Below are 103129 nucleotides of genomic sequence, written 5' to 3'. Positions count from 1 at the left end.
TTGAAATAAGAATAGCTCAGAGCCAGTGGAGTGGCTGTCCTGAAAGTGATGGACTGGCCTCCATCAGCCAGGGGCATCATCCTGTCCATGGACCACCACATTAACAGCCCAGCTTCATCAGTGGTTTCTGTTTGGGGCCCCATGTCTGTCTCTTGCAGTTTCCTGGGTTATAGTTGGGGGAGGATGTTCAGGAATGGGGAGAGTCAAAAGAAAACCCCACAAAGATCCTAGAAGAAGAGGTGTCCTTAGCTTCCCTTGGGGGACAGTTTTGTTTAGGTAGGGAATGCCTGCCTGATTTCTTTGGTTCTGATGACTGTTTCTTTTCCCTTCTGCCAAATGTTTAGAGAAGTAGTTGTCTCCAGATACCAGTATCCAGAGGCCTCAGTACCCTGGTTGCACTGGCAGGTAGGAATTGCCCAAATGTGGTGTTAAAAAGTATGTGGTGTTTACTAGTATGTTGCTCTCAAAGAACTGCTACAAGAAGTAGCTGTGAGAACTTGTTGTTTCAGCTAATTGACTCCTTGCCTCTAGATGAGCAAATTGGACCAGATTAAGTAAGATTTCAGTTTCCATTAAGCAGGAAGGCTTGAAATATGGTTGCAGTTTCTGTATGCTCTGATCCACTGCTGAAGTAGGGAACCTCTGCTTTGCTGAGGTTACAGCAAAGGTTTCAGTGCTGAGGAATCCCAAGCTGGTGCTCTCCCTTTTGCCCTCCACCCATACTCATTGGAATTTTGTCTTTGGATATTGGGATGCTTCATATGCAGGCATGAAGTTTTTAGAGCAGGGATCCATTACAAGCTTCCAGCTGTGTTTTGCAAGCCTGGGTGGACCTCTGAAGACGTGCATGCCCTTCTATGCTGTTAGTTCTAAGTGTGCTGAAGCTAGCAGTCCTCTGGAATGAAACTTACCCGGACACAACAAAACCTGGCAAATATCCAGGTGGAGCCTGTGAAGAGTGTCTTGCTCATCATGTTCTTCCTGTCCTGTATGCCTTAGCAGAAACCCCTTCCTTTCTGATGGTGAAGTGGCTGCCTGTGCTGTGGGGGAGGATTGTGGGACCTGGCCTCCTGCTCTGCCTCTTTGCAAGTTGTTTCTCTGTGGGAAAACCACGTGGGTAGCCCAGCCCTAGCACCAAGTCAGAGCTCAGGCTGTTTGGCCTTCTGATGTATTGAGCTATAAAATGCATAACTTACATCATTTGCTGTGTGGAGGTTAGTGAAGAGCTGTGGCAGGCCCTGCAGAGCTCCCCTATGGGCTGTGCCAGTGCTGAGCCTTTGCCAGGAAGGTTTGGCAAACAGCCTCGTCTGGCTGCCAGGCTCGAGCTGGTGGTTTCTGGGTCCTGAGTTGTTTTGCCTCTCTGTGACCCATGGCAGCAGGGATTTGTTCTCTTGAGTATGTAGCAAAGGGTGGAGGCTGGAGTTTCGGAGCCTTATTGATATTGGGATACACTGGCCATGAAGGTCAAATAAACTGGAAGGAAGCTAATCTCTATGCTCTGTTGGCAAGGACCGGCTGTGGCTTTCTCCCAGCTTGCTTCCCTAAGATTAAGGAGCCAAAATTTTACTCAGAGGTATATGAAAATTGTCATTTACTACAGCTTTGCTCTCCTGATCTGGGCCCCATGGACTGATCTTTTCCTTATATGCCTGGCCTCACCAATTGTATGTGCCATTCCTTCCCACCAGGTCTTAACAGCAGCACTGTGGAACCAGGTAGCTCCAGTTTATGTGTGCGCATTTTTATTAGTAGGTGCCTTTCATTCAGTGAGGAGTTGGAGCCCCTCTGTACCCCGTCCGTCTGCCTGTGGTTGTTGCAGGGCTGCCCATTGCAGCCATGCCCTGCTGCTGGGTGAGCATGGCTATGGGCTTCCGTGGCTCAAACTGTTCAAAGTCCTTTTTTAGAGTGGTGGAGGGATCTATCAGCTTTGTTAAAATGCTTTGATTTCCTTGCAAACACTCCTAGTGTCATATGTTTTGTTCTTAGGAAACATTAGCTCTGCCTTCCTGAAATGAGTGAGGTGCCTGGGGCCACAGGTGAGTGAAGGAAAGGCTTTGTGGGATTAGGGGCAGGAGATGCAGGATTTGGGGCAGGATGAGGGGGCTGCAGGTACAGCGCCAGGACATGGGCATCCCTGGGGGTGGTATACAGTGACTGCAGCATTGAAGCCAAGGGCTGAAGGGTCTCAGCTACACTTGAAGACTTTGACTGTGTTTCTGTCTTGGTGACTGCAGTCACTGCAGTACCATGGCTCACCCTGCTCCCACAGCAATATCCAACATAGGCCCATGGACAACTGGATCTCAGTTTGAGAGCTCTAAGATTGTTTGGTGAGGGTTTCCATGCACCATTCAGCTGATTTCCTCACAGCCATTGCACTGCCCTTTGCCTTTGTGGTAATATAAGATCAGCAGCCAGTGGCTTCTTGGCTGTGCCACTTCCCTGGACGATGGGTATACATGTTCCAACAGGAGGTGGGTGCCTTCTGGCACGCTCAGCAATTAGTCACAGGCAGCTGGGCTGATACCAACCATTACAGCATGCAAGGGAGATGCTTATATTGTCTCTCCCAACAGCCTAGGGTAGGAGATTAGGCTCCCTGTATCATCAGTGGCAAGGAAGTCCCTGGGGAACCATTCAGAGCATATTAGATTCCCACTCTGAATCATGCCCTGGAAGATGTGGTCTCATTATTGCCTGCATCAAGGCCAAGGGAAGACTAAGCTCGTTTGTTAACATTAAGCAGGATGGCTCTGTCCATACAATCAACTTTACTGAGATCCTAAGGCTTGTGGCTGCACTGTGAGAGAGACTGTCCTGGCACAGCCATTTGTAGCAAAGAAACTGGTGCAGGGTCTGAGGAGAAAAAGGGAAAAAAAATGAAACAAAATAAATCAGCACAACTGGGGAAGATATCGTAGTTTTCCTCTTCTGTTTAACTGCCACCACTCTCAAAATGAGTGTCTAGAAACAATCTTAAAAAAAAAAAAAGAAAAAAAGAGAGAGAGGAAGAGAAGAGTACAAATCCAAGCTTGCATTAAAAAAAGAATAGCAATTGAGGCAACGGGAGATCTGGCTGCACAGAAACCAGGACTCTCCCAAGTACATCAGCTCCCGCCCGCATTGGTTCCTCGTCGAGGGGGATTTGCAAACCCGGGTTCCCAAAAAAAGAGCCAAGTGCCCAAACCGCGCTCCGGGCCGGGCGGGGCCGGGCACCCACCGCCCCCTCGCGGCTCCGCCCGGGATCGCGGCACCGGCACCGTGAGGTCGGGGGGGGCGGCTCTGCAGCAGCCCCGGGGAGCCGGCGTGTCCCCCTCGGCCCCTCAGCCGCCTCCTGCGAGTGGGCACGAGTTTTATAAAACGCCTTTTTTTCCTCACCCCTCGCATCCCACGTGCAAGAGCAGCAGCGGCAACTCTTGTTTGTTTGTTTTGCATGGGTGGAATAACCAAGTGACCTGTTGGTGTTACAGAACAACTCTTACTGCAGCTGCCTCTTAGGAAAGCTGCTGTCCTGCCCTTTGCTGTGCACGCAGGGGATCTCCAGTGTTGTGCCCATGCCAACTCACACCAGAGCAAATGAGAAATTCAAACACCATCACCTGCCAAACCAGGAGAAATGACCGCTCTCAACTCAGGCAGCTCTTGGGTGCAAAAAGCCTGAACCTGGGCCCTCCACTCGTGAACCTCTGCCCGGAGATGCCTTCAGAGCCAGAGCCTACCCACCCCAGGAGGTTGGTTGGAGGCACCCTGAAGGCAGCAGCCCTGCATGGGTACCCCGTGCTGCAACACCCCACAGCCAAAAGCAGCGTGCACCAGCACCCCAGGCTCCCAGCACAACGCGTGTCCTGCCAAGGGCATGAGAGGCGCTCCACCTTCCCTTCACGCACACACACAGAGCCTTGGCTGCAGAACTCTTCCCTGCCAAAGCGATACACATCACTTTTTCCAGCTGAGAAAATACCACCGGGTATTTTGCAGAGAGCACACGCCACAGCCAGGAACTCCCACGGCAGCACCTGGCTGGAGCACCGGCGGCCGGCACAGGCTCCCACGCCACCACGGCAGCCAGCTCAGCCAGTCTGGGTGGGGAGCCCGGCACCCCGCCAGGACCGACCCGCCCGCGGCTCCCGGCATCCCGTGTGCACCTGTGCGGCTGCACAGGGTGCTGTGTGCGGAGGGGGCTCCCCCTGGGGCTCCCCGGGGGCTGCTGGCTCACAGGCTGCGTGCTGGCTCTGGCTCAGTTTGCTGGTGCTTGCTTTAAAAGCTCACCCTGGCACACGTGGGTCCTGCCCCGGGGAGGCCAAATGTGAGAACAGCCCCCAGCACTGGGCAGGCGCCCGCTGCAGTTCCGGGCTGTGCTGTGCACACCGTCTGCAGCTCCCAAGGAGAAGCTGGGGAGCTGGAGAGGATGGCACCCACCTTGGCTGGCAGGTGGGGAACGGTGTGCTGTGCTGGCAGGCGTAGGCAGTGCTTGTGTGGGATTTGAGCTCCAGGGCCATGCTCTGCCCACTCAGGCTCTCTACTTGGCAGCAAGGTGTCCCCAGTGCTCACCCCTGCCTTGGGCTCCAGGTCCCAGCCCAGTTTTCCTGGCTGGGGTTGCCATGGTCAGCAAGAAGCCCAGAGAGGAGAGCCCAAAGTGCCCATTTGCACTCAAAGGTGTGAGCTCTCAGGTGTGGACAGACATTTGTCAGGCACTTCTGTGCAGTTATTTAACATTCAGCCCAACCATCTCCAGGCTTTACCTACACTTTCCTTCCCCCCATCAGGGCAGGAGTAGGTCTGAAGGGGAAGGTGTTGGGGTGGCCCTTTGGAAGGTATTTTCATTTCTGTCCTAGAACAGTAAACTCCAGCAATGTGTTTCCTGGTTTTCTAGGAGAAGCTCTGATGTCCTCCAAATTTTCCTGAGCTTCCTAAATGAAACCCCAGGAAATCTGCTGACTTCTCCCTGTTTTCTTCCTAAGGTTGTTTTCGTCTCTTGGCTGGTTCTTTTTTATTTTTGTTTTGTTTTCCCAGATCTCTTTATGAGCCTCTGATTAATTCAGCTTCTGATTCCTTGGCAATCGCCTCTGGAGACAACGCTGAAGATTTCTACACATGTGATCCATCTTCTTCTTGGCTGTATAACCCTCAGTGCTGGAATTGGGTAAGAAATGTTACAACAGATCCTAGCACTCTGTAGCAGAGGTGTTAGGAAATAAAATATTGCACAGTGCCGCGTGAAAAAACTCTTTGATTAATTAAAGGCGTGGGTGGCTACACAATTGCATCCAATTATCCACGCGCCATGGCGAAATGCAAGATAAAGGCATCGATTTCTTATTCCAAGGACACGGTCGAGGAGCCCATGGTGAGCCTGCAGAGAGTTGCCGGCCTGAAGGTGAACAGGAGTATTTTCATGGAGATGTTTTTCACAGAAACAGGAGGTAATGGGTCACCTCACCACGCTGTGCCCAGAAGGTGCTGCTATGGCTGTGCTTAGGAAGCCTGGCCCCGGAGCAGTGCCCAGCACCCTTCTCCCAGGGCAATGTTTGGCCCTCTGAAGGCTGGTGCAGAGCTCTAGCACACTGAGCAAACACCCAGCCCTGAGCATTGGTGTGTGAGAGTTTTCTCCCTTCTGGCATTTAGGCTCTGGCCTGATCCTCAAAGCCACAGCATCCTCTGAAAATCCTGAGCAGGGCTTCCATCAGCTAGGGGAGCAGCCTGTGGAGGTTCCTGCCTGCCACTGAGGGTGAGAGCTGGAGGACTCACTGTTTGCTCTCCTTAGAGAAAAGTTTAATTCCAGCTTTAAGCGATTGGGTAGCAATACAGTTACTTCTATTATGGCTTATGTTCCAACCTTTCTTGCTGCTTAATTAGTGACTTGAACAGAAGGAAGTCAGTGTTTAGGAGCTATCAGCGGGCAAGACTATGCTGTGCATTGTAGGTTAAGGGCTCACAGTAAAAACACATGCACCAAAACCACACACAAGCTTGATTTTGCACAACTCTAACAGCAGTGACTCAGCTTGCCCCAAAGAAGAGATGGCTGAACGTGTTCCACCTGGCCCAGAACCTTCACCCAAGGGTAAAATATTAAGGCAAGTACATTACAGTCAGGCCACAGGCAGCAGCTGTCTCAGATTATTTCAGCCTTGCCTTGGAGGTGAGGAAATCAAGCAGGCTGAATGCCCTGCCAGGGATGCCAGCAGCCAGATGAAGATGGGCAGGTGAGAAGTCACCCTGCATCTCACATAGGCTGTGGCCAGCTGCTGAAGAGGACCAAGAATGAGTGAGAGCTGATTGAAATTTTAATTTGTTGTTGTTGTTGTTTTGGTTTTGTTTGTTTGTTTGGGGTTTTTTGTTTTGTTTTGTTTTGAGGGTTTTTTCTGTTGTTTTTGTAGTGGTATCCCCATGACCGGGAAACAGAACAGAGATGCTGAGATGTTTCACAGGAGATGAAGCCCAGCAAGAGAGTCTAGCTGGGAAGACATGGAGCACAAACTGTAGCTCTTGGCTCTTTCACATCTTCAACAGCATTGAGTAGAGACTTCCTTCTGTTCCATTTGAGGTCATGCTGGGCCCAAAGTTCACAAAAGTTAACCCTTGCATGCCTGGCTAGTCCGGGGTATCTGGAGTAGCTTTGACAATGTTCTCAGCTAGCTGAGATAGGCAAGTCAAACCCAGCAAGTCTGCAGAAAAGGGTGCCTAAGAAAGACATCTATACTAATCCAGGCAATCCTAAATCTGATTTTCTTCCCATTCATGCTGTATTAGCTGGTTGTGACCATCCCAACTGCAAGTGAGAGAAGACCAATACTAACTGGAGTGGCCAGGCATGACAGGGAATGTTTCCAGGCAGCACTCTGCCCTTTTTCCCTTCCTAGGTTAGAACAGGATGATCTCTCTCTGGTGCATTTATCCCTGTTTATACCAAGTGTGTCTGCAAGGCAGAGCTGCCTTAAGGCTACCATGGCCTGCCAGCATGGCAACTAATGGCTTGCAGAGCAGCTGAAGGAGGAGAAAACAGAAAGTCCTGCTGGGTTTTCTCAAAAAGTCAGATATTTAGGAGGAATTAGCAGCAGCCATGCCTTTCCTTGGAAAGGGTGGAAGTGCTGGAAGTGAGATGCAGTTTTAGGGCAGCAGGGGAGAATCAAAGGTAGTGCCTGTAGTGTGCAGCACTTTGGTCTCCCCTACATGCTGATACTATGCAGTGTTCACAGCGGGAACAAATTGGTGCTGAGGGATAGCAGCTCTTCCCCATAGCCTGGAGCATGGGCTACCCATCAGGAGCTTCTGACCTGGAAGTTTTCTTTTGCTGCTAGGCGCAGCGCAAGAACAGGAGAGATGTTTGTTATCTTCTGTCTGGTGGCGCCAGCAGTTGAGCAAGAGGAGTGGGAGGCCGGTTGCTGGCTTCTGTATCCGTGCCATTCAGAGCTCCCAACTTATCCCACTGGGTGGGGGACTTGCAGGCTTGGTAGCATTCCTGGTATGGTATATCTCACCTTTTGTTTCAGTGTAATTGGTCTGAAAGGGCAGAAAGGATGTAGCATCTTCCACCTCAAAGGGAACAGCTGAAGATTCATTATGCTCCCGGAGCAAATGCAATTAGTAGATTTGCCCTGATTCCCCCACAGCAGCAATGCTGGCAGCTCCAGCTGGTGCCATTGGCCCTCTCAGCTGAGGGTAGGCAGGTGGCCAGGCAGCCAGGCTGTGTTCAGGGCCCTGGCAGAGTGCAGGTCACAGCTGCAGGGGCAGTACCACAGCTCCCGGTGCAGATGTTCAAGCAAACAGGGAGGAACATGCGTGATGCCAGCTGAGCAGGGCAGGGTGTGTGCTCATCAGCCAGGATTTCTCACTCCCTGCAGCGCCTGGGTTTGGTGCAAGCACGTTTATTTTCCCTGCAGCCTCTCAGGAGGCTCCAGAAGGGTGGGCAAGCTCAGGCTGCCAGAGAAGCCCAATGGCAGCACTGTGGGCTTGTGGCTGGCAGGGTGGACTTGGCAGTTTGCTGGGCACAGGAGACCAGCACATCATTTGCTCATGGCTGAACTTTTGGAACATGCACGTGAACATCATTCTCTTCATAGCTATGAGTGAGATGAGCAAAACCCCCCTGGGCTGCTCTGCTTGCAGAGATGCTGAGAGGGCTGTGTGAGTCACCTGGAGAAGCAGAGGGCACAGCCAGTTTCAGAGAAAGTCCCTGTGTACTTCGTCCCACCCCTAAGAGTCACTGTCAGGGCCACATTTTGGTGGGGGGATGGTTATTCTGAAAGTATTTGCACAGACCACCTCAAAGTGTCAACCACACATGGCTCAGGGCTTTCCTGGGGACCTTTGGTGACAAATCCCTTCCCTGCAGCTGTGCAAAATGAGTCCAGTGATCACCACACTGCTGATGAGGAGTTTCACAGCCTGCCTCATCCTTTCCCAGTGCCACAGGCTGCCCATATAAAAGACTTCATTTTCCCTTTAACCCGTTGGGCAGAGCAAGGAAGGAGGGGCTCACACTAGAGTTTTTACAGTGTAACTGAGGGGGGTAAAGCCTGCTGTGTGAGGCGGCTGTGGGCTTTCCCCACTTAGACAGTGAGTCTGTCCCCCCACACCCAGCTCTTCTGCTTGGTGGAGTTGGGCTGTGCCCTGATGCTGTAGGCAGGTAACTGTCACAGAGTAGATAGACGTGAAACTACCCAGTTCCTTCTGCCTCACCCAGAGCCAGAAGGGTTTTTTGAAAACAAAAATAAAGGGGAAAATACAGTCTCCACCCTTCCACCCATTTTGGCCAGTAAATCAAATAAAACAATCTCGGAGCTGGCACCACAGGAGTGGTGAATGCCAGCTCCCAGCCTCTCACATAAGGTGTCGAAATAAAAGGAGATGAACAAACAACCCCCAGGTGCCTGGGGGCTGCAAACTGGTTTTAAGATGCTGGTGGGTTGTTTTTCCTGTGTGGTGGTGGAAGCAGACCCCCCCAACCACCCCATCACCAGATAAGTGGCCCCCATAGCACTTGGCTACCCCTGGGACATGGGCACATGTTGATTTGGCTCCATGAGAAGATCTTCATGCAGAAAAGCATGTCACCACAGATGATTTTTATTGGCATCCTGGCATGGGACGATGCAGCCAGTGACTAACAACATGGTGAACGGGACATCAGGCTCAGCTATCACCTCAGATGTGCCCAGCAGTTTCAGGGAGCCTTGCAAGGATAAGCCTGGTGCCAAGGTGCCCCACTGCAGGTGGAGCCTCTGCCCTGGATGGGCACTCTTGGCCCAGGCATGTTTGATTACTGTGACTAATGAGTCTTTAGAATACGGGGTGGGGGGATTGAGGGGGGAGGAGGGACTGTTCAGTGGTTTTCCAGTCAAAACTCCCCTACTTAGAGCTATGTGCACTCAGAGGTAGCTCTGGGTTTGCCATGAACAGACCTTGTCATGGGTGCAATAAAGATTTTTGCAAAATTTTTGAGGGGGTTCATGTTCTCCCCTCTATGAGGAAGAAGATCATAACATAGCTTCTTCTTCACCTTTGCTGTGGTGCAGTTACAGCACCGTGAGCAATTGGGAGATGCTTTGCAGGGCATTCACAAACTTCTTCACAGCTTCTGCCTCAATGCAGTCAAATTAACCACTCTCATTGCTTGCACTGGGGCTGCCCAAGGCACATTGGTGGAAAAAAACCAGGGACCAGCCTTTAACCTGGTGCTTGCAGAAGCACTGCAAGGAGGAGATGGTGACACCGGGCTGCACTGAGATATCAGTCACACTCCCAGCGCTGCTGGGAGCAGACAGGCCGGTCCGATGCAATGTGTTACCCCTAAACTTGGGACCAAAACCACCCCAAGACCATTGCAAAAAAACCATGTGTGATAAAGGGGTACTTTTTCCCAGTGTTTTTCCCTGTGTGCCTCAGCTGCTGGGCTCGCATGCGAGGCCGTGCGGGAGCTGCTTATCGGCTCAGCCTATCGCGGTAGCACACTGACGGTGCCGCTGCCCATCTCTGCTCTTAATCTCATTACAAATAAAGGAGGGGTAAAAGCTAAACTGAGCTCATATATTAATTCCCTGTGCCCTGCCCAGCTCAGCTTCAGGAAATACCTACTAGAATTGCCAATCTCGTTATCCAAACCATCCCTGGAAACGATCATTAGCTGCCTTGCTCCTTTGCCAAGCACGTCCCCTCGCCATCCTGGCTCCAGTTTGCCCACAGGGCCCCCACGGTGCCTGCTCGTGCCAAGGCATGCACTGCAGCCACCTGCACCCTCCCACCTGACCACGGCCGAACCCCCTCCCCTGAAGTTCACCAGTGCTCTCACCCAGAAACAAGGTGAGGGTGGCCAGGCAGCTCTCCGAGTCACCCTGTTTTGCTTTGTCAAGTTCTTGTAGCGTACTGGACTTATTTTTGGTGGGGTTGGATGGTGGCCAGGAAGCTGGAATATGTTGACCTTTATGACTTTTTTTTTTTTTTTTTTTATGCATAACAAAGTTTTGTTAAATGAGAATGAAACAAACTCGGTGCCAGCTTTCATCATGTGTTTAAAACAAGATAAAAGTAATCCTGGGTGGGCCATGGTACCCACTAGACCTGTGGAGACAGCAATTTCCACTGGGGAAAAACAGAGAGGTGACCCATGCACACTACACTGTGCTCCAGGAAGATACTGGGAGGCCCTGTTGCTCTCAGTGGCATCTATTGCACCTGTCCATGTGGATCCTGAGGCTCAAAGTGAAGACAGGGCTGTGCTTGGGGTGAACAACAACGTGGGATCTGGCCCTGTGCATGGCTACACTCCACTGGTTCTGGTGCTGTCGCTGGCACCAAGGCATCTGATACATGGGACCTGGGTGCCTGCTGTGGAAATGGAGTGATGGGAGGAGAAGCACACACATGTGCCCATCCACACCTGGCAAAGAGCACAGTGTTGTGGGACCTGACCAGAGTCATACCCCAATGCACCGACAAGCAGGAACATTTCCCACAGGTCAAGGTGGCTCTTATAGTGGGGTGTGGGCAGAGGAGCAGTTGTGGAAACAAAAGACATACGTACTTCTTTCCTTTTTTAATATAGTTCTTCCCCAAAGCAGGACTAGCCCATTTTTATCTCACTGCCAGCTGTTTTGTTCTTTTTCCCCCCAGGCTGGGCAAGGGTGTGGACAGGAGGAAACAACTCTTTTTTTTTTTTTTTAATGACAGTTTTTAATGGGAAGATGTTCCGCCGCCTGTGAGTGCTGAGTTTGGCTCTGCCCAGCTTTAAGCAGGAGGGATGAGCAGTGCTCAGTGCAAACTCCATCTCCTTCCTTTGCCCACATCTTCTCCCCGGCCAAGTTGCTGCAGCTTTCAGGCAGCCAGCAGCCGTAATGCAAAGCTGACAGACCAGTGCAGGCTCTGCTCCCACCCATGACCACAGTGCTTCCGAGGTGGGGACATCCTTGCTCAGGGGCTGGCCAACCTTACATAGAGAAGTCGGTGGGGATGGTGCCACCCAAATTGTCCACCACCAGGTCAGAGAACAAGCAGCAGGGTGGGGACACAGCAGGAGGGATGCAGCTGCGGGGTGGGATGGAGTGGCAGCAGAAGAGGTTTTCAGCCAGGCTGATTGCTTGCAGGGCTTGTGGCTGGGGCTCCAAGGGTGATCAAAGCTGCTGTATTTTGCTACGTCAGTCTAGAGGCTGGGAAATAAAGTTGACACATAAAGGGGTCCAATTGCACGATGTTTTATAATTTATCATGCTCCACCTTGGAAATAACAGAGATTAGTCATCATCCAGTGGAGTTGTTGGAGACTGCCTTGTCCACATGGCCCAAAGCCTCCACAATATTGGTGAGGTTCAGTGGCTTAAAATTAATGCCTTAGAAAGTCTCAGGCTAATGCCTATGGAATGTCCAGGTTTGATTAGATTGTAGCCACCGGACATAAAAAGCTTTAGGTATTTCAGTCTTGATTATAGATTCAGGAATTTGTAAATACCCACAAGTTTTATTTTCAGGTGAGGTTTCAGGGGTGAGCTTTTGGCTGGAGGGAAGCTGTCAGCAGCCACTTGCAGTAAGGTATTTAAAGCCCAAAGGGGCTCAGACTCATACTTTCTGCTGGCCTCTATTGGAGGTTTTTTTCCTCGTTTCCATGCACCTACCCTCTGCATGAGGCATCAGGTGCCTTGCTGGGCTATCGTGACCCCTGCTAGACATTGCTGCCCACACCTTGGTGCCTTCACTGCCACTGGCTCTTCACAGTCTATTGCTGCATCCCTGACTGCAATGATTCATCTTCTCCTTAATGAAGGCATCATTTCATCTGTATTGTCCTGAAATATTACTGACTTCCCTGTGCTGAGACATGCCTGTGGTACAGAGCAGGCTCCTCCAGTGTCCCCACACCACAGCAGCAGCCTTCTGCGAGGGGCAGCTAAACTTGGCTTGAGCCCACTTGAACATCAAAACAAAAGCAAAGCTCCTTGCTAGTAAAGATCTCCTGGCATTGAGTAATACCATGCAGGGCTTTGCATTCAAAATTATGTCCACACCCAAAAACGCACAAACACACAAAACCATGTCAGTTGTTGTTTTAAATACTTTTAAATTCCATTATGTTTCCTTCATGAGTTGTTTTCTTTTTTTTTTTTTTTCTCGTTGACTGTCATAAATCAACCCTGCTAATCCCACTCTACATGTATTATTATTAGGAAGGGCATGGCAGAGTGAACAAGGAACTAAGGCATGGTTCAACCATCTCCTTCTCCAAACGGCTCCTATTGCTGGTGATAGAACTGGGAAATGTGTAACAAATGGCCAACACCTAAATGGGTTGTGCCTCTCTTTGGTGGCCAAGCCTTGGCCAGAGGAGCTCAGAGCTGGCCTGGGAGCCAAGTGTGCTCTGAAATGCACATCAGCTTTGTGCTCAGTGGTGTGACTACAGACACTGCCTCCCTGGGGAGCTGCTTAGTCCTTGTGCTTTGGGAAGCAGCAGTTATCAGACTGGCAGGGCAAGAGAGGAATAACAACGTGAATCAATGTAGCAGGAAGCAAAAATGTAACTGCATCAGGTTGTCCCTGGGGCATATTTGACCAAGGAGGAGTGTTATACATTCAGTATTGTTCTCAGTTTTCTTTTTCGAAGGATACAGGTGCCCTGCAGGCACTCTGAATGTGACCCTGACAGCTCTAGCACATGCCAGGACCCTACATCAAATCTCAACACTGAGATTCATTTCTCAGAGGCCGAGCCACCCTGGTGACAACCTCCCACTTGGATAAAAAAGAGACCCAAAAACCTACATTGTATTTTGCTGTGTGTCTCAAAGAGCTCTGGGACTTGCTCCTGTGAGCCAATAAACAGCGTGCCAATAAACCTGGCACCCATCTCTGCTGTTGCAGCAGAAATACAAATCCACTTCTGAGCTAGACATTGCCAAAGCAGAGAGCTGAAACAAACAAACAAACTGTAAAAGTGCCTTTGACTCACCACATTGCTGTTTCCTGGCTTCAGCCTGGCACAGGCCACCAGCAGGTCCCATCAGCAGAGCAGTGTGGTGAGCAGCATGGCCCAGGCAGCCTTCTCCCGTCTTGGGAAATTGTTTGCAATTGAGTCCCAAAATGTTGCATCCTTCTGAGGCTGCTCCACACTTCTGCACCAAGGGCGTTTCACCCAAAGTGTCTGTCTTGCTCCGTACACCCCAGCAGAGCACAGGGGCTGCAACTCCCTCTTCCCTCTCACCAAACTGCCTGAAGCATGTCAGTGGTATGAAAGTTACTGCACAGCTGGATACAGAGCAATGGAGATGGACAGGCAGCCAAAAGCACATACACATTTAATCCTGTCCACACTGGTGTTTCTGACACTCCTCCAGCATGGGAGGGGTGAGGGGTGCTCTAAGGTCTGGGGCAGGAAACCCCAAAGGGACAGGTAACATCATGAGGCAGACCCCAAATTCCCCAGTCTCTCCTTCTACTAACTGACTAAAGAAAGACAAAGACAGGCCCAGATGTGTTTAGTTTATTTCCTCTGGATTTAGACACAGCTCTGGCTAACCACCACAGCAGCAAACCAACCACGACCAGTGCCAGCCCCCCCATCTCCTCACAGGAAGACCAGCTGGTGGGATCCCTGGAGCCCTGGGAGGGCTGGGGCTGCAATGAGGGGGCAGCTCTGCAGGATGCACTTGGGCAGATGTGGTTGTTGGGGGATGGCAGCACAGACCCACACAGAAGGTGCAGCATGTAGGAGTCAAGCCTTGGATGCAATTAGCATAGTGCAGATGGAGGGACAACAAAACGGGTGTCAGCTCTCCAAACTGACAGCTGCCCTCCCCTTCCTCCCCCCAGCTTCTCCTCTGGCTATTTTGAAAAGGGGGAGGGGGTTAGGCATTTACAGAAGAGGCTCTTTAGCAGGGAAGGGTCTCTGAAGGCAGAGATCTGTGGGCAGTTCTTTGAGGAGCCAACATGATCAATCTTTTCAACAGTCTATGATGAAGAGAGATAATCTCAAAGAAACAAACCATGCTGGTGACTCAGAAACACACAGAACTTTGTCCTCTGCAGATTCAGCATCAGAGGAGGTGCAGCAAATGACTCTTCCAGCATTTTCTAGGTGGTAATGGTGCCCTCTTCATAGTCTGGGCATTTGTTTTTCCAGATGCACTGAGCTCCCCTTTGTCTCGCCCAGGACCAGCTTTTAAGGAGGTCTCTACAGAAGGACCATCTTGTCTACAGCCTTGCAGCCTGAGAATGGATGGGAAGAGCGTGCTTCTGAGCCTGGAAGGCTTGAATAGGCACAAGCTGCAGGAGCAAAGAGAAAAGACAATTCTCTATTGCAGATTTTAAGTTCTGGGAATGTCAAAGCTGGCAGAGGGAAGCAGAAAAGAACTGAGAAAGTGCCAATGCAGCAGGGAGCTGAGCAAAGTTGCTCAAGGATGAGAACTCCAGCAAAGATCCCTGCAATGTTTTCTGGAGACATTGAATTCTTGCAGTAAATTCAGCAGTAAAGATTGCTGCAACCTTCCTTTTAGGAAGTAGCACCAGAAGCAGCTGTTGGATCAAAATAAAAGCTGTCCCTATGTCTGGGACATGGGCAATTCTGTGACTCAATGCTTGTTCTGATTGAGATAGAGGCCGCTCTGATCCCACACACAGGAGTAAATATAACGGTTGGAGAGGGATGATTTACTGGCTTAGCAGTAGTTACTTGCCTAGTAAATCTGGATAGGCGACAAGTGCTTTCATTGCAACACCCTCTCAGAACTACTCTGAGCAAATAGATGCTACCACACCATGGACATCTGCTGCTTCTGCACCGTCAGGATGGGAGGATGCAGGCAGGACATCCAGAGTACAGAGCTGCATCATGATCAACCAACACCACGGCACTGTAACTTCCTAAGCCTTTCAGCTGCTTTCCAACACGGACCTGGAAATTATGGGGTTTACTATGAACTTTGGGGTTTACCAGCAGCAGACTGGGCTGGCAGCTCAAAGGATGCAGTGTGAAGCAGCTTCCTTCATGCTTCCCAGGCCATTAGCCTTCCCAAGAGAAGGGACTGAACATGAGTGACAGACCCTTTTTCACCAGAATCAACTGCAAATCACATCCCTTCATCCCTGTGCACAGCTCATGCTCCTGCTCAGCAGCTGATTTCTGGAAGGTCTGCTCAGAATTAATGCCCAAACACCAGCTTTGCATGGCTACCAAGGTATATGCATTTTGCTAGGACTTGGGTCTTCCTTTGTTTTTCCCCCCAAAAAGCATATTTCAAATGGTGAAGAACAGCCATTACTGATTCGTGCTCCAGTTTTCACAAAGCAGCACTGCCCAGGTCTTCCGCCAGCACTTAGCAGGAGCAGGAAGGCTGGTCCATTAGCATACCTGAGACATTTCTCTAGCAGATGCTAAAGAGAAGCAGCTATTTTTGGTTGAGGAAGAACAAAAAATAGGTCCTCCAAGGGGGTACACTGGGCCTGAATGAGTCCTGAGAAGTGCTAGAGGAGAACAGGAAAGGCTGAAGGCAGAGTCAGCCCCGCCAGGACATGCTGGCACAGGGATGAGGGTCCCAGCAAAAGCTGTGCTAAACACAGAAGAGGCACTCTTGAAACTCCACAATCATATTAACCTGTTAATTTATACAGTGTCTCTGTACAAAAATAGAAGGGTTCTAATAAGATTAACAATATTAAATAAATATTTAATAGAAAAAGTCTTTGGCCTAGTTCATAGCTCATCCTTTGGGTTTATGTTCATTTCACTGGGTCCTAGATGCTCCTGGTCCAACATCGCGATCACTTCGTCTGCCTGGATTCGCTCCTGCAAGAGTGGAAGGGGAGAAATGGTAACAGCAGAGCTTCAGTGCCTGCTCTCAGCTAATTCAGTGTGGCTCAGCCTGCTGGGAGGACACACAGCAAGGATTTCACAGCAGTGTATTGAGAGGATGGGGAATCTGAGCTGGGAATTTGCTCGGCAAAATTAATCAAATCCTTTTCCATCTCAATACCTAATTCCGTCCTCCCTTCAGGACTGCAGTAGCTGGGGCAGAGCTGATGTACTGCAGTTTCCCATCACACTCCACTGGCAGCCACTGCCACAGCATACCCTCCTCCTGTCCCCTCAGCATGATTTCAAGCCCCCTGGGCAGGGCTGATCTCCTACCATACAGGCAACAAGCACAGTGGATTTACCACTAGCACAAAAAAGCTGAGAGACATTAAAGTACATGACTGAAAATAAGCTTTTCCCAAAACCTCACAGCCCACCTGCATCACAAGGCAGAGGCACCAGGGTTTTGCACTCTCCCTGCATTTAGTTTTGCTTGGTCTTGTATCTTTCATTCTTGTAGACCAGAATTGATACCAAAGGGAGGTAGGGGCTGGTACATCAGCCTTTTAAAACAGAATCTGGAGGGTGCCTGGTGAAAGGCATCACAGCCCAGATTTTCCAAGGCATCTTGGGTTCCCAGACTCACAGACTTCAGGTTGACAAAATGTCTTTGAGGACTTAGCAGCAGCGACACACCACTGAGCTGTGGATGGCTCTGGAGGAGTTCCCCAACCATCAGGCTATTACCACTAGGTGTCAGAAATGGCCAGCCCAGCCCTGCACGGAGCCCTTCCACACCTCACTAAGCACCCCAGCCAGCACCACACAGGGTAATGGGTGCCCAGGAGCATGACTGGCAGGAAAAAACAGTCCCAGGGATAGCAGCTCATATGGTGGGAATGCTACTGTGGGGGTGTAGTGAGGGGAAAACAGATGTGCTGGGACTGGAGAATAAGATGGTCCTGGTTCCTGTGGGATGGTAGGTACCCCCCTACTCCCCCTCAAATCATGATGGAAGGACTCACCAGCTCTCTGTAGAGAGGGTCCAAGGTGAACCAGAGAGCCACAGCGCATCTCTGGCCTTTGGTGACTGCCTTCACCCCGTGGGGGTTCTCGCCGCCCGACGAGAAGCTGATCATTCGCCCGCACTTGGGCTTGATGGAGGCCTGTGGGAAACAGGCAAAACCAGGGTAGCAAGGAGAGCACATGGCTGGGCTCGCCATGGTCCAGGGCCTGGGACCTTACTGGGCATCTCTCTGTGTCGCCCCAGGACCTGGTGAGCTCCTCTGGAGGACATGTAGAGCTCTGGGCATGGTTGAAAAAAATGCGTGGGGTAAATAGGGAGGTGTCAAGCTTAGTCACGCTGTGCAGACATCAAGCAGAAAGGACATGGAGTCCTTGCAAAGCCTACAGGTGACCACCTAGAGCAGAATGGGGCCATGGCATAACTCCAGGGGGGTTCAGGCTAAGCCTGGCACAGCTGTGCAATGCCTCTTTCTTCTCTCTGCAGAGTCCACAGGAGGTATCCTGCAGAACCTCAGGGGCAGAAGTGCCAACCAAATCAACCCTCAGGCACTTAGGTAAACACAATCTACCCTCTAGCACCTACCAAACTCCAGAGCACCAGCATGGTGCCCAGACCTCTGTCCAACAACAAAGGGGGTGCCCAGCTTCCCAATGGTTCCACCCAGAGGTGAGGGCTTGTGCCTGAGCCACATCCCTCTTAGGGTTTTATGTCCACCATTGTGACCCACTGTAGCACAAGAGACCAGAGCCAGGCACTGCATCTATATGGAAGCACCACTTCATGTTTGGCCACAAGATGGGGTGGAAGCTCAGCAGTCCTCCAAGCAGGGATGACTACCAGCCATCCCTCTGCCTGCGCTGGGATGATGAGAACCCCTGATCTGTAGGTTTCCTGCTTGGCACAGAAAACCCCTAGAAAGTGAACAGAAGATCTGTGCACTTCTGCCAACATGATTTTTTATGGGCTGTTTGCAAGGTAGGAGCCACGGGCTGCCTGGGGAAGCTCAGAGCCCCTGAGCACGGGCTGCCTCAGAGCAGCATTTGGTCCACAGCACCCCCTTACCGTCACGGTTTTGGCGTCCATCTCGGTGAAAATGAACTCGCCACCTTCAAAATCCGCGTTCATGTACAAGAGGGCACTGGGGGAGGAAGCAGGAAACCCCTGTGACAGGAGCAGTGGGGAGGGCTCAAGGCTGACCCCCGCCTCCAGGACAGATCCCACATTGCTCCATCAAGACATGTGTGGGGGTCACCCAAGCTGCTCTGATTTCAGGGACACAGCTGAGAACCAGCAGAACTCTCCTTGGGTAGGGAGCAATTCTCAAAACATCCCCTGGATCCCACCAGCTCTCACCCTCCTGTTTTGCACCAAAAACATCTGACAGACACACAGTCCTGTGGGCCACAGTTGGGATCCCCCAACCCTAAAATATCCCCCCAACCCTAAATTATAAGTAAACCATGGCATCAAGCTTAGTCACAATGCTTTCTGGCACCATAAACTACCTGCTGGATCTCACTTCTACCATGGCTGGGATGTACCAGCTTTAATCTTGTGAAGCAAGATGCCATGACTTGGGGAGGGTTCCTGGGTGCAGATCTCCCTTCCTTCTTACCTGTAATCCCGAAAGGTGTAGGCAGGAGGCTCCTTCCAGCACTCATTGGCTTCAGGGTCCAAAAGGCAGTTGTCAGCATGGATGGGGTGGCTCAGGTCATTCCTTCTCTCCTGCTGGCCTAGGCAGGACCATGTGGAGGAAGGGGGAAGGGGAAAGGGTGGATGAGATGGAAATGCCATGCTCTGTGAGGTCCATCATGGGGTGGGAGCCTGCCCCGTCCCCACTCCGGGTGGTGTTCACAGATGAGAGGAGAAAAGCAAAGGCTGGGGAGAAAAGGCAACATCTGAGGACTCAGATCTGCACAGCTCTGCTTGTTCCTTACTGCAGGGAAGCGAAATGGAGAACTGTGCATGGGGTGGAGAGGAGAAGGGACAGCAAGAGGAGGCAAGAGAAGAGGGAGGAGAAAACAGGAAGAGCTGCAGACATGAAAACCAAGAGACATCCCAGAAATTAGCATCTTTGGGACAGCAGTGCCCACCCTTTGCTGTTGTGGGGATGGTGACTTTGTCCAACCCTTGGCCACCAGTTCAACCATCATGCAAAGCACAGTTAATCTCAGGCCTGGGACCCCCACTCATAAATCAGGCTAAACCCCTCCCTTCCCCCAGCCCTGCCTTGCCCTGCCCCTGGCCTCTCGAGCCCTTACCGGAGAGGGCGGTGCGGCACACCAGGTGTGTGTAGGAGAAGTAGAGGGTGGAGTTCAGCATGAAGTAGGACTGGACGATCCTGCGAGCCTTCTCACTGATGTCGTAGAAGAGCCGGGCACTCTTCAGTGGGACGCGGCCCTCGTAGCCATACTGGGCAAGGAGAAGGGGCAACAGAGGTCAGTGTCATGTGCCCACTGGGAGGGACGACATGGGAGAGGAAGAGGAGGAGGAGGAGGGAGCTCTACCTTGAGGGCTTTGAGGACGGTGGCTCCTTCAAATCTCTCATTTGGGGTGTGGGGGGAGGTTTTGCCCCTGTAACCATCTCCAGCCAACATGATCCCCTGAAAGGCATGAATACACAGCTGGTCAACTGGTTCATCAGGAGAGGGGGAGCTGCAGTAGAAGCACCTGGCACCCTCTTCCCCAAATTCCTCAGGGTTGCATTCACAGGGACAGATGAGTCTGGTGGGAAGGTGCTGAAGCTCTCTATGAACATGGATGATGGATATCAGCCACCCACTCCTGACTGGAGACATTCAGGCACCCTCAGTCCCTTCCCAGACTCAGTTAATGGTGAATGAGAAGGCTCAACCAGACTTGTGGATGAGCATCCTCTGGGACTGTGTGAAACATGGGGCAATGAGCTCTTTCTACACAGGCTCCGTCTTGCAGCATGTTTCTAGGAACAGCCTGAGATGGAGCAGCAGCTCCTGTGCTGCACTTATGGGTGTGCTATGGGGATAAGTATCTGCCTGCTCTTCACAGGCATCCTGGCATCAGTTGCAACACTCAAGAGCGAGGTATGAACCCAGAACCTCTCCAAGGGCTGGTCACACATTCAGCTATCACAAACCTGATGCTGGGGAGAGCATCAGGCACTCAGCCCAGGTGGCAGCCATGTCCCCCCAGGGGCATTGCCAACTCACACTGGCCACCCTGTGCAGCTCCCGGCACTGCTCCTCTGAGATGACGTTGTCCAGGAGCACTCGCTGGGTGCCATTCAGCTGCTGTGAGTTGTAGACAAACTTCACATCGTTGTAGAGAAGTGGGCCCCCTGATGAGAGACACAAAACAACCCTGCTGAACATGCCCTGGCCTTGTTGACATCTTGTACCGTGACTGAGGGCCAGCTGAAGTGACTCAGGTGCGCAGCCAGGGAAAGAGCTTCACAGCTTCACAGCAAGAGTTTGGCGTCCCATCAGCAACAAAAGAAACAGAAGCAATGGGAACACTCAGAGATGAAATCAATTTGCTGCAAGAACATCAGCATTTTCCACCTCCTCGTCAGCTGCCTTGCAAACACAGGGACCACAGCCTGAAAACGCCAGAACCTGATGGGACACAAGGAGAGAGGTGGACAGTGGCTAACCTGGCCTTCCTGCCCAGTTGCCAAAATCATCAGAGGCCATAAGTTTCCATTGGACTCGAGCTGTGTGGATCTTGCTGGCTTGGCATGCAAAGCCACTCTCTGCAATTGTCATCAGTGGGTTTTTTGTCATTTACACACACAGAAAGCCTCACAAATGCTGAGCTTGCTCTCCTCCAAGAAGGGGGCTGGCAGTGGGTGAGCCAGAGGAGTCTGAGGACAATCCTCCACTGAGGGAAAGGAGCTGCCCTGTCTGACCCTGCCATCCCTCACATCCTGCCTCCGAGGTGCCTCCTTCTGCCTGCCAATGGCTTGGCTGCATTTTGGGGGTCCAGGTAACATCCCTGGAATGGGAATATAGCAGTGGCTCGGCTTTCACACTGCTGAGCTCCCATCTGGTATGGGGCAACTAAGCCTCACCACATGCTGAGCAAACGGGCAAGGAGAAGAGAGAGATTAGCTTTTTACCAGAGGTTTTGCTCAATCCCCATCAAATTTTACTGATCAAAAAACCAGGGCAAAGCCTCTAAATTACCTCTAAATTTTCTGAAGCTTCTTCTCTGCATCTCCTCAAAGAGAGAAAATGAAATAAATGGTAACAACAAAAGCCTAAACCAGATTTTTCTCCAGGAGGAAGGTGAAATGCACCTAAGCTGTGAGGAAAATTATGCATTGTCAAAGAGGGGCAATGAAATAGAGGAAACAGAGCCAAGGAGCTCCTCTCTCACCACTTGGTACAAAGAAACTTCTCTATGACACTGCTTTTATAATCTCTACTTTTCCTGTCTATTGAGGCACATTGTGTTTTTGGAAGGTCTCCTTGGCCTATGGAGGACACATAACTCCCACAGAGCCCTGCCACTATCCCAGTTTATTTCTGAAGAGTTAGGTTTCTTGAAAATGGAGAAGATGGGACCATTCTGATGTTCACTGTGCTGATCTTATTGCTTGATAATAACATTTATTGCAAATGCAGCTGGATCAGAAACAGGACTCTCAAATCCAAACTCCTGGCACACACACTCCAACTCAGGCCTGAGTTTTCCAGCTCAGATGTTGCTCTTCCCCAGCCATAGGCACATGAGGGATGGAAGGCGTCACTGACCACTTCCACCATTTCTTCTGTTTCTCACAGGAAACTAGGAGAGGTGGTCCTGTGCCATGAACATCTTGTCCCATACCAGCAGCACACTCCTGCCTGCCTTCACTGCCCCCAACTCCCTCTAAGGACTAACAGAGAGAGACCTGTTTCCTGTGCCTGTGTTCTGTGAAAAACACCCCAAAGAAACTGAGGAATTTTTTTTGACTTTTGGGAGTGAAGGAATTGGCAGAAAGGAGGAAGGGGGGAAGGAAAGAAGTACAGAAGAGTACAAAATTAAAATGGACTTTTCTCTTTTGGCCTATTCTTTTTCCAAGTGAAAAGAGAGAAAGAAAAAAGACAACAGAGAAAGGCAGCAGCTGGATGGACAAAAATCCCATTTTCTTTTTGAATGGTTTCAGTTCTCTTTGTAAACAAAAACATTCTGCAAGTAAATCAGAATAAAAACACAGAAGAAAAAACAGAAAGAAGCACTCTGAAATTACTTGGTTATAGAGGGCAACCAGGTCAACAAATATAATTCAACCAGCTCTTGACTTATGCAAGCTGTTTGGGATCCTCCTGTGGTATTCACCTACTTTATGGACGGCTAGAGAAGGGATAACAATACCCTGAACACAACACTGAGCAGCTGGAGACTGCTGGGGAAAGCTGTGAAATTCCCAAAAAAGCAAAACCATCTATTGCATTACAGGGAGGTTTAATTGCCTGCTGCTGTGTAGCTGGCTCACTGGAGACACGAGACACCTCTTGGCTTGAGACCCCACTGTTTTGCAGTAAGAAGCCTGCTTTGGTGCTTGGCTACAATATTGTTATTCAAAATTGTTATGGGGAAAAAAATCTTGTCTTTAGTAGAAGATGTTATGGTATTTTCTGTGGTTGCTGAAAATGTGCTGAAATCAGTTGAATGTCTGCCAACAGGCTTAAAAACAAGTGACTTGATGTAAGCGAAGACATGAAATCATAAACCAGTCTGCAAAGAGAAATGGTTGCTAACATGGTGTGATCCAGCATATTTTGCACAGCATTAGGACTGTTACTTCCAGAATCCATCCTTCTGCAGCCTTGACAATAGGGAACATGTTTATCTTATAAGTATCTTGAGGCAAGACTACTTGCCACTTTCCCCATGGTGAGGAAGACCCAGCCTCCCACCTTCACATCTCAGGGCTCTGTACTGAACAGCTCAGCAGGTGGGAAAAGCAAGTCAAGGGCAGAGCAGTGCTAGTGGGATCCACAAACCCAGAAATACTGTGGCAGCATTGAAGACTTTTCTGTCTCTCAAACAAAAATTCAGCCCCCTTAAAGAAGAATGGCCCTTGTTGCTCAGCAGCCAGCCTTTGCAGTCTGCAGTCTGCAGCAATAGGAAAAAATCTCCTGATTTTGGTCATCAGACTTACCCTCCTTCAACTCTCGATCTGGCTTTGGCATGGGTTTCTTTGCCAGGGACAGCCGAGGCCCATCCTCTGGTTCACTGCTGATACTTGATGGGACACTGAGGAGCAAGAGAAAAGAGGAACATCATGACTTTGGCCACAGGTCTCCAGTTCTTGGACTTACACTTTTGCACCTTTGCAAACTAACATATGAAAAAAACAGGCAAATCAGTGCTTTGTACAAATGTCACAACTATACAAGTTGAAGCCCTGAGTCTGTCCCGTGGTAAACTGCTTTTCTGGTAATAGGAACAGTTTCCACCAGCAAAGCACAGACACCAACAAACCTGAACAGCACCACTTGCCCCAACAATCAAGTTGCCTCTAGATCATTGCTAGTTTTGAGGCACTCAGCTAAAAATAAGGTCCTTGTGGGAATCTTTGCCATGGTAAGGGGCAAAAGGCCCTAATTCAACCATGATGGTGTGCTGGGGTGGATGGGCAGGACCCCCTGAGTGGCAGGCTGGTACCCCATCCATAGGCACTTCCCTTTCACCCTGCTGTGTGGAATGGTGAAGCCATGGGCTCAGCCAGGGCGGGTGGTGGCTCACCTGTGCTCATCCTGGCGGGCTCCATACCTGTTCCAGTAGTTCTGTGGGAAAAGAGAGAGGTTGAGCTTCTTAACTTAATGCTCCAGCTAAAGCCAGGGAGCTACCTGCTTTACCTTGCACCCAGGAACATCAGCCAGCCTCTCTGGATCCACCCCATATAACTTTGGGCAATAGATTGAGGTAACCAGATCGAAAATGTAACCCCAAACCGAACTGACACAGTAAGATGAGTTCACAGGGAGTTCAACTTGCCCAGCTTTCTCTGTCTCAACCCATCACCATGGCAGTGACTGAGACTCAGCCAGACACCATGGCAGCTGGACTAAGCTGCATCTGCATCTCTCACCCCAGAACAGCTGCCACTCTTGCTTTGCCATCACCATTTTCCCACAGGGAACAAACCAAGCCAAGACCCAGCTTCTGAGTCTCTAAACAGGACTGGCTTTATAGGAGAGAGGAGAGGGGAAGCTGGTCCTGTAGCTGTGAACTCCCAAAGGTCCTGGTCACAGAACACCCAGGCATTACCGGCTCTGTGTAGGCGTATCCAAGGCCGGCCGCAGCCACCTGCAAGAGGTGTGACTCCAGCTTATGGCGCTGCAGGAGTGTTTTTGCTTCCTGAAAAGAAAAGGAAAAGGGGAGTAGTTGCACATGCAGCTTTCACAAGACACAGACAATGCACCTCTGCTTTAGAGGGGTTTGGTTTTCATGCCACACTGCAGACTCCTGTGGGGTAAGGGATGCTTGGAGTAACCCCGGGCACAGGGCTGAGCTGCTCAGTACATTACAGAAGGGATATTCAGCAACTCATTTGAGAAGTCTGAATCCCCAAAATACATGCCCATAGCTGGCAGAGAGTGCTGAGCACCTTGGAGAACATCCAAATATCTGGGCACAAGGCTGGCCAGAGAAGCCCCAGCTGCAGAAGAGGGTCAGATTCAGGCTGGTGGGGCAGGGACCCCGGCTGGGCGGTGCCTTGGCTCCCCTTGTGCAATGCAGAGCCCAGAGCCTGGCTGCGGGTGGGTTACAGCAGCACAGCCTGGAATACACTCAGGGCGCTTGGATGAGGACCACAAAGCACAGCCAGCTGGAAATTGTCCATCAGAGGGCTTTATTTTGAATGAAAAATTTGTAAATAAAACATTGGGGTTTGTCCTAGAAAATGACTTTGCAAAGCAAAAATCACATTTTTTTAACAGAAAAATTCAAATTACTGGAAATAATTAAATTTTTGTCAATGTTTTTTTCCTTGATTTATTTTGTGAGGAAAAACAATAATTATTCTTGTTTTCCTTTTTTGTCATTTCCCTTTTCTTTTTTAGCATTTTACCAAATTAACCTTGATTTGCCTGGAAATCAAAGAATACCCGAGAGAATGGAAAAAATAATTCCTGCCTCCCCTCTACTTATGGTGCAAGGGAAATGAGCCTCAGAAGGGCTGTGATGGTATGGGAAGAACTTCTGCATCGTGAGAAAGGCAGCCACATGGCCACAGATAAAGGCTGCCTGGATCGGAGAGGAAGCCTGTCCTGCTGGGTAACAACACACACTGTTTGGTTTTTTGACCCCAGCCTAATCCTGTGATAGCAAAGCTACTCCCCACAGAACAGGCTGAGCCCTGAACTCCAAGCTGAGTGACTTGAGAGTAACACTGGCATCCCAGCCTCCCCTTGGGAAAATATTTCTCAGTCCTCTCTTAACAGAGGTTGCCCTTTGCTCAGTGCTTCACTGCATTCCTCCTCCATGTCTCCTCTGGAGCACTGGACAAGATGAGGATTTACATTGTTGAGGTACTTGCTCATCACTCTCCCTGCTCTTGCTTGGCCTTTGCTAAGCTGAAGTCCCCATTTACAGAAGATCCTGCCCACCAGCTTCTCCCCTGCACCAGTTACTCTGGACTTGCACCCTTGCAATTAGCATAACCAGCGAGCCCAGCACTTCCACTTCTGTTTTCAAAGTGGTCCCACTGTGGCTAAGCTGCCAAGCTGCTTTTATTTTCAACTGATGCTTTTGTTAAAGCCTCCCATGAAGAGCTCTTAGCTGTCACTCACTCTCACCTTTCTGGGTTTGATGGTGTCTGGATCCATTGCACCCTCCAAGAGACCCTCGTAATAACCTGCGTTCTCCAGGACATCTTCATCATCAGGGTGGAAGAGGAGGTAGGATTTGGCACACTCCAGGGCTTTTACATAGTCACCAACTGGGAGGCAATACAACAGTAGTCAGGGGGGGAAGAGAGGGGCACAGCCCTACTGGCACTGCCGGGGGCTCACACAGAGCACAGCGGGGCAGAGCCGAGGAGGGCAGTCTGCAGGGAGGGAGGGCACAGCCTGAGCTCCCCACCAGCTGAAGGGGCAGCCCAGCACTCTACAGGACTCTTTTGATGCAGCCTTGTCTTAACCACTCCATTTCACCAGCCAGGAAAGTGAGGCACAAAGACAAGACTTCTCTGCCCTCACGCACAGATCAGATGGTATCCAAATTGGATCCAACTGGATGGGCAGGATGTGGATGCTGTCTGGCATCAAACTGCCTCCTATGGGGGGTTTTATCCACCACATTAAACCTCTAACTGGGCAGGGGAATTAAAAAGCCTGTACACCACACACGAACTGCTGACTCCTCCTGCTTTCTTCCCACTGTCTTGATGAATGAAGAACCTTTTATGTTTGAGTAGCAATTCTGACCCTCACGCATTCTTCCCTTTTTCAGGAAAGAGGCTCTTAGCACAAGCCTGAGAGAGCAGAAGTCTGCCTACATTTTCTTTCAAGTAACAGAACACAATAAAACAGCACACAGAACCACACGACTGGCAGTATTTTATAGCACTGCCAACTCCCGACATTTTGCCATGCTGCCAACTCCTGCAACTTTACTAGGAATCTTAAAATACTTGGCAATTGGCAAAAATTGGCATCTTGGGATAAGCTTGGTGTAACTCATATATCTGTTATATATTAACTTAGGAAAAAAAACCCTATCAGTTCATTTCAGAAAATGTGAAACATAAATCCCTAAAACTTTAATGTCAAAAGGCAAATGAAAGGACCCTAAAAAAGCATGATTTATTTAAAAAATAGTAATGTTGAATCTAAAGTCTGAGCTTTTGAAACCTGACTGATGATCTAAAACACCTTTATAAAACTACTTGATTGCATTTCAGTCAACCTGACTTTTGAAGAGACAATGTCCAATGTCCTTTGCTTCCCAACTCTTTCAGACCATGCCACTGCATCACTGTAGCACAGACATCAGGGGGGAATAGCCTTACTTACATATGAAATAATTCAAACTTGTACAAAATGAACAAAACTCAACGAGCACTATGAGGAACAATACAACAGCCTTTACCTCTGTAATAGGCAAACTGCAAGTAGTCGTAATGGAGGGGAAGGAAATTTTCGATGGGTGAGATCCGGCCCGAACGTGTGGCGAGTTCTCGGACACAGTCGTGCTTGCAGGCCAGGACTTGCATGTAGTGATCTGCCAAGAAAAGAGGGGGAAGATGGTCTGAGCTGAGAGGGACGGTGATGGTGCTGAGACAAGGACAGACAGAAGTTAAAACTCCCCCACTGAAGGACATGCAGCTCATGCTGCTCTGGTCCAGCAGGTGATTGTGCACCTAGAGAAAGAGCTTAGGCTTCTTCCCAAAGACAATGGAGAGCTGCAGTCACAATTTTGCCACTCTTTAGAAACGCCTTCCTCCTTCTGTCAACTCTAGAGGGAGCCTGAGCACCTCTTTTGTGTACTGGGAGCTGCTGCAGGGTGCAGGGACGTGCAGGTGGCAAGTACCTCTTCAACCCCAACAACCAAACAAAAGGTGAGGACACCCATAAAGCAAGTGGAAGTGTGAAGACAAGCTGGCAATACGTGCTGCCAAATGAAATCCATCTCCAGACTCCTTTTCTTCAGCTCATCTTTAATCCTCTCCTTTCAGCAGCAAGAAAGCTCCTGAGGGCATGGGGAGGTTTAGCTATGAGGGGTTGCTGCAGATTCTCAAGGCACCTGCACCTCCAGTCTGAATGGTCTGAGGTGCAAGTACGAGCAGCAGAAATCCCCACGTTTACTGCTTCTCAAAGATGAGCTATCTCCCAGGGAATGACAAGCACATGGTAAACATCTGCCATTACCAAAGTTTCTTAATTGGTGGGAATTCACAATATAGGCGTTGTACCAGCTGTACAATTTCAAAGCAAACACTGACATCTGATTCTAGTTTGGAGTCTTTGCTGCAATGTACTTACAAATCTACTTTGCTTGCTCTGTCTCCATGCACCATTAAAAACCTTAAGGAACAAACACAGGCTTGAAAACAACCATGTGCTCAGCTACCAAAGCATTTCTCAGGGCTGCCAAAAGAACAGCCTGAGGAATTTGCAATGAAATCAAGTGGAAACAGTCCCCATTTGCTCTGGACAGGTAGTCTGAGTACTTATCTGACTTAGCATACACATCCAGGGTATTACGTTAAGAAAAGCAAGAAGGGAAAATGACATAAATAATATTGTTGTAATTTAAACCTGAAATAATCAATCTATCACTGAGAAGCACTGCTTTTTCTTGGTACTGTCAAAGTGCAGGCTATATAGACTGGAATCAATTCTCTGAAATGTATCTGCCCCTGGGGTGGGGGGAGAGGTGAGAGCGTTTCAACCTCAAGCAGCAGCACAGCAAATCAGTTTGGCATTGAAAAGAGAAACGACTTTTGAAGAAACCTCAACTCTTTTTTTGGTGCATAGCGTTCCCACTCCCAGTTGAAACATCCGGGCCTGAGTGCCTGGCACCCAGGAGTGAACTCTGCATTTATCCTGTAAGGAACCACTTAGTTCCCTACAGAAAAGCAGTCACATTACAAATCTTATTTCCCTCTGTGTGCCCTGAATTCCCTGTTTCTTTGGGTACCTGAATGGTCCTGGAGTTTGTTTACCCAGGCATATCTGTTAAATCCACAGTACTTGCAAGGATCATCTGGTTTCTTCTCACTCCCCAGTGATGTTCTGGGTTAAGGACCACCACATCATGACCATGTCTGTGCTTCAGGGGGGCCAGCACAGAAACATCTCTGCTCACTGGGGCTGCACTGAACTTGCACAGGAACAACTTATCAGAGACCAAAACCTGTCTGAAGAGCAGCAGGTTTCAGTGAGAAGGAAGGTGGGTTTTCTTTGCCAGTGAAGGTTGCTTTCTTGATGTGGCCCCTGTTGCCCTGGTCATGCTCTAAAAGCAGGCATGATCAGCTGACAGTTACGTTAGTTCCAAGTCAGCCCTTACAACACTTCTTCTATTTTTTGCATGGATAAACAAACCCAACAAAGGCAGCTCCCCATCCGGTATGCTAGTGGTTTCTCATCTTGGTTGTTTCAATTAAATTTTCTGTCTCGACACAAACAGAATTATGCAAACCCAAAAAACAGTCTGCATCTGAGTGAAGTACTTTCCACACAAGAAGCGAGACTCCAGAGCTTGATGCAACTCCAAGACCATAAGCAGATAAATACGATTTCTGTCACCAAACAAACCTTAATGTATTGCTCTTCCTTCCCTTATGACTAATTAAATGTAATCTCATTTCTACTGAGAATGAACTGTTTTAATTCCCTCTGGCTCAGAGCCACGCATGCAAATATGAAGATTACATAGCAACATTCAATTCTTTCCGGAGATTTCAGTCAAGATCATAATTAGGTGGGCCTCCACTAATGACAAATCCATCCTTTTGGATGGGGAGAAGATCTATGTTACGAGCCTTTTTGGCAACTTTCCTGGCCATCTGGAGCATGGCCAAGAGAACTCTGCTGCTCTCTTCATATGCTCTCGAAAACAGAAAACATAAACAGAGGCCAGCAATGCCTAGATTCCAGGAAGGTGTGTGAGCCTGTGTACAGGGGGAAACGGAAGGAGTTTATGATAAAGCACCTACATTTCCTGCTCTTACAGAAAGCTGCAAATGCTCCACACATCTGGAAATGCAATTCTTCTAGTTGAGTTTCTATTCAGGACCGAAACTAGATGTCCTAGTTCCCTGCTCTCTGAGTTTGCACTTTCTGGACTTCTAAGTGCCTCCTGCAGTGTTACTCACACGCAGCAGTGATGAAAGGGAAGACACTTCACCGAATCCAGCCAAAGGTCCAAACTCGGTAATTAAAAATATTTCAGGGCCAAGGGCGAGAACGCTAAAAATGCAAAAAGATCTCACCTGCAATAGCTTCGTAGAGACCAGCCTTATAATCCAGGTGCTCATGCTCCTCAAATCTCTGTGGCCCCTCGCACATGATCTGACAATCTTCATCCTCGGTGTAGTACCCTTTCAACGCGCGCTCCAGAAATTCAATGGCCAGCTCGTACTCCTCCCTGTCGTAGTGCCTCACTCCAGCACTGTAGTCCTCCTGCAGAGTAGGCAGGCAGAACACAAGACCATGAGCTGGCTATGCTGCCTGGGCCACAGCACCCTGCCCTTGCCAACTGCAGATGCTTCTCAAAAGAAGGTACAAGTGGGCAGGGACAGAACAATCTCCTCAGAGACCTACCAGATGCAACTGGTTGTACCAAGCCATTTCTAAGCCATCAATGGACTTTTGGACCACTGGAACCTCAAAAACCTGCCTAAATGCTCTTCTGAACTCCTCCACACTTAGGGAATCATCAATGTCACTGCTAGATTGTACATTATATGAAAAAACATTCATTTTCTTTGTTTTTACCCTCCTACCAAACAAAAACACTGAATGCCAAGGGAAAAGATAGGTCCTGACCTAGGAAGATCTTTCTTAGAATGGCTCCTAATGAGCACCTCTATTAATTACACCAGCCAGCCACTCCTGCTTCCTTGAGTCTTGTGAAATCAGGAAGTTGGGCGTGGCCGTGGCATTTGTCTTGGGCTTTTGCTTTGGAGAGATGGAAAAAGCTGACGCTCTCCTGCCTGTCACCCTATACCCTCACCAGCACAGCCACTCATGTGCGTGTACCCTGCCCAGGTGGCAGAACCCAGGTCAAAAGAAACACACAGGATCCAAGATCTGTCTATCTGTGCCCATGGAGGCATCCATCAAAGCTGTCTGCTGGTGCATCTTCACAGCCATGAGTGACCCCAGACTTGACTGAAGAGAGGGACCAGGCTGGTGATGATCAAACAAAGAGAAGAGCGCCTTGAAAAGGCAGGAGCTGGTTTGTCTGCTTAGGAAAATGCTGCAAGGGAGAGTTTGCTTTGCTGTATTGTTTGTCCATTAATACAGACCTCAGCAAAAGTCTCCCCATTCGTAGATGATCCTCTCTTGGCCTCCTAAATCTCTGCTCTCCAGACTGCCTGATACTTAACCTGCGCACCTCTTTAGCTCAGACTCACCATGTGCTGCCTGGCCTCCCGGTCAACCAAGCTGACCTTCCCTGCCGTGGTCTTGTAGTTCTCGATGTCCTGCTGTATCTCCATGTGCTCAGGGTTTGCCATGAAGAAGGTGTGAGCTGCATTTGCTGCCTCCTCCAGCTTGTTCAGCTGTAACAAGGTAAGAAAGACTAAGTGAGGTTGATGATGTAGGAAAGTGAACACAGCAGTTTATGCTGCATCCTCTGACACTTGTATCTCTGACACCCTTTTGTCACCACTGGATTGGGAAATGATGAGACAACCAAGGAAAACACAAACACAGAGGCTAAAGAAAACAGCTGAAGTGAGAGACCAGTGCAAGTGAAATGGGAAGAACTGGAGCTCTTGAGAGCCATACAGGTCACAGCAACACGGTCTGTTGGTGTTGGGATCCAACCCATATTCCAGCAGCACATCCTCTTAACTCAGCTACTCCAACCTCCTCCACAGCCCCAGATGGAAAGATGCTCTCATGACATATGAGACAGAGAGGAGGGGAAAATAGATGCTGAGATGATTCTCTCTACAAGCCTTGGAGGCTGAGCTATGTCCAGGCTAAAGGCTTCTGCTTGGAAATGGGGACTTGGGACCATTTATTAAGCTCAGCTGTGTATAGCTGCAAAAGGCCAGACTCTGCTGATAGAGGCAGGGGTATAAAGAGGAGCTTATTTTGGTAAATCAAGTTACTTCGGATTTAGGCATTTAGAACTGAGATCAGACATTAGTTTCACCCTGGAGAAGGCCTCATAAACAAATAGAAATGCTAGTGCTAAACACATCCACAGCAGCTGCTGGGAGTATGGGGAGCAGAATAGATGTTCAGGTGAAACATCTGTATGACCTAGCAAGAAAGAAGTCACTAATGCACTTGCTCCTGAAAGAAAGCCAACACCCCTGAGAACTAGCAACCTGCAGTCAGGTCCCCTGGATATGTCTGCAGTCTGACCAGGCTCATCCAAGCTTGTCAGCCAGGACCAGGCTAATGCTGGCCCTTGCTAGGCTGTGTCCAAGTATTCCTCTTGAACAGAGACCTGCAGTGAAGAATGAGCTTCACACCCTGTTATCCTGGGCCTGGAGCAGGGCAGAGAAGCTCCAGGGCAGAGCTGGCCAAAGAAGCACACATGAGTATCTCCAAAAGGAAGATGAAAGCCCTGGTCAGATGGCACCCCAGTCCACTCCCCAGACCTGCCCTCTGCACAGTAAAGCACAGCTGTGCTGCAGTGCCCACAGAAATGCAAAAAATTTGCCTTGTGTAAACTTCAGAAGTTTTTAAGGATTATCTCTGTACTGACAGCATATGCAGGGAAGCCAGCTTTTACTGCAAAAACAACATCTATTCCAGTTCCATTTGGACTTTTCCAAAGGACATCACTCTCCACAATAACCCCTTGGCTTTCCAGCAGGCGAAAAAAATTACTGTAAGAAATTTTTATCCAAGACAGCACAAAAAAAATCAAAACCTCTTCAAGTATAGAATTTATTTATTTTTTTTAAAAAGAGGCATTCCCACTCAGAAACATGCACTCCATCCCGAAAAAGCTCATCTCAACACAACCCCACTCTGGAAAAGTTCACTGAAGCTGGACATCATTGGATGTAGGATAAAGGACTGACCAGAGCATCTCACAATGGGAATTTTCAGGTCCTGCTGAGTGTATGTGGGACTGTCTCTGCAGCTGGTAACTAAAGAGAGTTGAGATGGAGCAAGAAGTTGGTTGGAGACATGTGAGCTGTTGACCTGTTCCAGAGGCCTCTAAAGAAGCCACTGTTTGAGCTGCTCAGTAGAACTGCATTCCTCCACAACACACCACAAATTTCTATTCACAAACAACACCCTGTCTGTGCAGACTTTAAAGGGGTTGAATGCACCTCAGCAAGGGAAGTGGTCCCTTGAGAGACAACCTGCAACAGTCTGTTGTGGGAGGTTCTTTCTTCCTTTCCTTCCATCTCCTTTTCAGGAAGCTGTCAAAACCTGTCACAGATTCCAAGACGAGCTTAGTTCTTCTGGATAACATCTACCCCTGTGAGAGAGGAAGAGCCTGATTTCTAGACAACAGAAAATCCCTTTCAAACAAGGCTCACACTGTGTCTAGTCCTGCTGGCTCTGCACAGCAGAGATGACTTTTGGCATTTGCTAAGTGGACTCAAAGCAGAACATTTCAACTCAATGCTTTTCAATTTATCATGTCCCATATTTGCCTTAGAAACACTCAAGTAACACAAAGAAGCCAACAGCTGCTAAGTTTGGGGGAGTTTTTAAGTGGTTGACTGTATATAAAGGCAAATTCCTAACTGGTAAGACACATTCAGAGTCTAGCACTGACATTAGTAATGAAACACTCTGGGGAAACTTTTGCCAAAGCACTCTGAATTCACAAGGAGCAGGATATTTTGGTGTTTAAAGGTCTGGGCTGGGACTGAGGACACCTGGACTCAGTTCCTGGCCCTGTCACAATCTCACTGTGCAGCCATTGGAAAAAAACATTTTTATTTTTTTTTTTTGTGCCTGATTTTCCATTATTTTAAATGAGTAACAATAAAAATAATAGCATTTCCCCCACAGAGTACTGATTTTGTTTATTTGGATGGCAAGTAACTTGGGGGCCATAATCATGTGCAAGCACGTAATGCAAGGCGATTTTGATCTTTGTACAAACCATTGCTCAATGAAAATCACAAGTTAAAAATGACACTGTAGACTCACAACCTCAGTATGTGTTCTAAGGTCTACTTGCTCACCCCACTGGAATGAGATTGCTGGACTATCACTGCAGTTTTGCACCAAACCCTGTGTATTTCAGCCAGAGAAGACACATGAAATCAGAACACCAGCACTGAGAGAGCCCCAGGACCACCCTGCCCTGTCCATTTTGATCTTAATGTGCCAACAGCTAGAACTGAGAAGGGGAAAACACATGTAAGTGCTTCTGGGTTCTGATGCTGGAAAATATTTATTTTCCTCACTGAGATGCTAGGAGTGGTTCATTTCACAGAAAAATAGGAAAAATATTTTAAGCAGCAGAGTTTTGGATGAAAGAATTTTAGCAAATTGGAAAAGCTCACTTTCATTCCCATCTGGGACAGTGCTGGCCTGGACTTCAGTGGGACTGTGACTTCCAGCCTGCAGAGGTGGCTTGGATTAGGAAGGCTGCTTTAACCAGAGCATTACACAGGAACAAACACAGGCTGGAGAAAGGACATTGAGTGAATATCTTGAGCATTATTAGACAATTGATCTCAATTCTCACTGATAACCATTGACAAAATGCCTTATGGAGCCTTCCTGGGCTGCATGATGAATCACATAACACAATGTTAACAGACCCTTAATAGTTCTAGTACCTGTTAAGTTATGTTTAAGCCAGTAAACTCCATCCTGAGCAGTCTAATTTGTACCTGTAATGCCACTGTCACCAGCCTGCCATGCTTAAAAAATAAACTGTCTCATTGGAACACGTATAACTTGCTTTTGATTTTACCATCACTTTGTCTGCTGTGTCCCTCAGAAAGAAATACAGAGAATTCTCCTCATCCCTAAGGCCCACCTGAAACAGCTCAGACTGGCTCAGCTAAACGTGGAGGGACCTGCTCTGAATTCACACTTGCTCTCACTATTTACAGATGACAAATCCTGACCAAAGCCCCTCTCATGCCAGATGCTCAGCAAGCTTCCATAAACTCCTGGCCCCTTTCCCAAGAGACAGGACACACAGCAGCACCGTGGTTTTAGCTACAGTGACCCAAAACTTGCAGTCCTTAAAGTTTGCTCTCTGGTGCTTGGCATTGGGGATAACAAAGTGGAACAGGCAGCATGCCAGGTTTGTGAGATGAGCATCACACATCTTTACAGTCTGCTTGTGCAGCCAGGGCACGGGTTGCCCTACCACCACCACTTTGCTTACACTGAACATTGACATACTGCAACTTATGGGGGAAGCAGTTGTAGCCAGAACAACTACAAGTATTCAGCTGCTCCCAGCTCACCCTGAGGTTTTCATGGCAAAAACAAGGACAAAAGAGATACAAAAGTCAGAAGATTTAAGAGAGAATGAAGCCAAAGCAATATCGATTCTGACTGCCTGAGACAAGGGGTCACAGATATGATACAACCAAGACCTCAGACTATTTTTCATAATGAGTTCCCATTGCATTGAACATAATATCAGATATTTGCAGATGTCACATATTCTGTATCAGACTGTCATAATCCAATCTGCTTCTATATTAAGGTACCTTCAGCACATAAAACATAGCTTGAATTAAATTATTTTTTTTTTTTAGAGGGGAAGAGAAGTAAGGTTTGTACACTGGAAAATATGTCAGATCCCTCAAATACCCAGCGTTTCTTGCCATACCAGGACTGGACCTACCTGCACATAACCTCAGTTAATTGCTAAGTGCATGAGCTTGGCATGGAGCTTGTGAGGAAAAATTTCAAACCATTCAGCTGACCTAGAAAAAAAAAGTCTCAACCCTCCCAGACAACTCCTGTTTTGCTGAACAGATAATGTTTTTCTAAACTTTTCCATAGCTCCACTGCTGCTGTGTTGTACTGAAGGCTTAGTGCCCTGGGCTCTGCAGAGTAGGGAGGCTCTGGAGTCTGCAATCACAGACAACAAGGGAAATAAAAGGTTCAGTGCCGTGAAGGATTAATCTCGTTGTGTCTGTGCAGAGCTTACTGCCTGGGTGAGTAGAAGCAAGCAGCAGTGAGATGGCTATATATAGCATGTGACCTTGTCTCAACTGTTCTATTATTGCAAATAAGAAGGAAAACTTCTCCAGAGAAGTTAATCAGGAAATTTTCCCTCTGCTGATGGGTTCACATCTTCATAGAATGATGCTTGAGCTGTCTGCAGCACACCACAGCACCCACCAACCCCATAAAAGCACTAAAATCAGAGAGCAAGGCAAACACATGACAGGAAAGCACCTTAGTCAAGTGTAGGGAATAGGTGCCAAGAGACAAAGATGTGAAGCAGTTCAGTAACACACTATCCCCTGCTGTCCAAAGTCTTTTCTAGTTTCTTTTCTTCCAACTCCGGATAAACAGGGTTGACTCCTATCCCTGACACTGCTGTGATGAAGGGTAGTAATGATGCATTCCTGGAGGCTCCACATGCACCTTTGCAGAGGTCTTTTTCATTTTCAAAATGAACACAACCTACAGTGTGCTTTGGACAGTTCCTTTGGACCACCCCAGCTCACTGTGTGCCACTGCCTACCAATCATTCTGGTAGACCCAAATCCAAAACAGAACAAATTTGGAGAATTGGCACAGGGAATATTTCTCATAAAAAAGGAAATTTAGGATGGGTTTGGAGTTTTTTGGTATTCCAACATGCAATTTTGAGTCCAAAATCATGTGTGGATTGGTAAGCACATGGTCAAAAGAGCTTACTAGATATTGAATTAGTCTCCAGAAAGTACAAGATACTTGGACATTTAAAACCAAACTGAACAAACCACTTCAACATTCTTCATAGAAAAAATTATTTCAATTAATCAAGACAGAAATCATATTTCCTAACAAATCTCTCACTTGAGCCATGCTGGCAGTATTTTACATAAGTGTATATATGTCTGTGCAGAGCAGACTGACTGGATAATCCTGTCTGAAAGAGCCATTTTGCATTGAGAAAGCAAATTAGACTGACCCTTACATCCTCCCTTCCTTCCTTCTGACATGCTCCTCTTAAACTGTTCCCAGGCACATAAGAATGAAGAGTTCCACACGTTTCTGGCTGTGAATTATATGCTTCAGTGTACACTTGTGTAACAAATCCTGCACAAGGAGCAGGCCATTACTCACAGCAAAATCAATTCACAGTGGGAAAGACCTTCCCATATAAATCTCAAACACACTGAAGAATTGCAGGATTTATCCGCAGAGCAAGCAGTGGCAAATGTGTTTGTGTTTACTGAACCTTCGATCTGACTGTGAAAAACACTGTGAGCCGGATTTTGTCCTGTGTCGACACTGAGTTCTAACATACTCGGTAGCTAAGTTGTATGTGAAACAGTATTTTCAACAAGGAAAAAATCCCTATAATATGCAGTGTGGGCTCTCCTGGCAAAAACAAAAACCCCCACAACTGAGGTTTTAAAGCTTAGACAAGAAACCCCTTGTAGATGAGATTCTTCCCTTCATTCCTGTAGATAACAGCTGAGATCACAGACAGGAGCTGGCAATACACATACTGCAGCACACCACCCTGTACAAAAAAAAGTCACTCCTATCAGCTCGCAGTGACAGTTGCCCCCTTCCCTCCAGCTTCAAACACACCACCATGCTGCCAACACACGATGGCCACGCCACAGTCAGTGTTGCAGAACACCTCAGATTATGGGCTCTGACCAGCTCCTCCTCTCTATTTTTAAGGATGCCAGCATAATTTTAAAGCTCAGTAAGAGCTTCCCTTATAATTTTCACTTGAAAAGGTGGGATGTATTCAGCCTCAGGAATCTGTGCAGATTCCATGAGGCTCCTACACCAAGAGTTTTCCTTGGCCGGGTAATTAACTCTTGGCCCTTGGAGATGAGTAGAATGGGAGAAGCAATACACTTACAGGCTAATGGCAACATGCAGTCTTGATACTAAAAGGTGGAGGGTATAAAACCAGCCAGGCTTTCCAGAGAGGAAGTTTTCTCATGCTTGTCCTTTCTCCTGTTGTTACAGCATCCCTGTGGCAGCCCAAGTCATCACTCACCTGGGAAAGTATCAAAGATTAGCCCAGACGTTTTAAGCTAATGAAATTGAGCAGCTGGGAACAAGCAGGATGTGGCTATCCCCTCCTCAGGGACCACCAGCAAGAGTCCCATAGGCCACTCCCTCTTAGGCAAATAATGAGCTTTCATCTGATATACTGACTGATAATAGACAGAGAGTCAGGTGGTCTCTGCAAAGAGTTGTGGAAATACCTGGGAGGAGAAAGGTGACTCTTTCTGAACCCGCTGGTAAGGAGTGAGGGAGCCCTTTGCCCATGAAGAAGGAAGATCAAGGCTAGAATGCTTCAATCTGATCAAAGCTAAAACTGATTGAATGCTTTTAGGGGAAAATCAGAACAAAACAAACTTGGCAGGCAGTTAAAAGGGCTGGGGGGTGCATCACTTAAGTGTGCCTCACAGGAGGAAGCAGACAGGGCACTCTGTCCAGCAGCAGACAAGCCACAGGAACATAACAATATTCTACATCTCCACAACCTTAGGAACCCAAAGATATTTGATTTGGGCCAGAAACAAAACAAACTCACCTGTGATGACAGAACTGAAGCAAAGTGATGGCACAGAGATTGAATGGGGAAAGGATCACAGGTGCTTTTGCAGAGAGTCTTACAGCGTCTAAGATCCAAACACAAGCACGATCCACAACACCAAGTCATCAGCACAGTAACAAACTTAACAGTGTTTATTCTAAAGAGGATGAAGGCCAAAGCATGCTGCAGCATGTGTCTATCAAAAGACTTACTATCAGCAAAGAATTCATTAAAACCGCAACACACAACTTCCTCTCTCAGTGATGGGGTGAGAGTTACACTCTTGTGACTGAAACGGATTAACAAGTGCTACATAAGCAATGGTGGATTGCCTGAGGGCTGTGCATGACAGGCTGATCTCATCCATGTGCCTACAAGAGTAAGGCAAAGCAGCTTATTATGGCAAACTTCTGGATATCAGTACATGTCCCGGGAAAGGACCAATGCCACTTCTCTAGAATGATTGCAAGAATGCAGTAATGCAAGTCAGACTAGATCCAAAATGGACAGAATCGCCACACATTCTGTTTTCCACATTCTGCATTTTTCCTGCTTTTATGTATCTTTCCTCCCCGAGACCCTTAAAGCTGCAGCTTTGCAGTTCAGATGTGAATTTTCTCTAGCATCCTGCCTACTTGGACATTGCAGTTGGTCAAACTGTACTGATTGATAACTGGGTCAGACTCCTAATCAAGCTCTCTCTACACTGGTATCTCTACAGAAATAATTACTAAAACACTTAACAAAAACACGACAGAAAAATCCAAGACAAGCAGAAAAAATCGGAAACTTTCCTCACTTTCTACGGTTTTGCAATAGCTCAGCACCTCTTGGAAGAGTCAGACATGATGAGCTGCTGAATGCCCTTTGGGAGCCAAAGTTTCCTGCGAATATGCATATACTTGTCTGCTGCTACTCAACAACATCCAAACAGCTACGTGTGTCCCTAGAATACGCCCTTCTGAGAAGACACATGGTTTTCCATGACCATCCTGGAGACTGAAAGCCACAGTGACCTGGTGATAAACCATACTCCTTTTTTGCAGCCCTTTTATGATGTAAATAGAATTTTGCTTAAGCCCTGTGCAAGCCGGAAGGCTGCCTCCCTGCCTGTCCCTTAAACAACAGAAAGGTTCTTGAAGGTTGAAGAAGGTACTGACTGACTGACTCAGACAATGACTATGGTCAGTTTAATTTATTAACACCAGAGGTTCAGCTGGAAAAGCAGAGTGCACAGCCCTGAAGGTGGGCTGCAAACAGGACTGTGCTGTCTGAGGAAGAGGTTGTCTCCCCCCGCTCTGACCCATGATGGGGCAGCAAAGGGAGAAGCACACAAACCATACATTTCAAGGAGAAAACAGACTCATAGCATTTCTGTTCATCAACTCCTCACCCAAAACCCTTTACAGTCTTCAAGGAAATTGTTTTAATTACCATGTTTTTTCCAGACACAATGTTTCTGAAGTACCTTTTCGAGGGCTCAGGTCACAAACCAAAGGATCATGACTCACAGTTGCTGAATTCATGGAAACCATCATGATGGTGAGGGACATTAGGGCACTGAAGATGCCCTGATTAAATAAATGATCAGATCACCAGCCCAGTTCAGCAAAGATTTTGCAAAGAATAAAGAAGATCTTCAAATCAGAGTGGGCTCTATTCACCATGAGAGGAGCTGACTGACACCATGGGGAAGCAAACTGAGCTTATGCCTTAGGTGTGGAGAAAACTGTCATCTTTGGAAAGAAATTTCTGTACTGATTCATCTCTACTGGATCAGCATCAAGGCACTGGAATCAAAGTTTGCAGAGAAAGGGAGAGAGTACAAGGAAGGAAGTGAAAACATATTCACAGTTCTGCCATGTAATCTTGTTTGGTCTGAAAAGCAAAGGAAAGGTCTTGACAGGGGCCCTATCTGTGTGGGCTGCCAAGTTCAGTCCAAAGATTCAGGTATCTCAGGGACCTTCCCCCAGCAGTGGCCAGAGGTGGACAGCTGTGGGCAAAGCATAAGGACATGGCAGGTACACAGTGACCCTCACACATAGGGTACTGTCAGCAAAAGCAGCTGCTTACAGGCTTCCTGATTCAGGATTTGCCTCTGGACTACTGTGCTTAAAAGCCACTGATGTACCTGTCCTCCAAGGAAGCTGTGTAATCCTTTCTGGAACTCATTTATACAAGCTGCAATAAATAAGGGATTTGGGAGATTTTAAGACGTCATTGCATTATTTTCACCAGAGTACATGAGTGGCTGAGAAAGACCTACCACTGTTAGAGACTTTCAGAAGACATGGGAGTTGCTGCAAAATATACCTGCACACACATTTGCATGCCTGAAAGGCAAAAGGCAACGCAGAAGGACTGCAAAACTGCTCAGGTTCCTTCAGTGTTCACTGCACTAAAACTCAAACCCATCTGAGTAAAACAGGGATGGGATTTCCCACCAAAATACATCTTCTGTAATGAAGACAGATGAAACAGGGCAGGGGAAGGAGTCCACAACCCACCCTCCCATCCAGAACACTGAGAGCACATCAAGTCTCAAAGGGGCTCTTTTGATGGACAGGATGAGTTTGCTGGCATTGGATGGACTGTGTTGATTTCACAGCACAGCAACTGCCAGACGTGTTCTCAGCAAAATCTGATCCTGACAATTCTGGAGGAGGGGTTCTCTTTCTTAAGAAAGAGAAAACGTGGAAAAGCACGCTGAAGAACCCACCTTTATGCACTTCCACATTCAGTTTACCCAGCACTACTGAAGAAACATGTATTTCATTTGGAGACGATGTAATTCTACCCTTGCATATATGACTGTTACCCTACTCCAGCTCTCCCAGCTTTGATGAGCACTGTTACTAGTTTGAGAGAAGAATTGCTGGCTTTGAGAGAAGAGTAACCCCAGTCTCCAGAATGACACCTCCAACAGCCCAGGGGCACAGTATGGAGGAGTGCACACTGCTGCTCAGGCTCTTGATGCAGCTTCAGCATCTCCTGTGGAGTTACACCAGAGTGAATTTAGCTTGTTCTTCAGTGAGCAAGGCCACATAACATTTGGACAATTGCCTCCATACATGACACACACCACAAGCCTCAGCTGGATTTGCTGCTTCTGAAATGAAAACACTTTGCTTGCTTTCCCCAGCCTTAGCTTGGTAATCATTACTAAACACTTATCAACTAGACAGCCTTCATTTCCTGAGAGCCTGGACCTAATTATACCAGGAAACACACCGTTTTTTCTTCAGACACTGAGAAATGCTGGTTTATGAGCCTTCTACTACAAGGAGTAGGTCTAACTTTGCTCTCATTAGTAGAAGGTAGAGGAGGGAAAAAACAGCCAAATCTCAAAAGGCAAACAGTGATCATGCACAGAGATGCCATGGCTTACTCTACATCATTAATAACAACAATAAAATGCCACAGTTATTTCATCTCCCCTCCTTCCCTTATTAATCTTAGCTGAGCCCTGTGAGGCCCCTGCAAAGAGGTATCATTTTTCCTGGTTTGCAGGTAAGGAGTCTGATGTCTCACAGCAAATCAGAACCAGACCTCAGGCTCCTCACACCATTCCTCGAAGGAGTGAAACAAGCCCCTGCAGCTCCGTTTCTTTATCAGGACATTCGATCCAGCAGTGGGATGAAGGAGCCTTTGCCAAATGTGCTGCACACAGAGCAGCGCTTTCAAACCCCTCCTTTGTGTCATGGGGCCCACTGGGATGTTGAGCTACAATTGCCTGCTTGTAATAGAGCTCAGATATCACCACCAAATCAAACTGTTGGTTAATTAGTGTATCCAAAAAACCCTGCAAATGCACAGTAATGGAGTTATAGAGCCATTAGCACCAAATCACAAAATCTGCTGCTGCAGCAGTGCCAACTCTACCCTGTGAGCTGCCCAGGAGCTGCCACCCATCCCAGCAGGCAGCCAAACTGCAGGTGCCACATCCAACGGGAGCAACCTGTGGCAAACCTTCTTGGAGAAGAGAGGCGAGGAAGATTTGAGCTAAGGCTGTGCTTCCTCTGACTGAGGCTTCCAGGCATTCTCACTAATCCTGTTATCCTGGCTTAATAAAGAACCTACAGAAAGGCAGAGCAGGGCTGTGGATCCTCCCAGTGGTGCAGTTTTCCCTTCACAACAGTTAGTAGAATGACACAGGTAGGATGTGTCAGCTCCTAGTTTGACCAGTTCACAGGTGGCCAAAAGGGTGACCCAAGGAAGTGGGCACATGTCTCTCCTTGAGAGCAGCCAAGAGATGTGCCCTCTGCAAAGGGCTGATCAGTAGCACATCCTGCATTTCTGACTCTGGGTGCTCTCCTACAGATATGTACCTTCACTCTTTTCTTACTCACAGCCAAGAGCTGGAAATAAGACCCTTACCCTGTGCAAGAGCAGTCCAAAGACTGGACACTTAGTCTGCACAGATTCCTGTACTGGGGGCAGATATGGACAGATCCAGGCTGGATGCCAGCCACAATCTAGACAAACTTACAATGTTCAGCAGCAACTTCTGACACCCTTGTGGCCCTGCATGCTGGAAACCCTGTACAGACACACTCCTCCACAACCTTCTTCACATTAGGGGCTTAAAAGCACCTGCAGTGGTGAATGACCTTCACTGGTCTCCTATCCAAGCACCGGCTCCTCAGTTTCTCCGCTCTCGCCAGTACCAGGAAGTAACATCTCAAAGGATGCCTGTGTCACCTGTAGGCACAACACAGGTGTTTATTCCATCACTGCTTGCTTTGCTCTGTCTGCCTGAGATGGAGAAAGCAGCTGCTTGGTGTGGCTCCAGTGAAGGACGGCAGCCCTCGGGAGAGGGAGCCGTGCCAGCCACTGTGGGATGAACAACAGCCCAGAGCCCATAGGGAGCCAGACAGGAACACCACACAGCAGCACACTCAGGGGTGCTGTCTCCCACAGGGATGCTGGTGGGGACCCCCCTGAGCACAGGTGTTATCACTTGTGGCATTGGCACATTCTGTGTCCCAGCTGCCGGCTGCAGCCCCACCACTGACATCACCCTGAGAGACAATACCCGCTGTCTGGGGCAAAACTGTGCTTAGTATGCAAAAAATGAGAATCTGTCTGCCCTTGCTGAGGACACAGCTGAAGTCATGCTCCTGCCAGAAGCCAGTGTTTTTCCAAGCACTGAGTTTCTGCTTTTAATTCCTGGCTCTGGTTCTGACTTATGGGGATTTCTTCTACCAGTCGCTAAGCACCCCCACAACTCAGTTTCCCTGTTAAACAGCAGCACAAACCTTTTTGCTCTAACTGCTGGAAGGCTGAATGACAACATTTAAATACCTCAGATGACATTTCAGGGCTTAAGACATTGCAAGATTTTTCTGTTGATCTGAAAATTATGCGCTGGACTCCTGTAAGAGCTCACTCAATCCTTATAAGTGGCTCTTTGTCCCCATTCCCATCCACACCCTGGTTCCTCTTTGAAAGGCAAATACCATAAAAGGCTGTTTATAGAGACTGAGATCTAGAAAGAAGTCAAATAGGGTCAGGCTCACTATGGCTTTGCTGCCCTGAGCTGTGGCCAGGGAGGGGTGGCTTCCTGCTCCCCCCATGATCCATGGGGAACAGCGACCCGTCTGTCCAAGGAGCCTCCAACGTGGGTGGGTGTCTCCTTCCCCTTCGCAAAGAAACATTTCATCTTCAGTGGAAATAGCTAAGACGGAAAAGGCGGACGATGCCAAGATTAAGAAAGAGAATTAGGAAAACAGCAAGCGCCCCTAATCAATCACGCTCGGACAGTGAGGGTTTTATGTGCACAAAGACTTCACTTAAATTCTTTTTCGCATTTATCCACAAAACAGAACAAAAAATATAGTGCCTGAGGAAATTGCCAGATGTTGATTCACCCCTGCTTTCTGAAAATGTTTCCATTTTGTTGAAAACCCAATTAGCAAACACAGGAACCGTGAAAAAAAAATTATTTTTTTAGAAAAGAAAACCTTCAAGCAGCTCCAATGACAGCACATGACATGGATGAAGGCAGAGGAACTCTGCCATCTAGCAGACTTCATGCTGCTAACTTTCTCCTGGCCTGGAGTGGCAGAACCGAACTGGACTCTCTCTCACTGGAACTAAGTCTGGGTTTTCCCTGTCACAGAACAGAATGCTCAAAGAAACAAATGTGTCAGTGCAGGGATTTTAAAAAGAAAATATAGCTCACTATATTAATAAACCTTATGGTAAGGATCCTAATCATCATCTGGTTCACAGAGGTCCTTTAACTTGGTTAAACACAATCCAGGGTGACAACTGAGAGAGGGAGCGACTGAAAGACAAGTCACAGAAGGCAGTGAGGATGAAATGGCATCCTATGGGACACCCCAAACACCTGCTGGAAACCGCAAGCCCTGAGAAATCCCATCACAACCAGTGAGAAAGATCTGCATTTTGCATTTCAATCCAAAGACAGCCCCTTAGAAACAGCTCAAGGGTTATTTCACTATTACCTTTAAAAGACATCACCTAGAATGTAATCTATAACTTCGACTTTCATAACATGCAAAGCACATTTGTTCAGCCTGAGTCATCCACAAAACGTAGAGCCTAACCAGTAGGTATTTCCCCCAAAAAAAACAGACCTATGTTCTGATTGCAGCAGGCAGTGGCACCCACAGACCAAGCAGTGAATGGGGGCTTCCCAGGCCCCATGCACCACCACACACTGACAACAGCTCAGAGCATCCCAGGCTGCAGACTGCTGGAGCTCTACCATTTTGCAACATTTCTGTTCTAAAAATAGATTTACAGCCAGCTACTGAGGATTAAATATGAGGGGGAAGACTAAGTCACAAGCCTATTGTCACATTTACTCAGCTTCTGGCATGTGCACCTAACCATAATATCACATCTAATTTTGGGTTTGTTTTTAAAAGGAATCACTTTGGACTTAGTTTCCACAAAGTCCTTCTGTTTGATTTAGTGCACAACAGCTGTTCATTTCAAGAAGCTGTTGGAAAAGTATTCATGTGCTCTCAGATCAGACCATTGTTAAAAAAGCAGAGCATCCTTATAACATTAAAAAACCCACAAAACTTTAAAAAGTACAAATATGAAGAACTTATGACAAATGTGTTTTGGTCATTGTTGAGGCTAATTCAAAACATAAATCATCGCAGGTGTAACTTCACTGGAAACACGTGGCTTTCCATGCAAAATAAATCTGTGGCACAGAATAAAATCTGCATGACTTAAATGGTGACTTGGCTGGCAAATGGAGGCCTGGGCAAACTTTCAGTGCTGCATTCAGTTCTCCTGGTGATTATTTACAGATGCTTCCTATGACGACAGCATCCCTCCCCTCCTGTTCTTCAGGAGCGATTCCCCGGCGCAAGATGCTCTGGAGCAGTCACACTGCCAGGCTGTGGCACAGGCACACGCAGCAGAAGCATCCCAGGAATGACGTAAACGTAAAAAAGAACTCTGGTTTCCAGTGACAGCAGCAGAAAATTCTCTGGCTGCCAGACCACAAACAAACTGGAGATGTTTCCCTCCCTCATCCTACTTGACACAAGACCTGAGCCAAGCTCCCTCAGCAGCTCTCCAAAGGGTTTACCATATGTCTGATTCCTGGCTGCACACAGACCTGTCCCTGCACTGGCAAGGTGAAAAAGCTCTGCACTACAGGACACTAGTGGCAGCAAAAGCTCTGTCTTGTGCTGGAGCAGGAGAGACAGCACCGGCCTTCAATTTTCCATCAACCCTGGGCTGGATTTTACACCAGAGCAACAACAGCAGTAGCAACTTTCGACTTCTGGAAAAAACAGAGTGGCTTTGAATGAAGCACAAGGGAAAGCCAGAGTCCCAGCAGGGCTGCTCAATAACTGTGCCCCTCAGCTTGCCCAGGCATGCAGGCAGGACAGGGTGGGCTTCTCACTGCAGCTCGAGATTCAAACTCCCCTTCAGGTCTGGGCTGAGGGCTTCCCACCATGCCTGGATGCCTCAAACCAGGGCTGTAAGGCAATTGCTATATCTCACGTGCTGTATCACGTTTTTGTCTCATGCCCAAGAGGTCAGCTGGAGTGCTGGCACTTCTGGTCCCACATTGTGCAGACAAAGAGGTCAGACTTAGGTGCCCATTAACTGCACAGAATAGTCTTCTTTGCTAGCCCTACCACCAAACAGTTGTTACGTCAATATCTGATGAAAGAGGTCCAAAGAAATGGCTCAGAGCAGGGCCCTCTGTGCCAGCTGGCCAGTGCAGCCCCAAACATCTACAAGAATGTGAGTAACTCCTCCCTTGCCCAAGTCAATGGGGGCTTTGAGATGCCCTCACTCCAGAGAGCTCATGAACGAGGTTCCAGAAAGGCACCAAAGATCAAGTCTTGAAAAGGATGAGAGGGATACAATAACGCTTAGCTTTTGGAAAACAGATGGGCCCCAATCACGCAAAAACGCTTTATGATCTCTCAAGCAGGAAATAAGTGATGACATACTGTCATGTTGCTGTGTCAACAGCTGACACATCACAGCAGGACAATTTCATGGACTCCCACGTTATTTTAAAAGCTCCCTCTGAAACCGCAGACAACAGAGGCGCTTCAAGACTTGCAGGGCAATGGTTCTGCAGCAAACCCGCTACTGTGGGTTCAGTGCCTCAGGAACCAGCCTGCATAGAGAAGCCACAGCCAGCCCTGCCATCCACTAAAGGTATTTGGGGTTCACCACAGACAGCTGCCGATACAAGACCAAAGCACCAGCCTCCCTTCCCTTTCCCCCTCAAAGAAAACAGTGCTCTGACCCAAAATGTGTTCAAAGGGTTCATTGTTGTCTGGCCAACACACACGATGCTTGAAGCTAGCCTGGAAGTCCTCAAGGTTGTGGACTAAGTTCTGCATGTCTCAAGCAGGCTACAGCACTTCTGAGAGTCTCCTTTATCCCTAAGAGGGGCCTTTTGTTTTCTTTAAACAAAATATTCCTCCCCCCTGTTTCTCTCCCTCTCTTTCTTATTGGAAGCAGACACTGACATTTTCACTGACAAAACTGCTGGGCTGTTTTTCTAAGGGTCTGCATATTTACTTTCTCTGTTTTTTCTCAGCAGTGGGGTGCAAGAGCCAAATCCTTGAGGACTGGCCCACAGGGTCCTGTCACGATGGAAACCAGGAGGGATATCTCCAGGAAATCTTGTATTTCACTGTGCTGCCAACTGGAACTATGTTTCTTCTTTCAGCACCGAGTTCAGCACAACACACATACTCAGATACCACCAGAAAGAACAAAACTCATGTTTCCTGTGAGCCTGATGGAAAGGCTACCTCTAAATTCTGCAAAATCCATTCAATCTCTATGGAACATCTTCATTTACAATCTGGTTTCATTTTCTAGCCCATGATGTTAGAGACAGCCTCTGTATAGATGCATTCACCACAAAGTTTTGCTTTTCAAAGTGATGTTGCCTTTGGGAGAAGTTTGCTGGAGTTACCAAGTGACAGCACACAACTCTCTCCTTGGAAAGCAACACATTAGGAAATGGTCTGGACTTATACACCAGAATAAGTGGTTTTGCTCATTAACCTATTAATTGACTCTCCCCAGCAAAGCCTCCCCCGCTCTAGGTCAGTGCCTCCATCCCCTGCAGCAAGCAGGCAAACAAGAGCATCACCAGCAGATCTGCTCTGATCCAGCTGCAGCACCGCTGGCCAAAGTGGGAGGCAGGATCCTGGGCCACGGCCATGACTCACCCTCCTGACCCTGCCAAAGAAGTAGTTTTGAAGCAAGGAAGTGACAGGGAGACTTAAATTAGAAAGCTGGTAAAACAAAATGAAAGAAAATCCTCCTCAGCTCTCCTGGCTTGTACACAGCAGGGAAACAGGAGAAAGAGTATGCAAAGTATGAGGGGTGTCAGAGCATGACATGGTGCTGAACCAACACACAGACGGGCTCTGGCCAAGTGACTTTTTCTTCTACCCAAGTGAAACAGCTCTTCCAGCCTTTCACCACCTACTCCAGAGGAGCCATGACCGTGTTCAGGCTGCCATTCAGCACACAGCATGCAAGCCAATGCACTCTATGGGCAAGTCATCATGCTCAGTAGGGTGCTGCCAACCACACTGGTGCTGGGTGGGTTTCCCTCTCTCCCCTCTGCTGCAGAACATCAGAAGAAGTAACGCATGCCTCAAGTACTTCCCCAACAACTACATATAAGGCTGGATGGTTCTTGCCTCACATACAGGTGCAGGAAAGCATCAAAACTTAGAACCATGACAGTCAATGGCAAATCTCCTAACGCTAACAGGAGCTCAAAATATAAACCCAGGTAAGCTGGCCCAAAAAGCAGCTGCTCCAGGTTTGCCTGCTTCTTCAAAGCTGCTCCTGTGGGTTAACTCCACAGCTTACTTGGATTGTAATATCAAATTTGCAGAGGGGGAGAGGGGGACTTTTGAAGTTTCCCAGGGAGAAATCCATATTTCTCTTACTGTACTTTGACCACTGTATTGAATTACCCTAACAAGACTCAACTATGTGTTTAGCTGGCAAGAAGGGGTCAGAGGCACAGCAGATCAGTGTGAACCACAGCCCACCAAATACTGGTGAAAGAAATCTGAACTAGGACCAGAACCCTGCCCATAAATCACATTACTGGGAAGAAATCTGGAGGCATGGTGATGATGAACTCTCTTGCTGTGCTTATGTCCCTGATCCAGGATGCATCCTACAGGAAAATCCATTACATTCTGTCCCACATGCACACACTTGGCCCCAAAACCTTCTTTGCTGAGTTTCAGCCCACGGCTGAGATTTGATAGCCAAGTTAATAACTTCAGGATGCGTCAGTTCAGAGCAAGGAGGATGACAAAGTCAGGCTGACTTTTTCCCACAGCCCTCTGAGCCTGGTAAATGGGACAAACATAAGGAAAGGGAGGAGGATGCTGTGCCACAGGCCCTGGGAAATCCTGTTGTGTGACTGGCCAGGCAGGGTGGATCAGCTTGCAGGCAGGCAAGGCAGATACTGTCAGAGAAAGAAAAGGGCTGATTAGGCCTTTCTACCACTAATAATATCAAAATAACGTATTGCTTTCATTGCCAGTCAAGCACAAAACGAAATGGTGCAAAAAGGAGAAGCCTCAGGTGAAGTGGACTGGAATAATGTGGGGTCTGCAGGAACAAGAGCCCTCAAGTGCCTTAATACTCGAGTTTTCCTCTTGCACATCGGGAGGTCTGTGAGGTACAAGCTATCCACTCCTACTCACCACCCCATGGGAATCCTCCCACGTTCCTGCCTTTGCATTGCTGGTAAACTGACAAGTGTCTACAAGCTAAAGCAAGCCTCTGGGAAACAGGAGCCGGATGGTCCTCCTGCCCACCCTAATGGCTGGGGGAAAAACATCCTCCCTTGCTACCTCTGAGAACCATTAAAGTGCACTTTCTTCAGTGCAAAGGGCAGCAAAGATGCTTTTGCTGGCATTTAACCCCAATAATGAATTTTGGCTCCAGAGTCTCACCTGTAGGCTCTCAGCTCTTAAATTAGGACCCACAGAGGACAGACACATCCTTGCTGCTACACAGAATGACAGCTTAGACTTTGCCAGACTTTGATGCCACGGCTCTCCCACTCTGGTTCTATCACACTCCAGCACCCCACAGGCCAGACAGAGCCTGGGCTCTCTGGGGCAGGGAAGGTTTGCTAACATGCCTGCACACTGATTAACAAACTAAAGCACTGACTTTTTGTGACTACCTACTGCAATGGCATAAAAAAAGAAAAAAATAAAAGCAGGAATACCAAAGAATAATTGAAGCCAGTTATTGAAATTCTCTAGAGTGTTCTTAAATGAGCTAATGAGTTTTGGTTTTTTTTTTACTGCAGATCCTGTGCAAAATCCAGAGCACACAACGGGAGGGAAGCAGCATGCATATGAGAGCACATACCTAGCAGGTACCCTGCAGTGGGGCATAAGGGCACCATAAATCTTCAGGATGTTCCCAGGCAAAGCTACCTGAAGTACTATAGCTCTTATCATCTAAACACACAAGCATGCCCATACACAGCAGCAGCATGCTGTGACAGCATGAAAACTCTCTACAGATCTACATGCACTTGTATATAATGCATGCATTATAACAAGGGCAAACTCTATGTCTGGAGTCAAAGCTAGGTGGAAAGGATCAGTTTAGAAATGGTGCAATGCACCTCAGCTCCGGAATTCAAACCATTGGATAGAGTCCAATGGTATTTATCCTTTTTTCCTCTCTGTGTTGAATGTCTCCTCCTCCATCACCCTTACCCTGAGGAAAGGTTGAATGTAAATTGTCTGTTAATTCACAAGAATAACTGAACAAACTGGGCTGCAGCAGGACTTAGTACACTCCCCAGTTCAGCTGTCCTTCAACCTAAAATTAGCACCAGAAGAGCTCAAGAAAATGACTGGAAACACCCAGGGTGTGAGGCCCAAACCTCACCCTGCCCAGGGCTCCACTGACCCTGCAGGCCAGTGACTGACAGGTCATGGAAGTGACAAAGAGTGATGTGAACCTGCCAACCTTTGCAGGAAGGGACTACAGAGGGTTAAAGGTAGGGTCACTGGTGGCTATGGGTGAGCAGGGCAATAGCTGGCAAACCCCTGCTCCCTCCCCTCCTCTGGGATGCTAAGACTGGGTGGTTTTTGCTGCTTTCAATGGTCTGTGCAAAGAACAGATGCCTTTTCCATACACAAAACAAATTGTTTCCTTGCTCTCGAGGAGGAGACACTTACTTCCCACACATCCAACAGGTCAATGTACATTTACAACTCCTTGAGGGGAGGGAAAGACCAGGGACCCATTGCACCTCGGCCACTAGCACTAGGTACTTTGCTTCTGATGAGCAAGAAACCCCTTTGTTGTTGGAGGGCAGCCTGGCAGAGCAGGGCCCCTGGGAGCGGAAGAGCTGTGGTGGGGGCCAGGATTTGGGTCTAGCTGGCTGCTGGCAGCACTTCAGCTGGCTGTGCCAGAGAGAAAAAAAAAAAAAAGGAGTTTGGGGAATTAATATCATTAAGTATCTGACAGCTGGAAAATGTGAGTAGTCATTGTCTGCAGCCCCCCTACAGCTCCTCCGGCCAAACCAGTTTGCTGAAAGCAGCAGCTATAAAGTGTAAAAGCCAAGACTGGAAATATTGACTCCCCTCTCTGCCCTGTTGCCCCCACCAAGGGAACAGGAGGTCACTCCGCCCCAGCTTGTGGGTTCTTGGCTTCCCTGCACCCCCATCCCCTGACCTCATCCCCCCTTGCTGCTTTGAGGCAGCAGCTCTGGGATTTATGCCGAGAGGCCTGAAGAGGCCATGGCAGGAGCTCTCTCATCTTTCACCCGCTCTGAGCAGCTGTGCTCCATCTCCACACGCAGCACTGATGTTGCTGCTGTCACCATAGGGGTGAGCAAACTGCTTCAAGTACAGCTTCTGTCCCCACTCAGCTGTCACTGGGGGGAAGGACCAAGCCAGCTACACCCCACATCACCAAAACCTCAGAAACATTGCTCCTGCCCCTTCTCCCAGTTCCACTGATGGGAGTCGCTAGAGACTCTAGGACCTTCCAGCTGAAACAGAACTGGTCCTCTGCAAACTGAGACATGATCCTTGCACTGCTACTTCAGTGTGCATGAATGTTTTAGCATTGGCTGCATGAAAAGAGAAAGAAATGCAGAGCTTAAGACATGCATCATCTTCCACCAGCCAGCAGCGACCAACGACTCCAGGGGTATCAACAGCTTAACTATCCCTTAAACTTCAGGCTACCTTCCCTTCCAGCAGCTGACTCTGAGCCCATGCCACCTTCGCCATGCACAGGCTGGCCACTGACTCGCTCCCAGCAGCACCCTGAGCCTCCCTCTATGTCAAACTGATCTGGTGCCAGCATGAGCGGGAGCACATGGTAAATCGTGGTTTTTTTCCTTTAAAGTTTACAGAGGATTTTCATCAAAAAATCTTCACAGTCTGATTCTGAATGTACTGAACTCAGACACTGAAACTACATCCCGCTTCACCTACCAAAATGATGCACAAGCAAATCAAAGATTCAGTTCTAGAAGGACCTTTTAAAGCAACTCCAGCTGCATGGACAGATTTGTGGGACTCTTTTTCCTCAGTCCATGTAGCAGGCTCAGGTTTGTATCTGATCACAGGGAGGCACTGGGCTCCACCCTCACACATCAAAGAACTCAGTCCTGGACATGGGTCCAGTTCAATCTACCCCACATTTCAATAAGAAATGAAGAACTGCCTTCATAGCAGCATGAGAATTAAAACTGACTGTTTTGTAATAACTAGCAGCTAAGAACAGATCCAAACCACATTGTCTGGAAAGGCAAAACCACATCTCCTTCCCTCTCACACCTCTGAAAACTCTTGTGGAAGTGCAAAGGAGGACCTTGCATCGTATGCCACTTCTGTGTCATCAAAAAACATATTTCCCAGCACATCCTAAAGGAGACAACAGGTAAAGGGATGTTCAGCTTAGGTTGAACCCACTGGTAGGATACAGCAAGTACTCTCATGTTTCAAAAGGTATCCTTAAAACTCATGACAGCACATCAACTTTCCAGGTTTCAAGCCAAACAGCAGTATGAGTGATGATATGATGGCCAACCAAACACCCAAACCTGGTTGGTCACAGAGGAGGAATTATTTTTGGCTATGCCAGATTTTTCTCTCTCCTGTAAATCTGCTAATTGCTGGTTTCTTGGAAAAGAACAGGGTGAAACTATGCCTATTCCTTGTGCTCAGATGCTGGTGCAGATCCATTCTTGCATTCACCAAGGAACACAACTTTACTATAACCCTCTAATTTGAAAGCTCAAGTGGTGTTGAACTGAAATTGAAAAAAAAAAAAAAGGGGGGGGGATGAAGAAATAATTGGGAAGAAATCTAGACTTCTGACTTGGTCTTTTTCATCTCATTGTGTCTCTGTGTCCTGGCAGTGTCCCTTAGGAATTTGATGACCATCTTCCATAAGCAATCGGTGTCCTGGAGTGATAACACACACCCCGAGGTATCTTGCTAGCTTACTCATCTGCATCAAATCCTGCAAAACACTGAATGACACTAATACTCCTTGACCCTAAAAGCTCTTTGCTCAGCACCTCACCAGATGATACAGCTGCAACAGATCTACAGCAATAGCACAGCGTGTTCACACTCCTACATACATGTAATAGCAATAACTGAGACAGTAATTGCCTCACTGCCCAAAGACAGTAATTGCCTCACTGCTTCCCCTACTGAGCCCCACGCACTTCTGCAACAAACAGGAGGATTCTTACCAAGGCAATTCACATGGGTATAAGGCACGTTTTCCCTGGCATCTTCTTCACTGGATGTTCACTAACTCCAAAAAGCACATAAGAGCACCTCACAGCAGCTTGTTTTGAAGTCTTTGTGTTCTTCCAGGCCAGTTGCCTTCCTCTACCTTTTCTTTGTCCAACTGGGAAACACACATTTAATTGCATTCATTAGGTTCAAACAGGCCTACTGAAAAATAAGTGGATTAAAAGCTGGTCTGGAAAAAAAATTAAACCCTTTTGCAGTGCAGCAGAACCTGCGTATTTGGGCTGCGATGTAATGCAGGCAATGGGAATTCTCCTCTGCAAGAGGCATTGGGAATTTAATGTTGCAGCACAGCCAGTTGTGATGCACTTAGCAGATGTCTGAGACCCACAGCCTCATCGATCTACCTTTGATCTTATGTTCCAGTCTTTCCTTCCAAGTCTGAACATTCATTTATCCACTGCAGAGGCTCAGCATGTTTCTGCAGATGGATCTAAACCCCTCTCTGAACTCCAAGGGCAGGAGCTCCATATTCATCTCCAGGCAGCAAAAGAGGACACCCACTCATTCATACCTTTACCCAGGCCCCTGTCATTCAAGACCCACATATGGATATTCTGCTTGAACGTGGTCTTTCCATTGCAGCAGACAGTTAATGCTAAAAATGAGCTGGCTGGGAGCTGGTAACTGAGTTTGAACATCAACACCTTCCCATTTGCACTTCCCACCAGTCAGGGTAGCCAGGCCAATGCTGCTCTGCCTCTAGCTTCCCAGGAGAGGACCCCTTCACAGGCAGTGAGGAGACCGAGACTACACAAGCCTTTCCTACCTCGAGACATCAAAGTTCATTAGTGCAAGGTAGTAAAATACTACACACACACAAACACACACAGACAAATCCTGTGAAATTAGAGCCGAAGAGGCAGAATGGTGAAGCACCAGGCATGTCCCACCCCATGGGTGCAGAGACCCCTGACCATATGTAGCACACACTAACCAGAGATGGAAGCAGTGGGACTGCTCAGTCCAGACATCTGGCAATGCAGCTGGGACCAAATAAGCCTATTTCCAGGATGCTGTGATGAAACAAGTTGTGCCTGGAGAGGTTCTCAACAAATAGAACCACTTTGCTTCCAGCCCCACGCTGGTAACTCTGCTGGTGCTACACTGCTCCATGCTGACTTGCTGCCCTAGATGCTGACTACCAAAGACACATACCGTCCACATGCTCAAAGCAAATATGGGGATAACCGGAAACAAACCTCCAGGATGTGCCATTCACTTAAGAGTTGGACTCAATGATCCTTATGGGTCCCTTCCAACTCAGAATATTCTGTGATTCTGTGATTTGTTAAGCCTAACGCCTTCCCTTCCAATTTATACTATACCAAGCTGCTGCTTCTCAGAGCTGGCTCTAATGTGGGGAAGAGAGACTGGAGAAAAAAAAAATTGTAACAGCATTTTGCAGCCCAGTGAAAAAGTTCAGCAGCATTTGGCAAACTATTAAGACCTGCACAAACACACTATGCTCCAAGCTTTCTCTGAGCTTCCCCCTCCCAGCTTTGCTTGCCTCCCTTCTCTAACACAGACAGGATGCAGAGCTGGCATGCTCTCACCATTAATTAAGCAACAGCAATTAGGCAACACATTTTTAAGCGGTTCTCTCACAGCCAAGCTTGCTGTTCCTTGGGAAAAGGCCGGCTTCAGCATTAAACCAGCAGCTGTGTTCAAAGTGCCAAATCAGTGCATCAGAAAGGGGGAACTTGATATGTAAACAGCCTTGTCACTAATTACCCCATGCCTTCCAGTGAATTGCCGTGGCTTCGATCCATTAGAGCTTCAACTTCCTCAGGGCAGAGCTGCAGGCAGGGATGCTGCATGAAGCAGGGGTTTGTTTGTCTGATGGTTAAACCAGAGCCTGAGAGACATAACAGGAACAGCCTCACTGAATATTCAGTGTTGTACTAACAAAGCCATCCAAAACCAGTGACATGGAGTGGTCCCTCTCAGCACGCTCTTGCAGGATTTACCCGTTTGTCCCACAGGCTCTGGGTTGGCGTTTACTACAGCAGATTGCACAGGAGAAAGGCTGGTTTTCCCTAGTCCTTTGGAGTTGAATTCAGAGATTGCTGCTCCCTCCTCAGAAACTCCTTGGGAGAGGCCTAGCAGATCACAGGGAATGTGAGGTTTCCATCACACGGGCAGGGAATCGGACCCAGCTTTTCTCTTCGCTCCAGTAAGAACCAGGGACCCCATGTGATCCATGTGGTGCTGAAAACATGTTACGAAATCCCTGAGAAAAATGCTGAGCGACTCTCCCACAGACAGCACTCAGCAGCTGCAAAGTGAGCAATGCTTGGAGGTTGGCGTCCGAGGCGCCACGGCTCCGGCTGTGATCCACCGGGAAGCAGCCACATGCAACAGCAGTGCTGGCACAGGGCTGCACTCTATGCCTCCTCTGCCTCCTCTCCGTGCCTTTGGCCTTCACTGGGATGCCATCTAATCTATGTGTTCAGGGAAGCCTCAAGCAAAATTTTAAAAGATTTCCTGTTTTGTTTTGTTTTTTTAAAATAATAGTTATCCCTGCTCTGCTTCAATAAATGGACAAAGGGTGCCAAGGACGACCATTAAATCACACACACCTGCTCCACTTCTCTCAGTTGAATATTTACAAATTTCCAAAGTTGAACCTCTTTAAGCTGTTCAGCTTTTGCTTTTATCTGTAATATCTATCTCTGTGCTTCTGACATTTTCCTGCAGCTATCCTAAATTAACAAGGATAGGAAACCAGGCTTCATCTGTAACCCTAAAGGTCAATTGCATCATTTAGCTTCAACATGCCAAACAGACAAGAGGAAAACAAACATGTGGAGTTTCCCAAAGGAATATAAGTGAAGAGCCCTCTCCCAAAGGAAAGCAAAAGCTCTAAACTAAGAAGGATGATTTACAGTAGTTATTCCTATCTGTTTAGATAGTTGTAACATATGCAATGCCCAACACTCCAAGCTATGTGCATTTTCCCTGTATTTCCAAGGGGTGATAAAACATTCCTTGCTATTTATGAGAATGCCACCACAAACATTTTGCATTCAAATTTAAGTGCAGTTTTGGAGATCTGAGGGGAGTTTGGTAGCCCCAGGACAGCCCCAAGTGGCTTCTCCAAACTCCAGCCCACAACACCCGTATTTATGCTGCGAGTATGCAGGAATCCCACCCCAGAGAAAAGGGAGATCTTTGCAGCCTGAAATCACTGGAAACACTAGCAAGTTCCAGATTAAAGCTCACCTTGGTACAGCCCTGATTTCATCAACATGGGCAACAGTGTGCATTGCATGTACTGCACTCCATGGGCTGCCCCATCCAATACCATTTCTTGGGTTCCATTCTCAAGGAGGCAATGGGCACTGGGAACACAAGGGACCTGCCTTAGCCCTGCAAAGACAGCATGCAGACTCCCAGCTATGCAGAGATGTGTGGGATGTGCCCCAAATCTGCACTTCAAGAATCCAGAACCAGCAAGGTGATGGCCAGGTTGAATCTCCAGCGACAGGACTGGCTGGTTCTGACCCTCCTTCTTGTGCTGCCCAACAGGCTGTCACACTGCAAGGGAAATGTCAGAAGAAGAGAAAAATAGAGTCACTAGCAGTTCTGAGCTATGGGGCTGGAGGTCCAAGCATGTCAAAATGAGTGACAGTGACAACACACAGCTGTAAAGTTGAGTTTTCTTGCTCCTGCCATGGCAGAAGAAAATCCATCATCCCATGGTAGACTCCAAAAAAGTCTCTTTCTCTAATGCCCCCCATTTCCACCTACGTGTGACCAGCAGGGAGAAGTGTCTGTGTCACCCCTCATGGTCCACAACCTGCACTCACTCCCATGCTCCAGACCCTGTGCAGAGACTCAAGTCACAATCCCCACAAGTACTGCTCAGGCTCTCCATGAAAGACATGAAAACATGTTCCAGGTGCAAGTGGACTATGGATTTAAATTCCACGTTTGCAAGCTGTGTTTTCTCAGCAGATAAAAATAATCAAATTCAAAGAAGCATCATGAAAGCTTTTCCAGGAACCTCACTTTTTTAGCCATATTCAACTCTTGAAGTAACATCCCTGATTTCTAATTCATGTACAGCTTCATTGCCTTTAATAGCACTTTCACCCAAATCTGCACTTTCTCTTCTGCCTAAAGCACTAATTTCCATTACCTCAAGAAGTATCAAATTCCAAACTTTCGCTGTAGCTTCAGATTTTCACACTCTGGTTACAGACACCTCATTAGCCTCCCCACATCTGGTCCAGGCTACAAGGTGCTCATTCTGTGACACACCAGAATCAGTCAGCGTGACTGTCTGATTATGTACAGGCTCCAAAATGTCTCATGTATAAGAAAAAAAAAAGAAAGAAAAAAAAAGAAAGAAATTAAGCAGATGGCCCATGGAGCACTGAGATTTGCAATTTTCTTTGTGGAAAACTTCTGGTAACCCCAGTTCCAAAAATAATACTAGGAATAGCCCTCTGTGTGGGAAGGAAGCATTTTCTAAAAACCTTTGATCTCTGTGTTCCAGAGGAGGGAACTGACACATTAATCAGAATATATTGTTGAATGGGGTTACTCTCTCACACCACAGGGCAAAACCAAAGCTGGTATTTAAACACTGGTGTCCAGTTCCTCATAGAAATTTACAGTGTGGGGGGTTTTTCCCCAGGATATTTTTTCAATTAACAAACTAGGAATGTATCAGTTCAACTCTTACACAATTCCTACTATCACCTCTCCCCTAAATCACTGCTCATCTCCTACTAAAATTTCTTTCCAACAGTTCTCACCCAGAATTTTATGCAGGCCTTTGTTAATATGTATGCATCATGAAAATTTCCAATTATAACGAATTTATCTATGGCTACAAGCCTCATTTCACAGGTGAGGCACTGAGACACTGAGGAGCACAGGCTCATACTTGGTGGGAACTTTGCTGGTTTACACTGAAGGGATAAATCCAGGCAGTCAACGCTCCAGAATAACCTTGGAGTGTTGCAAAACTCTGCAGGATAAATGTCACACACACATGCCTCTCTCCCACCTAGGTTTCATTGCAATCCAGAACGCTTTCCAGACTGGCATTGCTGCATGCACACTCCTCTCCACAACTTATCACCACTTGCAGAGGTCACCTGTGGAGGACACCCATTCCTATCCATATCCTCCCCAAATCTTTACCTAATCAGTGTGAAGGGCCCGTGTCATCTAATCCCTCATTTTAGGAAGGCTTTCTCATTCTGGAAACAGCATCTTCAAGTTATCACTGGTCCCTTCTCCCCGTCCTCCACCAGCAGCAAAGCCAAGTCCCCGGACACAGGACTACACTGCAGAGCTCATGTCCTCTTCCCAAATTGCCTCTGTCTGTAGAGGCCACAAGCTGACAGCATTTGTTTGGATTCTGTTCTTGGACAAAACCTTGCTTGAAGTATTTGATTTTCTCCACTTCTTCCACTTCCCTTCTGTAACATGAAGCAATACTTTTTCCCCTATAAAAACTGAAATTGGGAGCATACGACCTAAATTTCAAGGTATTTATAATTTTTGGCCCACTCAGCCTCAGCATTACCCTGCCAAGCACTACTTGCTGCTGGGAAGGCTGACAAAATGTGATCAGCCATAAACAAATGAACTTTCACTTTACTACAGGACAGAAAAGGGAAAAGGAAAAAGAGAATAGAGTATAATGGAAAAGGGAAGTTAAAATTCTTTCCTTTCAACTAGAACTCTTCAGTAAAACCAAATGCAGCAGAGTAAAAAGGGTGTATGTAAAGCTGTTTGAAATCAATATTGTAAGGTGGTAGACGCATTAAGAGCAAACAGTATCAGACACCTGCCACTTTTGCAATAGTGAGGAATGATGACCCTGCTGCAGAGTGACAACTCACTTATAGACTGGTTGCTGTCTATCAGCAGTTTATATCAAGTATGAAGCCAGGATGAGGGAAGACAGATTATCAGCTCTGGAGAGTGAGGGGTAAAGGTCAAAAACTTTCTAAAGAGACCTTTACCTCTAAAGAACACACATTCTGTGTGGCTTTATTCATTGACATGATTGCAATAGACACACGTGTTGAGCTGCTTATTGATGTTTGCATCTGAGAAGAGATATAGAAAAACAGAAAGTCTGCTACCCAGTTTGAATAGTTGGGATTTGGCACAGCTATCTGACCTATATTAAGTTTCCATCCACTGGAGTACTACTTGGAGGAGATTCTTAACCACTGTTTTTATATCCTGTGCTTCTAGTTTGTAAAACAAGTTAATTCACAAAGAATCTGAGTTACCTCAGAGGAAGAGAATTATGAGAGACTTCCTTTGTCTGGATCTGATAATTCATTATCCAGTGCAGGGAAATTTGCTTATAAGTGTGATCACAGGCAAAGCAGTAAAACTCATTGACTTTGGCACCAGCTTCATGGTGCTATGGAGCTGGCTCAGACCCCCTGCTATGATCCCGTTAATCAGCTCCCAGCAAGGCAAGAGACTCCCTGAATGCCATCTCCTTCCACAGCAATACCCTGCAGCTCTGTTCCTGCTCTCTAGACCTCTCCTCATGAATCTGGCAGTGTTTTCCAACCCGACTGACAGGCAGCAGCATCCGGCATCTCCCACGTCTGCTGTCGTGGCGAGCACGTGCGGCCGTTGCACTGCACACCATTATGCAAGGGCTCAGCACCATGAACTCTCCTGCCCCTGGAACTGGAGAATCCCACTGAACAACAGGAAGTATTAAATCAGCATCTCCTCTGGAAAAATACCACAAAAAAACACCCACGGGACTCTTCTGCTCTTGCTCTTTTGGCCCTGAAACCCACTTCCTCAGCAAATTAACCACCTCTAAGAGGAAATGCTGCCTTTGTCCATCCTATTGTCTCTGAAACATCTGCACATGCTGTCAGCATTCTCAGGTAGGCAGCATTTCCCCTTGGTCTCCCTCAGTAGGAAGAGCCCTTTCACAAGCACTCTCCTCCAGGAACAATTCCTCTTTAACCCTGCATAGTGTTAACTCAGCCTTGAACTTACAAACACGAAGGACACACCTGCAAAGAAAATGATCTGATTTCTGCAAAACTATAAGGGCTAGAATAACTTGAAGAATCCGAGCTGCTCTTGCAAACAGCATCTCTCACAATAATATCAGTCTTAGCATTCCCACTGCAGGACACCAGCAGAAATGCAAAGTCTATGCATTGGGGAAAGTGGAAGCAAGTTAAACACACATCCAGCAGAGATGGGGTAGGGGCAGGAGGGAAGAGGTAAACTGACCCTGGAAGGTCTGTTCCAGGAGGGAGGACTGAAAACAGTTGGCTTTCTCAAGCTAGAATTGAAAACACAGAGGGGAGCTGAAAACAGCCTTCAAATGCATAATGGGCTGATATATAAAAGGAAAGGTGATGAGGAGCCAGAGTACAGCCACTGGCTTAGTTTGTAGCATGCAAAAATGTTTATCTAGGTATCAGGAAAAAGAATTCCCAGCTTCAAGGACATTTTCCTCTGAGAATTCAGGACTCTTCTCAGGAGGATTTTAAAAACACATATGATAACTATCTGGCATGTACCTATCTTGTAGCAGGTGGTTGGACTAGGTAAGTTTTTTAAGTGCCTCCCAGTGCCATATTTGCATGAATCTATGACCTTTGAGAATTAATTACAATTTCTGAAAGATCTTGAGCACTTTTAATTCAGAAAATTTCCCAGGAGTTAGTATTTGCCCAGCTCTTAATGAATCACTGCAATTGTTAACTACCTTTTATATTGAAAACAAGCATCCTATTTGTGCTCTGAATATGTTCTTTTGTCTTTCCTTGAGTGCCCACTCATGGCCATTCTTGGGGACCTTTATTCCAACTGGATACAGCTGCTCTTGTGCCAGTTGCCTAAAAACAAACAGCCCCCTCCCACAATACCATTAATAGTCTGTTTTCTAGTACACACAAATGTTACCAGGAGTAACAACAGCAATAACAAAAAGTCTGGGACAAACAGGTTTTCCCACCAGAAATACCATCTGCTATTGCTCAAGTTTATCTGGAAGGGATCTTAATTGAAACAGAAAATTCCTAATTAAGCCTGGAATCCCTAACAACCTTCCCAGCACCCAAACAGGAAATTCCAGGTAGGAAACTGGTTCTCATCCAACTCTGCCTCCTCCTGAAACCAGAAGTCAAAGGGGCCCTGTGTTGGCCAGACAGTGCATCATGTTGCTCCTTGGCACCTTGTTGAAACTCAATGGTATAGACATGGGAAAAGGGAAGATGAAAAAAAGCTGCTTGACTGATATCACGAATATCTTTGAAAACAGAGGAGTAGAAAATCAATCTGCAGGGCAGGATCAGTGTGCCAGGCGCAGGCAGGCAGCCACTCATGCACCAGTGCCTTCACCATTTTGTCCTCAGCTGGTACCTCCACCTTCAGCCTAATTTGCCACTCCCCATCCTGAGCACCCGTAGAGACTCTGATTGTTTCCTCATGCTGAGATATTTCAGCTGAAGCATCTACTGCATGAAAAGCATCAAGAAGTCGCTTGATGAAATTCAGATTAGCACTTGACACCTTTTATAATAAAAATAACCAAAGGAAACTGGGATTCATCCCAAAACACACTAGACAATTCACATTAATCAGGGGATGATATACCTATCTCATTTCCAGTCCTTCACCTCCTCTTCTCCGGTGAGATAAATGGCAAAGAAAACGAACCAACAGTCTCTAAAGTTTCCATGACACTAGTCTGCCTTGGCTGTGAGCTGGAAAATAATAAACCAGAGCTCTGTTCCTTCTCAAGGGCTGAGATGAAGAGGCTGTGTACAACCAAGAATGAAAAAGCCCATGACTCTCTGCATTTTCCAGGCTTTGCTCCAGGCTGGTTTCTTATAACTGAAGTTGTGAAAGAAGAATAGCAACTCACTTCCCGGAACAATCTGTTTTGGTCAAAAGTCACAATATAGGCATCTTCTAGCATCTTCCCCATATGCTTCTCTGAATCAGCACCACAGCAATTTCCCAGCCCAGCAAGATTTCACATCTCCAGGTGCCACAGCAGCCAGTATACAGCTCAAAACATGACAGTCAGAAAGTGTCAATACCAACATTTGCCTTTGAAACTTCAGTAATGGCAGCTGTCAGTACTCAGAGCTTCTGAAAACTTATTTGGTTGCTCTCCTATAGAACAAGATGCCAAATTGCAATCTCCTGTTTTTGAAACGTCGTGACCAAATGGCTCTCAGGTAGAGCTTGTTCCATTCCATGACTTTGCAAATAAAGCCATGCTGGTATTTCTTCTCTGATCTATTTCATGTCATTTCTGTTGACAGGGCCAGTACAGCAATCTCCATATCCCAGTGGGGGGCTAGGAGCTTGGAGCAATTTTCAGATTCCATAAATCCCAGGGCATCAGGTGATGAGCTCCTGAATATCTTTTCCATGCTTCCTGCTTGAAAGACATGCAAATCCAGGTCCTTCCTCTGCTCCTTCCCTGAAAGGATAATCAAGTCCCTTAATTCTATTTTTTGCTGAAACCAACTGCGAGGTCTGCAAGGGTGGAAAAACCTGGGAAGTCTGAGATGTGACCTACATCATGTCTGGGCTGCATCTGCTTGACTCAGCAAGCTGTGAGGGGGTAAGATCAGCATCCGTGGTAACCAAGAGCCTCCTCCTCTCTTTGCAAAAATGTGCAGTTGTGGCATAGCCAGACTCTGAGCAAGCAGTGAATTCAGAAGTTAAAGGGAGGTGCAAAAAAAAAAATACTTTCCTTATCCAGCAGATTACAACAGGGCCTTCTCAGCAGTGAGTGTGAAATGTCAAACTGTCTCAGGGGAGCAGCTCTAGCACCACAGCTTTTATGGTAAAATAGCTTCATCGCCGGCTTTATTGCATATCACAGCTGAGACAACTCAGTGGCAACATCAGCATCCATGGCAAACCTCTGTCTTGGAAACATTAAGGACAGACCAAGAGTGTGCCTCTTGGTCTCATACATGAGTACTTATGCATCAAGAGTTGTTTCCCCCTTACACCCCACTTGGGGGTTTGGTTAGGTCTAAGCAGAATCACAGGGTGGCAAACTGCCAGGTGGTGAACCTGACACGATCTGGCGTGGGATGGACACGAATTGCAGGTGTCAATTCACACCTGCTGCCCCCTGACAAGCGTAGATCAAACATCCATAGCTCACTAATGAAGAGATAATTCTTGTCCTCCTGCCAACACCTACAGCTCAGCCCCTTCCCTGAGTGTGGTGAAGCCTCCTTCCTGCTGCAGTTATCTGCAATGAAAATGCACAGAGCAAACCCACCTGCACAGGAGTTCAAACAGTTGTACTTACACCACTGAAATTCATTTAAAAATTAAGAAAGAGGGATAGATTTCATGTCATTGTAGAGACTCATGCTGTCTGTAGCAGGGCAGAGAGAAGCCCTGCCAGTCCATTTTCCACCCTTCTGGGATACATTGCTTTTGGGTTTGTTTTTTTAATGGAAGGCAATTTACTGGGGTCTTTTAGCCTTCTGAACTGAATCAGTCTAACAAAATATGGTGTGATCTGTGGCAAAGCACATGAACAAACTTCTAGCGCCTTCATATCTTTTCATCTTATCAGGGTGGTGAGTGTCTGATGCGCAACAGATCCTGACCACAGTCACAAACCAAGAGCAGGGCACTCTCATTCCTCCTTTCACCTTGCTGAGCTTGTACTTATTACTCTCAGTAATTCATTTACCACATCAGTGCAAGCACTTCAGGCTCCTTGAGATGAAAGTCCATCAATTCCAGAAGTCTGTATGCCTCTTACTGGCTCTGAGCATCCCATCCACTAGCACAGAGCAGGACTGCACACTGGCTCTGAGCAGATTACACACGAAAAAATCATGGGGGGGGGTGGGGGGAGAGCCATAACCACGATGAAAGAGGAAAGCTGCTAGATGAGCTTTGTGTGCTTATTTGCTCAGCTAAGGTAAACTGCTTGCCTTGGACCTCCCACAGCACAGCCAGAAGTAACAGCTTTCCTTCCTCAGGACCGAGAAGCCTTCTCATCTCTTTTTCATGCTCCAACAATTTTGTATTTGATATAAGCAAATAATGTCAATCATTTCTTCCTGATTGCTTAAGCAAAAAATAATGTGATTAATGAACCTCTGAGGGAGAAAACAGAGGCTTTAATAAGCGTAAAAAAATCAGCTAAGCACTGTGAACTTTCCTTAAATTCCCCAAAAATGAGGAGCAGCTGCCTGGCACCAATCCCCCCAGTAGTAGTAACTGCAGCATTTGGAACAGCTCTGGATGCTTCTGAAAAGAGGCATGATCTTGTGCCAAAGAAAATAATCCCTTAATTTTATAGGTGTCTGACTATAAAAAAAACTGGAAATGAGAGTGTCTGGGGAGACACATATAACACATTGCATGGTGTCTAAAAAGGTCTTTCCTTTGCCTCTCCAAGTGTCAGCAAGAAGAACTTGACTTGATTTAAACTGGGAGCTTGGGGGATTTAAATCAAAAACCTTTTCACTTGATGTTCAGTTTGCCATTGATTTCAGTTGTTTGGGGTCAGGCCACTCAAAAAAAAAAAAAAAAATCCTAGCAAGAAAAAGTCCTCAGTAGCTCCATGTAGTGGCTGCTGGCAGAGGTTTGCCTGAAATTTTTAACAAGAGATTTCAGACTCTCTACATAGCAGTGGCATACACTGTCATTGTCTCCTGAGGTGAAACCAAAGGAGATGAAAAATTGGAAAAAAATACATATTTTGTTCCTGGATAACTCTTCTGATCTATGCTACCAGTAGCAGGAGAAGTCAAGGTCGGAAGCAACCTTGACACGACTTGGTAGTGAATGTGGGAAGGGGATGCTTGTGCTGAGGAGGACATGTTCCATTGTGGGGAGGGCTGAAATTCCTCTGACAGGAATACTGCACCCACGACAAGAAGCAACAGAGAAATCTTGTGACTGCCCACACCACGATGCCCCGCTAACCCAGTGGTGAATCACTGAATCAATATAAAAGGCTCTGTAACAACTTCTAGAGAGAAAGTGGGAAAATGTCTCACCAGAGCACAAGCAGCAGCTCTGGAGTTATTTGAAGCACGGAAAATACCAAGAACGGCCCATGAAACAGCAGCTGTTTGGGACTGTTTTTCCTATAAGCTACTCTAAAGAAAGCACTGAATATCCTACTTATGTTGAAAATTATACAGGTCACCTTCCATATTTAGTGCAGAGTGGCACAGAGATAGCCAGGGGACAGGACACATTCCTGCTCCATCTTTAGCACGATGCCACCCAAATCCATATGTGTTCTTGGCCTTCTACCCTGTATTTAAACTAGAATAAGCTGTGTTCTGCATTCAAGGAAAAAGGGGGGTGGGGGAATGAATCCAAACGTTTGTGGGGAAGGTTTTAGTGAAAAGGCTGGCTGCTTTTCTGTGGTTACTGAGGTAATGAAACTTCCACAGGGGTTTACACAATGTCAGAGTGGAAGAAATTCTAAGCATCTACGAGAAGGGTTTTAAGTTACTCAAAAGCCTTACTGATAGGATTTCAGAGCCAGCTACTCTATTCGGACACTAATGTGCAAGTGAACACGTCTTTCAAAACCACATGTGGCTAGGCTATTCATACTCCTAGTCTTGTCCCAGCCATTCATAAGCAGGAGTGTGAAGCAGCAAGGCAAATCAAATAAATGACTTCATTCCTCTGGGAATATGAGCAAATGCGAACAAAGAGGCAAACAGTTACAAATTCAGGGTGCCATGTTTTTGCCAAGTTTACTTATATTGGGGAACTATGAAGGATTCAAAGAATACAACTGTTATACTCATTCCTAAAGCTCTGCACCCATGAGTGCACATGGGTGTGTAGGCACAAGCAAGCTCCAAGATCTTCCAAATTTACAAGCCTCCCTGCACAGCTCTGTGGAAGATATCACACAGCAGTTTAATGCACTAACACTTGTGTAATTGGATACAAAGATGTATGTCTCAGATAAAGCACAGTCTGGGGTACTCCATCCTGTGCCAGGTAAGTGTATCCCTTTTGCTAAAGCAGAGGCCAAAAGCTCCTGGAAATCCTTACTTTGTAGTAGAAAAGGTGTTTATGGACAGGCTAAGACACTCCCAATTGCTAACCTGGGGCCCATCAAAACACCAATCAGCTCCACTGTGAATTTTCTTTTGTAGCAATCTATGTCACTGTAGTTCAGAAATGTGTCTATGCTTGCTACTGTAGACCAATTATATTGTAAATATGAAATCTTTTAGTGGGATCTAGAAAAAAAAAAAAAGGCCAATTTTGGGCATGTTTCAGTGATGTGAAAACCTGACACACACTACCTGAGAGCCTCTCTGATCATGTGGCCTGGAGGATGAGTCCCTCCTAAGGAAAGAACAAATCCCCTGTGTGACAGCGCTGGCTTTGCCAGACAGTGGCACACAGGCTTTAGGGGTGGAAGCAAAGCTATACAGCCTTCAAAACCATGACACAGACAAGATACGTGACAAGTTGAGAGACATAAACAACAGCTGTTTGCTGTGTGTAGGGTTGACACCCTGCAAGATATTACCATCAGCTCCCTCTTTTTCAGCCTCAGTGGAGCCTGCCTGGCTGCTTCAGTCCCAGCACGAACTCCTCCTTCAGTTTTCTGCAGAAAGAAGTTCAAAACCTTCTTTGGGCAAGTTCCCCCTTTCAAAACAAACCAAATCCTTTACTACTCATCCTCCTCAAAACTTGCTAAAGGCAAGTGCCCTGCAGCATGACAGCATCCCTGTGACCTCCTCTAGTTTGGCACAGGAGTCTAACAAACACATCTGATGCTGTGATTCGCTTCCCCTGATCCCTCTGCTGTTTCTGTTCCCTGCCCCACTCTTCTCTCACTTACACTTCTCTTTTGACTCTCCCGTGGCTGGAAGACAAACTGAAACATGCTCCGGAGATGAAATTTCAGTTCACCTCATGGATTTGGAATTAGGCAGAATATCAACTTTCAAAAAAAAAAAAATCTCAGCGGATGATGAAATAATTATTTTCCCAGGACTGATTTTTTTCTCTTAAAGCAAAGCAATATGAAAAATAGATAAAGTCTTGATGCAAAGGGAGAGTCCCTCTCAGAGACTCTCCTCAAGCAGCATAGCTGAGACAGGATGAGCTGTCAGCCCTGCTCAGCCCTGTCGCTGGCTAGGCTGTAAGGATGGGTCTGACTTTCCCTGCAGTAAGTAGCTTGTTTTGATTTCAGGGGGTTTGCTGATGAGGTTCAGCAGAAAGAAATAAGGAGGTGAGCAGAGCAGATTGCCAGGGAAATTTATGGTGTGCTATAGAATGGGATTTATGGCATGGGGTGGTGATGTGACAGAGGGATGGGATTGTGTTTAGGACATTGAAGATCCCCACTTGACCCTTCATCCTTGGCCAGATGTGTCCTGCTCTGTGAAATGAAAGCTGTTGCCTCTGGACAAGGCAGCTGGCTTTCCAGATTCAGTCCAGGTCCCAACCAGAAAATGTCTGTAACTCAGGAAGCACTCCAAAGAAAACCCTTGAGTCACATTTCCTACAGTGATCCTATCAGGCTTTTAAGGCCTAAAACAAGGAAAACCATTATACTGCAGCCTAGCAATGATTTAGGACTCCCACTCATGTGAGATGCTCAATTTTCCCCAGATTCCAGGGATATCATCAGGTTTTGAGGGCCCTTTTAACAGCAGCAGCAGTAGCTCAGGGAAGAACATCTGAAATAAAATATACTGAAGGTCTCAAAGTCAAAACGATCTCTACAAAGGTAGTAAGGAACACCTGACTGCAAACATCTGCTGTATGGAGTCCTGCACTGCTGGAACACAGACACTGCACTGCTGCCTGCAAAGGAGCTTTAACAAAGGGTCATGTCAGAAGCTGACCTGTCCTGGACCTGCATGGCTGACACGTCTCCTCTTTCATACATACACAGGACAGTTGTGAGAGTTCACACTGCTGTATGACCATCTCCACTGAGAGGACAGTTAGCTCATGCTCTGCTAATAAGCCAGGCAGCACTACTGACTCTGAGCAAACCGCTCCATAATTGGCTTTTTGCAGCACAGGACATCTTTAATTAATCTGCTACTGTTTATGTGTGCTGTTCCCCTTGGAGCTCACTCACAGTGCACAGACATCATGCAGCGCATCTGACATTCTCCAAACATGTGATGTCGGTTATGTCTTACAATGCCGAGTGCCTGGTATGTAATTACTGCACATCAAACTCATTCCACAGATGGGCAAATCAGGGAATGGACTGCTGGGCTGGAGCAAACCCAGCTGCGCCAGTCCTGCCTCATGGACTGTTCCTGGTGTCCGGGTCACACACTCCCAAATAAAACACAGTTGGGACTATCAGGCAGTTGCTGTACATAAGCATGAGGTCTGCCAGGTCACATCTGAGCACTGTGCAGAATGCAAACCCAGCATGCTGGATTCAACATACATGGTTCAATGCACAATGCAGTTGTGCTTTAGTAAGTCATCAGGCATCAAGATGAGTCATTAGAACAGATGTAAGTCCGTCCACTGGAAGTACAGGTACCAATTCAGCTCTTTTTCTTTCTGCATAAGTTGTGTTATGCTCCCTTCCATTTATCCAATAACCTCCACCTCGCTTTCAGATTAAAGGACAGATACTGCTGTGCCATTACACAGCATAAAACTGCAAGTTTTATTGCTAATATCACCAGATCTCAAAACCAGACTCCTGTGAGGACACTGTTAAATCCATCACCAACTTACAGCGCAGTCCAGCAGTCAGAGCCGTTGTCCTCGGCATGGACCAAGAACAAAGTGTGCAACACAGGAGGCTTCAAACCCTGCTATTTTCAGCAGCCTTTGGTACTTATCTCTATCTGAAATTCCCCAGCACTGACATCCTTCTGCTGTCACCAGCCCCTGCCGGGACAAAGCCTCTGCTTGTGTGAGCAGCATCCTGACTCTGAACCAAGAGATAGCTGAGTGCTGCTCTATGACTCCTAATGCTAACCAAATGCAGATCTAGTTCTCCGTGCTGAGGACTACTAAATCACTAACTGTAGATAAGAGCAGAGGACAAAGCCTGCAGACACATAAAAGAGAGAGTATATACTAAATCTACTGCCGTTTTGCAAAATTAAACATGGTTGAGCTCTCAGCTGTCTGAGCTTACCTATTCTCCCTCCATAGCAGAAAATAACATCCAAAGTTGGCATTAAGTAGCTTAAATAAGATGGACAGTAAAGTAGTCACTACTGACCCAGCTGTACCATGGCACTTCAAAGCACTGATAGCTACACAAGCACTCTGCTTCACTCGGCACAGTAAACCTGATCACTTCCCAAAGACAGTCCTTTCTAGACTAAAGTACATTCTTACCCCAGTGAAATAATCCCTCACTCAGGGGGCCAAGCTTTGCTGGCTCTTATACCTAAGCACTCCCTCCCATCTCAGGTTTGCAGCACAGGCAAACACCAGGAGGGTTTTCTTGTTCACCACCCCAGCTCCATGCATATCTGCACCTGAGAAGAGCCTGTGACACACATCTAAAGCATGCAAAAGCTCAACTGCCAATCCTACTTAGCAGGACTGTGTTATTCAGCACAGGCTGGCTTCAGGACCAAAGCCACTCCAAAGCTCAGCACAGAAGATCCCCAGGGACCTGGAACCCTTTCTGAGCACGGCTCCACTACTTAGGAGCTGAACTGTAACATCCAGCATGTAAAATAACAGCAAAGGAACAGGAATGTAAATAATAAGCCTGAACCATGCAAACCTTGCCTATCCAATACTTCTCAAAAGCATCATGAAGGACAGTATGGTTTCTACACTGGGTTTTGCAAGATAACTGAGCACACTGACTGCTGGCAACTCAGTGACAGCTTTAAGTGCTGTAACTTTCGAAGAAAAAGTCCAGACAAATGGTTATTCAGGTCTCTCTATCTGGTTGGATTCAAAAAACATTAGAGGCTAAAAATGGTTTATATAGGAGTCTATAATCTAGCCAGATTTCACAGCAAGAATCCAAAAATAAATTTGGAAAACAGAAGCACAGTGATTAAAATAACAGTGATTTGGAGTTAAAAGCACCACTGTGGGAAGCCTTCTGCTACAGTGCAAAAGTAATTTTCCATGGACTGTTTTGTTGAACAACCCAAACAGTAATTCAGGCTGGAATCAGTCTCCCAAGATGCGAAAATCCCTTTTGTTAAGCTCAGATCCGAGTTCAGGAACATTCAAAGAATCACAGAATAGTTCAACTCCCAGTCCTTCAGCTGCCACACTAGAGAGTCCAGCTGCCAAAACTGAAACTGCCCTGCACATCCCAGGCAATCAGGGAGCTACAAGCCTTGTCCTCTACAAACCACTGCCTTGCAGGCCTGCCTCCTGACACTGCAGCCTTCCCATCATCCAGGCTTGAACTACCTGCCCGGGCACTGGGGACCAAACAGGCACTCATGTCTTATGTTGTGCTTTAGTTACACCCAAGTCACTGAGGCTACAGAAATGAGACTCTAATTCATCATTAAAGCACTGTGTATAGTAACTGCCCCTTTATACCACCTAAGGAGTCCTTCTGCTGTGCCTTTTGCAATCAGACGTCTGTCTCGTATTGGCCTCATTAGCCACCAGCGTGCTTGTAAGAAATGTGGATAGAGCCTTTCCCAAATCTTGGTCTGTGAAGCCCAGCCATGATGATGATGATGATGATACAGTGGTGAGTCTGGTCTAGGGATGCTCGGATTACAGTGAGAAAGATTCAGGCAGTTTGGGTGGTGGAGAGCAAACCCGAGCAGCAGGAAGGGTGGCTGGGTGAGGATCATGCTGATGGGAGACAGGGGTGCAACAGCTTCAGCTCTTCCCCACAGGCCAAAGTGTTGCATGAAGCCTGTCCGAGCCAGGCTTCAGCTGTAACTCAGCTGGAGATTACAGCCCAGACATGGGCATTACCTGGGGAAGGAGCTCTGTGGCAAAAAGAGGGGTGGGAGCCTGAGGATGTCCTTTCAATCCTCACAGAACACAGAACATGCTTGCAGTGAGCTACCAGACCCCTGCAGCCCAGCCTGGGCTGTAGAGAAGGTACATGCAATGGACAAGCTGCTTCCTAAAGTGCCACATTGCTGTTTTGTTTGCTATTTGCCTGCCTTGTAGCACGATCCAGTCTGAAACCAAGTTTTATTAGCAACACCCTAGTGAGCCAAGGTAGCTGGCTGGAGGAAGAGACAAACCCAAAGGGGCAGTCAGAGACAGCAGGTCTGTGACTCACCCTGGAGTGCCAACTCCAGAGGAGCTGCAGAGCCACCAGCATCTGGACACCAAGATGCAATACTTACATTACAGAAAATGGAGCGACACTGCCAATCAAGGGATGTGGGGAACCACCCTCTGGCAAAAGACATTAATGCTTAAAGTAAAAGGAATAGTAGTGACTGGCTTCCCCAACAGTCCCCAGTAGGAATCCATAGTCAGAGCAGCACCCTGAGGTGCCTAGGCACAGTGTGCTGAATGCACCAGGGTAATTAAGAGCACTCAGGCTACAGCAAACCCTGTCCCAAATTCCTCTCTCAGCAGCAGAGATCAGGACTCTGTACCACCATGCAATAAAAGTCTTTCCCAAAGCAGCATGAGTCCCTCTAAACAAACAGCCTTTCCTCACCCACCTCTGGAGCTCAGTGCATCTCACAACTCTTGGTTAACAGCCTGCAAACACATCCCCAGGATCAGTGCTGCCCACAGGTGAGAAAACTCTTGTTTGTTCTCAGCCCCCGTGACACAGAAAGATCAGCAGCCCCAGCAGATAGGATGCTTTGCTACACACCTGAAAGGAACACAGGTGAAGTGAAATCTCTGAAAATAGTGAGTTTTAACTAATTCTAACTTCCTTAAAATAGAATGAGTTTTAATAAAATCCTTTAAAAAGATCAGTCCCTTATCACTTATCTACGTCTCCAAGATTATCTCTAGAAAGACTCTCAAGAACAAAATAAAATTTTTTTGTTCAGTGAATCATTATGAATACCAATCCATAAAAAAGTCCACCTATTACACAGTTCCATAAGTAAGGAAAATAGGGATAAAACACAACACATTTTCCTCCCTGTCACTAAAATATTTTTTTCAATCACAGATCCTTTGGATGAGGCTGGCAGCCCTGGATGGGGAAGAGTTTTCCAGCAGCAGAACAGTGCAACATACCACAAGTCAGTTCTCTTCCTTTCATACTATTTGAATGAAACTTTGCAGTTTCTCATCTGCTTCCAAAGAGACAGAGTAACTCAGGTCACAGATGCCCCAGAATATATATAAGCCTTAGAACAGGCAGTGCCTTGGCAAAAACTACTTTGAAAACAGCTTTCTAAGCAAGAGAACCAACAGACTGCTTCAGTCCTTGGGCAGTCACAGCAACACCTTCAGCAAATATTTTGAAAGATATTTTCCAAGCTCTTTCTCTCTGTACCACACTGATCTTTCTTGGGAAGGGATATTGCTGGCTCCATCTTCAAAGGAAGTTGCACCCAAAGCCCTGGGCTATGAACTTCAACACATCTCCCCATCACACCCTTGGGAGTTCAGCCCTGACTTCAAAGAGCTGTGGGTTTAGGCAGTGCCCTACCTGCAGTACTCTGAGGCAAGATTTGCCTACCTTTTTTTTTTTTTTTCCAGGCAGAAAGCTCTCTGGATTCAACTGCTCCTACCTCTGACTGGATACAGCATAGTCTCAGGCTCATCCTTCTGCAGGGACATGATGTGAGATCAAGGCCACCACTCCACACCTTATACAGTGGAAACAAGATTTTTTTAAAGGCAAAAACATGAGCTTAGCTTTGGACCTAAATCCCAATTTTCAGGCACTGAATACATCTCCCACAGGAGCCCCTGTCATTCAGCTTGTTCAGGGAAACCATTCACTGCACAGATCTGATGTCAGTGCCTTGGTGTGAGTGAACCTCCTGGGACAGAGGTATATTCTGGTAGGGCAGACAGTCCACTTCTGACAAAGTTCCTTCATTTTCTTCTCCTTCAGGAGTTTTCTGCCACCTCCCAAATGTTCCCTCAACCCTTGATAAAACCTTTAGTGCTACAAAGACAGAATTTTCTTGTGCCCTTGGATAACCCACATTTAAAACCTCCTGGCTTCTCTGTGCCCGTGGTGCTGATGGCCTTCTGAGCAGCCTGTCTGCAAACTCTGCCTGACCTGAGAACCAGCATTAGAGCAGGGGGAGGTGGCCACTGCCACCAGGCCACCTCTCAGTGGCCAGCCTGTCACCTCTGCACTGTGAGGGGACATGTTCCTCGTCATGACAGCACTGTCAGCGTGCTGTCCCACACCCTATCTGCTTCCCATCTCAGCACTAGCACAGACCCAGCCTTTCATCCAACCCTGAAAGAACGTGTTTTTCTCCTCTTTTTTTTTTTTTTTAGTGAACAAGAAGCTACAAGTGAGTATTTGGCCTTCACAACTGATGGGCTGCAGCCAAGCCCTGCCATATGTTCCAGCTAATACATGTGGGCTTTGCTTTCCATCCAAAAAAGAAAAAAAAAAAAAAAGGACATTTATGAGTCGGGATTCAGCAGGAGCATGTGGGAAGGAAGGGGTGGGGAAAAGATGCTATTTTTGTTGCTATAATTATTTGGTGGCCAAATCCCTGACCCTTGACGTCAGCCCTGGAGGGTCTGTTTAACTGACCAGTTGTCATGGAAAGAAGGACTGGTTGGGAGGTACAGACTGATGAGGAACAGCTCTTCGCTGCCTGAACCCACCCACAGGCAGACCCCCTGCCTTCATTAGTAATCACCAGCTCATGGCCAAGAAATAAAAATGTCAATACCTTATTGCTGATACATTGGTTGGAAACAAAAGCATCCAGGGAACTTTCGCACCCTCCTTCCTGCCATCCATTACTGTTAAAAAGCATAGGCCAAGTCCTGATCTCAGTTTCCCCAGTGTTAAGGCAGAGAAACTCCACAGCCCTCAGCTGGGTCACTCCGGGTTCACATCGATTTATCCAAACTCAGCCTGGCCTCAGTCCAGACTACACACATGGAAACATGCCATGTGCAGAGTACAGGGGTTCCTACTCCTTGGGAACGAACCCAATCACAATGACTAATTCATACCACCTCCAAAGGAAAAAAAAAATAAGATAAATAACCCCTCAATTCCTTGCTCCAGACATCCAGCACTGCTTTGAGCCCAGAGTCCTGCTAGCAAGGCTCCAGCAAAGCTCAGGAGGTTGGCAGGAGTCGGCTCAGCTACTGACATGATGGTGTCTCATTACTGCCCACGCCATCCACAATGAAATCACCAGTTGTACAAGGAAATTGGAATAATCCTTGTTGAAACCTCAGGCACAACTAGAGAGTACTGGGCATAAGTTTGCTTAGCAGGGCTAAATTGCATTGCTCATTCACATGCAGTTCATTATCGGCTGCCGTTAGTTATTCCTGAGGCCAAGGACAACAAAAGGACTCCGCAGAAGCCAGAGCAGAGCTCGCTATGACGTATGGATGAGATTTAACAGGCAGCACAAAAAGTCATTTAACACATCCCAGCACACCAAGGAGCAGCCAGCAGAAGAAGGTGCAAAAACCACAAGAAACTAAGGAGATAAAGGAACAGGGAAGGGGCAGGTTCCCAGGTTACAGCCCAGCAGCAGGAGTCTGGGCTCTCCTGCACTGTTGCTGCCCAGTTTTGCTCCGGTTGAGATATAACTTAGCTCATGCACTGGGAGGCCTTTAGATTAAGGTCTCAAAAGATCCACTGAAACCACATGAGTCACACCTGTCTCGTCCATCATCGAAGCCACATCATCAGGGATTGCCAAGAAATAAGGAGGAATCCAGGCCTACCTTATTTTCTCCAAAAGACTGAGAATTATTGCAGTCTGGGACCTGCTGCAAGTGTATTTTGAAGCCCTGGCATGACTGCATAGCTATGAGGTGAGAAAGAGGAATTTGGCAAGACACGGGAAGTAGCCCTGGCTATCAAATGGCTGATTACTGGGCTGTATGAAATGAGCTTAGTGGGCCTAGGACAAGTTTGTACTAACTGACTGTGTCCTGATTTATTGAGCAGAGCTGTGTTAATTTACTATCAGTTGAAATGATGTGGCAAACTGCAAACACCTTAGTTTTGCTCTGGATTTGTTCTATCAAAAGAAAAAAACCAAAACCTGTGCCTAGTCTGAATTTGCTAACGGCAGTATTGAACCACTGGGTCACCTCTTTCCCTCTCTGATAATACTTTCAACCCAAAACATTTTAGAAACATTTCACTTGAAGTGGTCAGCAACAACAGGAACAGGGTCACTATCCTGGGTTTAGGGCAAGACTAAATATCCTGTTCTAAACCCAGGACACTGACCCAACCATCAAGACTCAGAGTTTTCCTCCCATAAACTGAGTTTATTTTTGTCTACATAATTTTAACTTTCTGAGCACTAACATTTACCCTCTGCTGAGGACTAAGAATGCTCTCTTGGAATATCTAAATAAAGAGACGTTCCAAGAGATTAATTCTGGGATCTATGTATTTATCCAGTATCCAAGTAATACTACTTCTCAAGATTGAAGATAAATAAATACCGCTAATGATGATAATACAAATAATAATGATTGTCTGACTGTTTTACTATAGGTCTTTGTCTGGGATGTGTCATATAAGGCCTACGAAAACAAGACCAACTCCTGGGCAGACCTTGCAGGACAGGTGCTGTGGCTTTGGTGAGAAACAGCCTCAGTAGGCTGCTCCCCTTTTAGAGACTTTAAGAAAGACTTTTAAAAAATAAGAGGTTTTACACATTTTCCTGTGCCATTACCAATGAGATGCTGCAAGTGAAACCACCACATTTCCCCCAAAGGCTGTGGCTCACCCCAGGACAGAACCCTATTATCTGCTTAAGTCCCTGCATTATTATGGCATGAAGGAAAACTGAACAAAACGTTCATGGAAAATATCAGTCCTTGAGTGAAACAAACCAAATTCCCTAAGCAACTACATTGGTGTGAATCCAGAGTTACTCCACAATCATTAGGCAGGCTATTGAGACGTGTCATAGAGATAAAGGACTCTGGCCCTGTGAAACAGCACAGAGATGGGCAGCAGTGAGTAGTTACTTGAGGTGGAAAGAATTTGATGGAGGTGTCTTAACAACCATCCCAAGGGCTGCTACAGCTGCTCAGACACCAAAGTGGGGATGGTGGTGAGACTTATGTGAGCACTGGCAGAGGACAGAAGGATCAGTCTGGAATGGTTAGAGGCCCAGGTTTACATACAGAAGTCTCCTCCCTTGGGCTTGGATTCTCATAAATAGGGAGTTTTCAAAGACAGAACTGGAGTAAGGCAATGATCTATACCACAGGGGTTTCTGACGTTTGGGCTCCCACTCTATTTCTTTCGTTTCTCTCCTATGGTCTTTTATCAAGCCATTATTGTGTCTGTGTTGCATTTCAGAAATCTTGGCGGTGTGGGTGGCAGGACAGCACAGTGTGACCCAAGGACATGCTCCCAGCAGTGCCCCATCAGCTGCAGTGTGAAAGACCCGGCAGAGAAGATAAAAGTGAAAGTTCTCCCCAGACAAGACCTTTCTTTAGAAAAGAAACAGCTTTAAAGAACAAATAAACTGCCTCTCCTACAACATGGAAAACCTAAACATTATTGTTTTATGCTTGCAATGCGTGAAATCATGATGATAACAGAACTGAAGAACATCTCAGATACGACAAGGGGGGGAATTCAAGCCAAAGACTGAATAAACCAGATATAGTCAGACTCTTGCCCCTTTTGCTCCACCTACAGTCTGACATTACTAAGAGAGGAGCAATGTCTGACATGCTGGGGACTTGTTTTATTTATTGTTTTAAACCCAAGCACAGACTAAAAGGTTTTTTCTCATCTAGATCCAAGGCTGGTGGTTACAGCCTACATACATACAATTCCTGCCATGCTTCACTGATGTGCAACGGGGCATGCAGGCAAGTGGGAAGACAAGACCATTGCAAGGCAGTATTTACAAAATGGGAGGAAGTGCTCAGTAACAGCACATCAATATACAAAGAAGAAAATTAAAATGGACTACAGCAACCCAGCAAAGAGGTCAGGGAATTCTGTGGCTGGGAATAGGATGAGACAAAGGAAAGAGACCTCAAGGAAAGGGCTAGTAGGGTAGAAGAGCCACAAGACACGTGTTTGCAGTTGATACAGTGATCAACTTTTCCAAGTTGCTTGTTATTTTTGGACCAAGCTGACTTGCAGGAGCTAGACCAGAGACTGGAAGTAATGCTCTGTCACAGGGTTCATGGCAGACCATCCACAGCAAGCTCCAACACGGCTACTGAGTCAGCAGCTCACAGCAGCAAATGCTGTCACAGTGTACACTGCGTACATTTCTTCCACCCTCCACTCACTCCCAGAGCTAGAAAAACTCCAAAAAGGAAGGTTAGGAACATCATGGCCTTCAGGCTAGGTTTTAACAGAAACAAGATGACTAAAGCAGCAAAGCAAGAAGGATGTGATTAATAAAAATGTTTATGAGGGCAAAGAGATCCCCCCCCACTCACCTGCCAAGCCTAGAGGGTGTGGGGGGATCTCTTTGCCCCCATAAACATTTTTATTAATGACAAAGACCAAGCAGCCAGCACACAGCAGAGAGCCACCAGCATACGGCAAATTGTCCTGCCTGTCGGACATGACAGCAGAAACCCACTGAAGGACCTTTCCTCTGTGGGATCAAGAGCCCACCACACGCTTTACAAGAGTTAAATCCCATGTTCTCATTTCCTTCTCTGTTTCACACCTTCTCAAACCCATTCCACCCTAACTGCCTCAGCTACCTGTACCCAGTAAATTTCTCAATTACCTGAAAGCATCAGCCATCCAAGTCTTCCTACTTACAATGCACATTCAGAAGCTGCAAAGAAGATCTGCAAGCATATTTGGACTTGGGCTGCTTGTTCAATGCAATTTGTCTACAGTCTCTGTAGAGTGTGCAGTCAACCTCAGAGGCCTGAGCCTGAAGCTTATAGAAACCTCCAGCTGAATCCTCAAACTGTCCCATTCCTGCAGTCCACCACAGTCTCCCCTCACATCATGCTAGAGTCACCAAAAACACACAGATCACATCTGTGAAACAGAAAAGTCGTCTTCAGAAGACCACTGTTTCTATTTCAGAAAAGTACAGAGAAAAAGATAAATTTAGAGAACGGATAGGATGACATGGATTTAGAGGCTGATGGAACATGTTCTTACAGGATACCAGGGGTATTTCACCTAAAGACATCATCACCTCCCTGCCCCTTTACAGTGCTCTGTGCAGGAGTATCTTGAGCATCTGCTCAGCAGCAGAAGCAGTGCAGCCCAGCCCAGCTGCTGCCACAGTCCAGTAAAAAAAGTTCCAAAAAAGCAGCAAAAAAAGTCAAAACCTTCCAATTCTAGCACCAGTTTTCCACCAATTCACTGCAGAGTCTCATTCACATCATCACAATTGGGCAAGACTGTACTGGCGCTTGCTCCGCAGTGAGAGACCAGAGGCAGTGGGAGCCCCAAGCCTGCTCCCAAAACAGCTGAGGCACACGCAGTGATGGCCATTGTTTGGCCTGTGCATCTGTCCAGCAGGGCTCAAAGCCTTTGCTTTTCCTACCCCACAGGAGTGTTGCAAGGATTAGTTCATGTATATTCAGCACAGTTTTTCAAAGCACTGCAAAAGAGCCAAACCCTTCGATTTTTTTCATCTTTTCCTTGCTCTGTCACTCCCTCCTGAAGGGATGTGTTTCTCCCCTCCTGAGAAACAAACAAGCATGAGGTCTGTGGGAGTGGGAGGTGGGAAGCACATGCCAGGCTGTTCCTCTTCTCTCAAACCACAAATGGCACCAAACCCTGCCATCCGTCCAGCACCTTGCGCAAGTGCCTGGCATCCCGGCCTCCCCACGAAGCCTGGGGAGGAGCTGGACAGAACATGCAGCACAGTGTTTAACCTCATCCCATTTTCTTTTTGGTTTCAAGGAGCAAAACACGAGGGTCAAATGGCCACCCCTGGAGCTCTGCAGCCTGCCAACACACCCACAGCAAGGCAGGGGGATTGTGCACAAGCCCTGCTTTGCAGCTCCCCTTCTCAGACAAAATCCCAAGCAGATGCTGCAGCCAAGGTCTACCCAGAGGGTGTGGAGCCGGTGCATCCCAACCCTCAGGGAACATGCCAAAGCCTTGGCACTCAGCCTTGGCACAAGGGTATGGTTCACATCTGAGTATATGTAAGGGCTAGACGTTAGACCTCGTGTTTTGTGCAAGTGCAGGCAAATCCGATGTGGGGCATTTTCTTCTGTGCACAGACTTGCTGAGCCAGAGCAAAAGCACAATCCTGAGAGCAGAGCTCAGGTACAGGTAGCAGCAAGGTGAGGATGTGGACAAATCACTGGGGGTTGCCCTGTGGAACAAAGTTGATTGGAGTGTTGCTTAAAAAACCCAAGAGCGTCAGAAAGGGTTAAAGAAAAAGGTACTAAAAACGTGAACAGGTCTAGTCAAAAAGTACCTTCCCTTGGCTACAGTGCTTGACACCTGGACAGCCATGCAGAGAACAAGAACATCCACTACTCCATCAGAGAGCAGCAAAATCAGTGTTAGCGTACCTATGGAAGTCTCCAGATGTTGCAAAAGCAAATTGAGTCACACATAAAATAAATTTTTAAAGGGCTGCTTTCAACACATTGCTTTGATAAGCTTAGAATGCAATCTTAAATGAGGAAAATAACCTCAGTTATTGAGGAAAATACTCTCAGCATAAGAGCATAAATGCATAAACTCTAATGCAAGAACACCCCACACTCCAAAATCCACTGGGGTTTGGTAAATCAGTTTTACTGAAGTGGGAGACAAAAACCCTATTCCCTAATTCAGAGGAAAGCTTTTCAATGAGTTTGACATCAGTGAGTCAGGAAAAGGTTTTGAAATCAAGATAAGAAATCACTTAATTTTTTAGCATGACAAATTTAGTGTCACTTCCCATGGATGCTGACATTACATAGAGCATCTTTCATGGTAAGGACTGCAGGAGAATTCTGTCAGCTTCACTGGCATTGCACACAAGCCAAGATACAGTTCCAGTTCACTCCTAGGATTTCTTTCAGGAACTCTATGCAGCACGTGAACACTAGAGTTTAAGCCAATGCAGTTCTAGTCTTTGAGATGCAAAATTGACCTTAAGGCAACGTCAGAAAAGGAAGTACAGAAAAAGCAATGTAGCTATGAATTTCCAAAAGGTTTCAGAATGCAATAGCTGATGATTTGCCTCCTTGATGTGTTGCTGTGTAGGCACTGCACCACAAGCACTTGCACTGACTTGGACACATGTTTGCCTCTCCAAATGGAAATGGATTTCAGCAGAATCACCCCTCTTGTGCTCCACTGTGCAGGTCTTCATGTGTTAGATTGCCTATAGCAACTAAAAGGCTATGGATGTACTCAAATAAAGCAGAAATCCAGAGGGAGATGTTCCAGAAATGCTTTAAACATTCAGCTTGGCATGAAACAAAATTCCCACAATTTCTGTCCTTACTAGTCATGAACAGGAAGACTTAGTACAGGTAGCTGGCTTGACAGAGCACAAATCTTGAATGAATAATAAAAATACCATTAACTATCCTAGTGTGGGTTGGTGGGGGTTTGCTTTTTTTTATTATTTTTATTTTTTTTCCTTCTTTTTGGCAAAGAAGTTTAAAGAATAACATCATTTTTCTCAGGGAAAGTAGCAGCTATAAGGCAGAAGTTACTGGGATAAGAGGATGATACTCAGGATGTCAGTGGCTACAAACTACTGACTGCATAGTGTTACACAAAGTATTTCACATCACATCGAGGATAATGAACATCAGATTCCAGGAGGTTATATACCTCCCAGCCTCACGTACAGTCCCAGCTCCTCAAACACAGCATCAGTTCAATATGCCTGAAAGGGAAGCACTTCTGGGGCAGAGGGCATTGGAGGGTTACTAAAGAGTTTCTGGGGGCTCTTCTCTGCAAACTGAAGGCAGATCATTTTCAGAATACACTATGTTATACTAAAAGACAAACAAAAACATCCTTCCCAAAAACAAACAAACCAGCCCAAAACAAACAAACAAACACAAAACAGGAAAAGTACAAGAAAGCCAAAGCTGGACAGAGTCCACGTTGTCATCCAGGATGCTGTGTCTCGGGAACTGGCCGCGACCACTGACCGCACACACCAGTGAGAACGCTGCGGGGGGACCATACCTGGGTGGCTTGAGAGAGATGCAAGAGGGGGCACACGTGGGACGTTTGGGAGCATGGAAGCCCGGGTAACCCTTTGGAGAGGGCGGTGAGGAGGGACGGGGCGGGGCGGTGCCTTACCTGGATGTAGGCGCGCTGCAGGTAGCTGTAGGGCACCCTGCGCTGGAAGTCGGCGCGCACCTCCTCGGCGGCGCGGTGTCGGGAGGCGGCTCCGAGCCGCGGCTCCTCGCAGCGCCGCACGCAGTCTGCCCGCCGCAGCACCGAGCCGAAGAAGGGCAGGTCCCCGCCGGCCCCCGGGCCCGGCGCCTCCAGCCGCACCTGCCCGCGGCACGACCGCCGGCACCGCAGCCTCGCCGCCCGCAGCTCCCGCCGGCTGCGCAGCGCCCGCTCCAGGCACCGCGCCGCGCCCGCGAAGTCCCCGCCGTAGTACGCCTCCACCCCGCTGGCGTACAGCGCATCGAAGGGCTCCAGCGGGCCGCCCTCCGCCGCGCACCCGCCGCCCGCCGCCGGCAGCAGCGGCAGCAGCAGCAGCGGCAGCAGGGACCCCCAGGGCCGGCTCCCCCCGGGGGCCATGCCCACCGCACCGGCGGCTCCGGGCACCGTGCGCCCGGGCTCGGGGCGATGCGGTTCGCAGGCGGGGCTGCTGGAGGGTCCGCGCGGTGGAGTCCGTCCGTCTGGCGGGGTCTGGGGATCTCTCTGTAGTGGGGTTTGGGGAATCTCTGTGTAGTAGGGTCCGTGCAGTGGTTGTCGGCGTAGTGGAATGCGGGGGTCCGCGCGGTGGAGTCCGCCCGGTGGGGTCCGCGGATCCGAGCAGTGGATCTCTGTGTGGTGCGGTCCGCGCGATGGATTTCGGTGTAGCGGGACTCGGGGGTCCGTCCGCGGGAGGCGGGCGCGGTGCAGCGGCTCTGGGCTCAGCGGGCTCCGGGGCCGGTGCGCGGGGTTCGGCGGTGGCTCTGCCCGTACCGGGCCCGTGGCTCCCTGCACGCCCGGCCCTGTGCCGCCCTCCCGCGCCGCCGGCACCTCTTAAAGGGCCCCGCGCCGCCGGCCCGCCCCGCCCGCGCCGCCGCCCCGGCCCCGGCCCCCCCCGCAGCGAGCTGGGGGCGCGGAGGGGGCGCGACAGGCTGCCGGGGCCGCTCGGAGCATCCCCGCTCCGCCGCTCGCCCCGGCGGCTGCGGGGATTGGTAAATGACATCGGGAAATGGAAACCTCCGTGGGGTGATGTCAGTGGTAGCAGTAGCCTTTCCTCCCTCTTCTCCCTGCCGTGCTTCACACGTCCTCCTGCCTCCCTCCTGGCGTCCTCGTTCGAAGGATGCTTGGTTTTGTGTCCCTGCGAGGCTGTTGCTTGGAGCCGTTTTCCGCTGGGTTCTCCACCCCCCCCTCGCCATTCTTGCCCCGGCAGCCTCCCGCCTTTGGGAATTCCGCAAATAAATCATCTGGGATGGGCACAGTGAGTGGCTGGTGAAGCCTTTTCAGCTCCCAGCTGTGTGTTTGTCTCGATTCCTCCAAAATTTCTCTCTTCCAATGCTGCAATGCCCTGCCCTGCCAAAAATGTTACTCATTTTTTTGCATGAATTTTAAGACATTCTTGTGACGAGACATTTGGCAGTACGGTTTAGTGACACATGAAAAAAGGTATCTTAGTTGGCATTTTAAATAATCTTAGTACTGAACACCTGTCAGCAAGAAGTTTTTCATGTTAACACAGTTAATTTGGCTGAAATCAGCTATTTCTGAGAGGGAATGGCCAAATCCTGGATCCCACTAGATGCTTTACTGTAGGCTGTTCTGGACTTGAGTACTCCAAAATCTATGTGTGCAGAACTGTACTCAGTACAAGACACTGTGGCCTTACTTATTTCAGACATTTCAGGAATATCTCCATACATGTTGGCTGTCTTCTCCTAGACTAAAATATCTGCAAATGGGAGATGCTTGAAGTCCATTTGGTCCAGATTTTGTTAGTGCATCAAGCCAGATGTTCCTCACGGTCATGCTGTGCATTCTCCTCTGCTGCTCTAGTGACTTTGATCAAATTCTGTTTTGTTTATACTGCTGTGTCCAGGATCAAAAACAGGGCTCAACACTCTCTCATTGGGCAAGTGATCAGATTATGGATTCAGTTTACAACAGTTTCACATAAAGAAAGTTTTTTTCCACAAGGCTAGAGATTTACTAGCACTCTTGGTGAAGATCTTTCCCAGCTGGCAAAGATTTCATAACAATCGTCCTTGTTGCTTTCTAGCAAATTGACACAAAATGTTTTAAAGGTTTGGGTGTCCCTCCTTCCTTCTGCCCTGCCAGGCTGGCATGCTGGGGAGGGTGCTCACAACAGGAGAACCCTGAAGGGTTCTCTCCAGTGGGAGGGGTACATGCTGTAACCAACTGCCTGTGTACTATGAGGTCCAGATAAAGCCTTTTGCAAGGGAAAGGTTATCAGCACTCCTGGGGAGTGGAGGCCACATTATGACAGGGCTACTTAAACCTTCTCAAGCGTCACAGAGGTGCCACTGATGACTGCAGAAATTAAGAGTGTGAGTGAGCTCTGCCCCAAATCATGGAGAGAAAACACTTGGCTCCCCAGGTGCACTTTCTGAAGCATGCACCTCAGGTGATCTATTTGCAGAAGTAATTCCCTATTGCATGTAATTGTCCATTGCTTCCAAGTCAGCAACATCTCTGCTCTTGCAGTGATAACACCGAGCCCCTGCATAGGAAGGAATGCAGAAAGTAGATGAGTGACTGGAGAGAGAATGAAGTCAAAATGTTTTATTTCAGACTGCTGCGTGTTCTGATCCAGATCTTTTTTTCGTTAGAAGTCCTTTTTAAAATAGTAAAGAAAATGTTCTTAGTTCTGACACCCCACAGCGCAATTCTACTGCTCTTTCTCCAGGGTTTTCTCTGTAGGCACCCACTTGCTCTAGGACCAGACTGCTACCACCCCACTTTGCAGTCTCCCTGCCTCAGGTCGTGATTTCTCTGGTCACAAAAGTTTGTGCTTTCCCCTACCTTGATGTTCCGTTGCTACCTAATTGCAGGAAAGAACTCAACAACAGTTGTCACATAAAAGCCTATTATTCCAGGGTATTTCTTGGACATTCAGTCCAGTTGCTTGAGCAAATACCTTTAGTTTTATGACCCTGCTCACTGCCAGAGCAGCAGCCAGATGGGAAGAATTTTGCTGGTCCCCTGGCTGGGGATCTTGTTCTTGCAGAAGATCTGGACCATAACATCCAGCAGTACTGCTACTACAGCCATCAGCATCATAGGCAAGGTGGGCTTGCCCTCATGGAACTGGAAAGAAGCCTTGCAAATATACAGGCAGGATTTCACCCAGCAGAGCAATTGCTGGTTTAGGATGTTACAACTCTGAATCAGTCCCCAAGATACCTGAGATAGCCCTCATGCCTTTAATGAAAGGAATAATTCTAAAAATGTAACAACTCAGCCCGTGTTCAGATGTTGATCCTGGCCTCTGTGCAGTTGTTTTGAAAGACCTTTTCCTGCGTAAATAGGTTCATCTGAAGCTTTCCTTTTTTTTTTTTTTTTTGAGGAAAACTCTGATATGTGAGTCAAACCACTGATGATTTGGCAACAAGATATGAGCAGAATTTAAAATGCCTTTCAAAATGGCTTTTCAACATGCACTTTACAAGCAGACCTAAGTTTCAAGCCCTCTCTGTTTCATTTGTAGACTTGCTTTCATATTTAATCATGGACAAACTTTATAATTCCAAATCAAACACAGGTGACCTCTTCAGCCATGTACCTTAGTGAAAGAGAGAGCTTTGAATCAGATGCAAAAGTACAACATGCCCTTATGAAGGGTTTTGGTCTTTGCCTCATGTATAAAAGTGCAAGTTTACTGAATATATCAAGTCTGTTACTTAAGTACTTCATGATTTAGACCTGAATCCATACCTGAATTCCATAGAATGCCTCCATCTACTCAACACCTTTTTTTATTCAAGAAGTTGTAAGAATGGTTGTGAATGTCAGTAAATGTCAGGAAATTAATACCAAATAAAAAATGTGCTGCAATAAGAGTCTCCTTCTAGGAAAAATCAATCAGTGCAATATAAAACTAGTCTAGGTTTGGGCAGGGTGATAGAATGAGTGACCAAGAAGGACTTTTCTCTCTAAATTATTATTTTTGTTACAGCAAGATGTACCACATTGCAACAGTGCAGAATGTGGATGGAGAGAACACAAGGTGCCTGCTGGGGCTGCCTCTGCATCTGCTCTGGGTTGTACCTGTTGTTTCTCTCCTTCTGACTTACAGATCTACTCTCCCACAGCTGTTCCACTGTATGTTTGAGCCTGTCTTTGATGCATTGCTCTGGATGGGTTGCTGATGCCTTGAGGTCAGCACAGGTGAACAGGAGGTTTTTAATTTTTCTTCCTAAACCTTTTAACTTTTACTTCCTCCTAGCAATATTTCTGCAGGCTCAGGACCTGGGACTGACTATTGCTTTCCCCAAACAGACATCTGACCTGTGATCAAATGCTGGGTGTTCTTCTTCCATAAACTACAATTGCGCGAATCCAGGGTGTCCTCTGTCCTAGCAGCTCCCTATCCTGACATTCCTCCAAAGCATGTCCATTTCATATCTTACTGATGACATTCTCTCTCTTTTTTTTTATGACATCCTCGTGACGTTTCCTCTGCAGAAGCACAAAATGATTGCCAGCAAAGCTTTCCTTACAGCATTGCTCTAAGTGCATAACCCACTTGTGTATTCTCCTCACACACACTGTGAAGGTCATCCCTAATCCTCCTTTGCAGCATCTAGTAAAGTTGCCTTGGCACAGGCTTGTCCACTTCTCTCTCTGCTGCACACTATTATTAATGCCAAACTTGACAGCTCATTCTTTTCTTTGTCCTGGTCTGTCCTGTCTCTGCTTCATTTCATGGGATTTACTGTGTCTCTGCCTTTTTTGGACAAGGTTTTGTGTTCTAGAATTTGCCATTGATTCTCTACTGCAGCGCAAACCAAAACTAACTCCCCAAAGTCATCTCTGCAATGATCCCTCCATTGTGCCTCTTGAGGCTTTGGACATGTGCTTTAGTTTGCAAGCACTTTGTGATACACAGAAACCCCTGTGCTGCATCTGTTATAAAAACCTTAATACACGAACACAGACAAATACAACACAAGGTTTGCTGTTGGCACTCAGCAGAGAAATACAATCATATAAATCACAAAAGCAGAGAATCCTTGTGTCTTCCCATGTGTAGGCAACAGGATAGCCTTATTGAATTCCAAGTGCCTTTACACTTTGCTTACTTGGAAACTTGGACTTGACTTTACTGCCATTATAAATTAAAAAACAATAAAAATAAACTTCAAAAAGTGCAAAATACACAACCAAAGGCTGACTGGTGTCTTGGAACAGTTGGCCACAAGCCTACATCTTTGTGCTTGGATTTAAAATACTTCCATAGCCTATATTATTTAGGATTACTACAATTAACTACACTAAAGAATTATTATACCATGCTCTACATACCACTTTTCCTATGCTGACAGCACAAAAAAGTTTCACGTAGTTAGAGTTGCTGTTACAAACAGGAAGGTACCTATAAATGACATAAACTGAGAAAATTTAATCAGAGACTCATATGACACAGTTATTTTCAATGCATAGTCCAGAGTTAATGAGACGTGTGAATGGTTTCATTGTGTAACTGTCTGAACCTCAGCTGTGAGCTGTGGCAGTTTCAGGGGGTGAACAGGGTCCAATTCATGACTGCTGTAATTGGACCGAAGTCGGTGACATTGCCAAAATGATGGGTCAAGTGTAGAGCGTGTGCATGCACAGCCGGAGCCTGGCTGCAGCTCCAGGAGGTCCCACACACGGTGAATGGATGGGGCTGGGACAGACTGGCTGAAGTGGCCTCTTTGAGTAAGGTTTGAAGAACACAAAATTAATCTGAGGGTTAGGAGGGGTAGAGCCACAGGTGACACTTCTCTCCGACAGGACTGCGGTCCTGACATGACTGTGTGAAGGGAGAAGAATGACAGGGGATGGTGGAGACACACCACACGAAGCAAACCTCCTCTTCTGCCCAAAATGAGGTTGGTGGAGATTTGCACGTGCAGATGGAGTGGCCCGGGCTCACATGCAGCTGGTGTGGATGTTTGCTTACTCATCACCTCTCCAAAGAAGAGCTCTCCATGAAAATCATGACCATAAAAACCTTTGGGGTAAACATCCAACGGATTTGATTCCCAGGTTTCCTTGCACTAGCAGCTCTGCTGCTTGTAATGGGGCTTTTCGTGCCAAAAGTATGAAGACTGAGCTGCTGTTGAGTGACACGTGAGAATAAAAGTTTGTAAAAGTAAGATGTGGGCATCAAAGTGGAACAACAAGGAAAATACTCAAGGGCCCCTCAAAAGCTGTCTGATGCAGTCTGTATCTTTTAGTGGAAATGTTAAACAAACTCTCGTTAAAATCAATATATCTTCCCCAAAATCCAGTGTGGCCATATATTTGTCCTGCATGACCTCATGCTTATTTTTCCTGTGCATTATCATCTGAGCACTTTGATGCATTTATTCTTTTTGTCATTCCCCTTATCAGTTCTTCTCTGGTCTCGAAATATCATTCAGGACTTAGAAAATAATTAAAAATAAGATTATAAGCCATGGGGCTGCTGAGCCAGCTCACGTAAATGCTGCATCCCACCAAAACATAATTTGCAAACAGCAACGTTTTATCCACAGACCTTTCTCCCTGCATTGCCAAGCAGTGAGAGACTGTGACTCCAAGAGTAAATATTTGTCTTTCCTGCAGAGCTCTCCACATGAGCCAGACCCCAACTTATTGAAGAAAGAAGGAAATGTCAGGCAGGGGGAAGAGGCCCACAAGGAGGGCAACCCAATGAGAGAGGAGGGAGAGTTGTCGCAGTGGGAAACCCAGTGTCCTGCTTGTGAAATCAGAAGGGTGGAAGGAGCTGCAGGGGAGGCCCAAAAGACGGAGAAAACCCACTGAGGAAATGAAAAAAGCAATTTGGGAGCAGCAGAACACACACAATAGAGAGGAGCTCCCTGGAAGAGGCATGGTTGAGTGCCAGCAGTGACAACCGGGATCCATCCCCCACTGCTGCCATCCCCCAGCAGGGACACAGCAAATACCAGCAGCTCTCGCCAATGGTGGCATGGCAGAGGTGGAGAGGGGACTTTCGTGTTGCCAGTCTTTCTGAATTTTAATGATTCAATGAAAAAGTAGGGGGGAGCTGAGAGGTTATGAAAGACATCAAGCTCACTTCTTTCAAAAGTACTGAATCATTTTTACAGCAAGGTGCTAGGTTTATATGGCCATAGTTTTCATCCTAGAGAATCCTAAAATGTTCTGCTAAGACTATACACATAAAATTCACTTCACTACAGCTGCTAGGCAGACAGATTGCTGGCACACTGCATCCCACCCAGATGTGGGAAGGGAATAACCAGCCCAGGACATCTCAGCAAAATCCTGTCTTAAGGGAAATTACTCCTGGGAAAGGAAGCAGAACTTGAATTCTTAACGTTTCATGTAATTCACAGACCTCTGGGGGTCTTGGTTACTCTCCACAGCTGTAATGCTAGAGTCAGAGTGCTGAAGCCAACTCTGTGGGCCTGGGGCAAACAAGAGGAAACACCAAGATTTCAGAGTTGGGCTGGGAGCCTGCAATGGCCCAGATTCTCCTGGGGGTGGGTCCATAGCACCTACTCTGCCTTGCTTGGCCCCAGCTTGGTAATACACAGCAGCAAGGGTACCTCCTGGCCCCAAACCCATGAGAAACTTCCTAACACTTGGTCAGCCCCAACCAAAAGGAATCAGGAGACTGAGAGTCTGTGGCCAGCTGAGGTGTGCAGAAGATTGCACCATCATTTCTCCTCTCATCCTATCCTTTGTAGCTCTATCAATAACTGAGGACTGGATGCTGCACAGATACTATGCAGAGCTATTCCTGCTGAAGAAAGGGCTGGAAGGGCTGGAAGGGGTGATGAAGAAAGGAAACTTGGAAGAGGTGGCTGAATAATACTCTTATTTGCAGAACTACTACAGGCCAGTGGAAAACATTCAGTTTGGAAACGATTCTGCCAAGCCAAGCAATGAAATATTCCTCCATTCTCTTTTGTCTTTCCTTTTCTTCCCCCATGGCTAATTTTTAGGCTTCATTAAAGCTGAAGTAAAGCTGGATGAATTCCCCTGCAGCAGCATACTTACACTGGTTTCACAGAGGTACAAAGTACAGAAAGACTGGGTATGGAAACCATGGGTGTAAGCAGTGGTGTGAGGATGCAGAGTGACTCCAGTTTGCTCAAGAACAACACTATGAGATCAGTATCAGCATCAATCTCCCCTGTGCACCCTCTCCTACCCTTCTAAGGGATGCCAAGCCCCAGGGGCACCAACTGCACATCAGCCAGTGGTGGTACTGCAGAGGGTGACTATAACATCAGCTGCAGGACATATGGCAAGAGCAGCAAATCCAGATGGTGATAATGAAGTGGAGAGGAGCAAATATCCTGTCTCACTGAAGTGTTCCTTATAATTATAGAAATTGCAGAATAGAAACACTCTTGAAGAATGGAAGGGAAATTGCCTCTGTGCTCCCTGTGGTGCAGTGCTGTGTGAAAGCTGATGTTTCTCTGACTAGTGGCAGTTTCTCCAAGGGGAGCAGGAGAAGGCTTTGGAGGGAGCAGATTCCCAGCATACCAGGTGCTGTGCACCCAGGCAGGGAATGAGGCAGCCTGAAACTACTCAGGACAGAGGAACCAGCTCTCGTGAATCTTTTTGCCTGGGGACACCCTCTCTGGGTCAGGCATGGAAGGTGAGCACCCCAGCAGAGAGGATGTCACTGGCACAGCCTGTTCAGTACAGCTTCAGTAGTTTGTCTGGGGCCTTTTTTGGCTGAGGATGGACTAGCTGAGGGAGGGGGGGGTAGATCTCAGCCTTACTGTAATCACCAAAAATAGACCCTAGTGTGCATTTGTTCCCTCTCTCCTACATTGCATTACCTCTGGGACTTGTCCAAAAAAAGATTTCATAGGGCAGCCAAGAAGAGATGATGTCTGAATACAGTAGCAAGGACTCAGTTTTCCTTAATTTTCTAGTTTCTGTTTCAGCATTTAGTGAAAAATAAGCCACAGACAGTGCAGCTTTTGTACCAGCTCCTTGCATTGAAGATCTCAGCTGTTAGAAATTAGAGTGTGGTTACATCTTTGACCCCTGTAATTTCTGCAGAGAACAGTGATCTGGTCTCACAAGCATCCCCCTGGCCAAGCCTTCAGGACTAGGAGTGAAATTTGCTCTGCGTGCCAGGCCAAGGGTGCTTTTTGAAGTATATGCCTAGAGAAGGAGAGCTAAAACCTTCAGCAACCTTTTGCTACATTAATCCATCATACTTTGACAAGCAGATGGCTCAGATGGGCTGGATCCTTTATGGAAGAAGGGAGATTTCTCATAAGAAGTGGGATTTTGATGACAAAAGAGATATGTGAAAGCTTTAATCTTTGTGCCAGGTTGTTTAAGAGGATTCTGACCATTTTTTTGTCAGGAAAGATTGCTGTGAACCTGGCTTTGCAACTGGCTGGATTGTATATTTATTTCTTTAAACAACCTCCCTTGTTGTAAGCCAGGAAGGTCACTCTGAGCAGCAGCTGCTGAAGAGCCTGGCGGGCGCCCCAAAGCAAAGGTCACCAGAGCACTTCCAAGGGATTAACAGCCAGTTGGGTGGAGATGCAGGCCTAAAAAGCATCTCAGAAGGTCCTTGGCCACAGCTGGATGCTGAACTGGGGTAGTCTTGTGTCAGTAGGATTAATACTGTCATGAATGACTACAAGCTTTTAAGCAACGTGTGCTTGGATGTGCTGGGTTTCATGGTCTTTGAAAGGGGCTGCACAAACAGCCTTGGGGAATGTGTTTCCTCTCTGGCTTCCCAGCTGTAATCAAGGGCAGCATTGCTGTGATTTTCTACCATGCTTTTTGCCATCCTGTGCTTCAGGGTCTCAGTTCAGTTGGCATCTGCAAAGGCAAAATTGAGCCTTTAAACATTGGTCGTGTCCCTGCTGCACCACCAACACCAACACTTTGGTGCAAATTGCTGCATATAGGCAAAATACAAAGCTCAGGCTTCCTTGTGGCATTTCTCATGGGAACAGCCAGCAGAAAGCCTCTTCTGCCAAAAGCAAAGTGGCACATGAGAACAAGAAGGGGGTTTTACCCCACTTTGGACTCAGATCTCTTCTTTACACTTTAGTCATGACAGCTCCTGAAATCCCTTCTCTATGGCAGTCCCTGAAGGGGCAGGGCAGAGCATCCTTATGGCCAGGAGGTCTTTCAGATGGAGTTCCAGGCAGGCTTTTGAAGCTCAATACTCAAATTGACATAAGGTACATGACAACACACTTCTGAGGGAACAGGGCTCTTATTTCCCTTCTAGCATCAGCCTCCATGGGACTCCAAAATCCTCCTTGGAAGAAGCAGGTAAGGCAACAAGAGCCCACTCTGAGGGCTCAAAGATGCTCTCAGACCCTGAGTATAGCTGATAGAGCTGTTCAAAGGGCATAAGGTCAAAACAGCCTCTAAAATTTTCTGAATTCCAGTGTAGAAAATTCCTTCAAGTGCCTGGGCCCTACAGCAGAGTGGGTAAAGAGGCAATTCCTTACATCAGGTGGGGTTCTTCAGTGTTTCATGCAACCAGGCAGGGCTCAAAGAGTGACAGAGCCCAAAGAGAAAAGAAATAGAGGATGATAGAGTAAGAGATAAAACTTATGCCCATTTGGAAGTCTTAATTAGTAGTCAGTCTGTTGTTTTACAGACAGCAACGTATCTTGGGACAAATTATACCGACACATATTTTCAAGCCGACACCGATTTTCAAGCACATCTTGTGCTAATTTTCCTAACTTCTGTGAAAAGGAGAGTATATGGGGGGATTTTTTACCCAGTTAATTTTATGGAGTGCATTGAGTAAGGGTGGATTTATTTTCTGAGCTAGACATCGTTTCAAACATTGCTTTGTGTTTCTTCATTGAGGAAGCAGGGCACCGTTTTATTGCCTTGTGTAAATTGCTTGTTGTTTTATTGAAGCATAAAAACACTTGGCACAGCTACAGCGTCCCATTATCTTTCAATTGGGTGGGCAATAATTCCTTAAACAAACACAAAACCTTATTAAACTCTCAAATACCTAGAAATCAAAACAACTGAAGAACAGGGACATCCAATATGCTGCGGGTAATGAAGAAATGAATGCACTTTTTAACTACTGAATGCAATTAGATCTGGAAAACCACCTTGAAAGCAAAAATAAAAGCATGTCTTATGCTAGCACTGCCTGCAGTGTTTCCTTGTTTTTCTTTCTGCTTCTGTCTCTGCCTCTAAGCCTGATACATTGCTGACTATAAGCACTGACCAAATCCCAAGGAACTGCTGATATTCTGCTTCCAAATGAGTTTGCAGATGCTAATCCAGCAGAGAGAGGTGGCAAGAAGAGGCTGGCAGAGATCCTTGTATTTGCTGAGCCATTAAAGAGGGATGTGTGCCAGCGCTGGACTCTGCACGAGGGCTGTTATGTTGTCTCTTTGTACACACACAGGACGGAGATCAAATCATCAGCTAATCCCCTTCTGCAGCAGCCCTGCTTCGTGAGAGCTGACCTCATCTCAGACAAACCTCAGGACATTCATCACCAGGAATTTGTGAGTCATCTCTGGGAAACGTTTCTCCCTCTGCACTAACATCTGAGCAGAACAACTCACACTGCACTGGCCAGAGCTTCGCTGCCAGGTAGGGCTTCAGGGGATTTTCTCTGACTCCGTGGAAGCAGCTTGTCAGTCAGGATCCTGCCTATCAGTAGCACTCAGAAAGGCTATGCCCATGGCTTTTTTCTTCAACTTCTCCCTCCCCAAATAGCAGCATCCTGGTAGAGACACAAGGTTCAGTCCCTAGGCCGGGGGGATGGCTCATGGACAGCACAGCAGCTAGAGACAGAACGCGAGGAGAGAAGATGGCAAAATCCAGCTGTGATGACAGTGCTGAGGGTTGCCTTTGACATCAGGATCAGTGCCAGGTAGCAGCAAGCAAGGGCACCTCCCCAGCATTGTGGTCTTGGTGAGCCGCCATCAACTCCCCAGCTGCTTAAAAACTGCCACCACCTTTGGCTCCTGTCCTCAGCATGGCACATCTCCAGCCAGAGGTTGCATGGGAGTGAAAAAAGCTTCCCTGAAATGAGGGAATCAGCAAGATCTTTCAAGAGCCTTGTTCTCCAGCTGAAATGAGAGGCTGCACTGATTTTTCAAGCTCATGATGGTCAGGTTGACAGGAACACCAAAAGTCTGTGGCCCTCTTCTTCCCTCACAAATCACGGCAGGTCTCTGCAGGACATTAAACGTGGCTTTGCAGAGGTCCCAGAGTCCCCTGACCTAACAACAGAAGATGTAGATGAAGACTGAAGAAGGACCCATGTAAAAGCATTCTTCAGCTCTAGGACAAATTTGTCAGGAAGAAATGAGGAAGCAAGTAGAGAACCCGAGGTAAAATAACACTGCCCATGGTACAGTGGGGAGGTACCAAATCACTCGTCTGCTGGTGCTAGATTTTCCTTAATGAATGCTATATCCATTACACACATACTTTCTGCTTCCATGAGGGGAAACACTGCCTGCTAGAGGAGCCCAAGGGAGGTGTTTGGTTTTCCAGGGTAGCTGGAGCTAGCATGTTTGTATTAAGAGAAACCCTTCAATATTTGAACCCATTCCCATCTGCAGAGAGGGCCTACTCAGTCAGATGTCTTCCCCAAATTTAGCATTTAGGAAAAAGGAGGCTAATTCCTGCACTCAGATGGGAGAATGGTGTGGAAGGAGTTCAGGCAGCTGGAGGAAATGGCAGTAAAAGCATTAGGAATTCTCATAAATCATCTGTGAGCATTTGGATGCTTCATTTTATGCTTATGCCAACACGCTTACTCTCTGGGCCAACCATCACTGATTTTGTTGGAGTTTCCCCAATGTGGCTTGGCCAGGATAAAATGGGACCTTTTTTCTTTAACCATGTGTCCACCTTTTCATCACAAAACATCACAGGAATTCATTCTTCCCTACATTGCACCCCCAGCTTTGCAAGCACACAAACATTCCTGTGCAAATAGTGTCAACTTCTGTGCTCAAAAAAAGCATTACTTGAGGTTTGCATGTGCCCAGCCCAAGCAGTGTCAAGGCTGAGTTTCTTCTGCCCTGAACAGTAAGAAGGATCCTCATAGAAATGGGCAGAGTTAGCCCCAAATACAAGAGAAATCAGCCACTGGTTGATGCCAGGAGCACTTCATCTCTGCAGTGATTTGGCCATTGAGATTTCTGCTGCACTTAGCACAGCAAAATGAGGGTCTGAGACATTTCAGTGACATTCAGCAATGAGACACAAAGACAATAAATCCTTGCATTTGGGAACTAAGATGCTGCCTTTCATCATATCGAAGGGGAAGTGCCAGGGCAGGCACCCATGAATACAGACTGCCCTCTTCTCCCTCATCCCTCCAGCCATCCTAGTTGTCTTATTTTTGTCTTAGCTATATTTTTCTCCTCCTTTATACAAACAGCTAGGAGAGAAAAGATCAAGATGTCCCTCCCTTAAACATATTTTGAGCCAGATTTTTACAATGCATCAGTACTACCCATTTATTTCAAAGAGGTTCTGCTGATTTCCAGCACAGACTGTAAGGTTAGTGAAACAGAGCCAAGATCAGGTCCCTGGGGCAGCCACGTCCTTCTGAAGGGCCGAGACAACTAATGGTGCCTGGTACCAAAACGATCTCTCACAGTGGCAGGTGCACGTGAGGAAATCAGACAGAAGTCCCAAGTCACATGTAATATTTCAGTGATTATCAGGTTAAACTCTGCTAGCACAGGAAAAGAACCAGGCAACTATGTTGGTTTATACTAGTTATGGAGCTGGTCCAAGTGTTAGATGCAAGGTTAATCAGGCACCTCATCAGGAGACCAGGAAACAAAATAACCTATTACATACACAGGTATTTTTACAATATTTATGTGTTATGACAGCACTCAGGGTTTGTGCAAAGTGCTGTATAAATCCAGAATAAAAATCTCAGTCCCCTCTCTCAGGATGTCACAACATAAAACCAGAAAGCAGATAGACACAGAGAAAAATAAATGAAACAGAAACTTAAGATGCCTAAAAAATCCCATCAGCTTTTGTCTGATTTACTCACCACATTGACTGAGATCCATTTCCTTCTGTCTGCAGTCCGGTCTAGTTTCACAGGACAACTGCTACCTGGTGAGAGCAGGTATTTTAGTGCAGAGAGAAGTGTAGGGACTGGACTCAGGGTGTTATTTAATACCCAGACTAGGATGTTGGGGTTTAATCTCAGCCAGCAACTAAGTACCATGAAGCTGCTCCCTCAGTCCCTCTGGTGGGATGGGGAGGACAATCAGAAAAAAAGGTTGAGATAAGAACAGTTAAATAATTGAAATAAAGTGAAATATCATTATTAAAAGTAATAGTAATGGAGACATAAACCCAAAGACAGACAGATGATGCACACCACAATTGCTCACCACCTGCTGACCAATGCTCAGCCCATCCCACAGGAAAAATCAGCTTCTTCTGGCCAACTACCCCCTATTTATCCACTGAGCAGGACATTCTATGGTATGGAATATCCCTTTGGCCAGTTTGGGTCAGCTGTCCTGGCCATGCTTCCTCCCAGCCCCTTGTGCATCTGCTCACTGGCAGAGCATGGGAAAGAAACTGAAAAGTCCTTGACTTAGGGTAAGCACTATTTGAAACAACCAAAACATCAGTGTGTTATCAACATTATTCTCATACCAAATCCAAAGCACAGCACTGTACCAGCTACTAGGAAGAAAATTAAGTCCTTCTCAGTCAAAACCAGGACACAGGAGCACCAAAAGAGAGAGCAAAATGTTTTTAGAAATACTTTTAGGATGAGACCTAACTTACAGGTGTCACCATCAGATGTCAAACTTAAACAAGTGATTTTTCATAGGGCTTTACCTCAAAAGGAAACAAATATCTTCCAGACTCTCTAAGGACAAGCAAAGCTGCTGCAATCAGACTGACTAGTGGCTGCTGCTCTCTGTGCCACAGCTGCTGTGATTAAGGGAAAAGGAAGATTGTGATTATACAGAAAAGTCTGCTACCTGCACCTAAGCCTGCAGACAGAGAACACAGAGTCAGGGTCAGATCTCTGTAGAAGCCTCTTGGAGACACATTCCCAGGACTCTGGTAATGTTTGAGCAGCACTTTGAAGGCTACAGGTGCTCATATGTGCTAAATGCTGTTTTTAATTGGAAGCCAATAGGTGTGATATTGCCTGCATTTGTGCCAAAAAGGATTGGGATTTGCATGGCCTCCACACCAACCTATAAATCAGCCCAGGCTCTTCGGGAGCTTAATGTGAACTTACTCCAAATTTGGCCTGCCTTTGGAGAAGGTGGGTAAGGGTTTAATGTCTAGAGTCAGGGGTTCATGGGAAAAAAACCCAAGGGAACCTCCCCCACCCAGTCCTGAGTTATGGTGAAGGGTCCCATCCTACAGCTGCCTTACCTGCCCCCAGTCCCAACCTGGCATCTTGGAGTTGGGGGAGAGAAATTAATCCCCACAGGGAGTTATAGGATTAGATAGTTTTGACATTCATCTAGTAATCCAGAAAGCTGAAGAGACATCAGTGTTGAACCTGGACAGGTTTCTGAAAGAGGCTTAGGATTCCAGAGTTCCACAGGATTAATGAAAACACGGGGGAGGTTGAAGAGCCAGGGAGCTGAAGGCAAACCACAAATAACTGGCTACATCATGTCATGCAAGGAAGTTCTCTGTTCCTAAATTGGCTAAGCAAAATGAAGGATAATTTTTCTCCATCCCATAGTAATCCAAAATCCTGGGAGTAATTTATTAAGAAAATAAGCTTAATGTTGTGCAAAGGGCATCTTTGGGAAGAGACCTAGTCAGGGCTCTCACGAGGAGATGAAACAGAATGGAACCTTTTGGGAGGCATAAACAAAAAAATTTTGACTGTGTATTTTCACTGAATAAGAAAAAGTAAAACATTATGAGGATGTGACAGTTGTACTGCCAAACCTTCTGAAATGAGAGGGCATCAGAGCTCAGGATGCTTTATTTCACTTCCTGAGGCATCCATGAGTTGAGTGCACTACAGGAGATATCCAGGATATATTGTTTGTCCACTACTTATTTTTTCCACCTCCTTCCCTGTGGTTCTCCCAGACAACAGAGTAGACGTTCATGTCACATGAAACAATTTAGTGTTTTGTTTTCTCCTCTTCGACATGCAGCTTCCGCTCTTATTCAGTGCAAGCTTTTAAATACTGCTCTAAGGGCACAACTTCACATTAAGCTTTCCTCTGACTGCTTTTAAATATTGTTCTGACGTTCATTAATTTCTTTGCGTAAGAAATAAATACTATTAGTTCCACATTAGCTGTATAAAATTAATCCGTACAAAATGAAGATGAAACATAGCAACAAATTTTGGTGTGGCTTCTGGAGCATTAGTATGTTAGTTTTTCAGAGTACAGTATATTTAATCTATCTAGGACACAATTTGTATTAATATCAGTCACATCAGTAAGCATCCACAAGCCCCACCATATAGAACAAGTGCTACAAGAAGTTTTTCAGACACCTGTAACTTGTCCAGTTTGGGGAAAGCAGGAAAACTCCCACTCAAAGTGGGCACTCCCTGCCAAACCTCCAGGCTTGGGCAGCACTTTGTTTTTGCAACAAACCAGAGACAAGAATGTGCAAAACTGTCCCAAATCTTGGCCACAGAGAACAGAACAATTACAGTTGAAACTTTCCAAAACCACAGAAATGCCTGAGGTGGACAGACCACATGGAAATCTTTAGCTCAAAGTGTTTAACAGAGTTAGAGACGAAGGTCTTCTGCTGGGAGGTGCTGCCCTGAAGTGCAGGTGGGCACCCAGCCCATGCAATGCTGAAGCAGTAACCAGGGCTGACCCCACTGAGCGATGGGGTCCTGCGTCATGGCTAAGCTCTGGCACCTCTCCCAAACCAGATGTCCCCACACTGCTGCCCCTTGCTGAGACAGAACCTTGAAGAGCATGGTTAAGCCTCATTAAAAGCAGCATGGGTAGGAGGTGGCAGTGGAGGCCACGTACAGCCTCTGTATTCTCCTCCTCTGATGCTGAACGGAAGCCCGGATGGATTATTTTCAATATCAACAACTATTTACTGGTCTGGGAGGAACTCTGCAGGATGGCGGCACAAACTTTGTTGTCACAGCATCCAGTCCCTGCTCCAGTGAATAATGAAAGAGTAACTTGCCGGAAAGAGGGAGAAGAAAACAGTGTAGCAGAAGGTGGTGTGCAGCACACTGAGCTGAGGCCAGAGCTCCTGGCAGGGTCTGTGAGAGGGTGGCCCTGTGCCCAGCCAGTGTACGATAGGAGATGCACAAATGACTGCTGAACTGAGGCCTTGGCATGGACGTAGAGGGACTGTAAGACTGGACATGCCATTTTTCCCCTGAACTGTAAAACAACTTCTGACTGCTTTTGCTCATTTGAAATATCAAGTGTTTGAGTGCTGGGCAAATTCCAGGTTGGATAGCTTTGTTATACCTAGTTAAATGGTCATGGTGGGTTTTAATTAAGCTCATAATTCTTTTTGATTACCTGCTTCAGGCTTTTGTGTAACATCACCAGACATTAATAGACAAGTGTGAGATGGTCATAAGGAGCTCTGAATCCCTGTGGCCCGTTGTAATTGTCATTGCTATGGTACCTTTCACAGCCAGGTAAACTGTCACTACATCATTTCCACAGCAGATGTTGGGTATTCTGACTACAAGCAGATGCATCTGCCAGGATGGTTAACCTTCTACAACGAAATCTGAAGGATGTTGGCTCCAGAGCAATCTACTAGGAGTGCTGCTTGGACTGTCCTTGCTCTGGCTTGGCTAGAATTACAGACAAAAGACAGAAAAAATTAAACTGATAGGCTGGTATGTGTATGAATCTCGAGTCCAGTGAGACACAGGTTCAGCACAGTTTCCTGCACAGTATGTGTCTGCATTGTCAGTGTCAATAATGGGTTGGGTAGATCTCCTGAGTTGGTTTAACTGCTGGGACTGACCTCAAGCAGCCAGATTGAGTACTAGACATGAGGAGCCTGCTGCATAGCACCAGACTGAAGGCATCATATTCATTTTGCAGAGCAAACAGGACTCCTTCCTAATGGTCTTGCACAATGGTTCCCATGGAGATGCCATGAACATTGAGCACCGAGACTTGAGATAACCCTTCCCCTTCCCCTTCCTGGACAGATTAGAAGTAATGTAAGTAATGTCCAGGCATCGTGGGGTTCACGGCCCCGCTCTCTAAAAGGAGCCTGTTTGTTACATGGTACATTTGGGGTTGTGGAAAAATTTATGAAGTGAGCTTGTGCTTGTGCTTGACAGTTTTTTCCAGGAGGCCTTTGAGTCGATTTTCTTCCAAGAGTCTGCATTCAGTTAGTTTGGAATATGTGATCTCACAGTGTTTGTATTTATACCCCTCACAAAACCATTTTTACAGCATCAGTATCTATAGGTTATTGTGAGACACCGAGTGAAGTCATTGTAAGGTCACACGCAGGATGCTGCCTCCTACGTGGAGCACATCAGTTTGGCTGCAGGATAGCTACAACCAAAGCTACTTTCTGTAGCTATGAAATGAAGAAATACAAGCAAGGGATATTAAAGTGATGAAATAACACAATATAAAGTGAAAATACACTATAGGGAAAACACTCTCCGGGCTGGGGTCAGTTATGAGGATTTGATAATGGAAGGGGGATTTTCCATCACCTACTCCCACATTATGAAAATGTGCAGTTCCCTGGGCAACAAGCTCAGAGGGCTGTTGTTTTCATGACTTCTTTAAACAGTCTCTGATGTCTCATGAATGAACAAAATTTCCACAGTGAGATATTTCTGTATCTACTCCAAGATTCCTGAGCTCTCCTGGGAACATTCGCCCCATCATGCACTTGACACCCTTGTTACATATCAGTGTAACAGGGGGCTGCAAATTGTCCTCACACCATGGAAGAGGTTTGACTCTTGCTCTTCTTGCCTCTTCCGAACTAATTTTCAGAGGGAAAAAAGTAACCTCCATATTAGAGGAGGGAAAAACATGGCATAACAGATCAGAAGAAAAGGTACAGCAAAGGTTTTGACTCTGACCTTGCAGCCTTCCCTGGGTAGTTGAGGAGGAGGAGTCACAGTCTCCGTGAGTCCAGCATCTAAGCTGGGTGCATGGTTCCCATGCATCCATGATGTGGGAAAGAAGCACCCCATGGGCAGTGTGGAACTCCTGGAAATCTACATCTCAAAGGTCCTCCCAGAATGAGCTCTGCTGGATACACAGCTGTGTGAGTCTGTGGAGTGGGATTTGGACCTTGTTGTGTCATAGCAGTGGGATAAACACGGTCCTTTCAGGTAGTTTGGCTCATTTGCCAGGTAAGATCTTTGCTCAGAACGGAAATACCAGGCTGCACATTCCCATAACAAACTGAGGTTAAGAAACACCCTGATGTTCAAACCAGTCAGAGCTCTAAGGTGACTCCCAGCGCTCCGACTGCCCAGAGCTTTTAAGAAAAAAAGTGTTCCATTTTTCTTGCATTCAGAAATTTGTTCTTGTTGGTCTGTTTTTATGGAAGACATCTAAGTGATAACACAGCCATTTCCAGAGCTCACTGCTGCTGATTGTTTCATCCGGTGGAAAACCTGAGCCCTCCTTTACTCAGGAAGGCAGTCAAATTTATTCTGCCAGATAGCTCAGAGGCATTCCAGCACCCAGTGGAAGTGCTGGTAGCTTTCCCACTGACTTCAATGGGCACAAAATATTTCCAAGACTGGAAATCCCAAATTACCTGCATCTGTTCTGCACATTTCTGAAGCCTTCCAACTACTAACAAGACCATCATGCTACAAGAATAAGTAGAGCTATGTGAAACATTAGTGAGAATGTGTGTCTCAGCCTAAGTCCTGGTCTACTCCAGCTGATTGGAAAACTGCCATAAATAAATCAGGATTTGGCCTCACAAGTGTGCTGAAAACAAGGGCCAGGTTCTTCAGCATGCTGCAAGTGCAAGGAGCATCCCTTGGCTTGGGCTTCATGGGAGGGTATTATTCAATGTTATGGTTTCTATGGCTGCCCCAGCAATTGGATACTTCCCACCCCTCTTGTCCTCAGCCACTTGGTTATGATGGGTACAGGGGGGAGAAGGAGGATTCAGTACCCTGTGAAGTGGAACAGTGAGGGTGGCTTCCCTTCACTCCTTGGAATGGGAGGTAAGACCAGAAGGAGAGTATAGGAGTGTTACAGAGAGAGTATGGGAGTGTACAGGGAGGATTTGGGGAGTTGCTGGAGGATGTGGAGGGTAGGAAGCAAGCAAGGGTTTTGTATTGCAGAAGAAATTTGGGATGCAGTGAGATGCAGTGATTGTGGGGGGTATGTCAGGGGAATGAACCACTGGAAAGAAGTCATGGTCTCCCAGGTCTTTCTCTGTTCTGATTCCTAACCCAACTCCCTGTCTCTCCTCCCAGTTCTTCCTTTGGGTCTGGAATGTAGGGAATATTGCTGAAAACTGATGCAAGAGCAGAGGAGGGACAAAGATGGCCAAGAGGCAGGTGTGAGAGTCATGCTGGGTGTAGGAAAATTTGAGGGGACAGAAAACAGGCAGAAGACGACCACAAGGGAGACCTCCCTTCTCCTAGGTGAAGAGATTCTTGCCCAGGCTCTCATCCTGGGAGAATTTATGGCTCTAAAATATAAGATAGAAAAATACCAGCCCATGGTAGAAGGCCCCTCCCTTTCACTTCTCATGTGCTTGTCTCACCCAGCACTGCCCTGTCCCTCCAGAGTGGTGGTAACCTGTCCAGGAGACATGCTGCTGCCCCTCACACCCCCTGCTCTCTCATATCTCAC

The 103129-nt window shown here is 47.0% G+C and overlaps 1 protein-coding gene across 1 annotated transcript; it reads right to left on the bottom strand.

Annotated features, from left to right (window-relative positions):
• Positions 1–13951: 13951 nt before the first annotated feature.
• On the bottom strand, positions 13952–83113 carry P3H2 (prolyl 3-hydroxylase 2). The gene is made up of 15 exons (XM_027647594.1): positions 82266–83113; positions 31357–31503; positions 30211–30400; positions 27366–27497; positions 26072–26214; positions 24543–24632; positions 24018–24058; positions 23431–23525; positions 20492–20619; positions 19811–19906; positions 19565–19715; positions 18919–19036; positions 18366–18441; positions 17302–17442; positions 13952–16267 (listed from the first exon to the last, which is right to left on the bottom strand). The coding sequence occupies exons 1-15, from the start codon at positions 82716–82718 to the stop codon at positions 16175–16177; spliced, it is 2094 nt and encodes a 697-aa protein (XP_027503395.1). The 5' UTR covers positions 82719–83113; the 3' UTR covers positions 13952–16174.
• Between the last annotated feature and the right edge of the window lie 20016 nt (positions 83114–103129).

The sequence above is a fragment of the Corapipo altera genome, unplaced genomic scaffold, assembly GCF_003945725.1.
Source record: "Corapipo altera isolate COAL_440 unplaced genomic scaffold, ASM394572v1 113, whole genome shotgun sequence".
Classification (NCBI taxonomy): Eukaryota; Metazoa; Chordata; class Aves; order Passeriformes; family Pipridae; genus Corapipo; species Corapipo altera.
This window is presented reverse-complemented; position numbering and strand designations above follow the sequence as displayed.

What these genes read in the sequence shown, in the direction of transcription:
- P3H2 (XM_027647594.1), bottom strand. Translation starts at nt 82,718, where the DNA reads ATGGCCCCCGGGGGGAGCCGGCCCTGGGGGTCCCTGCTGCCGCTGCTG. An exon ending in GGGAGGCCAGGCAGCACATG is followed by an intron (nt 30,401 to 31,356) that starts GTGAGTCTGAGC and finishes CCTACTCTGCAG; the next exon opens with GAGGACTACAGTGCTGGAGT. An exon ending in CCGTCCTCAAAGCCCTCAAG is followed by an intron (nt 19,716 to 19,810) that starts GTAGAGCTCCCT and finishes CTCCTTGCCCAG; the next exon opens with TATGGCTACGAGGGCCGCGT.